Source organism: Artemia sp. Qi Xiang Cuo, chromosome 17 (genome assembly GCF_049724085.1).
Source record: "Artemia sp. Qi Xiang Cuo chromosome 17, ASM4972408v1, whole genome shotgun sequence".
In the NCBI taxonomy this organism is placed as follows: domain Eukaryota; kingdom Metazoa; phylum Arthropoda; class Branchiopoda; order Anostraca; family Artemiidae; genus Artemia; species Artemia sp. Qi Xiang Cuo.
This window is the reverse complement of record NC_142810.1, coordinates 14446919-14559172: the sequence shown is the minus strand read 5'-3', so window position 1 is coordinate 14559172 and position 112254 is coordinate 14446919. Positions and strand designations below refer to the sequence as shown.

The 112254-nt window shown below is 35.4% G+C and overlaps 3 protein-coding genes across 5 annotated transcripts; 1 reads left to right on the top strand and 2 right to left on the bottom strand.

Moving 5' to 3' along the window:
* Positions 1 to 6792: 6792 nt before the first annotated feature.
* LOC148941923 (zinc finger protein 711-like) lies at positions 6793 to 7194 on the bottom strand. The gene is made up of 2 exons (XM_089103181.1): positions 7062 to 7194; positions 6793 to 6975 (listed from the first exon to the last, which is right to left on the bottom strand). The coding sequence occupies exons 1-2, from the start codon at positions 7192 to 7194 to the stop codon at positions 6827 to 6829; spliced, it is 282 nt and encodes a 93-aa protein (XP_088959307.1). The 3' UTR covers positions 6793 to 6826.
* A 41461-nt stretch (positions 7195 to 48655) lies between these two features.
* Positions 48656 to 100825, top strand: LOC148941921 (charged multivesicular body protein 6-A-like). Of its 3 annotated transcripts, none has more exons than XM_089103080.1 (5): positions 48656 to 48762; positions 84061 to 84156; positions 90211 to 90320; positions 95182 to 95422; positions 100667 to 100825. In XM_089103080.1, exons 2-5 carry the CDS (start codon positions 84088 to 84090, stop codon positions 100814 to 100816), a joined length of 570 nt encoding a protein of 189 aa, XP_088959206.1. In that variant the 5' UTR covers positions 48656 to 48762; positions 84061 to 84087; the 3' UTR covers positions 100817 to 100825. The 3 variants fall into 3 exon arrangements, with proteins under 3 accessions (XP_088959206.1, XP_088959208.1, XP_088959207.1); XM_089103082.1 differs by lacking the exon at positions 48656 to 48762 and adding an exon at positions 52176 to 52309; XM_089103081.1 differs by lacking the exon at positions 48656 to 48762 and adding an exon at positions 66434 to 66454.
* Positions 83409 to 83798, bottom strand: LOC148941922 (uncharacterized). The gene has a single exon (XM_089103180.1). The coding sequence runs from the start codon at positions 83796 to 83798 to the stop codon at positions 83409 to 83411; it is 390 nt and encodes a 129-aa protein (XP_088959306.1).
* Positions 100826 to 112254: the final 11429 nt, after the last annotated feature.

The following is a 112254-nucleotide window of genomic DNA, read 5'->3' as shown; positions in this document are numbered from 1 at the left end:
TGGCAGCTCAGAGGTCGGTATCACCTCTCTCTTTTATCACTTTTAGCTCCTCAGTTGCGTTCTGTTCAGTGCTTCCACTGCCCCCAAGTTTTCAGGGATGTCCCTTAAAATCTCGTAACAACGGAGCAACGAAAACACTTGGGTCTAAAAGCGTCAAAGCTTTATATCCGACCCTGCTTGTACAATCCAAAAGATGTTATGACCTAAGAAATCATAGTCTGTACGCTTCCAAAGGCGATTAGAACTTAGTAATAAATGTCTGGACGCTCCAAATTGATATAACCTCGGCAATGATGGTCTACATGTTCCAATGCTGCTATAGCCTTTGTGATGACGGTCTGTACGCCCTGGGTGTTATAATCTAAAAGGAAGTTTCGCATCATAATTATTGGATCTTGCATACTAAAAAAACACTAACTACGGTACATTACATCCTTAGTCAAAGACTAATAAAAGAAATCAAAAGATATTGTCCAAGCTTGGGTAATCCTATAACTACTTTCATAATGATATATATATATATATATATATATATAGTATATATATATATATATATATATATATATATATATATATATATATATATATACATGAGTTTGAGTGTATACTCACTAGACTTTTTTTTAGGGATATTATTAATCAAGATTAATTGATTCTATCCTTCTAATAGGGTAAAGGCACCGATGATTCGACAGTGCAATTTCGGAACCACTGTCAAAATTTTCCTTCAAAATAGGATAGCTCTGCTTAGCCGTGACTTAGAGCGCCATCTCTTGGAACCATCGTTATACTTCGATAGTGCGAAATGTGGACACTATATCCGGTACACCCAGATAAGAAAAGAACATTAAATTCGGTCAGTTTCCTGTTTTTAACACGAAAGGAACTCCTGACAATTTTTCAGGTATGTAATGTTAAAACTGTCATTACTTGGTTATTTATTGCAAGACAAAGTTGGGATAATCGCCAATGTGTCGAGATACATCTGATCTTCTCTGAAATGTAGCCAAATTAGCTTTTTCTTGATAAAATTAAATGAAACTGGCGACGGAAATTGCATTGTCGAAACTAGGTTCCAAGTGTCAAAAATTCTTGTTCGATGTAGTTGAATACCAGGCAGACTAAAAATGTTCCTTCAGCCGCATTCAAGCGTAAATATCGCCTTCTATCAAGGGATTTATTTGTTTGGCGAATATCTTGTAGTAGCCTTGTCGAAATTTTGGACAGACAGCAACAGGCCCTGTCGAAATATAGGTGACTTTGTCGAAACTTCACTGAACATGTAAAACAGATGAGAAATAATAGGTGTCGAAATTCCAGGATCCACTGACGAAACCATAGGCACCATAGCTGTCGAATTTACGGGTGCTTTCTGCGCAACGAGAGATTTTGATGATTATTATTTCTAATAATAGCCTATTTCAGATAAAAGAACATTTAAACAAAGTTTTTTTTTAAACTTTGAAGTTTTACTTACATACACTGGATTTTTCCGTAATCTGAGAACCTGCCGCTTGGCCTAATACCATGCTGGGGCTTAAATTGGTATGGGGCAGGGGGGGGGGCAGTTGAACCCCCCTATCTCGTTTTGCCCCACCCCCCAGATTTTTTTAGATTATACCCTTATTTATCCTTCATCCGAATAAAAAATACAAACTTTATCGAATACAAAATCTTATACAAAATGACGCGTAGGCCTATGTTTTGAATGAAACTAAGAATCTGCATATGAAAATAAAATCCACTAAATCAAATAAACTTCTTAAATTTCTTGAAATCTAATCCCGTTTTCCTAGACCCTATCCCTTCCGAAATGCTAGTGAAACAATTTTTTTATACTAAATTTGTTATACTGAATACTATTTGTATTTAATAATGTATATTAAAATTTGTTGTACCGATTTTGTTATACCAAATACTACATACTTGAAACGATTTTGTTAGTTTTATTACTTCTACTTTTTGCATAGTCTTTTATACATTAAATGAAGTTTGAGTGTCTGTTCTGTCTTTGTAAGGTAAACTTCGAAAGGTTAGATTTTTTTTTTTTTTTTTTGTTTAGCACTGAGGACGACTTGGCGGAGGCCCTTGTCGAAATATTTGCTTATATTTTCATCTTCATGGTTTCGCCACTGGCTGACAAAATCCTCGTTTTTTCACCCTTTTTGATTTTATTTTTCATTTTGTTACTTTCTCTCCTCTCTGAGTTTCATTTGAAGTTGAAGAAAAACAAAGAAACAAGAATATACGTGTCAAATACACCAGGTTCCGCCCACAAGTATTCCCCAAGTATTTAGATGGGTGTTAAATTGGGTTCCGATTGGCATTGAAAACAGGTAACTTTTTTGTTGTGTCAAATTTGTAGGTGAAAATGCTCTAATTTCGGAAAATTGGAGTTTTGTACCACTTTCCAGACAAAACTTCAAACTTCTCATCAAACAGTTAGATTCCTAGATGTTTTTCCTTCATACTGACACCCTTTTCAAACCGAAAGTCTTTAAATTCAGACTTCTAGAGTAGAAAAACTGTTTTTTTACAAAAACTGTCGAATCATTAGTACCTTTACCCTAGACAAAAAAATTTTTGAAATGCAGATTAAAGTCCTAACAATTTCGTTGGATATTGTGTATAGGTTTAACTCAAGCTACCACAAAATAAACTTTAATTGGTTTATATTTACGAAAGGAATGTTGATTGTCATACTGACCGGTTTTCCAGAATTGTTTGTTATGGCAATCTTGCCTTGTTTATCACAAAACGAAAAAAGCTTTGGTAAATATAATATCTATACATACATAACTGCTAAAACAAATTGGAGGAACAAAACATGTATTTAATGTGCTTATTTGAAAGGCAAACAAAAGGAAAGGACTTGAAATCGATAATATTTAAAGTGACAAATCTTGTGATTTTTTTTCTATAATAAGAAAACTCAAAACTTTTTTAGGTTTGATGGTTAATATATTTCTATGATGGGCCTTGATTGTCTATTCCGCCAATAACAGTGAATGAATTTTTATTACTACCTTTGAATAAATAATCTTTGATTTTAATAGATATTGAAAAAATTAGTAGTATAAATCAGCAAATCGGTGATTTTTTAACATTTTTCTTTGCATAAAATTCAGAATAAGCAGTTGTATGTCAAAATAACAGATTTTATTGCAAAATTCAGGATGTTTTTTACTTCATCATGAGACTTCTAGAAGGAGAAGGAGGCATCAAGCCATATTGAACCAGTAGTTTAATACATAGGACTTCAAAGCTAACAGAGAATAAAACCTGAATAATTTGGCCGAAACAAATTTGAGAAACAAAATATGTAGTTATTTGACAGAAATACAAACAAAATTACTTAAAATCAATTGGCTTTGGAAGCGGAAAGGTTAGGTTTTTTTTTTACACAGATGTAAAAGCTTAGAAGGGGGGGGGGTAGGGCCTATCAGTTTAAAGAAGGGTCATAAAGCTATATTCCGCTTATTAATAATTCAAAATTTATTAATTGTATGAGAAGACAAAATATTAATCTTCAATTTTGATATTTCTCAAGAGGGGAGGCTGACTGATTTTGCTTGGATATGTCAAGAGGAAAAATATTTCTTTACAGTCACATTAAATTGCTCGAATAGGAAGACTATGCCGGAAAATTCAAATTAACATATAAATATATTAAACTTATTTTGGGCAGCACTGCTTTTCTTTGTATATATCTCCGTATTTCTTTACTGTCCAGAAGATCCTGAACATTCAAATCTTAATTCAATTTATAAGGATGACAGATTATGAATTGGTAAATCAAGCAATTCCAAATTTTTCAATATTAATCTTCGCAAAATAATAAACTTTCTTAATATTCAGGTTGCATTTTTAAACACACAACCTCGAAAGGGGGGGGGGGGTATTCAACCATATTGAATTAGCAGTTTAATATTTAGGATTATAAAACAACCAAACTAGAAAACCTGCAAAATTTGGGTTGCTTCCCCCATGTTGGGGGAACATTGAATGGATTTATTCGACGAAAAAATTAACAACACACTCGCGAAAACTAACAACACATTCACGAAAACTAACAACATAACAAAACAACATTGTTCATGTCAGCTACCAACTTATTTTTTTTTACTTTTTTCCGTTACTAGTACAAGTTTATGGACTTAATTCAGCTTACAGAAAGCAATCTAAAATTTAATCAGAACTTTTGAATGTGTTCAACATAATCGATTTCTATGGCCTATAGGAAGGGAGCTGACCCTTAGTTGCGCCTCAGGCACGTAAATTACAATGGGACAGGGGGAGTCCCTCCAGTCTATTATGTTAAATAAATAAATAAAAAATTTCAACTCAGAGTAAGGAGCGATATTTAAATTAAAACGAATAAAAATTGGTCCATATATAAAGGGAGTTGCCTATGCTTCAATCCCTCGCTCTTCACGTTAAAGTTTTAGTACTTTAAAAAAAAAACTTAAAACTTAAGGAACTGGGAAAAAATTTCAAAATTGAGCATAAAAAGCGAAGTATTGAGGAGGGGGCAACCCGTCTCATGTGCAGAATCCATTCTTTTAATTTAAGTATTGCTCCTTATATTCAGTTGAAAAAAAAACATGTCTTTTGTTTGCTTATTGTCGGATCATTTCTTTAAATAATGCCGGGAAATCCACAATTCTCCTCCATGGAAAAAAAATTTCCAAAAAGGAAGATTCCGAGTCTATTAAGTTTTTAATTTGATTAACTTTGTAGAAGTGATGAGAGACTTAGTGCCAAGTCATGGCTAATTACAGTAAAGCCAAGACAGATAGGTACTATGAGAGGCAAAGCTGGCATTAAAATGAGTAATTTCACTTGTTTATGATAGACTATTATCCATCTTAGGGCAGAACTAGAGTAGACAGACATAGAGTAAGGGTAACTCAAATAGTATATCAGTTTTGTGAGCCATTTCAAAGAAATTTGACACTAAAAAGATGATTCAAAGATAAAATGAAATTTTACTTAGAACCCAAAAAGAACTCGAAGAAAAGAGTATTGAGCGGCTAGCTGGGACACACTTGAGGTGTTGGCTTTTATCTGTTCAAAAGATCAGCACAGCCAGTCATTGAAAGGAGATCAGCAACGGCAGTTTGAACTCGTTCCCACTTAAATTCCATATGCATTGCATCTTTTGGGTCAATGAAATAGCTTCAATAATTTTGCATTTTGAACATTTGTTTGAACTTATGGATCTGTTTGGGGAATTTGTGTGCATCCTTTATTGCACATGCATTTTTGAACAGCCACTATAGTTTCGACTTAGCGTAAAGTGACATCTATCTTTACCCTGAAATGAGGAAGTGGCTTGGAGACAGCCTTTCTGTAGCAAGGAGGAGTACAAAGAAACCGGCACAACTCTTTTCAAATCATGTGCACCGTCATTTTATGAAGACCGTAACACAAAGCTTGTTAACAGAAATGAAAAATGCCTCAATCGCTAAAGCGATTATCTAAAGAGATAACCCTGGTTGTAGATCACGTTTGGCGGTAAAACACATTTTATGTTAACCCCTGTGTCCTTTGTCGGCAGTTTTAGTTAAAATTAATTTTTGTATTAAAACATTCTGTTGTCAAAATAAGAAAAACATTTTTTTTGTGCTTAAAAATTGATATAGGATTGACTAAAAGCTTACCACAATTGACATCGCACATGAAATAGTAAATTTACTAAAATAATAATTACTGCTACAATCATTTTCTAAAATTAAAAGATTTAGTAATATAGTAAGTAGTCTCACCAAAGATCCAACATCTAAGATTGAGAATATTCAAAAAAGGGATTTCAAAACTGCTCTTGGTTCATCCTTCAGAGTTTGTAAGGACTCAGTTCAACTTAGTTTAGCCTGACTTCCTTGTGAATAAGATGACAAAAGTTTACCATGCACTTCAAACAGAACTGTCTCATGTCTGACTTGTCTTTACATACCTCGTAGCATAGATGAAGTGGAATTCGATGATATAACAAGACTCGAGTGTTGTAAACAAGGATTACAGTGGAACACAGAGTCAAATATAAAGTCAAATTAATATACTACACAATGCACTTACGCCGTCTTTAGGAAAGTGTTTTCGTTGAGAAAATTTTAATATTTCTTAAATTTTTCTTGGAGCAAGAAACTGCTTAGTGTTTTAAATGAATACGAAAACAACACCGAAAGAAAATTATCAAAAGAACAAATTTTTAAGTAAGAGAAAAATATGAAAAAATTGACGATTATAATATGACTCGTACACTGAGTAATTTCACAATATAATTGACTATTAACACTTTACTTTGATAGGACTCCAATTTATTCTGTGGTTTTCAAGCCATTCGAAAATAAAGCTTTTTGACATTTTTGAACCTAATTTACTTACAAACTAGTAATTTCCATTTCTTTTTTTTGTGCGCTAAGGTAAGAACCACAGGATCTCGTTTTTTGTTAAATGGTTGGATACTTCATAATCCTGATAGTCATGCGTTTTGAAAATAAAAGAATTCTATTTGAATACCCAGTTGAAATTACCCATTCAAATAGATATTTTACCAGGCACTAGACAATAACATTAAACACAATGACAATAAGACAATGAGAATAACAGACCTATTTCTAGCAGTTGTCGTCAATTTACCATAGACTTGTCGAGTCCAATGTCAGACAATGTCGAGTCCAGCATAAAAAAAACTAGAAATTTCCATAGAGCAAAGCGTTAGTTCAGATCAGAGAATTATCTTGCATGGAACAGCTTTATTCAACGTCTATCCACTTCTGTTTACGAAAATCAATATTCTATCGAAGGTTTTAAATGTAAACTATTAAATATCAGACTTCTTCCTAGAATGTGTTTTTAGGTGATATTTCAGGGCCGACTTACCTGAAAATGTTCTATTGCATAAATTACATTTGAATGGCCTCTCGCCTGTATGCACAACTTGATGCTGTTTCAAACTGCTTGAGTGAGAAAAAGATTTCTTACAAGTCTTACACTAAAACGGGCCCCAACATGTATGCACAATTTGGTGGTGTTTCAAATTTTATGATGTAAAAAACCTTTCTTAAATCCATCAAAGTCAAATGGGCTAAAGCATGTATGCATAATTTGGTGCTTTTTCAAATTGCCTGATCTAGAAAAACATTTTTTACAAATATCACATATAAATGGCCTCTCACCTGTATGCACCATTTGATGGTTATTCAAACTGCTTAGTGAAGGAAAGGATTTCTTACATGTCTCACATTCAATTGGCCTCTAGCCTGTATGCACTATTTGATGCTTTTTCAAATGGGTTGGTTTAGGAAAGCATTTGTTACATAGATTACATTCATATATATTTTTTCCTGTGTGTATACTTTTATGTTTTTCTAATTTTCTGTGCTTTTTACTGTGCAGGTATGTTTTTGGATCGTCTAAACCTTTTTCATCATATTCCGATTTTAATGAATTTGAGTAGCCGCTTGCAGATGGATTCTGTGAAACTAGTAATTCATTTTCCTGTAGGTCTAGTTCAGAAATGTTTGGCAAAAAGTGATCTTGTAACACTAAATGTTGTCTCATATCACCAGTAGATTCTCTTAAACAAATGACACATTTCCTTGTCGCTCCCATTTGGTGATCCAAGAAATGAACAACAAAATTACTGTAATTATGAACTACTGCAGGGCAGACATCACACTCTATTAGTGAAAGCTCTTCACATCCAGTGTCAATGTGAAGATCTAAAGTCACAAGGGATTTCTCTGCTTTTCCACAGGATCCGCAACGCCAGATTCCAACCGTTAATTCTTCAATAGACTTCTCTGTCAGTTTTCCCACCATCATGATCGGTTTTGGGTCTAAGAGTTTTTGCTGACTCACACTATCAGACCTGCATACAGTAGAATGACACATCCCTATAGAAAAAAAAAAATTGAATTGAGTTTCTTTTCTGAAATTAATAAAATAAGAAAACCAAAGAAATTGGCATTATAACAATTAGGGCTCGATCGATATATGGACCGGCCAATATTTTCTGACCAATATAGGGGTCAGTGATAATTTCTTAAACCACATTGGCCTTACATCACATAAAGAAAGAAAAATGAGCAAAAATGGGGTTTTTATAGGCCAAATGACTATACTGAAAAAACAAAGCGAATATTTCGAGAGGACAAACGCCTCTCATCTTCAGCGCAAAACAAAACGATGTATCAATAAAAGCCAAAAATTAAAAGAATTAAAACCAACTACCTAACAACCATAAAAGTGAGTTATTCACCAATATCCGTGATTTGCACAAAATCAAAAAAAACCTGACCTGCCATCGACGGATACTAGCGAGCAACTGCCAAATGACAGGAATCAAGTCATTCACTCGACAAAACAACACGAACCAGCAATTAAATACGTTGGAAAACTATTTCCTGTGTTTTTGGAGTTTAATTAATGCATTTATTTCAGACCCACGTTGATACCGAAGGGGGTGGTCACGGGTTTGATTATATGACTGGGGAAGTAGTTCAAAGTTTATTTCAGGGATTACTAACGTATCGGCTTCTCTTTTGAGAAAACCGAAATATGACTCGTTTATTCTTAAATCACCGATTCCGATGATTTAAACAGAGATTCCGGTGATTTAAGAATAAACGAGTCATATTTCGGTTTTCTCAAAAGAGAAGCCGATACGTTAGTAATCCCTGAAATAAACCTTGAACCACTTTCCCAGTCATCTAATCAAACACGTGAACACCCCCTTAGGTCTCAAAGTGGGTCTGCAAGAAATGCATTAATTAAAATCCAAAATCAAAGGAAATAGTTTTCCAACGTATTTAATTGCTGGTTCGTTTTGTTTTGTCGAGTGAATGAAGTGATTCCTTTCATTTGTCAGTTGCTCGCTAGTATCCGTCGATGGCAGGTCATGATTTTTGGATTTTGTGCAAATCGCGGATATTGGCGAATAACTCGCTTTTATGGTTGTTAGGTAGTTGGTTTTAATTCTTTTAATTTTTGGCTTTTATTGATACATCGTTTCGTTTCGCGCTGAAGAAGAGAGGCGTGTTTACTCTAGAAAAATTCGCATTTTTTTTTAATTATCGTAAATTTTCCTATAAAAACCCCATTTTTTCTCGTTTTTATTTATTTATGTGATAGGGGTCAGTGTCTTTATCGGATATCGGGAAATAAATATTGGATATCGGTGGATTTGTTTTTATTTCCTTTATGTTCAACTTATTCAGATTGCCCTGTAGAAAAAAAAAATATACACTGGATGCAGCAATGTTCAAAATGTATGGTGAGTTCAAAAATGTACAACTTCTACTAAAACAACTAAATAGAAAAAAATAAGCCATACATTTCTGTTTAATGAATGTATGGGTGAAAGATCCAAGGCAATCAATTAAACCAAGGTCTAACTTCATCATGAAAGTCGTTATTGTGATATTGCTTTGTCACCCTTTTGACAACCTACATGATCATAGTTCGCTTTGATTTAGTTCAACATATGCCTAAACATTCCTTGTAGCTTCACCTTAACGCCCTTAGCTTGTATAGTAGCAATAGTTGTAGTGACAGTAGCAGCATCAGTGGGAGTATGCATATACCATCTTTGTTTTTTTAACATCCCCTTCAACACACGATAGTCAAGCTTAGTACAAAAATGAATTTTTGTTATAAACTCTAGTTAGAGTATAAACGCAACCAGTGTATTTGGTAAGCTGGACTTTTACATAAAGATTCTCTCAGATTTTACCTTCATAGGCTTATCCGTAATAGTAGTCTAATAGTATCATAGAAGTTACGGTGGTAGCAGGAGAAGTAGTTGCTGTGTTAGTGTTACATTTGTATAAGTAGTAACAATAGTAGCAGCAGTATTAATTACGGTATCAGCACGTACATATTGCCTATTGATCAGTGGAGTATTCCTTCCCTACAGTTCCGGAAGTTTCACCGTGGCATAAAACATCATTCCAAAGGCAATGCTGCTATGCGATTTTGACCTCCTGTTCATCTTAATACTCTAAGCCCTACACGTTGTTAAAATTGAAGTATTGGTTGGGGTAGTTTATAGGCAGCAGCAGGATTTGTAATAGTAGCAGTGATAGTACTGCAAGTAGTGACATGCGTATACCACCTTTTGTCAATTGGTCTTCCCTTTAAGCGTTCTCTGAATGTTCCAACTTAATACAAAAATCCATTCTTGAGATACGCCCTTTTCACAATCTGCATGCACATAGTATGTTTTGATTTAGTTCAAACTCCCCCTCAATATTCTGTCAAATTTTCAACTTCATAGGCTTAGCCTTAATTGAACTAGTATCATAGTAGTAGTGGTAGTAGTTAGTGTTGGGCGATATTAAATATCGATATCGATACATCACACTAAATATCGATATCGAATATTGAAACGTAAATATCAAATATCAAAAACAATATTCTTTTGTTTTTTTGTATCTACCGGTAAATCCAGAAGAAAAGATCCAACAGAGAAAATTGTTTCCTAAATGGTCGAGAAGAAGAATAATGTATTCAATCCATTGACTCATCTATGCTGATACACAGCATACACAGCTAAATCCAGAATTTCACATAGCCTGTTCGCAAACTATGTTTAGTGAGGGCTCTCAAATGTTGCTGAGATCCTCCGAAAGGCTTGGCTAGATAAAATACCTTCGAGGCTTATAGGCCTTTTTTTTAGATCACATTCGTCACGATTGCCAAATACTTCAATTCGCGTTACAAGAATTTATATATAACCCCTGACGATCTTCTCCAAGTTGAGAGTCAAATAGCCGTAGACATGGAATTGTCCTTTCTGGAATCTGTATCAAGTGTTGCAAGTGCCATGACAAACCCTGCAATTCAGTCGCTACAGAATCAAGCCAGTTTGTCGGATTACCCAGTAGCCAGCAGTTGCATCTGTCACGGCTTTCCGGACTCTCAGTAGGGAGTCTTTAGTTCCAAGAAAAATTGATCCACTCAAGTCAAGAAAGTTTTGTAATATGGGTCTCAGAGATACCTCTATAAATTTTCTATAAAATTAATGTCCATGTCCACCACCACTGTCCTTTCTGAAAGTGAATTCCAAGCCTGAGCATATAGTTCGTGGGAACAAAGTCTACGTAAGAAGCAGCTCGGACAAATAACAACCGAAACTCTAAAACACGGACTTTTGATAACAATAGGTACACCAAGTGACTTGGCTCTTACACCAGCTCCAGATATATAATGTTTATCTAGTATCATACATCCATCACAAGTCATGGAAGTCTTAGAAATTTTGTACAACTTTTGATAAAAAGCAATAAACGCCCCTAAAAACGAAAGACGCCCCTATTAATACCCCTAAAAAAACAAGGAATCTTAATAAAAATCGCACTATCAGATTGGGCATATCAGAGAATCTCACTGTAGGGTTTCTGGCTTCCATCTGAAAAAATGTTGAATTGTGTAATTTTTGCCAGAAGAAAGATCATGCATTTGGGTTATTTTGTCGTTGTTTTTTTTTTTGTCAGGGTGATCGTATCGAACCAATGGCCATATAAAATCGGGAGAGGGCTAGCTCAAAAGGAAAATACAGTTGTAGTTACCCATTTTGTGACCAAAACGATAAGGGGGCAGCTAGATCCCCCTACCACGCCTTTTTTCCCCAAAGTCATCCGATCAAAATTTTGAGACAGCTATAAAGATCAGCATAGTTGTAAAGTCAAATAATCATGCCCTTGGGGATGACACGGCCCTGCAAATCCCAGGGACAAGGTTGTAAGTTGTGAAATATGTGTAGTGTCTACATTTAGTATTTGATTTTGGGAAGTAAACAGAAATATTTTGGGAGGGTAAATTTTCTAGTGGGGGAATTTTCTGCAGTGGAGATTTTTCAAGGAGTTTTTCCATGGGGAGGGAAGTTTCCGGGATGAACTTTCAAAGAGAAATCATACACGGGGGAATTTACCAGAATTCTTATACTAAATTCTTTGTATTTGCCGTATTTTTTTTTTGGCCAATTTAATTTTACATGTGAAGATATAAAAGGGAAATAGGCCGAGGAAAATTTTCAACGAATTTGAAATTTTCTGGGGGAGTTTTGCGTGGGGGGGGCCTAGGAGGACATCTTACCTGGGGAAACTTTCCATTGAAACATTGAGAGGAGCGAATTTCCAGGAAACATTTTCCACGGCGGGAGTATTTCCGGCATGATTTGAAAAACAATTAAATAAATAAACAGTTTTTTTCAACTAGAAGTAAGGAGTAAAATCCAAAGTTAAAACGACCTGAAATTGTCTCGTGTATGTGGAGTGGGCCCCTCTCTTCAATACCTCATTTTGTATGCCATTTGTAACTTTCCCCCCCCCAATTATTTAAGAACAACACTGGGAAAAAAGAGTCGTTTAATTAGAGTAAGGAGATTTTTAAAATAAAAAAGAGATTTTGGTGTGAAGAGCGAGGTGTTAAGGAGAGGTTATCCCCCTAATGTACAGAACAAATTATTTTCTTATGAGTTTTAATGTAGCTCCGTACTTTCAGTGGAAAGAAAAAAAAATCATTGATTCTGCTGAAACGCAGAATCAACTCACAGGGTGTTGACATCAAAATAAAATTTTCTGAACTTTCAAATACGCTGAAAAAAATGGCTATCTCAAAATTTTAATTGGATGTCTTAGGGAAATTATGGACGTGGGGGGCTGGTTGCGTTGCAATCACTTTTGATTATCAAAAAGGGCACTAGCCCTTTCAATTTCCAATCGAACGACTCCTTTTTGAAGTTTCTAAGACAACTTCTTCTACAAGAAACACCTGGTCTAAAACAAACAAACCAAATAATAATAATGCTAATAATAATAAATAAATAAATAATACACTGTGTCAACATCGGTCTTTACTTCCTGTGATAAAAAGATATTAACAGATAGAAAGTCAATCTACAATAACATTGTTTGAATAATTTACACAGAAAGAATAAAACCCACAGAGCACACAAATACCAGTCTAGAAACTTGGAAATTTAGATATAACAAGAGGTTGGAATAAATTCAAGAGTGATAAATTTGATTGTTATGAAACTGACCACACAAATTTAGAGTTTTATTCACAGATTTCTAGATCCAGTAGTTAGTAGTTAATGTTTATGAATAGAAACAGATTTCTACTAACTCAAGACTAGGGTGGCAAATTAATTGGTACTTTGTCAACATTGTACAACTTTTAGCCTACATAAAAAAGGGTGTACAATATTAAATCTCATAATCATTTTGTGTTTAACGGTAGTAACGCTCTTAATGCAGGTAAGAACTTTCAGTAACTGTATTTGAAGCTATGTATAACATTTTCTGCTTTATCTTGGCAAAAACAAAAGATTCCGCGGAAATTTTCTTTTATTTCTCAGTAAAAATTGATGCAACGACAATATTCGGTTAATTATACCTTGGTCATCACAATCCACTTCCAGGGAGTCGAATTCTAGAAGTGACGTGGAAATCCTAGGTGAAACAGCCTCAGGGAGATTTTGATATTCTGTTGATAGAGGAGAATTTGAAGTTTCAATTAGGGTTTCGGCAGCACTTGTTGAAGAATCTTCAACACCTACAATAACAAACAAAAAAGCTATAAAAATACAATCCCGACAAATAATTCCAAACACTGAAGCTCCCAAACCCAAGAAAGCAACGAAAACAGATAGGAAAATTTAAAACGGTGGTAAATCGAAAGCCTCAAACAAAACTGAAGAGTGATAATCTAAATATTATTTCAATATATTTTGTTAATTACTTCCTTTTTTTACAAATTTTTGAAATAATTTAAAAAGCGTTCCTCTGTTAAGAAAAAGAAAACAGGAAAATTTTACTTTCCAATTAATCAAACTTTAGTTCAAATGAACAGGAGGTAAATTATGTGCAGGGGTAACTTATACAAGTGGGAACTGGCGCTAGTTCTGACAAAAAAAAAACTATCAACACCATCTAGTGTCTGTTAACATTTAGAATTTTTTCAAGCTCTGTAATCACTTTTCTGTCAGGAACTGAGATCATATACTTATTACTACCTTAATTTAACCAATATCACTAATTATTATTACACTGCAACTTGAAAGTACCACTTGGCTGTTAAACTGTGGTCTTCTTTATTGATGCAGATCCTCAAACTCCCAAAACAAAAGAATTGTTTGCGCCTTATGAAGAGAAAATAATACAAATCAAGTTTGAAAAAAGAAAAAAAACGGAATAAATATATTTGTGACTTTAATTTAGTATTACTTATCAAAATGCTACTTTTTCGTCACAAGTTTTCACTTTAAGTTAAAATTACGTTTTTAATATTGCAAACTGATGCATAAAATAAATTATAGAACTAAGTTATGAACTCGCTTCTTTTGTGTTAACATCTATTTGGTGTTTTCACTCTTGGTGTTTGCCAGTCGAAATTCCCCGTCTTGAACATTTACAGACTGTGCACGTCCCTGGACTTTCCTAAGTGATATTAGTGACCTTGGTTCTTGTTAATTGGATTATAGGATATTATAGTCCTGAACAGTGAAAGAAATAAGAGGTGATATTTTTAGTTCCAAATAGCTCATGTCTGACACAAAGCAATCTCCTAAAAAAAGACATAGATGTCTCACCTTTCCTGCCCTCAAAAAGAAACTTAACCAACCCCCCCCAACTCCTGTGTCTAAATCAAAGACACATCTTAAGAGGATACAAACCCTAAACATCCTTCAAGCTAAAAGTACAGGTGAAACCTCTGGCAAAAAAAAGAAAAATGATGCAATTATATCACCCCCTGAAGAACCCCAACCCGAGATTATATCACTCACTGATGATTCCCCACCAATTGAATCACTACCTAGCTCTTTAGATCAGCCATACTATTACATTATGACCATCAAGAAAACCAATGGTGAACCCTTTACTAGAGATCGGTTAATGGATATTAGAAAGCCTATATTTCTACTAGCTAACTCAACTTTTGAAGTAGTTTTCCTGTAAGACGGTCTGATAGATCTTTATTTTACCTCTCACAAGGCCGCGGATTCAGTCCTTTCAAGGTCCAAGGAATTAATCGTTGAGGGTTCCAGAATCTTTGTCACTTCAAAAGAAGTAGAAAATTCGTATAAATATGTGATTTATGGTGTTGGCACCGGTATACCAAAACAGGAATTTACAGCTGAATTAATTGCTTCTTTGAGTCACCACGTCCAACCAACAACATCTACAAGACACGGCTTGAAAATTGATGGTAACCTTATACCCAGTCGCTCAGTGCTCATTGTATGCAAAAACAAGTTGCAAAAAGAAGTTTTTTTTCATGGTATGGCCCTTCGCCATAAGTCCTATAAACCAAAGCCCCTACAATGCACAATTTGCTTAGCTCATGGTCATAGTAAAATAATTGTCACTCCATTCATGTCGAAAATGTGGTAAACCTAACCACGTTACAGAAAATTGCACCGAGAAAGACGCCTACTGTAAAAATTGTAATTATAAGAGGCACACGGCACTTGAGAAGCAACTTTGTCCGGCCTATCACAAGAGAGCCAAGATCCTCCGAACCTCTGTGAGATTGAACTTGCCCTACTCCGTTGTAGCCGCTCAAATCCCTAGACAACCAACTCAAAGTCGAACCTTAAATACCCAAACTGAAATTTCAAAGAACCAGAGGAAATATGTCCCACCCCCAATAGATAAAAACTGCTCATTTACCAAATGTTTCACATAATTCCCTCTAAATAACACCAACTCGAAACCGTCCTCTTCTCAGATTCCGGTTTTATTATATCCACAAGTTATTCATCATTATGATCAAGAATGGCTAAGGTTAGCCACATACCGCACAATTCTCCATCTTATCGAGGTTGGCAGTGAACCAGTTCAACTGAAAAATATCCTTTGAAAAAAGGCCATTACTACGCTCCTAGGAAATCTGGCAAAAAGCTACGGTCCAACTTTATCCTTCAAATGAGGCATAGAATACCGTTCTAACTCAACATTTCCTACGATCCCAACTGTTACCATATCCCCCAGAAATTTGAAAGAATCACCACTACCTGAAACGATGGTCGAAGCCCGAAGTGATATCAAAATAAAAAAAGAAGAAGAAAAAAAAGCCGACCCATACAGTAACACAGAAATGGACGATACCTCACGAAGTTTCTTTGGGCGAAGATGATGGTCAAAGCAAAACCCCATCGAGAACATATGCAACAAGAATGGCTGACGACTCACTAATGTGTGACTTTTCATTTTGAACTAATTTATCCCTTTCTAATAACATTGCTTTTAATTATTCCGAAATAGAAAGTAACCAGCATCCCAAGCCTATAAGCAGGCCCGATGATACCTTAACTCATGCCAATTGTAAATACCTTGATATTATCAATTTTGCTACCAATGTGAAGCAAAAACTAGTCAATAATAATTCACTTAATGTTCTTTGTTACAACATCAGAAGCATCCGGGATAAGTGGTTCAAGTTTAAAGATTTGATTTCATTCAATGGTGTCTGCCCTTTTGACGTAATAGGATTAACAGAGACATGGCTTTCCGATAATTATGACACTAGTGATTTTTCACTCCCTTGTTACCAAATAATCCATATGCCCAGGAGATTGACGAAGTGTTCTGGGGGTATCTCACTTTACATCCGATCGAATGTAAATTTTACCAGGAAATCAGAGTGCGAATCTATTTTCTCCAGATAAATAAATCTCAGATGTATTTATTGCAATCTATTTGATGTTTTCTCTAATTTATTAATCTACCCCATAAAAAGGCAATAGTTCTTGGGGACTTTAATTGTAACCTACTCAATGTTGGTAAAAAAATTGAATCTGACACTTTTTTTAATTAGTAACCGCGAGTGGTCTTCTACCCACAATTTTTTTCCCTAGTAGAGTTGATCTTTTGAGATCAACTTCAACATTAATTGATAACATTTTTGTATCTACTTCCCTGGGAAATGACCTGTCCTCAAATATAATATTTTCGGATCTGTCAGACTATTTTCCTATTTACTTGTCAGTAACTTCGCAACCACTACCCCTACGCTCTAGAATTAATATCCAAACAGCTACTAGAAATTACAGTTCTGCCAATATAACCCATTTTTTCGATTGAAGTGGATGCCTAAGAACCACTGACTGGTCCGATGTTTTAAATTGTCAAGAGGTAAATTCTGCCACAAATGGTTTTGCACAAAGGCCAAGTGAGATTATCCATTCAACTTTTCCTGTTCGTAAACCTAACCGGAAAACAATCCCTTTATGCCCCTGGATGTCACATAGCCTCATTGTCTCCTTATGTCGTAAAAACAAATTATATAAGTTAGCCTGTAAGACCAGTAAAAACTTATACACTAAACTCATCCATGAAGCGAAGAAAAATTACTATTATACAAAAATTCTCAATTGCAAAGGAAACCTGAAAAAGATTTGATCCACTATTAATGATATACTCTCAAAAAAAAAGAAAATCAAAGTCTATACCTATTTGCCTTAAAGACAAAAATGGCAGACTAATTGACCCTTTACATGCACCTGACGCATCTAATAATTATTTTTCTACTGTTCCTCATACTGACTCCTGCTCCTCCTCACCGGCTGTATTCCCTTGCTTCAATTTTAGATCCATGTTTTACTGCCCAACTGATAGCAATGAGGTACTTCAAACAATGGGTTCTCTCCCTATTAATTTTACACCAGACTGTCTTGGATTAAGTAATAAGCTCCTGAGGATCATATCTCTTTTTGTTCACGAGCCCATCGAGCGCATTGCCATCCTATCTTTAACCCACGGAGTTCTCCCTGATTTACTACAGTCAGCCATTGTTTTTCCAGTTCTTAAAAAGGGTGATACAGCTGAGATAGGTAATTATTTTCCAATCTCATTTCTTCTTGTTATATACAAATTGTTCGAGAGAATTATCTTCAGACGTCTTTCTCCTTTTTTATTTGGCAGCCAGCCCTCCGTTTCATTTATTTCTCCTCACCAATATGGCTTTCGGCCGAAATTTTCCACTTCACATGCTTTAATTGACGCCAAACATTTCATACACTCACAACTCGACCTTAAAAAAACTGTATTGAGCTTATTTTTCTATTTATCTAAGGCCTTTGACACGGTCGATCATAGTATTTTAATAAGTAAATTAAATAGTTGTGGTATTCGTGGCGTTCCCCTCTCTCGGTTTGACTCTTATCTATCTGGAAGGGTACAGAGTGTGAGCTTAGGTAGAGTACCCTCTCAGCCCTTACCTGTTCGGAGGGGTGTCTCGCAAGGCTCCGTTCTAAGCCCGATTGTATTTCTCCTGTATATCAATGATCTTGTTATGGACCTGGGCCCTTCAGTGTATCCTGTGCTACTTGCTGATGACAGCAACTTCTTCATCACTGGCACCAATTTACCATAAGCAATAACCTCTGCCCAAGTCCTTCTGAACAGAGTCCAGGCGTGGTGCCATACGAATAACATGACCATTAATAGCAAAATCAGTCAAGTAGTATTATTCACAACCCCCTACAACAAAGACATAATCCAACCTGCTCTTGGTCTCAAGTACTCCCCCGACATCCTCCCACAAGTGGAGGTTGCCAATTTTCTTGGTGTATTTATTGACTCATGCTTGTCATTCTCTAATCAAATTTCTTATACAACAGCAATAATTTTGAGACAAGTAGCTATGATTAACTTGATAACTTGAAAATGATTGATTTAGTTTAAACTTTGGTTAGAATTATGTTCGCACTGGAACGGCCTCAGCTCTTTCGTTGTTTTTGTCTTCTTTCAATTTTGTCAATAAAAAGTAATATAAAAATACGGTTTTCAAAACCCCAAAAGAATTATTTTTTAATTCTAGGAGGGTTTATACCCCTGGATCTCAATAGAATTTCATATCTAACACAAAAACTGACTTTTGCCTCTATAATTAAAGCCCAATAAGACTTGTTATGCATCTCTAGTTTCATATTGAATAACAAATTTGTTTTGTCCGAATCTAGTCCGAACCAATTTTGTCAGAATCTAGCATTTTCAATAAATTAATGTTCAAAAGAAAAAAAAATTCCGATCCACATTTCAAAACAATACCAGTCCATATTCTGCTTGTTTTAAAAGCTTAATCTGTCATGCTAAATCAGGAAAATAATAAACAGATTTATATCTTAATTCAGAAAGAAACATGGACACTATAGTTCAGGGCTTTATTCTTGGCCTTCCAGATATACGGAATTCACAAAACGCCTTTCAATTAACACTTTGAAAGTTGCTGTTAAACTTCCAGACCGGTTTAGTAAATGCCTGCTTACCTGAATAAGATAAAAAAAACGTTCCATAAAAAGATTAGTTTAAATTACTAAAATTTAGTTCCTAGTTTTTTTAATGAAATATTTATGATTCTACAAATGTTTGAAAGATACCTTCATTGTCAAAACTGGTGGGTTCCAATTCCTGGGTGTCAGCTTCCAATTTACATGGTCCTGCAATGCTAGGAAAAGTACTCAAAGGAACAGCTTCAAGCTTAGGAGACAAACAAATGTTTGAAATATCAAAGAGCTCCTCACTCTTACTAAGTAAAGCATCTTCAACTTCTAAAACGAAATATGAATAAAAGGGACATAAGACACAACTGCAAAGCTTTCTGAACAAATCCAAATATTTTTCATTTCATAGTTAATTTTAGAAACTTTCTTAATGAAAAGTAAAAGGCTACATTAATCCAAAGATGAGCAAAAACTAAGTCAAATAATTTTTGTTACTTTAAAAAAGTAACTTTGGTTTTTTGTTACTTTAAAAACAAATCTGGGCCTTAGATTTGCATATTAGGGGGGGGGGGGGTAAAGTATAGCGGGTCTGCATGCAAAATGTGTTAGGTGCAATTATTCTGCATAGCCTATTAGATAGATTGATAGATAAGTAATTTAAAGCCAAATATACGGCCATGAACATAGTAAAGTAACATAAATGGAAGCCACAAATAACAAACTTTGATCGGCGATCATCATAAAACACTACATTAAAAAAATAATGGTACTTACAGCTATGAAATACAGTCATTGAAAATAAAAACCCTTACCACTTGAAAAAAACTTAACATTACATTTACTTTATGCGGAGATTATTTTTTTTTTTTTTTAAATAACAAAATTTCCAGATACCTCGCTATTCTACAAATAAACTGGGGCAACGTACTATTTAAGACACCTGTAAGCATCGTTACATTTTTTCCAAATATCGCGAGGGGGTTGTGTTTTCCGGGGGGGGGGGTAAACGCCTAGAACCAGAACTACCAACATAAAATAAATGAATTCCAAAAAGAACTGAAATTACAAGGGATAACCAAGTCAAACTCAAAACGAGTAAAAATTACCACAAAAACGAGTAGGGCTAAGGACATATGGGTATTCTAGAGAGAAAAAATACATGATATTTTCAAAGATACAATAATTTGAAACAGATGATAAACTTTCAATTGGAAATGTAGTGATTAAAAGGGCAACCAATTGGAAGTATTTGTGAATAATGGTTGATGAAATGATTACATGGAAAGATAAAGTGAGGGCACTTAACATCAAAGATTTCCCAGGGACAGGTATTCTAAAAAGACTTAAGCAATTAATTCCTCAGAAAGCACTTAAAACTTTATATTATACCGTCGTTTCTTGATATTTAGAGCATGGAATCCAACACGTAAAATCCAACTAATACAAAATCGGACAGTAAAAACTCTATTTTCATATAAATACTACTCACTCTACAAGTGAATCATTCACTCTACAAGAATGAATCACTCTACAAGAATGAATTCACTCTACAAGAATGAATCACTCTACAAGAATGAATCACTCTACAAGAATGACTCTACAATATATGTAGAGTGAATCACTCTACACTCTAAAAATAAATTCACTCTACAAGAATGAATCACTCTACAAGTGATTCATTCTGACTGGCAAAAGTTCTAAATGTTTCTAAAATACCTATGCTCCAAGTTGCAAGTTAAATTTTGTATTAATTCTTTAGCACCACCTGGACAAAGACAACTTATTATGTTTCAAATTGCTACAGAATATGATCCATACCCAACAACTTCACCTGAAAATAATTTACTCATTTCAGAAATGCACCACAGCCATAGAACTGCACTGTCATTACCTTAAGTTGGAGTAGAGGTGTGAACTTTGTTGCCCAACTATATAAAGGAATCAATTTCGCTAAGTTCGTTCCACAAAAATATTAAAAAATATCTTATTGAGTGGATTAAAGTTGTTTGTTTTGTTTTTCGATTGAATATTTTGTGAATAAGGTATGTGAACCAGTTGCTTCTTTCTTAGAACTTTAATGGAAAAGAAGGATAATTTTTGTATGTAGGAATTGATTTTGGAAGGGGTTAGAAATTATCTTGAGCTACACAGTTATGGCCAGACTTTTGTTTTTCAAGATTAATTAAAAAAAAATTTCTGAAGAATAAGATTTTCAAAGAAAAGTAAAGACCATTTTAAACTTAAGCTCAGCATATAAATATATCTGTTAAAATTCAAGTTCAACGCCACAAGATATTACTATGGAAGAATGATAGATATCCAAGATGAACAGGTACGAAACGACCTAACATGTCACAAGATTCACAACTAAAAATAATATCAATAAATAAATAGGCCTTAACGCGAGTAATACTTGGACTGAATATGAAAATCAAGCTTAAAACGAAAACAAATATTTTGCTATTAAAGTATAAATGAAACTTAAAACAAACAGAAATTAAATAAACAATCAATGTGAACAAACATACAATATATATTAATGTAAATGAATAAATAAATCTTAAAACGAGTGAAACTTAAATTGAATATGTAATCAAGTTTGAATCAAATAAAAATAACTACAAACAAGAGTTTGGGTATTGTCTCACTGCAAAAGCCTAAAACCTACAGCGTCATTTTTGATTGGATGTGTTTGGGGAAATGATGGGCGTGGGGGGGGGAGGGGACGGAGGCTAGTTAAACTCCAAACACTTTTGACTATTAAAAAGGGCACTAGCCCTTTAATTTCCAACCAAATCAGCATGTTTTGAAGTTTCTATGACAACGCCTTCTATAGAAACCTTATATGTCCCCAGGGCACAACTAAAACACTTGCCCTGAAGGTTGTGGTGGAGTATCCTCCTCAAAAACATATTTTCTATCTGGAAATCAACTATGCTGAACAAAATGGCTATCTCAAAATTTTGATTGGATGTGTTTGGGGGAATGGTGGGGGTGGGGGGGGGGGCTAGTTGCCCTCCAATCATTTTCAACTATTAACAGGGGCACTAGCCCTTTAATTTCCAAATCAAATGAGCCTGTTTTGAAGTTTCTACAACAACGCCTTCTATAAAAACCTTCTATGCCCCCAGGGCATAACTTAAAAACCCTTGCCCTGAGGGTTGTGGGGGAGTATCCTCATCAAAAATATATTTTCTATATGGAAATCAACTACGCTGAACAAAATGGCTATATCAAAATTTTGATGGGATGTGTTTGGGGGAATGAGGAGCCAGGGGAGGGGGCTAGTTGCCCTCCAATCATTTTCGACTATTAGAAACGGCGCTGGAACTTTCAATTTCGTATCGAATGAGTCTCCTTCCAATCTTCTATGATGACTTCTTTCATATGAAGTCCCTTTGGAAAAAAAATAGATAAATAATAAAACATTGGAGCCGTATGGACTTTACTATAGGCAACGCTACAGCGTTGCCTCTGAAAGGGCTGAGGCTGTTTTTTTATATATTTTTATAATTTATAAATTCATTTTAATAAATTCAATAGATTTTTAAATTTATACAGACCACTAGCAAGAAAAAAAAATGATCACTTATGTTGTAATCTTGAATATAACTTGGTAACAAAGAGCAATTGAAGCCAGTGGTGGTTCTGACCTTTTTTGACTACATATGAAATCTTGATTAGCCCCCCCCCCCCCCAGAAAAGTCTCCCAACAATTTTAATGCCAAATTCTAACACAATTTTATTTAACACCAAAATATTTTATTTATTAAAATCTGAACTTTTCTTACTTTATACACAAACAGATAAGGGAAAACAAAAATTTTTGATTCAATTTACTTGTAATTACTGGCAACTGTGCCCTCCACTTTATTTTGATGAAAATAAAATTTCAAAATTACAAGACAACTATTAACAGAATTTTATTTAACACCAAAATATTTTATTTATTAAAATCTGAACTTTTCTTACTTTATATACAAACAGATATGGGAAAACAAAAATTTTTGATTCAATTTGCTTATAATTACTGGCAACTGTGCCCTCTACTTTATTTTGATGAAAAGAAAATTTCAAAATTATAAGACAACTATGAATGCTACATTATTTATTTGAAATTTTGTGCCACTGAAATTTTATTTTAGCTGGCTAAAACTCCCTCTGATTGAAAAAGAAGTCAATAGAAAATTAACAAACCATATTTCATATAAGAATATAATCAAAAAGCATTTCACAAAAATTGAAAAGAAGGCACAAAGGCAAACTTTCAAAAGGTAAGAGCCTATTCCAAGGGATATTAAGCTTGAAAACTTTGAATTTAAATTATGAAAATATAACAGAATTGCATTAAAATATTGCTGTTTAATTCTAACAAGGCATCCTTTAATGAAGGATATTGATCCTTCAGATAAATATTATGGTTACCACATTGCAACTTTCACTTTTGGTTGTAATGTTTTTTTCTTATCATGCCTGTAATCAAGAAAGAGTTAAATGATGTTATGATGCCTCCTCAAACAGACAAAATTACAATGAATATATTAACCTTTTTTGTTTTCTATAGCAAAACACTTTAATCCACCTTAGCTCTTAAGGGCTTGATACAAGGGTATGTACAGTTGCATATTTTTTTTCCTGAACAGTACTCTATAAGCAAGATATGAAGAAAAGATAAAAATGATTTACTAGAGCAAATGTAGCTTTATTATTATTCTGTTACTGCAAATTTAATTAAAAAACTTACCATTCTTAACAGCACAAACTTCAGAAAGGGAAACATCTTCAGCCATTGGAATTTGAGGCAATTCCATAACAGAGCCCCCAAATTGAGCAGATACTACGTATCCAAGGTTTACTACTGGTAATAACACCTGGATGAACTTCTCCCGTTTTACAAGGGGTGAGTAGAAGCACAAAGTCCCTAAAAATACACAATCTACAGTAACTCTTTCAAATAACAACAAAGCTGATTGCGTCTTGATTTAGTTCAAAGCATAAGTTAAACTTCTTCAGAAGTCCATAGCATTTGAAATATGTTTAGTTTTGATTTTTTTAAATAAAGAGCATGCTATAACTTAAATGATCTCTCCTTATCTAACTGTTTAAATAAACATAGTTTAAATTTAGAATTTAACTTATATTCAAATTTTAAAGTAAAAAAGCAGAATTTAGTTTTTTACTTTGAAAAATTTAGTAAAAGGTTAAGGAGATATTCTCATTTGAAGACTAAACCAGAGCGCAGTTCTTCTTCTTCTTCTAATTCACAGCAGGTGGGCTATTCAGTTGGTAATATTTAGCCCTTTTCTTTTTGCTTCACTCTGTGGGTTACAGAGCTACTGTCTTGGTTGTCTCTTATTTATGAGATATTCTCAGATATCTTTCAGTAGATCTTTTGACTCAAGGAGTTCAAATATAAGACGATAGATATCGATTTCTGTGCTCTGTCTGCAGGTACAGTTGGCTAGTCTCTTGGCTGATAGTGAGATTTTGTGGTGTTTGAAGCATTTTAACAGTTTACAAAGCAAGGTATGTTGTGCAGACGTCAGCATATTACATTCAAATAGGCAATGGTCAATTGTTTCATTATTCATATTACAATGCCTGCAAAGAGGGGACAGGGGAATTGAACCACTTGAATTAGAAAGCTTATATTAGAATGCAAGGAAATTTATTCCATTTGTTCCAGAACGAATTCTATTATAAATTTTGGAAAGATACTTATTGGGAAAGGGGGAAAGGATAGTATTAATCTTATTAAAATTAATATCTGATAGCCTCCATTGGTAAATATCTCTAATTGGGATTGGTCTCCCACTTGGCTGGTCAATATTTATAGCATTTTTTGCTATTTCATCAACCTGATGATTTCCACTTATGCCAGAGTGGCTAGAAATGTACTGAAAATAAGTTTTTATGCCACTTGAAGCAAGATTATCAATAATACTGAGACAATGATAAGTGTAAATGTCCAACTTATATAGAGGAGTTGAAGCCAGCAACTCAAGGCTTGATAAAGAGTCGGAATAGATGATAATATTATTCGAATTTGCAATCAAAGGTTCGTTTTGCTTAAGGTGTTCTAATGCCATGATTATGGCATTTAACTCAGCAGACATTATAGATAAATTATTAAATAATCTCTCACCCATTGCAATTCGCAGGTGAGGAAGGAAAACACCACTTGCAACCTTCTCTTCGTTTTTGACCCATCAACAAATATTCGGAAGTGATTTTTACAGGTAATTGTATTAAGTTCTGCAATTTTTTTCTGGACAAAAGCAATGGGGGTTAAATCTTTATTCCAATTTGAAAATTCATTATTTATTATGGGGAATGACCAATTCCATGGAGGGGATTGGGGGAAAGTGGGTGCAATAGACTTTGCTGGTACAGGGAACTTCTTTTGAATATTGGCATATTCATCTGCAATACCTCTATACATGGCTGGATTTCTTAACCAATTATGTAATGTGTGTGAGCTATTTGATTCAATTTTTGTAAGATGTTTTGTCAAGAGAAAGCTACGTCTCTCCCTTATGGTTGTTAATCCACTCTCCATAAGCAGAAACTTGGTGCTTGTGGGTTTCCTAAGACCAAATATGAGACGTATTATATCAGTTTGTGTTGTTTCAATTTTTTGAATCTGGGTCTCTGCACATGCACCATAGACAATGAGCCCATACTCAATATGGGGTCTTATATGTGATTTAGAAAATTGGAGTAACGTTTTCTCCCTACAACCCCTGGGTGTGGAAAAAAGTCTTTTTAGTATATTTGCTTTCCTATAGCATTTTTTTATTGTGTTTGAAATGTCGATGTGAAAATTAAGTTTTTGATCAAGCAAGAGACCTAGATAATTAGTATTATTATCTTCTGGAATAGCTATTTTATTTAGAGTTAGTTTTGCATTAACATGGTTTTGCGTCCGGTGAAATTGGATTATTTTTGACTTGGTGGGTGCAATGGGTAAATCTGAATGTTGAGAGAATATTTCAAACTGGAAAAGTGACTTTTGCAGATTTGACTGTGCTATCTGAAAGGTGTTGCCAGATGACCATAGCACCAGATCATCAGCATATTGTAGATTCGTGTGGGGTAGGTTCATGTCCCAGAGATATAGGGCAAATAGGAGGCAACTGAGGACTGCTCCCTGAGGTATGCCTTTGGATATTGTCTTTTGGGGTGAAGAGGCTGAACCAACACAAACAATGAAACTTCGCACTTCTATGAAGGATTTAATAAAAGATACTAGCTTAGGGGGTACTCCAAGGTTTGCAAGTTTATTTAAAAGGATTTGGTGGTTCCCATTGTCATATGCCCCTTCAAAATCTAGGAAAGCTGCAACTAGGACATTATTTTTAGAGAAAGATTCATTTATTGCATTTGTTAGCAAAATGAAAGCATCTGTTGAGGAGTGGTATTTCCTGAATCCAGTTTGAGTATGTGGGATCATATTATTTTTTTCAACAAACCAGAGGAGTATGTGATAAATCATTTTCTCCATTATTTTCCCCATCACAGGTGTAATCATTATGGGCCTATACGACTCAGGGTTATCTTTTGGTTTATTTTTCTTTAGGATTGGTAGGAGGGACAAACATTTCCATATATTGGGGAACCTAGAAGATGCCCAAGCCTGATTATAACAATTTAGCAGTTCTTGTTTGTATGAAGGTGCGAGATTCTTTATCCATGTAGGGTGTATATTGTCATAGCTGCTGCTAGTTTCTGTCCTAATATGATGTATTGCATTATTCAATTCCTGGATTGAAAATGGGTTAGTTATGTACTTGGATCCTGGGCGTGGTTGGTAACTTGGGTTCATAGGAATTGTGGACAGTTTGCTTTGATTATTTGATGTTAGCTTATTAACAAAAAGAGTTGCGAAGAGGTTAGCCTTTTCAATATCATTGTAATAATGGGTATTATTATTTATAAGCTTATGCAGGAGTGGGCTGGGGGAAGTCTTTTCCCCACAGGTGTGGCTTATGACTTTATGTATAATTGACTCATGCGTTTCTCTGGAGAGATTGTTTGCAAAATTATTCCAGTATTTATATCTAGCATCTGTCATGGTCCTTTTTATATTAGATTCTGCTTGTAATTTTTTAAAATATGCAGTAGATGATGGTTTTTTTATGAATTCTGTCATAGCTGCCTTTTTTATCCTCCATTTATTTAGGCACTCATTTGTCCACCATGCTTTAGGAATTTGTTTAGGGAATGTTTTCTTAGGTATTGTCCTGGGGATATCATGATTACCTGTATTTATTAGTAAAGATGGCAAGGCTTCAGCATGTGTGTCAACTGTTGTGTTGGAAATGCATGAACTTTGGGTGAAACTTGTAATTTCATCATTTAGCTTATTTTGGAACATAGACCAATTTGCTTTAGTGTTAATATAATTGGAGGTATGAGATGAAGTTTCAGCAGGTTCATTTAGGGAGCAAACTATAGCAAAGTGGTCTGTACATAGACTATCAATTTTATTTATGTAAATTTTGTTCAAAAAACTTAATGAAACAATTTGTAGGTCAATTGTGGAGAATTGCCACTTTTGGGGTTGAAATATGTATTCAGGTTTGGAGGGGTAGCAACAGCTAATTCCTTATTATTTGAAGTCATATGCTCAATAAATTTACCAGCTTTATTTGCTGGTTTATTCCCCCACAAAAGGCTGTGGGCATTGATATCACCACAAATAATGATATTATTTAACATATTAGAATTAGTCATATAATTAATGAAATTCTTGGCATCTGTAGTTGGACCATTAGGATTATAAAAGCTTAATATAAATGTTTTTAAATTATTCATCCAAACACTGGAACCAATGGCAGCAGAATCATTTTCAAAATCAGTAAAATTAATGCCACAAAAATTTAAATTAATTTTGACTAATAAAGCTACCCCACCTCCTTTTCTCTCTGATGATCTATCCTTTCTTAGGATAGTATATCACAGAGAATTAATTTGTTGATTTTGGGTTAAATGAGTTTCCTGGAGGCAAGCAATATTAATGAAATTATTATTCATAAATAATATTAGTTCATTTAGCTTATTTTCTGTGAGTGATCTTACATTCCATTGGAGTATTGATAAATGTTGTGTTGTTTATTTATTCTTCATATGACTGTGTATCAATGTTCAGCTTTGTTAAAAGTAAAGCAAGATCTTTTTTTGCTTGAATGAGCATATCATCTGGGATGTAGATTTTTGCCAATTCTGCAATAATTTTTGTTTTCTGTAGTTGCTGTACGTTCATGGCCTGAACTGCATTACAGTTTAGAATGAGTAAGCATATATTTGGGAATTGCATTTTTGGTTGTGCATCCTGTTTGTTGGTTAAGGGATTGATTCCTGGTAGTGTTTCTGGTTTGTTTCTTCTTGGGAGGGAGGGCCAGGCTGACCTCATCTCACCGGACAAGGAGGCTTGTTGGCTTGGTGATTCCCTCTGAAAGGGATTTGAGCTAGGGGGCTTAGAAGATGGTGTTTTCTCAGGGGTGATCGATGCAGTGGGTGCATTTGACTTGGGGGTTTTGGTTAGTTTCATTACCGCCTTTATTTGGTATCGTTGGGCAGCATTTGCTTCCATTGCTGCAAAGGGGTATGGGATGGCCTTTTCTGTTGATATTTGGAGAGTTAGAGCTCTTTTCTTGTATGCAGGGCACAATGATTTATTTGTAGATTCACATGGGCCTTTGCAATTGATGCATGTAGCCTGAGTGTTGTTGCAAGTTGTCAGCTCTTTAGGATGGAAACCTTTACAATTACTACAATCTTGGAGAATTTCATTACATTTGTTTGTTGTGTGTCCCAGTTTGAAACACTTCTGACACTGGATAGGCTTAGGTTTGTATTCCTTGTGTGGTTTGATTTGCCCAAATAGGAATAATTTTTCTGGGATATCAATTTTATCCTTCAGTGTGAATAAGAAGGATCTACTAGTTTTTTGGCCATCAGAGTTAGGTTTTCCAAGTTGGGTAACATCCTCAACTGGGATTGTGTTTCCAGCCCTATCTGAGAAACCTTCTTTTAACTCCTGAGTAGATATCTCTGGGGGAACATCATAAACTACTATTTTTGTTGGTGATTGTTTTGGGTTCCAATTAGATGTAATAATTGGGGTATTCAGAAGGGATTTTAGTTTAATTATTGTATCTGCTGATTTCTGATCTTCTACAGCTATTAGTAGAGATCCATCACGGTTAATATTAAGAGAGAACATTGATTTTATCAATTTAAAAATTGCAACTCTTATTGCAGTGATCATTTTTATTTCAAAGGTGGTAGTGGGATTAATGTTAAGTTAAATTCCTAAGTTTTTGGAGGGAGTATATTTGGAAGGGAGAGGGGAAATGCTGTAAATTGGGAAGATTTTTTTACTTTTTTTAGAGCTTCTAGAGAGGACTTCTTGAAACCAATCATTATCGTCTTATTGTTACATTAGCCCCTACACTTATCATTGTCCTATTTTCCAAATTCGAGCTATCATTAGAACTTTCAGATAATGTGCTTGACCAGCCAGGATGGGTATCTTTCACTATGACACTTTCAGTGGAATTTGATTTGGGATCTGGGAGGACTTTTTTTTGGAGGACTTCTAAACATTGCCTATTGGAAAAAGCTTTAAACACAAAAATAAAACTAAAAAAAGAAGAGGAAAATAGAATGATATCAAACCGTCTGCACTATACTATGGGGAGGATAAACACCACAGTATAGCCCTGAGGATGAGTTGAGCAGGATTCGTTTGGTACAACTACTGATAATATACACAAGAAAATATATTTTAATTTTCTTATAAGGTTGCTGTTGTGTTGTGTGATAAAAATATACAATGGCATATTTTACAGCTAGTTCAGCAGCTTCTTCAATAAAGGTCCTTAAGAATGTTTTCACATCTTTCTTTTCTAGGATAGGAGGTAATGAAAGCTCAAAAACAGTATATCTTTCACTTAATTTAAAAATATTTCCACAATAAATTGCAGAATATAGGCTTTTATTAACTTGGAAAAGTGACACCTTCTCAATGTTATTTAAAATCTAAATGTGAAATAAATTTTAGAGGGAGAAAATTTCAGAAGGGTGGGGATTTTACACATGGTGAGGAGAGATTTTTGGGGGAGAATTTTCTGCAGAAGATGAATTGCCTGCAGGGATAACTTTCTGGATAGAGAACTGTCTTAACTATGGTTTTAAATAATATACAACTATACAGCAAGTTGTATATTTTTTTTCTCTACCACCTTGTTATATATCATGTATTTTTTGTTAAAACATTGGCTGAATTATTTTTAGGGGACGTGTGAAAACCACTTGGAATAAGTCTAACCACTCAATTTTGATAGAATTGTTGAAATCAGATGTCACTATAGGGTCTGCTCAAAAGCTTTAATCAAGATTTGCAAGTAAAATGATTATGATATTTGAAAAGAACATAAAAAGGGCGATGAGCCGTGTGTTCTCCTGTTCTCCATGAAAGAGAGGTGGAATCATCCCTAATTTTAAAGCTAGTTTTTGTTTGGACAGCAGAAAAATACTTGCAATTTGGGCTATATATATTTTCAACAAGGGAACAAGTTGAAAAGGAAGAAAAGTCATCTCCATCAATAACATAAAGAAACAATTTAGAATTTTGGTAGCAGACTAGAGTTACAGCTCTTCTGAAGGAAACATCATAATAAAACATGACTATTTTACTCCCTATTTTATATTCTTTTTCAATATAAAATTTATCACTGACAAAAACCATGCCTTCTTCCCCCCTCCCTTAAATAGTTTCGTACATAGACCTAGTAATATCTTTCCTTGTTATTGAATGTTACCGTAAGCAATTGGTTTTTTGTTGAAAAGGTATTTGTGTAGGCTAATGATTTGAAGCAACCAGTTTTGTCTGAAACTGTTTTCAATATTGGTGTAAATGTATGACCATTCCACCTCATAAGGAGAAATGTTAGAAAACAATTCTTACTTCATATTATTCATAATAATCCTAAATAACAATTTTCCAGCAGGAGAACCTTTATCTTCACTTCTTTTTCAACTTTTGCCATAAACTTTTTGAAAAAAAACCATGCTTTTGATAAGCATTTTGTTGGTTTTCAATGTTGTGCCGAAAGATATGTCATCCTACAAATTTATTTATAGATGGTAAAATACTTTCTGCACAAATTTTCAAGAAGTTTTTTGGAACCTGTCTAGAATCCAGTGAAAACGCAGGAAAGACTGCATATAGAATTTAAAAGATGCCATGTGAAAAACAGGTTTCTGCTAGCTAGTGATGTGTTGCTCACTCTGTGACAAAGATTTAAACTTGTTTTTTGGGGTTTAAAGGGCAAAAAATTTACCTAGGTTATGTTATTTATTTTATTTTTGCTATGCCTTACCCCCCCCCCCTAATGTACAAATATATCGTCGATATTTGTTTCTAAACTTTAATATTTTAAACCTATTTTTTTTTCATTAGTATCAACAAAACCTCCGTTATCACACGTTTACTTCATTCCAGGCAAGTACAAGTTTTTTTAGTAACAATCCCCCAGAGTATGTATATTTGCATACTTCTGCTACTGTGTTTTCAATACCAACAAACCCAAATTATTTTTTAAGATGACATGGCATTTAGCAGATTTTTCAAAATTGTACAAAACGTTACTCTGAAAAATTATGTATTTCTTTAAAAAAACTGGAAAAATAAGGTAAAAAGTGAAGAAGAAGGTTTTCCTGCTGGGAAATATGTTAACTAGGATTATTTTGCACAATATAAAGTAAGAATTGTTTTTAACACATCTACTTATGAGGTGGAATGGTCATAAATTTACACCTCAATATTTACCCAAATTTAATTTTAAAAGATGGATTGTACTAAATAGAAGGGAACATAATAATTGGACTAATATGAATATTCTAAATATTATAAAGTAATATTTTGTCATTGTTTTGTTAATTTCTTTTTACACCCAAAGGCTACATGAGACAATAAGGTTAGAAAGGGTTGATGATGACCAACAGAAAAAGCAAACCGAGCAATAAATAACAGCATAAAACAAGCAATTTAAAAAAATGTCTCTATTGGTTATAATCTCCTGAAAAAGTTCAATTCTATTCCTCTATTGGTAGTAGGCCAAGCCTATGTTCACCTTGTCCCAAAACAAGTCAGTTATGGAATCATAAACACATTGACCCAAAAAATACAAGCCCATGTATATTAATTAGGGTGTCTAATTAATATAAACATTTACCTAAATTTTATTTTAAAAGATGGATGATACCAATAGAAGGGTTCTCCCTTCTACACGGTTTTGAATTGAAAATCAAGTATTTTGCAGTAGGCATCAAGACATGGCTTATTGTAGAAAAAGCAAAGACAGATAGTCCAAGTAATTGAGAGGCAAATGTTTAAATGGCGGGAGTAAGTATGAATCTCTTATTTGACAAATATTTGTGTGTTAGTTTTTGGAAAGGCATGCCTGCCAAGTCTCAGGCAGGTTGACCAAAAATTTTAAATTAACATAGGACCATTAGATTACCTGGAATGACAGGCAAACAAAAAATGCCTGCCTATGGTCTTAGGAAGGTTGACCAAGAATTAGGAAGGTTGACCAAGAATTAGGAAGGTTGACCAAGAATATGTTAACTAGGATTATTTTGCACAATATGAAGTAAGAATTGTTTTTAACACATCTACTTATGAGGTGGAATGGTCATAAATTTACACCTCAATATTTACCCAAATTTAATTTTAAAAGATGGATAATACCAAATAGAAGAGAGCATAATAATTGGACTAATAGGAATATTCTAAATATTATAAAGTAATATTTTGTCATTGTTTGGTTAGTTTCTTTTTACACCCAAGGGCTACATGAGACAATTAGGCTAGAAGTGGTTGATGATGACCAACAGAAAATGCAAACTAAACAATAAACATGAGCATAAAACTAGCAATCTAAAAATATGTCTCTTTATTGTCTAGAATCTCCTGAAAAAGTTCAATTCTATTCCTCTATTGGTAGTAGGCCAAGCCTATGTTCATCTTGTCCCAAAATATGTCAGTTATGGAATCTTAAATACATTGACCCAAAAAATACAAGCCTATGTATATTAATTAGGGTGTCTAATTAATATAAATATTTACCTAAATTTTAATTTTAAAATATGGATAATGCAAATAGAAGGGTTCTCCCTTCTATATGGTTTTGGATTGAAAACCAAGTATTTTGCAATAGGCATCAAGACATGGCTAATTGTAGAAAGAAAAAGCCAAAACAGATAGTCCAAGTAATTGAGAGGCAAATTTTTAAATGGCAGGAGTAAGTATGAATCTCTTATTTGACAAATATTTGTGTGTTAGTTTTTGGAAAGGCATGCCTGCCAAGTCTCAGGCAGGTTGACCAAAAATTTTAAATTAACATAGGACCATTAGATTACCTGGAATGACAGGCAAACAAAAAATGCCTGCCTATGGTCTTAGGAAGGTTGACCAAGAATTTAAAATTGACACAGGACCATTAATTTGCTTGGAATAACAGGATAACAATTGTTTAAAGCCATCTTCATTTTCCAAATAGTACCTATTCATTGCCAAAGCTCAGCTCTGCATTCTGTGCAAATTTCAATTTTTTTGAATTTTTGGGTCACTTGCCAGACACTGGTGGGTGCCTCCAAAAATTACTCCAAATTCCTCTCTTGCCTTAGAACTTATTCACAGATGCCTAAAGCCATGAATGGGTAGACCATTTCCCTAGCAGTAACCATGCACCTCATGCATACCAAAAATATTTTTTCATTTTTGCATGGGTTCCCAATCTAGCCCATGTCCATTCCTTAGCATTCAAGCCTATTGGAAAGGCATGTCTGCCTAGAGTCTCAGACAGGTTGACCAAAAGTTTCAAATTGACATAGGACAGAGGCAAAAAAGGCATACCTGCCAATGGTGTTGGGAAGGCTGGCCAGGAATTTAGAATTGACATAGGACCATTAATTTGCTTGGACTGACAGGCAAACAAGCGTTTAAAGCCTAATAGTAAGGGCCACCAAATACCTAATGTGTCAGCCAGGCAAGTGACCTAACTTTTAAATCTGAACATCTTTATTGATATGAACATATTATATATTAGTTAAATCAACAAGTTTCTGGGACACGCAAGGGAAATATGAATCTAAACCCTTAAAGGGTCTGTCTGCCTAGATTTCTAGACAAGTTAACCCATTTATAAGTTAATACAGTTACGCTAACAAAAAATGAATTAAATATTGGTTGACTGTCTGTGTTCGTGTCTTGGGTTTGACTATCTAGAATTGTCATAAGCTCAGAAAGTTTTGCAAATAAATAAAGCCCTGATAGTCAGCCAGAAATGTCCAAATTGTGTTTAATCATTAAGAACAAATTTGTAACTGGAGCCCCAGATGATAATCCACAGACCTTATATGAAGGGGTCACTATAGTTAAAAATAGTGAAAATGAAATTTGCTCAGAATGCTAGAGTGAGCTGAGGCAATGAATAGATATTATTTGGAAACTGATTGGAGACAGCAGGCACCTCCTCCCCGCCTATCCTGAAGAGAGAGGCTTGAATACTAAGCAGTAACATGGGCTATATTGTGACCCCATGTGAAAATGAAAATAATATTGTTGGTATGTGTGTAGCCCATGGGCTTGTATTATGTATACAAATCAGTAAATTTCTAGGTGGTCTGATAATTTAGCTAGGATGAAAGTAAAAACATCATTTGATGCCTTTTATTTTCCTCTTTTGTAATTCAATAATTGCTTCTCTTGCAAATTGCATCTTGAGCCCTTTTTTTTGGGGGGGGAGAACCTTTATCTACCCTACACTTCTTTCCTTATTTTTGCAGTTTTTCTAAGAGATATATGTCTTTCTTAGAACCTATATATTTACAGAATATATAACCCCAATCCCCTTCACAGAATTGCATCCTCAATCTAAACATAACACTCATTTGCATCACAAATGAACTTTACCCCTAGGCTATATTAGCCATAGGCTATGGTGGGTGTCCTTAATGGGACATCCACTAATTTAAGGCTACATATAGACAAAGTAGGGGAGAGGGCATAACTGTATAGGTTAAGAGCAAACAGCTTTAAAGTATCAAACAGAGAATTCAATTGTAGGCCAGTAACTCTAATTAGGCCTATTCAGTGCTTCTTTCTAAGAACTAGCCTAGGCCTATGTATAATCTTTATGAGTGACTAACAAACCTTACTTTTAATTTCTACACCTAAAAATAAACCCAAATGTCTGAATTCCAGTTAGAAATAAAAGAATCAAGCAAGTCAGTCTTCTCTCTAAAAATGGCTTTTTTTTTTAACTAAAAATGGCTGTTTGTAAATCCGGCCATCTATTTTTGGTGAGTTAACATAAAACGACGTGATTTTCTTCAAATTGCTGAAATAACCAGGTGTAACTAATATTTCCTAACTATATAAAACAAGCTTTTCAGTTCACATTGACATAGTTTTCAGGTTCGTGACATAGTTCACGTTTAATAAAAGCCGCCAACATTTTTCTGACTTTTATTAAATCGCTAAGATGTTCCATATTTTGGCAAGATAGGATTTAAAGAGACAGCCTGAGGAGCTTAATTTGACTTCTTATAAGCTTTTATTTATTTGCTCTGATCAGTGGTATAAGGACATTAGAAGATATTTTCTTATTTCTCTACATATTTTCAATCTACACTTTGTTCGAAACGGAGCTAGCGCTGATATATGCCTCTGTAAAGGTAAACTTAGGGCAGCGACTAGCCACAGCGACGAGGGGTTTGCCATGCTTGGAAGATAAGTCGCTACATATTGGAAAGTAAAGGTACATAATTTCAGATGAAGATTTATTAGCATGGGATCCAAAAGTAATCTTAACTGGCATGTGTAACACTGTTTATAAATACAAGAACTTCACTATTCTGGGGGAGAAAGGAGAGTCCTATTCTATCGTAGTCTTTATTCAACAAATAAAAGCTATTTTCATTACCTGTAAGCAGTGTCGTTACTACCCAAAATGTTTGGGGGCTTAAGATATTTAACGACTGGCTGGTCATTCTTGCAGACTGTTTTCTTTAAATAATTAGCATCATGTTTGTTTTGAATACAATACGTAAAATCACTGCACGAGTCAGTAAAACCGCTGCACTTACCAACCGAGATTTAGATTTCGGTACATATCATGTCACTATTTTGGTTCTGTTTATTTATCCAAATGGAAAGTTGTGGCACCATCTATAAAATCACGACAAGAATTGGTAAACTGCTGGGTTTACGAACCAAGTTTGAAATATCTGGATGAAATGTTAGTGTTTTCATGGTCTTTATTGAACCGAACAAAGAATTTTAACTGCGTCAGAAAAATCGTGGTGCTTTGCGGCACGATTTTACCGAATAATTGTTTTTACCGAGTGACCAAAACCAGTGGGGGGACGTCTCCCCTCCACCCGAATATGTGACGGCCCTCCCTGTAAGTGTTCTACTAACATCCAGAATATTCAAGATTTACTTAACAAAAAAAGCTTTCATAATTAATGCGTGGACCGTAATTAAATTACGCTATTTTTTACAACATTAATAAATTGCAAGATGAATAAATTATGAACGATTAAATGCACTGACCAAGAAAAGAAATAATTCAGTTCATAAAATGACTGATGTCAACGGTTCGATTTGATTTCTGCTTTGACTCAGCAGACGCTTTTTACAAGAAGGCAGCAACAACGAACGACGCTTCGGACTCATGAGTAGTAAGTGTCAAAACTTGAGGATTAGTTCGTATCTGCGCTCACGGATAGAGCGCGTTTTTAGTGACTTGAGAGCAGATTCACAAGACACTTACTTTGCACCAAGCGTGACTTTTGCAGCACGTTTTTGGACAGCTTCAATGTCACTACTGAGATGTTCTGTATTGTGCAATTGTGTACCCCAGACAGAATATGTGCAATCGTGTAATGGCTGCATATAGTTTAGATATGCCAGTTGAGATTTTGGGTACTATAGTTCGGTACAGAGGAGATCACGATTTAGAGGGTTGAACCTTATCCTTTTGCTTTATTCTCGTTTATTGACATCCCATTTGTGTCACACTGACCAACGCAAGTCTATTTGAGTTCACTACTAAACTATGAAATGACTTGGTGCTTGTCTACTAGGTATTTTAGCAAAATGGATAAGTCATCAACGTATTTAAGACGATCGTTAACTTCCGACAGCAAGGAATTTATCACCACTGGAAACAGAATGGCTGTATTTAAGACAATCATTAACTTCCGAAATATCACCACTTGAAACAGAATGGCCGTAAGTTTTGCACCTTGAGGTGCACCGCATGTTATTTTGGCCAAATCCGAGTCGAGATAACCCGGGAGAAGTTCATATGCACGCTGAAAACGGCCACGAAGAAAATCTATAACAAAATGCAGAATAAGCTTTTCGAACCCATCGCCTTTAAGTTTTTGGTAGCGGTGATATGGCGGAGTACGTAAAACGCTTTTCAATTCTTAGCTAAAAACAAGCCCACAATACTGTTTCTTTGATCTAGCCATTCGGTTATGAGGTAGAACAATCTTAGCAAATAGAGAGTAGTGCACTTCCTTTCAGACAGCCGTACTTGAGTGGGTTAATTCAAAGGCTAATTTGAAAAAGAAGGTCATAGCAAATGAACGATTCAGTTACTTTGGCTAGGTTAGGAGCATTCGTGATTGGTCGCAGTTACTCACAAGATTTTAAAGCTTTGACTTTGGTTATAACTCGTGTGCATACATTTTTCCAAGCCTGAGGAAATCTTTTTCCCTCAAAACACCGGTTACTCGCTGAAATGACGGATTTGGGCGAAAAACTGCATATTCAAATCAGAAAGTTCACTAGCAGTTTTCCAAGATACGAAAAGCAGTTCTTTTTCAATATCTCAATTTCTTTAAAGACCGAACATTCCGTTACTTCTACAATAAATTCTTCGGAAGGATAACGTACGAGGGTTTCAATTTCACAGTTGTTGATGGAAGGCTAAGTGGTGCAGAGTGTTAAGAAAATATTTTGACCTCAGTAAATGTAACCTGTGATTCGCTATGTAATTTCACTGGTTAGTTTCTTTCAGGTTAAATTTAGACCTCAGCATGCCATTTCCTATGATCAGTATTCATTTAACATGCCACATTTAACTGACCACTGGAGTGAAGCTTGCAGTGGATCATGTAAATCTCTGGAATTTCTTGCGTCACCCATGATTTGTTGCTATCGCTCAATCTTACAGTTTTTGTTGGAAAGTGTTTATGATACTTGTTTAGAATTGAGGGTATCTACTTTCATCTTAATGTCTGTCACTTTCCTCAAAGTTAAAACTTTCCTCAAAGTTAAAAGCGTCTGAAGGAACAGATAGATTATTTGGAAAGGGCTTGGTTGGTAATTATAGTCGTTTTATCTTCCGAAAATTATCTGTAGCCTTCCTCAGAATAAAGAAATGGTCTGAGTTTTGGAGTGAACCAAGAGACCGCAGGGGTTTTAGAATGATCGGCCCCATTTTTAAAAATAATATCCAGTATACTACCGCTTTGGTGGGTGGGAATCTTAACAGTTTGCTTTAAGTCAAGCATAGATGACACCCATTGCTTATTACTTTGATTAAAGTCACCAGCAATTATGAACGTGGGCGTAGCGTATTGGTGGCAAAAATTATTGATACTAGTTTAACGGTATTGTATTACTTCCTTGTACCATTAGAGCAGTAATCAACGGCTATTATGACACAGGAGAATTATCTAGACAGAAAACGGCTTACAATCAGCGCAGATCACTTCATGGCAGGAATAAGTGCGCTCACTTAGTAATTTACGAGGTAAAATACCTCGGAAGTGTAGGCTGACACCTCTGCCACCGCGCTCTCAGCTGTGTTCTCGTCTTGTTTTAAAACAAAAAAACAACTTTATAACCTTTTTTAAGGTTGCCCCTACTAACAGGGCTAATAAATTTGGTAGCGTGATACAAACTGAGGCTTGGGTAAGAAATCGGTACTCAGAATTCAGTGATAACTGAATTTATTTACAAAAGAAGATAAAAGGAGAAATATTCTAATTCTGATTATGTTGAATATTTCCAAACCTCTTCTAGGTCTAAGGTCTAATGATCTACTTGTTCAATCCACCAATGTTTACCGAAAAGAAAAAGATTAAGTTAATCTTATACTAACGAATGTTTCTACTTCAAAAGGTTATACTTGAACAGCTAGTCAAAGCTTGAGTTCTGGGTTATTAAAATCCTTCAGTTCAACATATTGTTGAGCTAAGCTAAGAATAACCGTACTTGTTTTTAATTCAATTTTCATTAACCAAAACCAAGAGATTCTCTTATTATTTCTTGAAAACGGTTGTGTATTCCTTTGACCTTTATTAAGCTTCAACTTTAGCAAGGAAAACTTAATTGAAAATATCTGGACATAAAGGTTTAGAAATTCTCAATCTGATAATATTGTTCCCTTTTCTCCTAACCTACCTGTTTAAAAATTAAGGTCACCTTTGTATAAACATGCAGTACGGGATTAATGAAATGAAAGAACGATTAAAAAGGGAACGGTGTTCCTCTTTTCTTCTTATTTTAACTTTTATCTTCAAACTTTTATCCCCAAGGGGAATTCAGACAGACAGTGGTAGTTTATCGTAATTACAAAGTAAAACACTTACTCCTTGTTTGCTCCAAAAAGATTACCCAGTTTTCGTCTTGAATCCCTATTTCAAGTTCTGTCGTATTTTGTTCTTCTTTGCTCTCATTGGCCAGAGACCAGTTTAATGTAATCCTCATAATAGTTCTTTGTTCAAAAGATTAGTTTCCGCCTTCTCTATTAAAATCCTGTTTTTGTCATGTGATAAAAGTCGCGTAATGCTTCTTGCCATTGACCCCTTGAGTTTGAAACGGAGGTCCGGTATTTGCATTTTATGGCCCTTGATGGATCAAAGGTATTCTTATTCAAATGTAATGTTGTTTCCTTACACAAAGAAAATTAATGCTTCGTTTCCTTTATAATTACACAAAAGTCATACTTTGCTATTTTTTACAATTTAGTCAGGTTATGATGGCTTTCCCACATTCTCACACTTTGATAAACCAGTTTCATTTGTAATGTTCAAACACTGAGCTATTGCTGTGATTCGGTTTCAGGTCTGTCCAATAAGGGCCTTCAGTTCGTCCATCTTGTTGTTTAATGACCCAGCACTGCACAGTAAGAAATTTAGCAAATTTACCTTTGCCAAGATTAATTTTTTTAAAATTAGTTTTTCTACTGAAAGTAAGGAGCAACGAGGGGGCTGCCCCCATCCTCAATACCTTGCTCTTATAAAATAAGCTCAATATCCTTGCTCTTGTACCTTGCTCTTTATAAAAGTTTCCTTTTCTAGTGAAACGGCTCTTGTGTTTCAGGAGTCGTTATTAAACAATCGGGACAAACTGTCAAACTTTAGCTCACAGACCAAGGTATTGAGGAGGGGGGGCAAGTCCTTTATATAGAGAATAATTTTTGTTCGTTTTCAGTTTTAATGTTGCTCCTTACTTTCAATAGAGAAAATATGTTCTTATTTAACTTCTGATAAAATAATGCCGGTAAATCTGGACAAACCTCCAAGAAAAATTCCCTTCCCTTACAGAAAACTTCTCCTTGGAAAGTTCCTCCCACGTAAAATAACCCTCCCCGTAAACGTCCCTCCGGGCACGTCCATCCTCGCTGAAAATCACCCCCCCTCCGTAAAATTTCGTGCGGACGATTCAGCCTGAGAAAGTTTTTTTAGGCTAATAATTTAGTGTCTAATTGTTCTTATGATCACTCTAGTAATCCCCCCTTCCGTGGAAATTCTCGCTAAAAATTAGAAGCCGTTGAACATTTCCCCCAGAACATCTCCACATGCAACATTAAGTTGACAAAGAGAAAGTAATGCAAATAAAAATAATCTTGCTTAGGAATTTTGTAAAATTCCCACAGCGTAAAATTTCCCTTGAAAAGTTCACCCACAGAAGTTACCCTTCTCTCTTAAAATTTTCTCCACGGAGACCCACCCCAAGCACAATATCCCCCCCCCGAAATGTGTCATCATCCTTTCAAATAGTGAGTAGTATACATAAACAATAAACAAATTTTATAACTTAACGATATGTCCCAGGAACTATGGGGATTAATGGTATATCCACAGCCATAGTTTATGTACCATCAAACTATACTGGACAAAAGGGTTGTATAAAAATTTTGATTGGACTATTTCAGGGAAAGGGGCTTTGAGAAGGCGGCTTAGTACCCTCCAAAACTTTTCTTTACTTATAGAGGGCGTTCAAATTTTTAATTATCGTTTGAATCCGCCGTCTCTCGATTCTCTAGGACCATTGGTTTGATGCAAATAGTGACAAAGACCACACTGCCTTTCCATCATAATCAATAAGTAGAACAAAAGGGAAATTTTCATACAAGACAGCGGAGCGCAGCTTTAAATGAATATTTTGACCCTCTATCCAAGGGCCGTCGTCAGCAAAACAAAGGAAGAGAATAAAAAACAATATAAAAGAAACTTACATTAAAATTAAATCATTAAAAATGAAAGGTTTCTTTTAAAAAATGTTTTAAAACCGCCCTAATATCATTACTTCAAGGAAGTTCAACCAAGACTTCCTTGTTCTTCCTTGAAGCAATGATATTAGGGCTGTTTTAAAACATTTTTTTTTAAAAACCTTTCCGTTTTAATGATTGAATTTTAATGTAAGTTTCTTTTATATTGTTTTTTATTCTCTTCATTTCTTATTCTGAGGATAGCCCTTGGATATAGGGTTGAAATATTCATTTAAAGTTGCGTTCCACTGTCTTGTATAAAAAAAATTCCCTGTTGTTTTACTTACTGATTATCACTGGTTTGATGCGATCACCCTTGAACAAAAACACGCATCCGTGATCTTTCTTCTGGTAGAAAAAAATCCACATTTTTGAAGAAAGGAGCTTTGAACCCCCGTGTAACTGAACCACCATGAAACTGAAGCACCTTGCAACTGAATCCTCATGTAACTGAACCATCGAACAACTGAACCATTGAACTCAATCTTTCAGTTTTTCAGTATTCTAGAAATATGAGTCAATATCATTGGGAAAAACACAAAGTTAGAATTTTTACATGTTCAACTTTGTTGAAGTTGTTTGCTTCTTAGAGTCATTAAATAAAAAAAACTAGTTTTTTTAACTGAAAGTAAGGAACGACGTTAAAACTTAAAACGAACAGAAATTATTCCGTATATGAAGGGGGCTGTCCCCTCCTCAACGCCTCGCTCTTTACGCTAAAGTTTTTTTATTGTTTAAAAAAATAGAGTTGTGAGAAAGTCAAACTTTAGCGTAAAAAGTGAGGCGTTGAGGAGGGGTCAGCCCCCTTCATATACGGAATAATTTCTGTTCGTTTTAACGTCGTTCCTTATTTTAAGTTAAAAAAACTTTTTTTTTATTTAATTTTTGAACGTTTTTGAATTAATGCAGGTTTTGATTGTGGCTCACCGTACATGAATAATTAAAACAAAATTTCATATTATTTGGTTAAATGGCTTTCTCGAAACTTGTTTAATTTTATTTACGAACGTTTTTATTAGTAATAAATATACGTAACTTAGAATTAACTTACGTAACGAACTTCTATATTCATAAATTTTTAACACGTATATTAGGGGGTTCGCCCCCTAGTCAATACCCTGCTCTTTAAACTGTAGTTCGAATTTTTTTTTCCAGTTCTTTAAAAATGACCACTTAATCACAATCAGTTGATCAGTTGAAAAACTTGTTTTTTTTTTATTTAATTCCTGATCTTTTTCTTTAATAATGCTGGGAAATCCGGCGCGCCCTTCATAGCCATGTCCCGGCCCCCCTGAGCACTTCCTTCATGGAAAGCTGGCCCTTCCATATAGCCCCCGACCCTCTCCTTCCCCCACCGACCCGAAAAAAGCTCCGCTGAAAAAGTCTGTATACTTCCCAATAACCAATACTATATGTTAACATTGAGTAAAGTTCATAACTTTCAGCCCTCCCCTGGGGACTTTGGGGGATCAAGTCATCCTAAAAGACATTTTTATCATATTTTCGACCATGCTGAACAAAATGGCAATCTCAAAATTTTGATCAGATGACTTTGGGAAAAAAAATGAGCGTGGGAGGGGGCCTTATTGCCCTCCATTTTTTGGTCACTTTGAAATGGAAATATAACTTTACGTTTCTGTGACAATAAGCCCTCCTACGATATTCTCGGCCCAAGGGAACGAAACTAACACCCCTGGGCATAAGAAAACCAAACAAAACAAACAAACAAACAAATAAACACGCATCCGTGATCTTTCTTCTGGCAAAAAATGCAAAAATCCACATTTTTGTAGATAGGAGCTTGAAACCTCTACAGTAGGGTTCTCTGATACGCTGAATATGATGGTGTGATTTTCATTAAGGTTCTATAACTTTTAGGGGTCTTTCCCCCTTTTTTTGAAAATCAGCCAAATTTTCTCAGGCGCGTAACTTTTGATGGGTAGCAGTAAACTTGATGAAAGTTATATATTTGAAATCAGCATTGAAATCTGATTCTTTTGATATATCTATTGATATCAAAAACCCGTTTTCTAGAGTTTCGGTTACCATTGAGCCGGATAGCTCCTTACTTACAGTTCGTTACCACGAACTGTTTGATGATATAAACGCCTGTCAAGATCATTCATGAAAAAGCTTTGTTTTATCTTTGCAAAAAAAAGATTATCCAAAGTCACAAACTATCAAAGCTTATTTATTTCCCTTTTTTTCAGATGAATCAGACCTTTCTGGACGTTAAGTAATAAGCATATGTGTTGAAGCATATTTTCTGCAATGGGATTCTCTGTTTGTTTTGTAGCTACGGAGAAAGGGAGATACCTCAAAAGGTGCTTTTTAATGCCAAAGCATCTCAGGTCAACTCTCAGGAGGAAGAAATTGTTTTATAATCCCTAGGCAGTTCTATTCCTTTTATATAAATTTAAAGCGATTTTATTACCACAAACCTCGAGGGGTATTTTTCGGGGGGAGATTTATACGGAAAGGTATTTTCCAGGGGGGAGGTTTTTTCCGTGAGTTAGTATTTCCCAGAGGTGTTTTACACAGGAGGTGTTTTTCTCGGGAGGGGAAGGGGATTCTTGCCTCCAATCACTTTTGACTTTTAAAAAGGTTACTAAAACTTTCAATTTCTAATTGAATAGTAAAACGTAATTGAAAAAAAATCCACAGTCCTTGGGGTAAGGACTGTTGGTTATTAGAAGTTACCCATTGTTAAAAATTAAGGTTCTTACAGGAGGGATGGTATTTCAAACTTCGAAGAAGGCTCATTCGATTGGAAATTGAAATTTCAAGTTTAATTTTGAAGAATCAGAGGTAATCAGAGGACAATCATTCTCTCCCACTTAACCGGCATTTTCCCTCCAAATGCATCCAATCCAAATAAAAAAAATTAAAAATTCAAAATAGACTAATGATCAAAGAACCGTGGCTTTGGGTTTAACAATCCCACCCGCAGCTCCTAGAGCAAGGGCTGTACGTTAAGCTAATTACTTAATGTTAACCCACAAGGTATAATGGAAAATATTTTTGTATGATCCTGGAGGGGGGGGGAGGGTGCTAATGTGATTGGAAATAAAAAATGTCCAGTTTACTTTTTAAGAGTTAAAAGTGATCAAAGAGCTTCAACCTCCCATCCTCTTTTCCCCCCAAATACATCCAATCGATAATTTTGAGATGACCATTCTAGTTAAAACAGATCAGAGGTTAAATAACTCTGTCTCCAGGGTTCACATTCCCTAGCCCCTCCTGCCAGGGCTGTAAGCTACAAGACAGTGGAATGCGAACGAAAAACAAAAGTTTTGACCCTATATCCAAGGGCCTTCCTCAGCAAAACAAATGAAAAAAGAAAAATTAAAAAGGAACACTGTGAATTTCTTTTATATTTTTTCTTCATTTGTTTTGCTGAGGACAACCCATAGATATAGGGCCGAAATATTCATTTGAAGTTGACATTCCACTGTCTTGTAAAAAAGTTTCCCTATTGTTCTACTTGCTGTTTATGATGGAAAGCCCCTGAAATCTTTAATACTGAAATCGTCAGCAAGCTTCTTTCTAAGGCAGGAAGTGCAAGAACATCAATGGCAGATTCTTTTTTTTTGCACTAGCTGCAGCACAGGGGCGTGATTATGACCTATCAAACCTCGTAATTTGAGTGCTATAAACTTTGAGTTACTCGTAATCACTCTTAGATTTGTTTTTTGTTTTGTGTATCAATAGACGAATCAAACACCATTTTTCCATGATGAGGAGGGAGGCTAGAATTCAGAATTTAATTGAAGATATCTGTTATTTGGCCAAGGAGCCTTGAGGCTTGAGTCATTTTCGATGTTCTTCGACGAAAAGCTATCGAACTTCGCTTTCTAAGTATTAATCTAAATTAGTTTAGACACAGGTGGTTTTGTATTCCAAGAGCTTAACTTCCAACAAAAAAAAGAGCATGAGGTTCCTTGATTTTTACTTTTGCTGTAGTCTCGCTAACAACCAGTGGGATATTAGTTTTTAGAAAAGTTCCTATATTTTCCGCCGATGACCATATGATATCTTGAATAACACCCTTGCTTATATTTTATCAACTGTGTTGCTGTTTATGGTGTTAAGTTTGGCTTGAATAACACTCTCAAGAGTCTCAACATTAATATCGTAATATGTAGTACTTGGTGCTAGAGATGAGTATTGTGAACTGGACGGATGGCATAAATTTCAGCATATCCAGAGGTTTCTTATAGTAAATTGCATTCGGGTATGTCCAAAGAGTTAACGCTAAAATATCATCACACCTTGACCCCGGCGCCACGCCGATGAGGGAAGACCGGCGGCGGCAGGGCCAAAAACAGCAGCAGTGCCGCGCCGCTGGTCCGCCTCCGGTAAGATGTCAGTGGCGCGCCACCGGCACGATCAATGTTGACCGCTAAAATTAATGTTTTCATCGGTCATTCTCAAATCACAGCTTAAATTTACAACAGACTCGGGCCTATTCATGAGTCCAAAACTTCATAAGTCGCTGGCTGGAAACTGGTCTTCTTTGTTATTCATCAAGAGAGGTAGAAATCTGTTAGAAACGAAATGGCTGTGGCGTTTCAGAACCCTTGCCATTATAGTTGAAGTATCTATTAGCTATGTATTCTTCACATAAACAATTATCAAAATTAGTAGTTTTTTTTTCATCGAGCATTACTGCATATAAAACTTCGAATACCGTATCACAAAATTCGTCAGTTATCTTGGTAAAAACTTTGAATATAAGTTTGAACTTGTAAGCTTAATTTTTTATAATACCCTTTGCCAATATCTGTTTTGTCACCTTTAAAACAGTTGAAATGTGTGAATTTGACATTGATTGTTTTTTTTTTGCTCTTTTGGATTCATAAAAAGCCTTCCCTGTATTAAAAACTGTTTTTTAACAATAATTTAAAAAATGTATTTTAAGTTTTTTGTCGCTTCTTTATAGAATAGATGTCATATAGACTAATGCTGAACTGCTGTTTTTTTTGTTGCTTTTGGCTGGTCCTTTGGATATTATTCATGTTTTTTGGGGGATTCATTCCAAATTATAAACTCATAAATACCTAATATCAGTTAAATTATAAACTGCTTCTAAAAGGAGTAAATTTATCAAATTGGAAAATACATGATGAACACTTCAAATGAGAACATTTCAATCACAATGAAACAAAAAACACTCAATGGTTTATTCGGGGTGAAGAAAAATGAAGTGCCCGCTATTTTCTTAGGTAAAAAATGAAAAGCTCATCCAGGAAGATGTTGAGATTTTCTTCCTAGTTCGTCACTTTTACCCCAAGCAAAATGTTAAGAGACTTAATATCAGTTATTGAGTTTAAGCTTTGATTTCCAAATGCTCACATTTTCAATGCTCGCAAAAATTGCCACTTTGATAGGATACCGTCTCTACTTTTAATTAAAAAAAATTAAATTTTTAGCATCCCTGCTTTCAATAAAAAAAAATTGAAATACTATAATTTAAATGTAATACCTCCCCTCCCCCCTTTGGATACCACCTTGATAGGTTACCGTATTATCTTTAAATTAAAAAAAATATATACTTAATAATTAACTAGGTCACTATATGGTTCAAACAAACACGCGAAATAGCTATAAACTGCTTAGTATTCCTTGAAAAAAACTCAGGGTATGAGTTAAGGGGTACAATTACAAAAATGTCAAAATTATTCAGATATACCTCTAATTATTGGAAAACTGAGTCATAGATTCGCTGTGGCATTCAATAAGATCTAAAGAATATAGTTAAAAGGGAGCACACACAAAAACCTAATTAGGCCAGTAGACTATGAGAAATTGCAAAATACTCAAGACAATGAACAAGTCCCAATGGGTGGCCCTGGGTCCATAAAAATACTTCAATGGTTTCCCGGGGGATTTGATATAATTTTTACCTGTCTCCATTTTAAATGAAAAAATAATTATTTTTTTAGCATCCCTGCTTTCAATTGAAAAAATTGTATCCCCCTATCCCCCCCCCCTATGGGCCATAATTTACAATTTTTTTATGAATCATATTTTTGGTTGGGGTAACTTCTGTTTCGATCTTCAATTCCCCAACCTTGTACATAGGTTAGTCTATAGTTAAATTTTGTCTCAATAGAAGATTTTTTTGGGAGGAGGGGGGAGTAAAATGTTTCTATAAAGAAGTTTGTATTTTCTTTAATCTATCAGGCGTTCAACAATTGTGCATTAAACATTAAGAAAATGTTATCTAAAAACAGCAAAAGAAAACAAAATTCTGCAAACCTACGATTCAGCTGTAGAAACAATCTGTCGACTATCAATTGCAAAATCCAAATTAACGAACAAGAGAGTGGTGAAGAATTATGGTATGCAAAGTAATATTTGGCAGGAAAAGTCACTGGTGATAAATTGCTAGAGGTGGCACCGTGATTGGGTGATTTTGGGGGATTCGGGGAACCAACTTCTTTTTAAGGCTGACGCATAGATTTTCGGGAAAATACCCGAAAATTCAAGGATAGTGCAAGCCCTGCTTGATTTCTAATCAAGAAAATTGAAATACTAAACCACACGAGAAAGAAAAGCTCCAACTTTGCCGTTCACGCATAAAGAATTGCCTCAAAATTCATTCAGTTAGCCGAATGCCGCCGCCCCTGCCGGTGCCCCTGTAGCGTGCCGGTGGCGTAGTAAAACTTCGCTAGCGGTCGACCGGGCCTCTCGTTGGCGGCGTTCGGTCGATCCACCGGTGCGGCGCCGGGATCTAATCAGAGCACAAAATCCTTTGAAGTCAACGTAACCAAAAATGCTCCGACTCTGGACCACCCCATTTCGAGCAAACATTGTTTGGCAACGCAACTTTTATACAGCGTGAATTTTAAACTACCCAGTGCGTGAACTAGTGCACTTTCAAACTAATCGCACAGGCTGCATAAATTAGTTCCTAAGTCTTTGTGTGCTGTAAGTCATTTTTTTTCAATGAAATTAGATAGTAAATTTTTCGGTAAAATTCTACTTTTGGCTTTCTTGGGAAGGGGTTAGGTTAGGGAAGTGAAACTTTCAGGGATGGGTCAATAGGCTAGGCTAAAGTATGTCCCAGGAAGGTAATTTGAAGTACCCAACCCCACTCCCTCTCCCTCTAGAGGGCCCTGACCTTTGATGACATTTAAAAATCTGTGTGTTATAAAAGTGAGGTAATTTTTTACCAAATCATATTAGGCCATTGACTTACAAATAAAGTGAATATATGGTAGCCTACCACTTGATGCATTTTTTTATGCTCTACAATTAGAATAATCATTTTTTTGGAAATGAGTTTTTAGCCCCCACCCCTATATAGGCTATACCAATTCAGGGTATTTATTTGCACATTAGGGGGATGGGGAGAAAGCTTACCTCTCATTCACATAAAAAATAAAATTTACCTTGGAAAAATTCTACTTTAGCTACTTTTGGCTATTTTGGGAAGGGGTTAGGTTAACCAACGATACTTTAAAGCCCAGCGCCTGCTAGCGCCCAAAGAACCCAAATTCATTAATACTTTAGTGCCCAGCGCCTAGAACCCACAGCTCCCAACTGGAAAAATATATACTAATATTACCTTTTGCACAGCAAATTTATAGTCCATTTCTTCGTTAATTAGTAATTTAAAAAAAGTATCATATCTGAAGTTAGCAAATCACAGATGTTGCAGGCATACACAAAAGAATTCTACTACTCACAAAGATATATTCAATTTATGTCAGCAAGTGCATTGTGTTGGCAAGGTGAATATGGCAAAGAGAGATCATTATCAATTACAGGAGGGGATATTTGACTTCTGTTGGCAAACGCATTTCACAAAGAGGCAATTTGCATGTTACAAATATTTGAGATATGTCATTCAGTGTTGGCTCCCACACCATCTGTGATTTGCTAACTTTAGATATGATATTTGGCTTCTGTCGGCAAACACATTTTGCAGAGACATATCAAGTTACAGGAGAGATCAAATTCGGGTTCTTTCTGGGCATTCAGAAATATTTCAAATATGTCATTCATTTTTGGGTTCTGATAATTTAAAAATGCTTGTATTACATGCATGCGGGCGTTAGCCTTGCTTGAGCTTATGATGCCCTATACAGTGTTTTTTTTTAAGTGAAAAATAATTCATTCTTATATTTTCGGCCAAATAAGTATTCAAATAATCAATTTATTGTCAGTATAATTTTATTTTTAACTTGGGCACAGATTCAAAAGTAAATAAACACCAGATCGCCTGGGATTTTGCGAGTTCGCAAGTTCCTTGCGCTTTTTCTTCTTTGCCTCCAGTAAAAATTGCTATTTAAAGAAGAAAGAAGAATTTGCTGTACCAAAGGTAAAATAACTTACTATTTGCTTTTATGAATTGATATGAATTGCTTTTATGAATTGCTTGTATTTATCTTCCAAGTTTGGAGCTGTGGGCGCTATGGGTTCTTGGGCGCTAAAGTAAATTTTGCTTTGATCCTGGAAGCTAGATCTGGTTTCAGCAAAGGTTTATATTTAACATTGAATCTGACGCCCAAGTTAAAAATAAAATTATACTGACAATAAATTAATTATTTGAATACTTATTTGGCCGAAAATATAAGTATAGATTATTTTTCACTTGATAAAAACACTGTATAGGGCATCATGAGGCCAAGGAAGGCCAATGCCCAAAGTCAGAAGCAAGCAAAGGTTTATATTTACCTTTGAATCTGGCGCCCAAGTTAAAAATAAAATTATACTGACAATAAATTGATTATTTTAATACTTATTTGGATAAAAATACAAGTAGGAATTATTGTGGAGCCAGATTGTTTTTTTTTTATTTATAAAAGATGGTTCAATCAGTTTTTTTAGTCTAAAGCTCTTTTTTGATCCTGGGCACTTGGACTCTGGAAGCTGAGAAGCTTCCAGAGTGAAGCTTCCTTCACTTGGACTCTGGAAGTATCAAAGCTTTGATCCTGGAAGCTAGATCTGGTTTCAGCAAAGGTTTATATTTACCTTTGAATCTGGCAACCAAGTTAAAAATAAAATTATACTGACAATAAAAATAAATCTAACAATCGAAAATAAATGTGGTCTGCTTCAAGGGGAAGACTCGGAGACCCCTCCTACTCCCGTTTCTGAGGGGGGGTGGGGTCAATTTTGGAGGGATAACAAAAATGCTGAGAATCAAAAATACAGTGTGATCTGGCTCAAGGGGAAGGCTCAGCTGCCCCTCCTTTCCTTCCCCCATTTCTGAGGGCAGGGGAGGGAGGGGTCAATTTTGGAGGGAAAATCAAAAATGTTCAGAATCGAAAATAAAGCGTGATCTGCCTCAAGGGGAAGGCTCAGCAGCCCCTCCTTCCCCCATTTCTAAGGGCAGGCGAGGGGGGGTCAATTTTGGAGGGAAAACCAAAAATACTCAGAATCGAAAATAAACGGGATCTGCCTCAAGGGGAAGGCTCAGCGGCCCCTCCTTCTCCCATTTCGGAGGGCAGGGGTGGGGGGGTCAATTTTGGAGGGAAAACAAAAAATGCTCAGAATAGAAAAATGCTCAGGCAAACTATTACAGTTATATTATCGAAGTTTTCGCCACTTCGCAGCAGAGATCTTTGTTTTCAAACTATTTGCTTGCTATTATTAAAGAGAAAGGTTAAATGATCCATGCCTTTTTTTGAGTAATTCGTAGGTGCAATGTCGATTTCTGTCGGCACAGTTTCGTCCCCCCCCCCTCTAAAGAAAAATTGCTAGCAATGCCCCTGGCCTTGGCTACAACTAGAAGTATTTAAGACAAGAGTATAATTTTATTTGGCAACCGAGCGTCAATCCTCCCCCCCGGAAATCCTGGATCTGCCACTGTTTCTAAGTTGTAAATATAATAGAAAATTCATTTTTTTTGTAGGGAATCTGCATAATTTTCCGCAATGACGTGGAAAAACTTTTCTGAAATTACGCCCCTGGCCACAACCTTATTGTTTAACTATTTACCTGTAAATACTTTTTTAATAATTTTTTTGTTACTGATCTCTAAATGCAATGCTAATGCAAAAGACCCCCCTCCCCTCTGTTGTTTTTTGGGGTTTAGGTGGGGGGGGGGGAGGTACCTAGCTTATGTTACGTATTTAAAATATATTATGCTTTACCCCTATATTTCGTACTTGATTCTTCACCCGTATTTAATATATTTTATATTCGACTTTTTAATTTAACAAAACCAGTTGCCCAGCGCCCAAGAACCCAAAACAAAGATAGATTATATCAATTTCCGTGAGGGGATATTTGAGACTTCCGTTGGCATTCCAATTTCACAGAGATATGTCATGTTACCGAAAAGATAAACATTAGGTGTTATAAGTATTCAAAATACATCTTTCAGTGTTTGATCACAAAGAAACATTATTAAATAAACACCAGATCGCATGGGATTTTGCAAGTTCGCGAGTTCCTTGCGCTTTTCTTCTTTGCCTCCAGTAAAAATCGCTATTTAAAGAAGAAAGAAGACTTTGCTGTACCAAAGGTAAAATAACTTAATATTTGCTTTTATGAATTGATACTTGGGTGTGCTGTATGAGGGGCGGTTGCTCCTGTCTCAATACCTCTTTCTTTACGCTAAATTTTGACTTTTCCAGGATATTTTAAAAGGGTTATTATTCCAATTAAACGGCCCTTGCGTTTTATGGTTAGTTTTAAAGAACTGGGGCAAAAAGGCAAACTTCAGCGCAAACAGCGAGGTATTAAGGAGGGCGCTACCCCCCCCCCTCATATACGTAATAATTTCTGTTCATTTTAAGTTTTGATGTTCCTCTTTACTTTCAGCTGAAAAAAAAAAAAATTATTTGATTTTTGATTGTTACGAAATAATGGCGGGAAATCCGGCTCCCCCTCAGTAGAATCCTTTTGTGTATACTCGCACCATCTGTGATTTGCTAACTTTAGATATGATATTTGGCTTCTGTCGGCAAACATATTTCGCAGAGACATATCAAGTTACAGGAGAGATCAACTTTTGGTTCTTTCTGGGCGTTCAGAAATATTTCAAATATGTCATTCATTTTTTGTTCTGATAAATTAAAAATGCTTGTATTACATGCATGCGGGCGTTGGCCTTGCTTGGGCTTATGATGCCCAATACAGTATTTTTATTAAGTGAAAAATAATTCATATTTATATTTTCGGCCAAATAAGTATTCAAATAATCAATTTATTGTCAGTATAATTTTATTTTTAACTTGGTCGCCAGATTCGAAGGTAAATATAAACATTTGCTGAAACCGCATCTAGCTTCCAGAATCAAAGCTTTGATACTTTAGCTCCTCAGCTACCAGAGTCCAAGCGCCCAGGATCAAAAAAGAGTTTTAGACTTTGGGCCTGGGAGCTTATCCTCAAAATTTCAGCTCTATCCCGTCCTTCCTTCCCTATTTTCCAAAAACTAAATATCAAGTTTTGTGAGTATTTGCTTGCGTCAAAAATAGATACTGGACGCTAAAATAATAAATCCGTTAGTGTCTGTGGTACAATGGTCACTGTTTATGACTGTCAGGCGGGAGATCCGGGTTCAATTCCCTGTCAGAGAAAATTTTTTATATCTGAATTTATAGTTTAAAAAAGACACTCAGTTTCTTTTTTAAATCCAATTTATTACTTGGATTTAAAAAAGATGGAAAGATGGAAAAAAATATTTCTTTATTTGATTTCTGATTGTTACGAAATAATGGTCGGAAATCTGGCTCCCCCTCAGTAGAATTCTTTTGTGTATACCCGCACCATCTGTGATTTGCTAACTTTAGATATGATATTCGGCTTCTGTCGGCAAACACATTTCGCAGAGACATATCAAACAGTTCAAAGAAAGATCACGGATGCGTGTTTATTTGTTTGTTTGTTTGTTTGTTTTTTTCCCCAGGGGTGATCGTATCGACCCAGTGGTCCTAGACTATCGTGGGAGGGCTCATTGGAACGGAAATTAAAAGTTCTAGTGCCCTTTTTAAGTGACCAAAAAAAATGGAGGGCAACTAGGCCCCATCCCACGCTAATTTTTTTCCCAAAGTCACCCGATCAAAATTTTGATATAGCCATGTTGTTCATCATGGTCGAAAATATGATAAATATGTCTTTTAGGATGACTTAATCCCCCCAAGTTCCCAGAGGGAGGGCTAAAAGTTATGAACTTTACCAAATGTTAACATATAGTATTGGTTATTGGGAAGTATACAGAAGTTTTCAGGAGGTTTTTTTTCGGGTAGGGGGAGGGAAGGGGGGGTCGGTGGTTATGTTGGAGGATCTGTTCATGATGGAAGTTTTCATGGGGGCAGGGAAATTGCCATGAAGGGGGCGCCGGACTTGCCAGCATTATTTATTGGTTATTGGGAAGTATACAACCATTTTCAGGAAGGATTTTTTCTGGAGGGGGGGGGGCTAGAGGAGGGGGTTACCCTGGAGAATATTTCCATGGAGGATGTTTCTTTGGGATAAGGGACATTTCTATGAAGGGGGCGCCGGATTTCCAAGCATTATTTAAAAAACGAGCAGAAATTAAATAAAAAAAAAAAGTTTTTTCAACTGAAATGTAAGAAGGAATATTAGAACTTAAAACCAACAGAAATTATAACATATTTGAGGGGGTTCTCCCCCAAGTCAATACCTCGCGCTTTACGCAACAGTTTTTTTATTGCTTTCAAAAGAGCTATATATTGTAATTAAACGGCCTTTGTGATTCAGGGGTTTGTGAATCAAAATTTTTTTTAACTTTTAACGTAAAGAGCGTGGTATTGACTAAGGGGAGAACCCCTTCATATGCGTAATAATATATACGTAATAAAAAAAAACAATAAAAAAAAAACAAGTGATACAGCTCAATAGTAATCGAAACTTTTAAAAACGGAATTTTCATGTCAATAAATGTGTCAAAAGAATGTGTTTATAATGCTGATCCTAAATATATAAATTTTATTAAGTTTAGTATTACTCATCAAAGGCTACGAGCCTGAGAAAATTTACTCGATTTTTTAAAGAGGGTGGAAACATCCCCTACAAGTGAAAGAATTTTAATGAAAATCACATCGTCAGATTCAGCGTATCAGAAAACCCTATTACATAGGTCTCAAGCTCATATCTGCAAAAATCTGCAACTTTTTATGTTTTGTCAAAAGAAAAATAGACGAATATCGACGTTAGTTACGTAAGTTAATTTATAAAGACATCCATTTATCAAAAGAAGAGTAAAACTTCTATGCAAATAAAAGCTGCATTAACTAAAAATCGAACATAAATTAAATTAAATAAAACATGTTTTTTAAACTGAAAGTAAGGAACAAAATTAAAACTTAAAACGAACAGATATTAATCTGTATATGAAAGCGGCTGGCCCTTCCTCAACGCCTTGCTCTTTATACTAAAATTTTATTCTTTTTTACAGCTTTATTTTTTAAAACAATAAAAAACTTTAGCGTAAAGAGCTAGGCGTTGAGGAGGAGACAGCCCCTTTCATATACGGAATAATTTCTGTTCATTTTAAGTTTTAATGTCGCTCCTTACTTTCAGTTTAAAAAACTTGTTTTTTTTATTTAATCAAGTTACAGGAGAGATCAACTTTGGGTTCTTTCTGGGCGTTCAGAAATATTTCCAATATGTCATTCATTTTTGGGTTCTGATAAATTAAAAACGCTTATATTGCATGCATGCGGGCGTTGGCCTTGCTTGGGCTTATGTGGCCCTATACAGTGTTTTTATCCAGTGAAAAATAATTCATACTTATATTTTCGGCAAAATAAGTATTCAAATAATCAATTTATTGTCAGTATAATTTTATTTTTAACTTGGGCGCCAGATTCAAAGCTAAATAAACACCAGATCGAATGGGATTTTGCGAGTTCGCGAGTTCCTTGCGCTTTTTCTTCTTTGCCTCCAGTAAAAATCGCTATTTAAAGAAGAAAGAAGAATTTTCTGTACCAAAGGTAAAATAACTTAATATTTGGTTTTATGAATTGATAATTGGGTGTGCTTGTATTTATCTTCCAAGTTGGGAGCTGTGGACGCAATGGGTTCTTGGGCACTAAAGTAAATGTTACTTTGATCCTGGAAGCTAGATCCGGTTTCAGCTAAGGTTTATATTTACCTTTGAATCTGGCGCCCAAGTTAAAAATAAAATTATACTGACAATAAATTGATTATTTGAATACTTATTTGGCCGAAAATATACATATGAATTATTTTTCACTTGATAAAATCACTGTATAGGGCATCATAAGCCCAAGCAAGGCAAACTCCCAAAGGCCCAAGAAAGCAAAGGTTTATATTTACCTTTGAATCTGGCACCCAAGTTAAAAATAAAATTATACTGACAATAAATATAAATCGAACAATCGAAAATAAATGTGGTCTGCTTCAAGGGGAAGGCTGGAGACCCCTCCGGCTCTCCTTACTGAGGGGGGGGGGGTAATTTTGGAGGGATAACCAAAATTGATCATAGTCGAAAAAAAATCGTGACCTGTCTCAGGGGGAAGGCTCAGCGGCCCCTCCTGCCCCCATTTCTGAGGGGAGGGGTTCAATTGGGGAAGCAAAACAAAAAATACACAGATTCGAAAATAAACGGGATCTGCCTCACGGGGAAGGCTCAGAGGCGCCTCCTACCCCCATTTCTGAGAGCAGGGGAGGGGGGTCAATGTTGGAGGGAAAACAAAAAATGATCAGAATCGGAAAATGCTCAGGCAAACTGTTACAGTTATATTGTCGAAGTTATCGCCACTTCGCAGCAGAGATCTTTGTTTTCAAACCATTTGCTTGCTATTATTAAAGAGAAACGTTAAATGATCCATGCCTTTTTTATTTTCTTTTTTTTGAGAAATTCGTAGGTACAATGTCGATTTCTGTCGGCACAGTTTCGTGGCCCCCCCCTCTCTAAAGGAAAATTGCAAGCAATGCCCCTGGCCTTGGCTACAACTAGAAGTATTCGAGACCAGAGTATAATTTTATTTGGCAACCGAGCGTCAATCCTCCCCCCCGGAAATCCTGAATCTGCCACTGTTTCTAAGTTGTAAATATAATAGAAAATTCATATTTTTTGTAGGGAATCTGCATAATTTTCCGCAATGACGTGGAAAAACTTTTTGAAGTTCCCCCCAGGATTTTTCTGAAATTACGCCCCTGGCCACAACCTTATTATTTAACTATTACCTGTAAATACTTTTTTAATATTTTTTTTTTACTGATATCTCAATGCAATGCTAATGCGAAAGACCCCCCCCCCTCCACTATTGCTAAGCCGCATTGCATACTTTTTCGATGCGGATTACTCTTGCCCCAGATGTAATATAGGTATTGAAGATGTGGCCCATATTCTCGCCGAGTGCCAGCAACTTTCTCTGTTAAGGGAAAGTATTTTGAGGGTGGTAGCTTGGAGTTCCCAGGGATTCTGAAGACGACTGTAAAAAGGACAATCATGCAGTTATGTAAATATGTAAATGAAGCGTTGACAGCAATAAGTGAAACTTGATTATCATTTATTTATTATTATTATTTTCTTTTAGTTATTTATTTATTTAATTTTATTTGTTTAATTATTAATTTTTTTTTTGGGGGGGGGGGAGAAGTTAGATTTTATGTTATTTTTCTTGTCGAGTGTAATTAAGAAATACTGTGTCGTATGGCCTATTTTTGGCTTATAATAAACTTATTATTATTATTGTTACACTCTGTAATGAAATTTATGGTGAGTCAAGAATGCAATATTTGTTCGAAGGCTTCTTTAGTTCGTGAGCTTCTTGGAACAATTTATTTCCGTGTGATATTCATACGCACGTCGACTTGTACTTTTCCCTGGGGCGGTCGTATTTTTTTCCCAGGGGCGGTTGTCTTCCGTATCACCCGCTCATATCTAGGGCCGTATCTAGGGGGGGGGGTACCAGGTTTACCTATTCTACCGTAATTCTATCGATTCCCCATAAAATTGATATTTTACCAATTTTACCATTTTTCGTAATTTACATCTTTTCCATATTTTACTGGCATTTTACCTATACTACTGACGTATTGGGCGGCACCTTGCACTCATCGCTCCAAAACCACCCAGAGAGCTGTCGAAAAAAGGTTTGGAGGAAAGCTTTTTTATTTTTTATTTATTTATTTTTTTTTTTTTTATACTGGATGCGTAGGCTTGCGATTGAGGGTTACATTGGTTATTAATATGCATCATGTTTGCGCAAGACCAGAAGCCTATATAGAAAATATCAAATAAAACGATCCATGCAGATTGTAGGTATTCTGTGGTCAGGTCAGCTCAGATTCAGTTGCGTAAATTCAGAAAAATCCTAGGAGGGGCAAAATTCAAAATTTTTCGTCAATGGACGATGAAAACAAGGAAAATTTTCCAGTAAAAGGTTTAATATATATTTACAACTTTAAAAAAGGTGGCAGATCCAGATCTAATTGGTACAGAGGAAAAAACCACCAATTGCACTTCCCGACTGAGGGCAGAGAATCACGGATTGGCACCACCAGTATGGACGTTCGAGGCTGGAAACTGCAATCTTTACCTTTTTTTTACAATTGGTTCACCCTTTAAGAGTGTAATTAATCTTTCATGGTAATTCAAGAACATATCGTTCACATAATTTGCATACGCGATAAGTCTTTGAAGTGTTGATAGATCAAACTATTAACGCTCTGCCAAATGGTTGGCCATCGCTTCGAATAGGGGCGGACCCTGAGAGTTTAGAGATCCAATCGTATAATTTACCTGCTTAATAGCGATTAATTTGCTGATAGACAATGACACCTTTAGTTACATTAGATAATAGATAATTAGAATTATCTATTTAAGATTAGGGCTTCAGTGGATATATCTCTCCTGTAAAGGAAACTTTTTTTCAATGTAATTTGATCTTTTGCCGCAGCGGGCGGAACTTCTCAAGCAATTTTGACCAATGAGCATCAAGTTCCCCAAGCGTTTGGTAGCGATATCTCTCTGTTAGCATTGGAAAGCTTCTTCTTGCACAGCAATTGTGAGTGAAATGCCCCGTCGCCACTGAAACTATTTTGCTAAACTTGACACCTTCGCTGTCCGACGGGTGTCTGAAGAGGGAAAGAAAATATTTAAAAACTTCAAACATAATTAATAGAAAAAACTGTTTTTTTTTATGAAAGTAAAGAGTGGAGTTTAAACTTGAGACGAACAAAAATTATCACCCCTTAATTCTTGACAGGCACTTGACGTAAAGCAAAAAGGAAAATTATTATTTAGAAATTATGCTGATGGCATGCGGTGTTAATTGTGCCTTGCACTTTGCTGGTTTTTAGACTATCATTTTAATTTCAAAAACATGTGGAAAACCTTTCATTGCATTTTGAAAGTTGTCAGAAGAGAGGAAATTTGGGTTGCAAATGACCCTCAGCCTACGTCGGTCATTGGACCGTGCGTCAAGTGGAACGTGAAAATAGCCAAATAATTCAACAGAAAAGTGGTTGAGTAGCCATGAGGTTCGGAAGAAAATTGGAGTTGAATATCTGCTCCAGCACGATTAATCTGTAATTCAGGGGAAAACAAGGGTATAAGGAAGGTGAAAGCATTTCTTTTCTTGTTAACTAAAGTTTTTTTTCGACCCCAGTTTCCAGAGAAAAAATGATTAACACAATTCCATACACAGATGGGGGAAAACAGATACAGTGGATTGGCTGCAACAGAAATAACTTTCATTGGTTCCATATAAAATGCTATACAGATAAAATTGACAAAATAACAGCAAGTGGCAATGAAAAACAGTTTCGGTGCAGTCTTTGCAAGCATAGTATTGACAAATAACGTATAAACACAAACTAAGAATACTTACTACACTTACCTACTATACCTACTTACTACGAACAGCACTAAAATGTCTTCTCTATTGTAAAAAAGAATCGGATCATTTGACAGTGTTTTGGTGTCCTTTTGACACAAATTCTCAAAATAGCCGATTTCCGCAGAGATAGAGAAAAAAATGTAGCTCAAGTCTCAATCAAAACCGGCATACAGCTTTATTGCGCAGACAGACCGAAAAAATATGAATACACACTTTTCCTCAGTTTGAACGAGCAATTGGGCTGGAGTAAACGTATAGTGTTCTATTAAGTTGCATTTTGTCTTTCATACCTTTTATCATATTTTATGCTCCGTATTTTTCTTCATTTTGTGAACTGACCATTAATAAATTAATAATAATACTTTAATACTGGATAATTTAGTAGCTAATAAGAATCGTAATTTTCTGAGAAACTGCAGATCCAGAACCGTGACGCATACGCAGAATCTTCATTGCTTGAATTATTTGAAGGAAAAAAAAAGAAAAAAGAAAAAAGGCTTTACAACACGCTAATCACTTGTACTAAAAGATGTTTGTAAAAACTCCGAATATGAGCATTTATTCTATACAATTACATGTTAATTGCACTTAAAACAACATTGTTCCAAATATTGCACTTATATTGAACCTTAAATTATACTAATAAAAAAGAAAAAAAACACGATTCGGATATGTAATAGCCCTCATTCGTTTTCCTATTTATCTTCTAAACACAACACGGTCATCAGGGTCGTATCCAAGGTTTGTTTTCCAGGAGTTAAAAAAAAAAATTACGGGGTGGCGAGGGAGTACTAAAAAATATCCTTTTTTGAAATTAGCCCAACGGACTTCAGCAAGATTATACCTAACGGACTTCAGCTAGATTAGGTCAATTTTAAGATACTTTTAATTGGTAAGTTTAAGATGTTTTTTGAAGGGGGATGGTTTAAAAACCTGGTATCGCCCCTGGATAAGGACCTTATAACCACGACTAAAAATATGACCACATGGATTTCGGCTTCACATATTCAGGGCACACTTACGCTAAAAGGGGCTTCCTGGCAAAGAAAACAAAGAAAAAGCATTTGCACATTTACAGGTATCGAAAAAAAACACACAAAATAGGACTAGTAGGAACCTTCGCAAGCCAATAATAATAAATAATAAATCAATAAATTTTATGAAATAAATTCTAAAAACTTATAAACATAAATAAAAAAAATGAAAAATTATTGAATAAATTGATAATTTAATAATAATTTGACAAATAATTAAAATAAATCTAATAAATTCATATCTAATAAATTTAAGTAAAAACAAATGTTACTAAATTATGCTACTACTACTACTAACAACTCATCGCAGCACCAAGCCGCCTGAGGCCAACACAGGTACGCACGCTCCTCCTCCACCCCAATCTATTCAAAGCCTCCCTTTTTACACCCGCCCACGAAGTTCCCATTTCCTTTAAATCTTTCTTTATGACGTCCTCCCAACCCAGACGGGGACGACCTGCTTTTCGTTTAGCCCTAGATGGTTGGCCGAAAAGAACAATCTTCGGCAATCTGTCATCCTTCATCCGAGCAACATGCCCTAACCACCTCAACCTTTCTTTCATTATAGACCTAGAAAGCGGTATTGAACCACATTTTTCGTATAGCCTATTGTTTGAAATACGGTCAGTCAGCCGGGTACCCAGAACAATCCTTAAGCAATTTCTCTGGAAAACATCTAGCAAATCTTCATCCGCTTTTCGGAGCGTCCATGCTTCAGAGCCATATTTGACCACTGTCATCACTGTAGCTTCTAAGATTCTAATCTTGGTTTGCAGACTTATCTTCCTATTCTTCCAGACTTTTTTTAACTGTGAAAAAACACCCTGAGCCTTGGCTATTCTATTTTTAACATCTTCACTGCTCCCACCATCTTTACTAATAATACTACCAAGGTAAGTGAAACTGCCCACCTGATCAATCTTTTCATTACCCAACGTCACCTTTTCATCTTCACTTATTCCTAGCCTTAGTGACTTGGTCTTCCTAACATTAATTTTCAAACCAATTCTAGCACCCTCAACTCGCAAAACCTCTAAAACTTCATTCATTTTGCTCACGCTTTCATCTAGGGTGCTTAAATCATGAGCATAATCTAAATTCAGTAGAATTTTACTTCCCCATTTGGTTCCGTGGTCTCCAATTGCCTTTTCTTTGCTCCTTAAGACAAGGCCTAACAAAATAATCCATATAAAGGGGGACAGAACACAACCCTACGTAACTCCTGATTTAATACGAAACTAGCTGCTAATCTCATCTCCTACCTTATCTGCTGCAGTGTTATTCTCGTACATAGCACTAATCACTTTAATGTATTTGTCTGGTATAGCATACAAGGATAAAACCTTTACTAAAGCTCTTCTATCAACAGAATCGAATGCTTGCTCATAATCTATAAAACTGAGGACCAAAGGTATTTGAAAACTCAGGCACTTCTCAATTATTAGCATAAGAGTGAAAATTTGGTCAACACATCTTCTACCTTTTCTAAAACCGCACTGCTCTTCTCTTAAAACTTTGTCTACGGCATCTCTCAGTCTAAAAAGTATCATATTACTAAATTATAATCAACTAATAAACGTAAATGAAATGAACAATCAGAATAAGTAAATCCAACGACGGTAAATCGTCGAGTCTGCAAGTAGAGTTCTCTTTTTCAAAGATGCCGGTTAAAACAGGAGGTCGAACCTCATTTAGCTTTATGAATGAAATTCCAATGACGGTAACTCTTCGAGTTTGCCCGGAGAATGGTCGTTTTCAAAGATGCTGGTTGATGTGATAAAGACAGTTACGAAACGGACTTAGAAGGTATGGGGGAGGTTGCGCTTTGGCACTAGTCAAGCTTTCAAGTCGATGTGCTTGTGAAGATCACACGGAAATAATTTTTCAAAGAAGCTCACGAACTGAAGAAGCGTACAAACAAATATTGCATTCTTGACTCACCATAAATTTCATTACGGAATGTAATAATAATAATAATAATAAATTTATTATAAGCCAAAAAATAGGCCATACAACACAGTATTCTTAATTACAATCCACAAGAAAAATAGCATAATATCTAACTTCTCCCCCCCAAAAAAAAATAAATAAATAAAATAATTAAACAAATAAAATAAAATGAAATAAATACATAAATAACTAAAAGAAAATAATAAATAAATAATAATCAAGTTTCACTTATTGCTGTCAACGCTTCATTTACATTTTTACATAACTGCATGATGGTCCTTGTTACAGTCGTCTGCAGGATCCCCGGGAACTCCAAGGTACCACCCTCAAAATACTTTCCCCTTAACAGAGAAAGTTGTTGGCACTCGGCGAGAATATGGGCCACATCTTCAATACCTATATTACATCTGGGGCACCAGTAATCCGCATCGACAAAGTATGCAATGCGGCTTAGCAATAGTGGAGGGGGGGTCTTTCGCATTAGCATTGCATTGAGAGATCAGTAAAAAAAAATTATTAAAAAAGTATTTACAGGTAATAGTTAAATAATAAGGTCGTGGCCAGGGGCGTAATTTCAGAAAAGTCCGGGGGAGAACTTCAAGAATTTTTTCCACGTCATTGTGGAAAATTATGCAGATTCCTTACAAAAAAAATGAATTTTCTATTATATTTACAACTTAGAAACAGTGGCAGATCCAGGATTTCCGGGGGGGGGGGGCGGATTGACGCTCGGTTGCCAAATAAAATTATACTCTTGTCTCGAATACTTCTAGTTGTAGCCAAGGCCAGGGGCATTGCTAGCAATTTTCCTTTAGAGGGAGAGGGGCGACGAAAGTGTGACGACAGAAATCGACATTGCACCTACGAATTTCTCAAAAAAAAGAAAACAAAAAAGGCATGGATCATTTAACGTTTCTCTTTAATAATAGCAAGCAAATGGTTTGAAAACAAAGATCTCTGCTGCGAAGTGGCGAAAACTTCGATAACATAACTGTAATAGTTTGCCTTAGCATTTTTCGATTCTGAGCATTTTTGTCTTCCCTCCAAAATTGACCCCCCCTGCCCTCAGAAATGGGGGAAGGAGGGACCTCTGAGTCTTCCCCTTGAGGTATATCCTGTTTATTTTCGATTTTGAGTATTTTTGGTTTTCCCTCCCAAATTGACCCCCCCCTGCCCTCAGAAATGGGGGAAGGGGGGCTGCTGAGCCTTCCCCTTGAGACAGATCAAGCTTTATTTTCTATTCTGAGCATTTTTGTTTTCCCACTAAAATTGACCCCCTCCCCTGCCCTCAGAAATGGGGGAAGGAAGGGTCTCTGAGCCTTCCCCTTGAGGCAGATCCCATTTATTTTCGATTCTGAGTATTTTTGGTTTTCCCTCCAAAATTGAACCAACCTCACCTAAAATTGACCTCCCATCACCGATGTCCGCATAAACGGGGGGAGGAGGGGCCGCTGAGCCGTCCCCTTAAGCCCGATAAAGTTGTATTTTCGATTCTGAGCATTTTTGGTTTTCCCTCCAAAATTGTACCCCCCTCCCCTGCCCTCAGAAATGGGGGAAGGAGGGGCATCTGAGCCTTACCCTTGAGGCAGATCACGATTTATTTTCAATTCTGAGAATTTTTTGTTTTCCCTCAACATTTGACCCCCCCCCTCCCCTGCCCTCAGAAAAGGGGTAAGGAAGGGCCTCTGAGCCTTCCCCTTGAGGCAGATCCCATTTATTTTTGATTCCGAGCATTTTTGGTTTTCCCTCCAAAATTGAACCAACCCCTCCTAACATTGACCCCCCATCTCCCCTGTCCTCAGAATAGGAGGAAAAAGGGCCACTGTGCCGTCCCCTTGTGGCATAAAACGCTTTATTTTCGATTCTGAGCCATTTCGGCTATTTCTCCCAATTAACCCCCCCCCCTCAGTAATGAGGGACGGAGGGGGCGCCGAGCCGTCCCCGTGACGCAGATCGCATTTATTTTTGGTTGTTAGTTTTATTTTAATTGTCAGTATAATTTTATTTTTAACTTGGGCGCCAGATTCAAAGGTAAATATAACCCTTTGCTTGCTTGGGCCTTTGGGCGTTGGCCTTGTTTGGGCTTATGATGCCCTATACAGTGTTTTTATCAAGTAAAAAATAATTCATACTTATATTTTCGGCCAAATAAGTATTCAAATAATCAATTTATTGTCAGTATGATTTTATTTTTAACTTGGGCGCCAGATTCAAAAGTAAATATAAACCTTTGCTGAAACCGGATCTAGCTTCCAGGATCAAAGCAACATTTACTTTAGCGCCCAAGAACCCATAGCGCCCACCGCTCCCAACTTGGAAGATAAATACAAGCACACCCAAGCATCAAATCATAACACCAAATATTAAGTTATTTTACATTTGGTACAGCAAATTCTTCTTTCTTCTTTAATTAGCGATTTTTACTGGAGGCAAAGAATAAAAAGCGCAAGGAACTCGCGAACTCGCAAAATCCCATGCGATCTGGTGTTTATTTACCTTTGAATCTGGCGCCCAAAGTAAAAAATAAAATTATACTGACAATAAATTGATTATTTGAATACTTATTTGGCCGAAAATATAAGTATGAATTATTTTTCACTTGATAAAAACACTGTATAGGGCATCATAAGCCCAAGCAAGGCCAACGCCCGCATGCATGTAATACAATCATTTTTAATTTATAAGAACCCAAAAATGAATGAAATATTGGAAATATTTCTTAACGTCCAGAAAGAACCCAAAGTTGATCTCTCCTGTGGCTTGATATGTCTCTGCGAAATGTGTTTGCCGACAGTAGCCAAATATCATATCTATAGTTAGCAAATCACAGATGGTGCGGGTGTACACAAATTAATTCTACTGAGGGGGTGCTGGATTTTCCGCCATTATTTCGCAACAATCAGAAATAACAAAAAAAAACATTTTTTTCCATCTTTCCATCCTTTTTAAATCCAAGCAATAGATTGGATTTAAAAAAGAAGCTGAGTTTCTTTTTTAAACTTTAAATTCAGTATATAAAAAATTTTCTCTGACAGGGAATCGAACCCGGATCTCCCGCCTGACAGTCAGGAACAGTGACCATTGTACCCCAGAGACACTAACGGATATATTTTTTTAGCCTCCAGTATCTATTTTTAACGCAAGCAAATACCCACAAAACTCGATATTTGGGTTTTGGAAAATAGGGAAGGAATGATCGGATTGAGCGGAAATTTTGAGGATAAGCTCCCAGGCCTAAAGTCTAAAGCTCTTTTTTGATCCTGGGCAATTGGACTCTGGAAGCTGAGGAGCTAAAGTACCAAAGCTTTAATCCTGGAAGCTAGATCCGGTTTCAGCAAAGGTTTATATTTACCTTTGAATCTGGTGCCCAAGTTAAAAATAAAATTATACTGACAATAAATTGATTATTTGAATACTTATTTGGCCGAAAATATAAGTATGAATTATTTTTCACTTAATAAAAACACTGTATAGGGCATAATAACCCTGCACAAGGCCAACACTTTTTTTCACATCACACCAGAATTTTTTATTTATCGGAACCCCAAAATAAAAGACATATGGGAATTATTTCTGAACACCATGAAGAACCCAAGAGTAGATCTCTCCTGTAACTTGATATATCTCTGTGAAATGTGTTTGCCGACAGAAGCCAAATTTCCCCTCTTGTAACTTGATATGATCTCTCTTTGTCAAGTTCCCTTTACCGACACATTGGTTTGCTGACTCCAATCTTTAGTAGAATTCTTTTATGCATGCCAACATCATCTGTGATTTACAAACTTAAGTTAGGATAATTTTTTAAATTGCTATTTAAAGAAGAAAGAAGACTTTGCTGTACCAAAGGTAAAATAACTTAACAATATTCAAAAGAAGTTCCCTGTACCAGCAAAGTCTATTGCACCTACTTTCCCCCAATCCCCTCCATGGAATTGGTCATCTCCCATAATAAATACTGAATTTTCAAAATGGAATAAAGATTTAACCCCCATTGCTTTTGTTCAAAAAAAATTTGCAGAACTTAATACAATTACCTATAAAAATCACTTCCAAATGTTTGTTGATGGGTCAAAAATGAATGAGAAGGTTGCAAGTGGTGTTTTCCTTCCTCACCTGAAAATTGCAATGGGCGAGAGATTATTTAATAATTTATCTATAATGTCTGTTGAGTTAAATGCCATAATCATGGCATTAGAACACCTTAAGCAAAACCAATCTTTGATTGAAAAATTGAATAATATTATCATCTATTCCGACTCTTTATCAAGCCTTGAGTTGCTGGCCTCAGCTCCTCAATATAAGTTGGACATTGACACTTATCATTGTCTCAGTATTATTGATAATCTTGCTTCAAGTGGCATGAACACTTGCGTTCAGTACATTCCTAGCCACTCTGGTTTAAGTGGTAATCATCAGGTTGATGAAATAGCAAAAAATGCTATAAATATTGACCAGCCAAGTGGGAGACCAATCCCAATTAGAGATATTTACCGATGAAGGCTATCAGATATTAATTTTAATAAGATTAATCCTATCCTTTCCCCTTTTCCCAATAAGTATCTTTCTAAAATTTATCATAGAATTCGTTCTGGAACAAATGGACTAAATTTTCTTGCATTCTCATATAGGTTTTCTAATTCAAGTGGTTAAACTCCCCCGTCCTGTCTTTGCAGGCGTTGCAATAATAATAATGAAAATATTGACCATTGCCTATTTGAATGTAATATGCTGACGTCTGCACAACATACCTTGCTTTCTAAACTGTTAAAATGCTTCAAACACCACAAAATCCCACTATCAGTCAAGAGCCTAGCCAACTATACCTGCACACAGAGCATAGAAATCGACATCTATCATCTTATATTTGAACTCCTAGAGTCGAAAGATCTGCTGAAAGATATCTGAATATATCTAATAAATATGAGGCAATCAAGCCAGTAGCTCTGTAGCCCACAGAGTGAAGCAGAAGGAAAAGGGCTAAAAGCCCGCCTGCTGTTAAATAGAAGAAGAAGAACTTAATATTTGACTTTATGAATTGATACTTGGGTGTGCTTGTATTTATCTTTCATGTTGGGAGCTGTGGGCGCTATGGGTACTTGGGCGCTAAAGTAAATGTTTTGGGTTCTTGGGCGTTAGTGGGAGCTGGGCTTTAAAGTATCGTTGGTGTTAGGTTAGTTGTTGTATTGGAGAAAATACATTTTTGACTTTAAACAAAAATAGGCTAGGCCTAGATCCTACTTACAGTCCAGCTACCCTAACTAGATTTAAAGAAATAGGGTAGCTTGTATACCATTCCAAAGTTCATGCATCGAGGATTTTGAAGTAAATTCTACTTTAGCTACTTTTGGCTAGCCTATATTGAAAAGGGGTTAGGTTAGGAAAATGAAACTTTCAGGGATGGCTCTACAGGCTAAAATATGGGCAATTTTTTTTATTCATATTATTGATTTACAAATAAAGTGAACATACCACTCAATGCCTTTTTATGCTCTTGCCAAATATAATAGTTTCTGTTGGAAATGAATTTTACCCACACCCCTATATATACCAATTCAGGGTATATATTTGCACATTAGGGGGGTGGGGGGAAAGTTTAAACTTACCTCCCATTTACATCAGAAATAAAATTTTCCCAAAATTTCAATGGGTATAGACCCGTCATGTAGGCAAATTTCAGGGCCCTCTAGAGAGAGAAGGAGTGGAGGTAGGTACTTCAAAATACCACCCCCTGGACATAATTTAGCTTGTAAACCCATCCCTGAAAGTTTGATTTTCCTAACCTAACCACTCTCCAAGATAGCCAAAAGTAGCTAAAGTAGAATTTTACTGATTTTGAAAATTTTATCATTTCAAAGTTCATGCATTGAGGATTTTGAAAAGGATATCATTTCAAAGTTCTTGTATTGAGGATTTTGAAAATGGTAGCATTATGTTGAGTGCTAGCCTATGGGCTCTCCTGAAAAAATAACTAGCCTATAAAAACCAAAGAGTATCACGAGCCTGATGTAATAACACATCTGCTAATTCAATCTACATATCCAGTGTATCAATCACACAAGTTCTTTGTTGCTATTTTTCATCTTTTATACTTTAAATTAATTAAAAAATTATAAACCTATATATTAACAGAGTATATTCCTTTGCCCCCATAATGTGCAAATATATACCCAGAACTGTATTCTAAATACAAATATAACATCCATTTGTGTTGCAAATAAACTTTACCCCCACAACCTCCAGAGAAGACTGACACCAGAATACTGGCAGTGGGGAAGGGGCTGGGGAATATATTTTAGGATAGGTTTTCTTAGGAGTAAATTTAGTTTTAAATGCATTTTGAAAAAAAAATCTCAAATAAAAAGAGTAATTAACTATGCAATCAAAATGAAAAAAAATAGCAAACTTTAAATGACAATTATTCCTGGCAAAGGGGTCAATCCATTTAATCAATAATACTTTTAAATATTATGTATAATTATGAATTTAGACTTAATCCATTATGTCCAAATCCTAGAGTAAAAGAAAATCAGATTTGGACTGAAATTACAGAAAGATTTATTGCTTCCCAAGATAATAACTAGTGTAGACTTGTCTTTATGCAGTTCCTAAGCTTTAGAATAGGCTACAGAAGTAGTAGAGTTGGAACTTAACTTCAGCATCCAAGGGGATATTTTAGGTTTTGACTTAATTCCTAGAAGCTTCATTTTTCTGCCCTAGATTAACAAATTTCCAAGATTTCTAAAGCTCTCAAAATGAGGTTTTGCTAGGATGTTTACATTTCTAAGGACCCCACTCAAAACTCACCCTGCCTGCATAGATGCACATATGCCCTGGTGATGTGCTGATAAAGGAAGGCCAGTGACAGCAGGTGCTAAAAATAGCAGCAAAAGCTCACCACCAGCTTGCTGCAGAAATATTTTTCATGCTGCTGCTGGTGAAATGTTGGCAATGCACCATCAGTGAAATCATTGTTGACCACAAATACCTGTGTTTTGATCAGTCTTTCTCAAATCCCAGCTTTAATTTACAACAGATTTGGGTCTATTCATGAGTTAGAAACTTCACAAGTCACTGGCTGGATGCTGATCTTCTTTGTTATTTGTAAAGAGAAGTAGAAATCTGTTAGAAACAAAATGGCTTTGGCATTCCAGAACCCTTGCATAATAGTTGAAATATCTAACAGCTATATGTTCCTAATAGACTTAGGCTAATTATCAAAATCAGTAGTATTTTTTTTCATGGAATAACCATCACCATCAAGAAGAACTGCCACCATTTATATCACAGCTGGGTTGGTCTGAAAAATCTTCCCTTAGTTTTCATACCATCAAACATCCAGAAGAGATTTTGAAGGTATATCCCCTTTCAATCCAGATTTTTTTTTTATCCCATGAGGCTGGTGGCAAATTACCAAGCTCATCAGAGGTTCTAACTCCAGCTCCATCCCTACATATACAGCCATCCTCTCACCCAATGGCTTTGCTGCAAAGAAGGCAAGAAAGAAGTGGGGGTCAAAAATGAAGCAACAAAAGCAAGCAAAACAAAGAAGCAGGTTGTGAAGAGATTTGGTGAGAAGACAGCACTGAGGGTGAAAATGAAACTGAAAAGGTTCAGACAGGGACTGTTGATGATAACTCATACACTCCTCTTGGGTAAGATAGTCAAAAGGAATATGAACTTACTTTTGATTTAGATTGCAGTTGGCAACTTTGTGAAAGGCATCTGTGAGGGCCATTAGAGAGTAGGTTGGACCTACTGCAGAGGTCAGTGTGACAACTATGAGACTTGGGAGAGGTGATGTGTCAAAGTGGCTAGAATAGCCAGATCATATCTTCTATATGAAAGAGGATTTGGGGTAAAAACCTACAGTACTTGGACAATGTGTGATCTTGGACAAATGTATGGACCAAAATGTACTAAACAAGGACAACAGGTTCTTAATCTTGGACCTGATGCAGATAGTTAGGATTAGCTGACTACAATCTTATAGGCAAGTCTATTTAAATATGATTACTCTTTTTCAAAACACATGTCAGTGATTGAATCTGTCCATGATTGAGATGCTTCAATTTTAAGATCTTTCCAGGTGGTATAATTGATATAACTATTGAGATGGTGACTAGGGAGACATGTATTTGCAGTTTCCTTCCTATTCATTTCTGCCAATGGCTGAAATAGATCCCCCTCCTGTAATAAGACACCTCCTTGTCTGCTCCTAGTTATTACACCTCCAGTGCTTTATGACAAATACGGAACCATATTAATGGTCTTCCATATTAAATTCAGAATTTAACAGTTAGGAACTTGATAATTTTTCAGAACTGTCCCATTTCAAGTAATGCTGTTATGTCTTGGAATCAAAACCTCAGTATTTATAAACACCTGCCTATGGCAAGGACTCAAGACATATTAATTCTTTGCTATACCAAGGTGTTTGAAATAGAAAGGTCCTTAAATCTCGAGTTCCTTCCTGGAATTTAATCTGGTGTCTGTTTGAAACACAATTGTCCATTCAATTGATGCTCTACAAGGATAAGTGCTGAATAAAAACTCACACTTGCTTGTTTAATTTTGAAAACCACACTTGATTTCTAAGCAGGAAAATCAAAATTCTTAACCACTCAAGAAAACTGCAAGATTGCGGTTGATACTATAAAGGATTGGCTCAAATCGATTCAAAGTCAACAGAATGCCGCCATCTCAGCTGACGGTGGCGTGCTGGCAGCACTACAACACTTCGGTGGCAGTTGACTGGGCCTCTCGTCGGTGGCGTTTGATGCATGTTCTGGTGTGGTGCCAGGGTCTAGATTCACATTTTGATTTTATAATAGCCTTTTTAAATACACCTCTTTCATAACAAGGTAATCTTAAGCTGAAACCAATTATATCTTCAGACATATAAAAAAAAGTAAATGATAGCCAAAGGAAAATCTAAATTTCCAATCCTTCTGTCAAAGTGACCCTCTTTCCTTTTAATACTCCAATTTAACTGAATAAAAAGAACAGTTTCAATAAAACTGTTTATCACTAGAGAATCTAATCAAATAGTTTCTGATAACAAACTGTAAGTAAGTAGCAACCCTTACCAATATTCACTGAAACTAAAACTAAATTTTGATGACAATTCTCACATCTTCAAAATTGGCTTTTCATGCTAATTTTAAATATATAAAATTCATTCAGTTTATGTTTACCCACCACAGGTGTAAATCTAAAAAAAATTGTCTTACTTTTTGAACAAAGGGGGAAACATCCCCTCCCCTTAAAAGCAAGAACCTTAGTGGAAATAGTTTTATTTAATTCATCATATCTGAGAACCCTACCATAGAGGTTTAGAGCTCTAATCTACAAATTTGTGGATTTTTTTTTCTTTTCTTTTAACAGAAAGAAGATTGTGGATGTATATCTATTTGTTGTTTTCCGGGGTTGATCATATCAAACCAAAGGTCTAGAAAATTATGAGAGAGCTTATTTGGATCTCAATCAAAATTTCCTTTTTAAGTCACTATAAAGATTGTGCCATGGGAAATTGTTGTTTATTATCATTTTATAGGACCAGTACTGGATCTATTGAAGTATATTCACTTTATGTCTTATGAAATAATGTTTGTTGATGTGTAATTGCATATCTTCTATCATGAAGGGGAGGGGGTAAGTCTTTTAGCAGGCAGGTGTGAGGGCTGATGCCTAAAAGAGCACATTTAATGTCCAAACTATTAGCACTCCATGGGCATTCAGGTAATTGTAAAAAGAGGAAGGGGGGGGGGGAGTGGGGAAATGTTTCTCTATATATTATGAAATATTACAATCATATGCTTAGGCCTACCAGCACACAGGTAGAAAAGGCAATGTAGGCAATCATGAGCCCCACCAGGAGTTTTCTCTGGATGGCAAATGCTACCAGAAAATTTGCTCTAAGCAATTATAAATGGTAATTTTTCTATTTAAATGAAATATTTCAGTGTATTTAAACATATGTACATGATGTATTTGTGGATCATAGAATTCTATTGTATTAGTTTGTGCTGGCTTCAGCCATATAGAAGATTAAAAGTCACACAGAACTTCCATCCATGTGAACAATAATACCACCCTCTGTCCATCCAAAATTATGGTGTAGAAATATTGATAAGGACTTATTGAACAAAAATAGTACTCATTGTAAGTTTTTGAAGTATATTCAGATTTTTCCAAAATTTAAATTGTAATCAAACATTTTAACTCTTAAGGAGAAAAACTGAAAAATTAGGGCAGTACTAATCATTTTGCAGTTGTTGATATTGCATTTTAAAAGCAATAAGCCAGGGGTTTAAGGGGCCGGCACCCCACATTATATCTTGGTTAGGCCTGGAAATGATCTGTAAAATAACCAGAATTTAAATTTACAAAAATAGTTTTATCTACTATAAGTAAGGAGCAGCATTAAAGCATATTTGAACAGAAACTATTTTTCATGTGAGGTGGGCTGCCTCCTCCATAACTTCTTGCTCATTGCTCTGAAGTTTTTCTATCCAAATTCATTAAGGATATTTAGTGAAACACAAAGGTCATTGAATTGAATAAAGAAGGTTTTTTGAAGCACTAAAAACCTTAGCTTAATGAACAAGGATTTGAGGAGGGGGAAATCAACATTATATGCACAATAGTTTTTCTTCATTTAAAGTTTTAAAGCTACTCTTACTTTTGGTTGAAAATATTTTGTATTTGTTTAATTACATTTGATGAAACAATATAGTTTTATGAACATGATACTTTTGCTAATGCAGAAAAAAACAGTAAATATTTCAACACTCCCTGGTTTTTCATGAGTAGAAAAGCTTAAAGACAAATATCTTTTGAAAGATAATAAAAAAAGTATTCCAAGCAAAGGAAAAGTATATGAAAATAAAAAAAGTAAAGAATTGCAAAAAAAACTTGGAAAACAATAGTCTACTTATGAAAAGTGAGATAGGAACTCCTAGAATTAGCCTATGTTCTAATGAATAATGTTAAAGTGTTGGATGGTTATTGTTGAACAATACAAATATTTTGAACTTGATTATCAACCACTAGTATATTTAATGTCTTCAGACTTTGTATTTATAATGATAAATACTCCCCCCCCCTGGGCAAGTAATTCTTGGGCCAATAGGAAATACGGTTTAATTGACCCCAATGCTGCCATCAGCAGAATCATTGCAGCTTACAATAGGGGAATAATTGGACACCCATGGTGTTCCCTTTAAAAACAAAAGGTCTTTTACGTTTTCTGTTTTTGTATTTGTTATATATACTGTATGATTGTTTGGTTTATTATTATGCTTGTGTGCTTGTTCTGTGATTTTTATTTTTGTTTTGTTCGTGCTTGTTTGTGTGCTTGTTTCATTGGCTTGTGCTGTCAATTTTTTTGTTTGGTTTGTTACTATGCTTTTGTAACTAATCTCTAATTTTATTTTCGTTTTATTTTTGAGTATATGTCTTTCTTTTGTTTTTTCTTTTCTTCTTCTTTTTTTTATGCTCTGTTTGTTATTGTATTTTCAACGGGCAACGGGCTATGATTGTTTGGTTTATTATTATGCTTGTGTGCTTGTTCTATAAGTTTTATCTTTGTTTTGTTTGTGCTTGTCTATGTGCTTGTTTCATTGGCTTGTGCTGTCATTTTTTTTGTTTGGTTTATTACTATGCTTGTGCGATTAATGTCTAATTTTAATGTCGTTTTATTTGTCATTATCTGTCTTTTTCTTTTGTTTTTTGTTTTCTTGTTCTTTTTTTTTATGCTCTGTTTGTTATTGTATTTTCAACGGGCAACGGGCTATGATTGTTTGGTTTATTACTATGCTTGTGCGATTATTCTATGAATTTTAATGTCGTTTTATTTGTCATTATCTGTCTTTTTCTTTTGTTTTTTCTTTTGTTTTTCTTTTTTTTATGCTCTGTTTGTTATTGTATTTTCAACGGGCTATAAATAAATTCAATTCAATAAGTAAAGTATTTTCAAAATAGTTGGTTCAAAGTATGAAACTAAAATTAAGAAAATTAAAAAGAATTTCTAGTACTGGGCCTTATTGAGAAAGGCTGTAAGTGTTCAGTGTTGCTGAATAATATTGATGTTTTTTATTCAATTTGGAATACCAAAAACCAATATATTTGATGGCTGTATGCTTTTTAACTGTAAAGTATTAAGGCTTTTTCAAAGTAAAAAATGTTTCCAAAATGAAAAATTAGATCAATATAATCTTTCCTGGTAAAAAAATAATAAGAAAATAATAATAAAACACAAAATTACATCTGTTCTGGGGAAAAAGAAAGTCAATCATTTCTGATTATGATGGCTTTAGATATTGGCTCAGAGGTGCTCATGCACATTAAATTCGATGGCGCATTTTTATCACCCCCCTTTTTAAGTTGTTTTCCTTCTTTTTCTATAACTATCCAAACTTTCTTAGTACTAATAGCTTGGAATGTTTAACTTCATACTTGAAATAAATACGTATTTAGAATCACCATAAAAAGCTGATTCTTTGATTTAATGTTATCAATATTTAAGTTCTTATGCTTTCGTTATTGATAAGGATATATATTTACTTATCATTCACTACTATGAAGAATATAATTTTTTTACTCCAGATAAATAATATAGAAAAAATGTTTGAGGAAAACTGAAAAGGGGTCATTCAGACACAAATTAGAACTCATATTGTCCTATTAAGGTTCAAAACCTATTTACGGGCATCCAACCATGGGCTAACACACATTTTGTTCCATGATTTTCCCCTACTATACTCTCTTTCCTTTGGTCTGCTCATAATCACTTTATTGACCCTGTTTTCCAAGGGTCAATAATAAAACACAAAAAATATCTGTTTTGGGGAAAAACAAAGTCAAACATTTCTGGTTATGATGGCTTCAGATATTTGCTCAGAGGTACTCATGTATGTAAATTTGATGGCGCATTTTTATCACCCCCCCCCTTTTTAAGTTGTTTTCCTTCTTTTTCTATAGCTATCCAAACTTTCTTAGTACTAATAGCTTGGAATGTTTAACTTCATACTTGAAATAAATAAGCATTTAGAACCACCATAAAAAGCTGATTCTTAGATTTAATGTTATCAATATTTAAGTTCTTATGATTTCGTTATTGATAAGAATTGATATTTACTTATCATTCACTACTATGAAGAATATAATTTTTTTACTCCAGATAAATAATATAGAAAAAATGTTAGTGGAAAACTGAAAAGGGGTCATTCAGTCACAAATTAGAACTCATATTGCCCTATTAAGGTTCAAAACCTATTTACGGGCAGCTAACCATGGGCCAACACACATTTTTGCTATAATTTTCCCCTACTATACTCTCTTTCCTTTGGTTTGCTCATAATCACTTTATTGACTCTGATTTCCAGGGGGGGGGGCGTGTCCCTCATGTATTTTTCCTGTGATTAAAATGTTTTCCTACATATAGACATTTATTCCTAATCTTGGGCATTGTGTGTATACGGTTGGATAGATGTGATTGGCTAATGGTTAGGGCTAGACCATCTGGGATTGGCTGAGTACAATCTTGGAACATATCTGGTTTTCCAATATTTGAATTTAAGCATAAGTTACCTGTACACATTAGCCTATTTAAATATAGGCCTAATTATTTTGTTTCTACAACACTTGTCTTAGATTTTACCTATCAAAGGTGGCTTGTTTTTGTGATTGGCACATTCAAAGTTCAAGATCAAAGGTTGCTCAAACTTCAAGATCCTGTGTCAAAGATTAGACAGCAATTCTAAGATTAGGCTCAAGCTTTAAATGTGTGGCCAAGATTTGACACCCTACTGTTGTCTATCAGTATATTGGAAACTGTGAGTGCTGGGTATGGTTAAAATATTCAACTTACAGGATACTCAGTGCCATTAGGGAGACGTCCCTGTTTCAGCACTCTCTAGATGGCTATCAGTTGGTTGATCAAAGTCGTGTTTCCCTGAGTCGATGGCTATCTGAATTCTGCAGTTTAGACCAAGTTTAAGGGTCCCCCTTACTCGAGTCTATGAGTCATGTGTATAAAAATATTTCTCTCCAAAATTGATCTAGGCTATTTTTGAAACTATTTAAGATTTCAGATTTCACAAATATTTCTGGGAGTGAGTTCCAGTGAGAAACTGCTCGAACACTCCGAAAATTGGCCTTTGAACCTGTTACAGGTTTGAATATTTTTTCATGTTTTCCTCTTGTGGTATTTATGTTTGAAGAGTGAAGATACTTCTATAAAGACGGTTTCTCCAGGTTGTGCTTTAATTTGTATAGCTATATTTGGTCTCCTCTCATTCGTCTATATTTCAGGGTGGGTTTGTTCACTTTGAATAGTTATTCTTCATATCCTAGGTCTTTCAACCAGGAAGAAGTTTGGTGGCATGTCTTCGGACCCTTTCCAGGGCGGCTCTGCCGTTTTATAGTGTGGTCCCTAAGCCACGTTCTTATACTCTATTGTAGGTCGAACAATCCCCTTGTAGAGTTTTACAAAAGTATGGTTGTCCAAGTGCTTGAAGCTTTGTCTGATCAGCCTGATGAGCTATGTTGCTTTCGACATAGTTTTCTGGGTGTGTCCGTGAAATTTTAGCTGTGAATCAACAATAATGCTGAGATCTCTTTCGGAGTTTACAAATGTCAGTGGTATTCTGCAGCCCGCTTTGTCGTTTAATTTTGGTTGGGGTACAGAGGCAGTATTTTTCTTCCCTATCCACATGACCTTGGTTTTTGAAGCATTGAAGTTGAGACCTAGACTTCGGAGGTTCTCAGTGTTATTACATCTTGAAATGATATGAACTTCCTATAGAATTTTGGTAGTGCTGATGATATTTTTGTTGATGAAGAGTATGAAGAGGAGAGGACCAATCACGCTACTTATGTCACCCTGCTGGTCAATTTTGCAGGATCAGAGATGCTTTTACCACCTCTAACTCTTTGAGTTTGATTTCTGAGGAATGATTCTATCCAGGATTGTATTTGTCTTAGCAAATTGTACTGTTGGAGTTCATCCATTCGCTTCGCATGCAACACATTTTCGGAAGCTTTTTCGATATCAAATAGCAATGCCAGGATGTTGTGACTCTCTTCCAGGGCTTTTTTCAATTGTTGAACATTTCTAATAATTGTGTGTACGGCTTTTGTTTGGGAGGAATCCATATTGGCCGGGATTTCTCATATTGCTCTGCAATACCTGGCTCAATATCCTGTTTCTTATGTATCCTTCACAAAGTTTACTGACTAGTGATGTCAGGCACAAGGTCGGCAGTTTTCCGCTTTCGATCGTTCACCTTTCTTGTGGATGTGGACAGTAATTGCTTTGGACCACCTGGGTGGGATTGCACCTTCATCTATAGAACTTTGAAAGATTTCTAGCAAAGGTTCAACAATATATTCTATACTTTCTTTGAGCCATAGCGCGTCTATTCCGTCTGGACCTTTCGATTTGTCTGGTTGAAGTTTCTTGAGTTGTAGTTTGATTTTTTTTTATTTGTGACAAAGATTTTCAAGTCATTTGTTTCATGGGATGGTTCAGTGTCTGCTTGCCTTGGCTTAATAACAGAGTTAAAGAAATCATTGAAAGCATTGGCTGTTTCAGATTGGGATGTTTTGTTTATGAGGGTAGGGATTTTTCTTCTCGTAGTCAACTTTTTATTTACGTGTTTCCAGAATTTCTTGGGGGCTGATTTTGCATCACCAGCAATTTTCCTCTCTTGTTCTTTTTTGATATGTCTATTTGCTTCTCTCACCTTGTTCCTTGCTTGGCTGTATTTATTTCTAGTCAATTCTGTTTCCATATTATTTTTGGAGTCTCTTTTGTTGGTTAGATTTCTTTTCTTGATATTAATCAGTCTTTTGAGCTTTGAGTCCATATGGGGCAGTGTAGTTGTACGCAGGAGCTTTTTCTTTTCTATGCAGACTTCTAAACAGCAGGCTATTGGTGAAGCAACACACTTCACAGGTTGTATGATAGAGATTTTGCAATGATTTAGCTGTTGAAGAGGGGATTTACTGGTCGACTACTGGGTACCTTACCCAGGGCTAGATTGCACTAACCAACTATTTCATCATTTCTAAATTGTATTTTCTTCAAATTGGTTCTATTTCCTCAACCAGGCCCTGAATGTGTTAAGTGACCCCTTATTTGAAGCTCTCTCCTCTTATGTTGCAGCAATTAGGGACAGAAGATTAAAGGTTGGGTCATGGCCCATGGGAATGTGTGAGAGCTGGTGGTCAAGCCATGGGCACGCCAGTGAGAGATCAATTCTTTAGTTGAAAGCTATTTCACCCCCATGGATGCTTTCCCACAAATACATCCAAACAAAATTTTGAGATTTTTGAAAAAATGACTATATATTTTTTTTTTCATTTTTCAAAAAAAATCAGTTTTTTTTATCAAGGTTCTTTGTATGGAAAGAGTTGTCACAAGAACTTCAGAATGAGCTCAATCAACCGGAAATTGGATGTTCTTTCTCCCAATTTAGAGCCAAAAGTGTTTAGAGGGCAAACAACCCCCACACCCGTTTTCCCCATATGTTTCCAAATTTTTAGATAGCCGTTTTGCTAAAATGTTTCTGAAGGTTAAATAATTGTGCCTCCATGGTCAACACCTTCCCCCATCCCCTGGGGCAACGGCTGTAAGTTATGTAAGTTTCCAACTGTTAACTTATAAGGTTTAGCAGGTTTTAACATATAAGGTTTAAATGATCATGGAAATGTTTGACAGCCATGGACCAGTGGACCAGGAATCACTTTTTGATTTTAAGACAATATGGTCAAAGGCTAAGGGCCCAATTAACACATTTTTATGTTCTTTTTAAGATTATTATTTATTTATTTATTTATAATAGACTTTTGAAAACTTGTTCAGATGAAAGGGATCATGGAGTTTATGTTGACAAACAATTTAAACTCCATTTGTACTGAATGAATTCAAGGGCTTTTTGCATCAAAGGCTAATTCCAGTCTTAGTTTCCTTATTTGTTCCCCTTTAGTGCAACTCCTGTAAAGTCTTTCAAAGACTTTACAAAGGACTTCGTTTGAGCTTTATAGACTCATTTTCAGGGTTGTTACTAGCTAAAATCTTTGGAAGAGGAGAAGCAATTTCGCTGACAGGCTCGTCATTTGAATCGACTAGCGTTTTTTTTATTAATAATTTGCATAATGAACGTTTTGAATACAATACGTAAAATCAATACATGAGGTCGTAAAACCGCTGCATTTAGCGACTGAGATTGACATTCTGGTATATTTCATGTCACTATTTTAATGCTTTTTGTTATTTAACCAAATGGAAAATTGTGGCACCATGTGTAAACTCACGGCAAGAGTCGGTAAAACTGCTGCGTTTACCGACCAAATTCGTGATTTCTGTGGATGACATGTCAATTTTTTCGTGGTATTTATTTAACGAAACAAAACATTTTGGAAGAGTCTGAAAATCGTGGTGCTTCACGCCATGATTTTACCGACTCATTTTTTTACCAAGTGCCCAATTTTTTTTTTTTTTTGGGGGGGGGGCATCCCCCCTATGCATGAGGGACCTGCGCATTTTATACTTTTCTGTGTGTTTCTCCCCCCCCCCTTATTTAAGCGTACACTGTACAGGAATAGATATTGAAATATTAACATAAGTACCCTGACGGCACCATAGAGAGACAGTATTAACTCACAAATATCTTATGAACAAATAATAATATTTTTAATACTGACACTGATTGAGATTCTGGTATATTTCATGTCACTATTTTAATGCTTTTTGTTATTTAACCAAATGGAAAATTGTGGCACCATGTGTAAACTCACAGCAAGAGTCAGTAAAACTGCTGCGTTTACCGACCAAGTTCGTGATTTCTGTGGATGACATGTCAATTTTTTCGTGGTATTTATTTAACGAAACAAAACATTTTGGAAGAGTCTGAAAATCGTGGTGCTTCACGACATGATTTTACTGACTCATTTTTATTTACCAAGGGCCCAATTTTTTTTTGGGGGGGGGGGCATCCCCCCTATGCATGAGGGACCTGCGCATTTTATACTTTTCTGTGTGTTTACACCCCCCCCTTATTTAAGCGTACACCGTACAGTAATACACATTGAAATATTGACATAAGTACTCTGACGCCACCATAGAGAGACAGTATTAACTCACAAATATCTTATGAACAAATAATAATCTTTTTAATACTGACACTGTAGCCCATAAAACGTGAAGACATGCAAAAAAGATTTTTCAATGCTCTGTTAATACCAGGACATATACCAACTTTTTTCTGAACAAGAAAATTATGACTGGAATGGACTCAGTGAAGACTTTGTTACTGCTCCAATTACAGCATTCAAACCAAAAATTGGATGCAGAATACAACAAGAAACCATGAAATTAGGGATGGGGCTCCCCATAACACCAATTAATTAACTAACTGACTGGCATGGCCTACCACTTGGAACTCAATACAGCAACAATTATTATTTTTCTTTTGTAATTTAAAATGCATCAACATGCAGCTGAACAGCTCGAACATGAACTTTGATCATTCTGAAGTTCAAATGAAGGTATTTTTTCAAGGCTTGAATTATCTTCCATTTTCTTTCTTCTTTTCTCTTTTTTTTATTTTATCCAATAAAGGAGGAAGCCATAGGCTTGTCGCATAAAATATTCTTATAGTTATCACAGTTGTCCTTTACAAGCTTCGTTATCTGTCCAGTTTTTTTGTCAATGGCTACAGTACCTTTTTTCATTATGAGAATACATATGTCCTGCATACAAGGAGACCCCCACCCCCTTATTTAAGATTGTACTGTTGAGAAACGCTGGTGGGCAAAGTGCAATTTCTTTGGTTTCTATACAACCTTTCTGTGGAAAAATCCTATACCCTTAGCATTTTGCCTTTTTAATCTTTCCAGCTTCTATCTTCAGTTGCAGCTTGGAGCAATTTAAGAATTTTTCCTTGTGAAGCTCCAGAGTTGATTTTTGAGGTTGTTTTCATTGTTGTTTAGTGACCAGTTACAGCTGAATGATCAATGATCCCAGTCAAGTTTAAACTACCTCGAGGACCACGCAGCATCCAGGCTTCGTTTGAAAATGTCAACAGATTCCACAGTAACTGTATCCACGGATAAATTATTCCAACTATTGACAACTCTTGAGGAAAAAAAACAAAAAAACAAGTTTTTTCTGCTGAAAGTAAGGAGCAACACTAAAACTGAAACAAACATAAATTATTACGTATATCAAGGGGTTCGCCTCCTAGTCAATGCTTCGCTCTTTACGCTAACGTTCAAATTTTATTCGAATCACAAATCCCTGAATCACAAAGGCCGTTTAATTAGACTAGATAGCTCTTTAAAAGAACTAAAAAAAAACTTTATCATAAAGAGCGAGGTATTGAATATGAGGTGAACCCCCTCATATAGATAATAATTTCTGTTAGTTTTAGGTTTTAATGTTGGTTCTTACTTTCAGTTGGAAAAACTTGGTTTTTTATTTAATTTCTGATCGTTTTTTAAATAATACTGGGAAATCCGGCGCCCCCTTCATAGAAATGTCCCTTTCCCCAAGGAAACATCCTTTATGGACAGATACTCCCACGTATCCCCATCCTCCGACCCCCTCCCTCCCCCCCCCCCCCAACAGAAAAATCTTTCCTGAAAACAGCTGTATACTTCCCAATAACCAATACTATATGTAAACAATGGGCAAAGTTCATAACTTGCAATCCTTCCCCCTTAAACTTTGGGGGATTAAGTCATCTTCAAAGACATATTTATTAGATTTTCGACTATGCTGAACACAATGGCTATCTAAAAATTTTGATTGGGTGACTTCGGGAAAAAAGACCGTGGGAGGGGGCCAAGTTACCCTCCAATTTGTTTGGTCACTTAAAGAGGGCAGTAGAACTTTTAGTTCCCGTGCGAATTAGCCCTCTCACGATATTCTTGGACTACTGGATTGATACGATCACCCCTGTGAAAAAAACACAACAAAAACAAACAAATAAACACGTATCCGTGATCTTTCTTCTCGCAAAAAATACAAAATTCCAGATGGGTAAGACCAAACTTGATGAAACTTATATATATGAAATCAGTATAAAAATCCGATCCTTTTGATGCATCTACTGGTATCAAAATTCCATTTTTTAGAGTTTCGGTTACTATTGAGCCGGGTCCCTCCTTACTTACAGTTCGTTACCACGAACTGTTTGAAAGAAATGAGTGCAGACTCTGGATAGGTAGACTGCCTGACAAGTTTTAGCCAATGACCTCTGGTTCTCGAATTAGGACCAACAATAGGAAATAATGCTGAGAGAGTATCAGCCTTCATTAACATATAGGTTAGAATGGCATTACCTCTGTTTCTCCTGTAGGCTACACTAGTGATGGGAGTTTTAGCTGAACTAGTCTTGCACGGTAGGAAAGCTCCCACACGCTGAATATCACTTTGGTGGCACTTCTCTGCACATCTTTCAAAATTGATATGTCTGTTTTAAAATACACGGAGGCTAGACACATTCGAACTTCAAGCTTGGGAGAAAACAAGTCCCTTATACAGAAGACTGATGAATTTTGGGGACCGAGTGGAAAGGGTATGCTTAATGAGCCCGAGAGCTGAAGTAGCACCAGCAGCAGACTTATTAGCATTTGTACTGAATTTTAGTTCATTGTCAATGGTGACTCCAAGACCTTGCTTGGTATTTATAGGGGAGATTGTGTGGCCTCAGAGAAAATAAGTATGAAAAGGATTCAATTTGCCAAAGTAATTGACATTGTACTTGGCAACATTGAATTCAAGAAGCCAAGCCTAAGCCCACTGACCAAGCAGTCTAAGAATATTTTGTAGAAGGGGATGATCTTCACATGACAAGGCTTGCTTAAGAAGCTTCAGGTCATCAGCATAGAACATTTCCTTACTGCTGATAGTAAAAGGAGCATCATTGGTAAAGACATTAAATAGTGTAGGACCCAAAACAGGAACTCCATTCAAGGCTTGCTTAGAAGAAGAAAGAATACGGTTACCAGAGACATCAAATAACTGAACACATTGAGATCGCGAATAAAGAAAATCAAGGATCCAGAGCAGGGATTTCTTTTCAAGCTTGACTGCATGTAGCTTAACGGCAAGTCGCTTGTGACAAACTTTTTCTAAAGCTTTAGAAAAGTCAAGCAGAATCATGTCAGCAGGTAATCCCATATCAAGCAACTTACTTATGTGGTCATATGATTCAAGGAGATTGGTATCAACAGATCTTCCAGAATGAAAGCCATGCTATGAGCTGTGCAAGGGATTATTTGCTTCAAGATGTCTAATAACTGCCGAATTAACTATTCTTTCAAAAACCTTAACTATTTATGTAATACAAAATTGGGTATTACAGGGTGAATTATTTATATATGGTTTAAACTATCAGTTTAGATTGTGAATTCCTGTTCTCATTTTGTTCTTTGTTTTCCAGGTTAAAAACTTCCAAGTAATTTCAGTTATGGGGGGTTTATTTACGAAACATAAGAAACCAGCTAGTCGTGTTACTGAACAGGATAAAGCAGTCTTAGTAAGTTTTTTATTTTGTCTTCCGTTTTGTCCTTTTGCTTTTACCATCTTGTGTTTTTTCCTTTTTATACAGTATAATCGAAAAATACTGTTTCTTTGTTGGCCAATGCACTGGTATATATAAAGTGTAAAAAGTTGTATATAAAGTTTATAAAGTATTTGTAAAGTATAATGCATTGTAGCACTTGGGTTGGACTGCTATGGCGTCATTAAAGTTAATACATTTCTTATACCTGGCTTAAATGGCATTTACAGAGTCTGCAAAGTTTTTAGTAAAGTGCATGCTGTAAGGTATGTGACTGTTCAGGTACGAATCTCAGCTTCGTAACTTTTAGGGAAAGTTGCTGAACCAACCAATTTGGATTCCTCATGCAAGCAATTCAAATGATTTAAGAGAAGTATCTTATGTTCAGTTGAATTAACTTTGAAAAAACAAAAACAATTCAGCCTTAAACATAATGGTTACCCCATTTGAAATGTAGTCTGATTTCTTTTCTGCTATTGGTCAACGTTGTTGACTGTGTGGAAAAGTTTAACTTGTTTCTGAGGTGGGATTGTTGTTGTTGGGCTGACGTTTTTGTGAATAAAAAACAAGTCATAAAATATTATGCAGATTTGCTCCTTTTATATGCTTGGTTAATAGGGACATTGCCTTTCTACGGGCCCACTTTAGAGGCCTTACCTGTCGTAGAATTGCTCTCATTGTAAAATCATCAAATTAAGTAATTAGTGATGATTAACAAATCATCAAATTAAAGCATCAAATTAGGTTTCTCATCACATTTCTTTGTACTTAGATTATATCTAGCTCATTAGAATATATCTAGTATCATGATAATGATTACTAGCATTGCAATACTAGGTGGGGGGGGGGTTCACTCTCCCCCACCATTGTAACATTGACTGGATATTAGCATGATCTGTCCTCAATCTGAGAATAGTTATGGCAATAGACCTGATATTATCCTGTCCTGATGTGGGGTTCACATGGCATCAAAAAGTTAAGGTAAGATTTATTAATCCAAAAAAATGAATAAAAACTAAAAAAAAAACATCCAATAGCCAATGTGCTAGATACTTGCTGGTTGTTTACCGGCTGGCGTATTGCCTTATTTTGTTTCTATAATATCTGTTTTCTGTTTACATAATAAATCTCTCCTAAAAGGCAAAGCTTGTAAACATAAAAAATACATCATTACTTTACTTTTCCTCTGGGAACTTTATGTCATCATAATCCCCACAATAAATAAATAAATCCCAATAAAGCTCATATTCTACAAAAAGCAGTTCTTTTTTGGTTTTTCTAAATGTATGGGGGTTTCTAACAATCTTAAGATCACTAGTTAAACTATTCTATTTCCGTGGACCTAAAAGAAAACATGAACGGGAAGAAATGCCTCTCTGTAAACGAAAATCAACACTACCCCTTGTATCGTGAGAATAAACAGTAGACCTAATGTACAATAAATTACTAATACAACGAGGGTGATTATCCTGCTGCAATCCAAAATTGTCAAAGCTGGAGAAATTTCCCGAGCAGACTGACAAAAAGAAATACCTACTAGTATTCTTAATGCATGATTTTGCAGAACTCTTATTGGTTTAAGGACAGATGAAAAAGTAGAGAGCCAAATACTTGAACAAAAAAGTATATACGGGTTTTTGAAGAGAAAAATACAGATGTTAGAGGACAGTTTAGGAAAAAATTCTTAGAAAAGAAAATTGCTTGAAAAAATAGATGTAAAGTCGACTTTCTTGGCATGTTGTGTTTTTCTGAAACTGGGATCAGGCAGTTATTACTACACTAATATTTCAAATTATACCTATTTTAATGGAAAAACACCAAGAAATGCCAAATTCTAGATGACGTTGTTGATTTTTCCTTCAACACTGACGCCAGTTTCAACTTATAAGTTGACCCTACTCTCACAGACACCAAGGTAGTCCTGCATATGTATTACTTTACGAAAGTTTGGACGAAAAATTTATCAACTTTACGGAAAACTTTATGCACTTTAGGATAGTATTCTCAAATGAGTCCGGATCACACTTCTCCTTCATATGTTTACTTTGCCTATAGATGCCTTGTTGACATTTATTAATCTCTTCTTCTTCTCTCAATTTCCTGCAGTGATTCTTGGGTATCCCTATTTGAATTTGTATGATATCTGCAAATATGAAGAATATGATGGTAGTATTATTACCACTTCTTATTGGTCTTTACTGTTAAGCTATATTGTGTTGGTTTGAAATTGGGGATATTGAACAGCTGTCGAGGGCATCGAATGATATGAGGATCTTCAGGTAGTGGCTGAAATTTTCTATTTTTCTATCAAACAGTTTTCTTGGTAACGAACTGTGAACATGGAGCAGGTCGGCCCATTAGTAACCGAAACTCTAAAAAACAGAGGTTTGGTAATAATAGATGTATCAAAAGAATCTACTTTTTATGTTGATTCCAAATATATAAAATTACCCATCAAAATCTACAAGCCGGAGAAAATTTGTATGATTTTTGAAAAAGGCAGAAACACCTCCTCCCAAAAAATCAAACGATCTTAATGAAAATTACACCATCAGATTCAGCATATCGGAGAATCATAATGTAGAGGTTTCAAGCTCCTATCTACAAAACGGTGGAATTTTGTAATTTTTTTTTATCTGAAGAAAGATCGCGGACGCGTTTTTTTTTTTTTTTTTTTTTTTTTTTTTTTTTTCCAAGGGAGATCATATTGAACCAATAATCCTAGAACATCAGGGGAGGGTTCATTTGAACGGAAATCTAAAGTTCTAGAGCTCTTTTTAAGCGACGAAAAAGACGGAAGAACAACTACCCCCTCTTCCATGACCCTTTTTTACCCAAAGACATCTGATAAAAACGATGGGATAGTCATTTGATTCAGAATAATTGAAAGATCCAATAAATGTGCCTTTGGGGATCAAATGGCCCCCATAATCCCCAGGGAGTGAGCTATAAGTTACACTATTTGCAATTGTTCACACATAGTATTTTTTATTGGGAAACTTCTTTTTTTTGGGGGGGGGGGGGTTTCTGCGGGCGGATTTTCCACGGAATAATTTTTTGTGGGAAGGAAAGTTTCCGGGAAAAATTTGAAGGGTATTTCCTGGCGTAATCTAAAAAAATATTCAGAAATTAAGTAAAAAAAAAGTATTTTAATTGAAAGTAAGAAGCAACATTAAAACCTAAGACCAACAGAAATTATTCTGTATAGGAAGGGGGCTTCTCCTTCCTCAACCCTAGCTCTTTACACTAAAGTTTGATTTTTTGTCACAATTCTTGGGGAAAGACTGCTGCAACACGACGGTGGTCGAATTGGAATGGAAATTCCTTTTCAAGAACTTTAAGACTTTGGCGTAAAGAGAGCTGAGGAAAGGGTAGCCCTCCTTATTCACGGATTAATTTCTGTTCGTTTTAAGTTTTAATGTTGCTCCCTAATTTTAGTTGAAAATTTTTTATTTTTCTTATAATTTTCGCTTCACGAGTCTTGATCCACTGGATTGCATTTGAAGAAAACACGACAAGATGGGGGTTATGGTTAGTACTAGTTGAAGGAGGTATGGTTAATTCATTAACACTAAAGCCTTTCTTGGCTATGGTTAATACAGAAATTTATATCAAAGCAACATTTAAATTCAGAGCACATCCAACACCAAACACTCAACGCCAACACCAAAATACACCCAACTGATGATTCCAAACTGCTTAATATATTTGAACGTCAGGTTGCAGTTTCTGAATAAAGAAGAATGGTGGTTATCCTATTTGAAATAACTTGTACTAACCCTAATAGTTCCAGCTTTCAGCTTATAATGGAGCATTTTAAAATCATTAGATATAAATAGAGGATGCATAAAACCATGCCAAACTATTTATGTTCATGATGTTGATGCGTATGTCATAATTTCTGTCATTAACGTGTATGTAATAACCGTTTAGTATACTTATGATTTGCTGGATTTCATATCTATTATAGGTGTCTAAAGGTCAGGCTGGGGACTAAACATTCTTCTCGCTATCTCCTTTTTTACAGGTTCAAGAAATATTTAAGAAATTAGTTAAAAATTTATAATAATATTTAAGAACACAAGATATGAAAAAAGCACCATCACAAAAATCTCCCAAATATAAGCTAAGCAGGAGATCAGCACATTATTTCACCAAAAAAAAAAAAAAAAAAAAAAAAAAAAAAAAAAAAAACAAAAAAAAACATCCAAACCCAATCCAAAGACCTGGAAAAACTCCAAGGGGAAACCGAAAAAACTCCATTATTGGCTAAAAATTCTCTAACATTCTTTTTTCCACAGAAGAGGGATTTCTGGATTGATTGGAAAAACCGATTAGAAATCAAATTCTTTAAAAAAATGAAAGCATACTAAAGGGAATTGATCAGGTGGAATCTTCCGTAAGAAGTTATACAACGGGAATGGAATTGTCCGGAAGTAATTTTACAGGGGTGGGGGTATTTTACGGGGAAGGAACTTTCCACGGATGAGTGTCCTGTGTGGAGAGTGAATTTTTCATGGAGAGGAGGCAGATTTACTAGGAGTATTTGAAAAACGATCAGAAATTATAAAAACAAAACAGGTTTTCTTAACTGAAAGTGAAGAGCAACATTAAAGCTCAAAACAAACAGAAATTGTTCAGACTCTAAAGTTTGACTCTTTGTTAATTTTTTAAAGAATGTCTCCTGAAACACAAGAGCCGTTTCATTACTTTAAGAAACTTTTTGAAAATGCTAAAAAACCTTAGCATGAAGAGCAAGGTATCGAGGTGATGGGGCCAACCCCCTCATTTACGTAATAATTTCTGTTCGTTTTGAGTTTTAATGTTGCTCCTTCCTTTCAGTTGAAAAACTTGTTTTTTTATTTAATTATTATATAGGACAGGGGGAAGGTGGCCATGACACCGTAGGAAAATAAAAGAAGTAGCAAACAACAGAAAATAAAGATAATTCCAATCAAGCATTTGTGGGTTATGTTGAATAATGTCGGTGGATTTTGAGGGCAAAATAAAAGAAAATCAAGATAAAAATACTAGCAAATACCCTCACTGATTTGTAACTATGGATGACTTTTTGAGTTTTGCATTGCATTTTCGTTATTGCTTGGAAGTTATGAAATGTAGTTTTAAATGCTAGTTTATAGACGATCGTCCCAATTTTAAATTTTCTGCCTAATTAATGTCTCCGAAATTTCTGGTTATAATTTTGCTTTTAGGTAATAACTCTATTTTTATGAGCAAAAAGAAGAGTGTTTGTAAAAATAAGGAAGATGGAAACAGACCTCAAGTACGCTTTATTTGTCGTTTTTGACGGTCAACTTTTCGTGTCTCGTTCATCCTTCAGGTCCGTCCTTTCATCCTCCAGGTTCCTCCTTCAGGTCCGTCCCTTCTTCCTCCAGGTCTCTCCTTCAGGTCCATCCTTTCTTCATCCATGTACCTCCTTCAGGTCCCTTCTTTCATCATCCAGGTATCTCCTTCAGGTCCATCCTTTCATCCTCCAGGTCCCTTTTTCAGGTCCATCCTTTCATCCTCCAGATCCCTTCTTCAGGTCCATCCTTTCATCCTCCAGGTCCCTCCTTCAGGTCCATCCTTTCATCATCCAGGTATCTCCTTCAGGTCCATTCTTTCATCCTCCAGGTCCCTCCTTCAGGTCCATCCTTTCATCCTCCAGGTTCCTCCTACAGGTCTATCCTTTCATCCTCCAGGTCCCTCCTTCTGGTTCATCCTTTCTTCCTTCAGGTCCCTTTTATTGGATGGAAACCCTTGCAGTAACTCTGAGTTTAAGGTTCATTATCCCTTTATTCTAACCATCCTTTGATGCCTGTTTTTTCATCATCCCAGGTAAATTAGGATTTGTTCGACCTGAACACATGCCTTTATATGTATTTCCTCCCCCTCCCCATGAAATATATTGTGCGGACTGCTTGTGCCTCTTTCCGTTTGAAGGGCTTAAATCATGAGGATTTAATTTTTTGAATAGTATTAAAGAAATATTTTTTTTATTGTCATTTTCTACTTTTTTTTTGATTTTAGCAATTGAAACAGCAAAGGGACAAAATAAAACAGTATCAAAGAAGAATAAAAGGAGTGCTTGAAAAGGACAGAGAATTGGCTAGGAAGTTGCTGCAAGAAAATAAAAGAGAGTATGCATTCTTTAGAATTTGGTTATCTCTTATTTATTTTTACTAATTCTACTTTGTACTATTTATAGTATAGAAGCCAGAAAACTATGACTTGATGTTGTAAAACAGGTTACGTTTTCCCTGACTAGGGACATTTACAATCAAATTAGAGTCGGTTCCACAGTATGAATGTGCATGTTGTAATGTGGTTATGTGTTTTAAAAATGGGACAGCAGGACTAGCGCCTTATTGGGAACAATGGCGTCAATGGAGACGGGGGCATATGCCCCCTATATTTTTTGTCTTCCCCACCTCCCTAAATTTTGGAAAATTTCGTTCTTGGGGAAAATGTTCATTAAGACCCCCCTCTAGATTTTTGAAAACACATTTTGCCCCTACCCCTAAGATTTCCAACCAAGAAGGTGGAGTCTTGTGTTACTGTATATATACTTTTAAACTTTGTTCGTTTGATTTTTGCATGCTCTGAAGAGAATGTTTTTTTTAAGCCTAGAGATTGCAGGCAGTCAATAGGTGTTATTAAAAGTTGACAAGTAGTTTAGTAAGTATACCCCTTTTTGTCGCACGGCTCGGGGGTGTTGAGACGGAGCTTTCTTAATTTTTTTTTTCGCGGGGAGGGGATTTAAATTTTTTTGCTCTGGAGTTGGGAGCAAAATTTTTTTTTGCTGCCCACAAAATAGTATATGCTATGTTTTTTTCTTCGTATGCCTCCAACCCCACAGGCTCTAGTGCGGCAAAACATTTTTAGTAAATTTTGTAATCCCCATGCGTGTTGTATGTTGATGCTGCCAAATACAACATCCAAAGCTGGACAATGATTTTAGTTTGCTCAAACCCAAAGCCAAAAGTACTTTCACGAAAGTAAATTCTGTTTTTTGATCCTAACTTTTTGGCGAAGCTTAATATTTGTACCTTTCTCATATAGGGACGCCTGTAGGGGGGAAGGGGTATCACCATGGATTGTTTCTCCGTCCCCTCGTCTCAGACTTAAAAGATACTTTTTTTCTATTTGCATTAGAAAAATATCTCTTTTGGTATATTTATTAACTAGTAGTTTTTTTTTGTATTTTCATTGGTAAATAAAAAAAACAAAAAAACAAAGTTACCCCACCTAAATTTCGGAAAATAAATTTTGCGCTCCCCCCCCCCCCTACGTTTTCGTAGTTAATTAATTGTCAGTAGTGAAATATCTTCGTATTACATGCAGAACCTGAAAACTTTCTAAAGTAACTGCAGAAAAATATTGCAAAGAGAAACAGAAATCGCACATTCAAAATTCTATTTCTGAATACTTTACTAAAATCATGGATGTTCTATATTTATCCATAAATGACTTCCTAAAATCCCCACCTGTGAATGCAATAAGAAGAATATCCAGGATTTTAGATAAGTAGCCAAAGACCCTGTCGGTGACACAAATGAAAAGAAAAAAAAAACCGTTGTGTTAATTGTTTTGCGAGGACCAGAGAACAAATAATCCTCCTTGCCCCAAAATTTTGAAGTCTATTGAAAGAGTTGCTCTGGCAAACTCCATTGGATTGTTACTGGGTTTCTTTAATTGATGCACTTTTCCATCTTCTTCTTTTTTATTTTTTTTTATAAATATAAGAACTAAAAAAATGAAGCCTAAAAATATGAAAAAAGTATTACTAAACCTCTTTAATGTAACTTGATGAGAAGGTATTTGATTTTTTCTAAACTTTATAAAAATACTGTTACTCTGCCAAGTCGTGAGTAAGCGCTCAGGTCTGCTTCGGTTGTTCCTAAATTCTCTGGGTTGGTCCAGGATTTCCCGAATTAAAACTAAGTTCTCCTAAATCTCTTTGGAATAGTACGTTTGTCAATGCACGAACCTAAGTGCGAAATATTAAGCTATAATTTCCCCTAACGTTGATTTTGGAAAGATTTAAAAAAAAAACGCAATTCTAGTCCTGGGAAATCAGGGATTTTCGGGGTAGAAGCACATGTTTTAGTTATCTTACGTGCTTGAACTGGTCGTTTGGAGCCCGGTTTTACATCCTTTTCTTATGTGCTGACACCGTGCCGGATCACAAGGAAGCGTGAACCATAGTAGATTATGCCGTTCCATAAAATAATATAAATACAAAGTTGAAAGCTACATTTAAATGATTATTGAAGGCATTTGTCGGCCTTACATATTTGCATCTATAAATGACCTAAAAAAATCCCAATCTATGGTTTTTATTTCGTTTTTATTTTCATTTACACAAATTTCAAAAATACCTTACCGGATTGTCTGTTATCATTTAGTAATGGATAGTCAGTTAGATGGGATTAAGTGAATAGCTTAGGATATTGAATTTAGCCAAGTGGAGGTTTCGAAAAATTTGAAAAAAAGGCAACACCGCACTGAAAAGACTTAATGTTTTCTCTGTGTCAGATATGAGACTTTTATGGATGAGACTAGAGAAAGAACTAAAAAGTAACAGGAAAGATTTGAATAATAAAATTGGAAACTAAATTTTTCACTGTTAGGCTTCTTACTCAATCTACATAGTTCGAATCAGTGTTGCAAACGCTTCCAAATAAACTGTACCGGTTTTTCAAATATAAATTGAACCACAAGAGATTAATTTGTACCATCTGAAGAGTATGTTAAACTTTTGCCGCAGCAAGAAGAAAATTTTTGATAAACTAAAACTTGAACAGATATCCCAGTTAAAAAGGATCAAGTAAATCCAATATGTAATAGAGAATTTGATTGTACCAGCAAATTTCCAAATGTACCGTATTGTACCAGGACCTACAAATTGTAGCAAAACGGCACAATTGTACTGCGTCGACAACACTGCTTTGAATTAGAACATTTTCCGTGGGGTCACTGGCTGCTTATTAATGCATGATATGGTATTGTGTACTATAGGCTATGTTTATGTACCCTTCGAGCTGTAATACAGTGAATTATAGGAGTGTAATATTAAGGAATAACAGAGTCAATATTTTGCAGTGCCAGTCCGACCATGAGTGACACAGATTAAATAAAAACAAAAGCCAAAAACTTTGAGTGATTGGTGGTTTAATGCTTTCATCTACGTCATTCACTTAAGATATTATTAGTAATTAAAATATTTGCAGTTACTAAATGATGTTTGGCTTTAAGGCCGTACACAGGATTTTTTTTCGGAGGGGGTTTTACTCAAAGATTTTTTTTTTGGGGAGGGGGGTGTTTACACACAAAAAAAACCAAAAAAGCATACAAAATTTGTTTTTATCCATTTTTGTTAGTTTTAACGAGTCAAAACAACATTTTTTTTTTGGGGGGGGATCAAATCCCCCTAACCCCCCCTCTGGGTAAGGCCTTGCTTTTCTTTAGTGTTCTGGAATATTTTGAACTGTCTTTTTTAACGATTAAGCTATGTTTTTTTTTTAACTCCCTTACTAATTCTTATACAACATACATATTAAGAACTTTGAATGATAATTTAAGTTTCTTTATGATGTTTTTAATATCAAATTCATCTGAAACTGTTATTAGTTTAAAATCATGCATATTTTCACTACTCTTATATTGTCATTGATGAATGTGGTTACTTTTAAAATAGTACAGTCCCTGGAGAGACAATTTTTGCTTTTAAACTCATGAGTGTGGCATCTAATAGTACCTTAATATAAGATGACCTATAATATCATCATCCTTTAACGTAATAATTACCGTTAAAGGTCATCCTTTAATGCTCTAAGACTAATTCTCTATTTTGACTATCTGATTTTAATTTAATTGACTACATTGATTGAAAATTTTCCAAGTTGATGAAAATAATCCTTCAAGTTTCGATCCAAACTTGAACTCTAATATTAGAACTGGTGTTGTAAGTTCGTTTGATAAATGTGTTCTCCTCTCAGATAGTGGAATTTCAGATATGGACGCCAAGAGACGGACTGGTAACCGGTAACTTTCGCTTGTTGACTCTGAATCAGCTAAACCTCTCTTGCTGCCTCACCTTCTTCAAACATTTTCCGACACAAAGCTTCTATAAAAAATAAGGAATGGAGATGGAGTATCAAGCGTAAAAGATTTTTTTTTAGGAAAAGTTTGCTAATTTACTGGCAGTTTAGTAGCATCCAGCTGATTCTTCCGTGCATCAGATAATATGATCGCGATTATGGCACCCTTTCTAAATGAAGGGACGGGGAACAGAACACATAGAGGCCATCATTCTTTACTTTGGCTTGTGTATTTCAACCATTTTTTTGTATGATGTAGTTGGACGTGACATTCCAATATCCACTATCAATGTCCGATATCGATGCGCTGTTCAATGTCTCAGCTGGAAAAAAAAAAAAAAAAAAAACTCCCGCACTTTCAAGATTGATAATTTGAAGAAAAGGATTCTAGAATAATTTTTGAAAAGGGTACGGAAATCTGATGAATTAGTTCAAATTCTCGATGCAGATTCATTTATACATATTTAATGGACATATAAGTATAATATATACATATTCAATATACATATTATATCTACATGTTCAATATTCTAATGACAATACATATTCAGTTTTTACTGTTGTGAACAGAAACCTTAGAAGTCTTATTTCTGAAGTTTTAATGTCGTTAATTGCTTTCATTTGAAAAATATTTATTTAATTTATGATCGTTTTCAAATCTGGCCTAGACCTATGCAAGATGTGATGAGACTACTGCCCGCTGGTTCATCTCAGCTAACTGTAACACCCGGTTACAGTTTCGAATGACTATTAGTTTGGACGGAAAGAAAGGTGTGGTCTTCATGGAAGACTGTATCAAGGCTGTTAATGAGCTTTCAAAAAACATCGCTGCTACATAATCTACTTGTTTATTTTAACTATGTAATGTTTTATTCAAGCGATTAAATTAATTTTTCAGACGTGCAAAAATACTACTGAAGAAAAAGCGATATCTGGAACAGCTGACAGAAAAAACGGATAACCAGCTAGATGGCATTGAGCAAATGGTTCAGGATATTGAATTCAGCCAAGTTCAAGTGGAAGTATTGAAGAATTTAGAAAAAGGCAACGCTGCATTGAAAAAACTTCATGATGTTTTTTCTATGTCAGATGTGGAGAAGATTATGGACGAAACTAGAGAAGGAATTGAAAAGCAACAGGTAAGCCCCCCTCCCCAAAAAAAGAAAACTTGATCAACTTAAAATTGAGAAAATGAATAAGAAAAATTAAGTTTTTAAAAGTACAATAAATAGTCGAGTTTCTAAACCAATGTTAATTTTTCAGAAGCTCCCCGAAATGTCGCTTTGTGGATAAATAATCTTACCTAATTGAAGGCCTACGAAATTTGGCGCTCTAATTTGAAGACAATTTAGTTTTACGCTTATGCACTTTAAGTAAAATTATAGCCATAATACAGTTCATGTAAAGTTGCGGACAAAATAATTACACTAGTCACACAATTTCAAGCTTGATTTGATAGCTGGCATATGTGCACATTTGAAAAATATTAGACTATTAAAAATATGAATGAATATATTTGAAATCATATTGAAAATATATGTATATATATGAAAATGTAATAGGCTATTATTAGCTCATTTGGCTATTGGAATCATTTTCTGACAGATCTAAGTTAAAAAAATTTCTTGATTTTTGTATTTGAGCTGATTATTTTTAAATTAAAGACTTAATTTTAAAAATAAAGTTGGGGCTTCTTTTCAACGTTACATTAGCAATAATATCCTCCAGAGCCATTGATGCCACGTATGGCGCAAAGTCTTAATTCCAATCGACGTTTCAGTTACTGAAAACGTTTCACAGCAATTAACACCAATCTTGGGATTGAAAAACAACAGGTAAGACTTAAAATATAAAATAAAAGAAAATGTTAATTTCGTAAAAACCGAGTTCCTAGACCATTGGTTACTTTTCAGAAACGCCCTGAAATTTTGTATTATGGTACAAAAAACCTTACCGAACTGAAGGCCTGCTAAATTTGACGCTGTGAAGTTTGAACTTTACAGTTTATACCGTACAGTATTATTATTTTCTGTATCACAGGACACATCTCTCTGTCAGTCTTGTTATAAGTCGGTATGTATAAGCTTTACTCTGTTGATTCTATCACAGGCAGCGCAATAGCGCTGCCTAAGTAAAGAACGATGTTGGCACAATGTATTATTTAGTTTTTTATTTTTTCTTTTGGTTTCCATGCCAGGGCACTTCGTATCGAAGGAGTTGTCGTAGAAACTTCGAAAAGGGCTCATTCGATTGGAAATTAGAGTGGCTATTGCCCTTTTTAATAGTCGAAAGTGATTGGAGGGCAACTAACCCCCCTCTCACGCCCACCTTTTCCCCAAACACATCCAATCACAACTTTGAGATAGCCATTTTATTCAACGTAGTCTTAAGTTCTGGAAATTAGGTCTTTAAGGATGACAACCCCCCCACAGCCCTCAGGGCAAGGGTTGCAAGTTATGCCCTGGGGGCATATAAGGTTTTTATAGAACGCATTGTCGTAGAAACTTCAAAAAGGGCTCATTCGATTGGAAATTGAAATGGCTAGTGCCCTTTTTAACAGGCGAAAGTGATTGGAAGGCAACTCTTCCAATCACAGAGGAACACCTCTTACACACCCACCATTTCCCCAAACACATCCAATAAAAATTTTGAAATAGCCATTTTGTTCCATGCAGTTCAAAGTTCAGGAAATTATACCTTTGAGCAGGACACTCTTCCCACAGTCTTCAGGACAAGGGTTATAAACTTTGCCCTGGGGGCATAAGGTTTTTATTGATATCCTTGTTGTAGACATTTGAAAAAGGGCTCATTCGATCGGAAATTCAAGGGGCTAGTGCCCTTTTTAATAGTCAAATGTGATTTGAGGGCAACTAACCCCCCCTCTCGTGCCCACCTTTTCCCCAAACACATCCAATCAAAATTTTTAGATTCCCATTTTATTCAACGTAGTTGAAAGTTTTGGAAATTAGCTCTTTAAGGCTGACAACTCCTCCCCACCACAGCCCTCAGGGCAAGGGTTGTAAGTTATGCCCTGGAGGCATACAAACCGTCGGCAGTGTCTCACTATTCTTTGCCGTGTGGAAATTATAACGATCCTCGTGCTTCAGATTTCCCCAACATTGCCAATGTTGAGGAGAATGGACCGCAGGGATGGTTTTTTGAAATCGATGGTGAAATACCGGTGGAGTATCATGACTCGGAGAAGGATTTGGTATTCCCGTGCATAAACAGAGCGGTGACTAGGGACTCTTTGAGTCCATACAATATTTCTAAGGTAGAGGATGGTAGCGTGCACTGGACACCTTCGAAACTAAAACTTTTTATTGAAAGCGTTGTCGTAGAAACTTCAAAATGGCTCATTCAATTGGAAATTGAAAGGGCTAGTGCCTTTTTTAATAGTTGAAAGTGATTGGATAGCGACTAACGCCCCTCTCACGCCCACCATTTACCCAAACACATCCAATCAAAATTTTGAGATATCCATTTTGTTCAACGTAGTTGAAAGTTCTGGAAATTAGGTCTTTTAGGATGTAAGTTATGCCCTGGGAGCATATAAGGTTTATATAGAAAGTTGTTGTAGAAATTTCAAAAAGGGCTCATTTGAAATTGAAATTGCCCTTTTTAATAGTCGAAAGTGAGTGGACATGAGAGGGGGGAATTAACCCCCCTCTCACGCCCATCATTTCCCCAAAAACATTCAATAAAATTTTATAGATAGCCATTTTGTTAAACCTAGTTGAAAATTCTGGAAATTATGTATTTAAGGATGACAAACCCCCAAGAGCCCCCAGGGCAAAGGTTGTAAGTTATGCCCTGGGGGCATATAAGGTTTTCATAGATAGTGTTGTCGTAAAACTTCAAAAGGGGCTCATTCAATTGGAAATTGAGAGGGCTAGTGCCCTTTTTAATAGTCAAAAGTGAATTGGAGGGTAAATGTCACGCCCACCATTCCTCCAAACACATCCAATCAAAATTTTCAGATATCCATTTTGTTCAACGTAGTAGAACGTTCTGGAAATTAGATTTTTGAGAATGACACCCCCCCCCCCCCCAGCCCTCAGGGCAAGAGTTGTAAATTATGCCATGGGGGCATATAAGGTTTTTATTGAAAGTGTTGTCGTAGAAACTTCAAAAGGACTCATTTGATTGAAAATTGAGAGAGCTAGTGCCATTTTTAATAGTTGAAAGTGATTGGAGAGCGACTATCGGTCCTCTCACACCCACCATTTCCCCAAACACACCCAATCAACATTTTTAGATAGCCATTTTGTTTAACCTAGTTGAAAGTTCTGAAAATTAGGTCTTAGAGGATGACAACCACCCCAACAGACCTTAGGGTAAGGGTTTTAATTTATGCTCTGGGGGCATAGAAGGTGTTTATAGAAAGCGTTCTCGTTTCAAAAAGGGCTCAGTTGAGTGGAAGCCGAAAGGTCTTGTGCCCATTTTAAAAATCGAAAGTTATTGTAAGGCTTGACATTTTTATAGTAAAGATCGAATTTGGTATATTGTATTATTATTATTTGTTGTTGTTGTTTATACCAGAGCACTTTGTATCGAAGGAGTTGTCATAGGAACTTCGAAAAGGGCTCAATCGATTGAAAATAGAAAGGGCTGATGCCCTTTTTAATAGTCGAAAGTGATTGGAGGGCAACTAATCCCCCTCCAATCAAAATGCACTGTGTTAATGCTAATTCCCAATAAGGCATCTCAGCAGTATCCCAAGAACGACTGAGGGTATTATATTCAAACTTTCGGGGCTACGTCTGCTCTTAAAATTCAACCAAATCAAAATAGCGTAATTTTGTTGCGCAAAATAGCGTAACAAAATTTGCACTTTACTGAAAAAAATACAAATGAATGTGCATTGTCAGTTTAATTATACATATACTGATATTTTGTAATCAAAATGATTAATATTATTTGGTTTATTAAAGTTATAAAAGTAAAAACATTTATATTTTTTTCAGTAGAGTGCAAATTTTGTTCTGCCCTTGGGAAGGCATAGGGTTTTGAGCCCAACTTATGTTAATTTCTACTCGTTTTGACTTTGCCTCGGTTATTTATTGTAATTTCTGATCGTTTTGGGTTTCAATTGTTTATCAATGATGATTTGTGGTAGTTTCACGCTTGGTAGATTATTTGATTTTATTTTTTCTCATTTTTTGTTTAATGGAGTTCTTTACTTTTCTTTGAAAAACTTATTTTGTGGGAAAAGTTTTTTTAATTAAGAAAAGAGAAATAAGCATATCGTCACGGTTAGCTCCTACCTAATGGGAATGACGCTGTGATACTACTTATGAAAACGGCTTAACCAACTGTTTTCAGCAATGTCAACATGCCAACATTATAATGGTTACATGCTAACAGCAATTATCTCATAAGTGTGAAAATATTGATTCGACTTCTAGACGTAACAGTGACGATATAAGCAATATAAGATACCTCTGTGGAGGGTTTAGGTCTCTTAAACCAAAATACCCAGTTTATGCACAAAAATGCCAATATATTGCCAAAAGTATATACTATACTTTTCGGTTTTAAATATTTTAGTTATGCAGTTTGGATGGCTATGTAACCCACACACAATGAGGCTATGTTTTAGATAGCTTGGTCTTTCATAAAATCCTTTATTATAGGCCAAAAATGTATTTGATATTGTTTGAATGTGTGAAATGACGTCCCTGCCCTTTAGATCTTAATGTGTTGGCCTTTATCTTTATAATCTGGAATAAAGAAAATAAAAAATTGTCACAACCCCATTATGACGTCGAGAAAAACTTCGTAAAAACAGTTTTACACAGGCGTACATTAAATTAATGCCATAATTAAATTAAAACCGTTTATAATTAAAACATCATAATTAAAAGTCATAATTAAAACCGTTCATACATAGCCAAGGCTTGTAGAGGGGGATTCCGGAAGTTTTACAGGTTGAGAGTTTTCTGACTTAACGAGAAGCTTGGAAAAGAGGAGTGTGTTCGAATGGCCAATACACTACCATACAAAAATGCCAATACATTTTTCGTGTCTGTTCCTCAGCTTGAGAACAAGATTTGTTCAGCTTAAAAGTTCTATATCTGTCGATTCACAGTTTACTGCTTCCTATTCAAGTATAAAACTGCTAAGCAGTTTTCACATTGATAACTGAACTATAAAATTGCTGGATAATTTCCGACTGTATTCTAGGCATAATACAGTTTATAACACTGTTCTATTTCATGTAGAATTCAGTTCTAATTCACTATAAAATTTAGTGCTCTAGAATTCACTTCATTTCAAGTCCCCTTGCTATTTTAATACCAAATTTTCAATAGTAACTTTGTATAGAGTTATCGTTGATCTAAGAGTCTATATAAAACTATAATAGTCAATTTTTACTTTAGGAAATAGACGACTTGCTCTCAGGGAACTTAACAGAGGATGACTTAGCTGCTGTTGAAGACGAGTTGAATGAAATTATGAAAGCGGACTTACCCCAAGTAGAAAACCTTCCAGAAGTTCCAATGGAAGAACCAACACTGCCACACGTTTAACAGGGAGAACCAATTTGCAGTTTAAGCCTCGTGTTAGTTTACGTAAAAAAGGATCACGGATTCTGCAAATTAGGGAGATTATACACAAATCGTGGAGAGCAGATTTAGTCTTGTAATAATTCACGTTTAAGGCGATTAAAAAAACATACCTTCCTCTCCATTCAAACTAAAAACCATTCTCAACCTGTAACTGGGTTTTATTTCAGTGCAGAAATAAATAAAATGCTTTTCTTTTTTAGTTTATTAGTGCTATTCATCTTATTTATACTATTATAAAAGGTAAAATCCTTATTACCATTATTTTCCAAGTAACACAAGATAGTATATCAATTAATATGGGACTTTAGGAAAAAAAGTGGAAGTAATTTTCGCTCTGAATCTTGACACTGGGAACGAAGTTTTGATTATGGAGTGTAATGCTGATTTAACATTCTGCCTAATTTCTTGCAAAATCTTTTCAAATAATTAGTTAGTAATGGAGTACCGTAATGGCGTGCCTAAACAAAGAGACCATGCAGTCTATGGCGAGCTAACACCGATTTTTCATACTTTTTTGAAGTTGGACACCCTTTCCAAAATAAATTGTGCCCCACTCTTACTCGTCGTACCAGCTAAGTACATTAAACGGATCAGTGTCTAAGTCTACTTCTAAGAGTTCAATTGACATAGGCCAATTAAAACGTAACAACCCTTGAATCTAATCTTCTGTTACACGTAACAAGTTTTTTTCGGGGGAGGAGGGGATTGGGGAGTGGGGGGGGGGATAATAAATAATTGGTGGAAGAGGGGGGGAAATAAAAAAGAATTTTTTCGATAATTGGAACAAGAAGCTTAAAATAAAAAAAAAAATAATTTTTCGAGTGGACTTTTCTTTACAACAACTTTCTCTTCTTCCTTTTCTTTAGGGTACGATAATTGAACAGTCAGTATTATCTGGCAACATAACCACCTCAAAAATACAAAAAGTATCGTAACCATTTTTGTGTTATATTAATCGCTAAAATTATGTAACATTATTGTTTGGTCTTTTCTCGCCACTATATGAAGGTGTATTTTCAAGCACTTAAAAAGAGAAATATTCAGAACCGAGGATAATTCTATATTTTAAAATTCATTTCTCACGAGAAAAATATAGCTGTGGTTAAGGTAGGAAGTGAGGTAATTAACTGATTAGGTGTTAAATCAAGAGGTAAGCAGGGATTTGTCCTATCCTCTATAGCTAATTTTGACCTACTTTGTGCTAAAGAACGCAGAGTAGGCTATGGGAGAGCATGGAGTCAAATATGAAGGTAAAAATTTCCTATGCTTAGATTATGCAGATGATTTGAATTCCCTAGAAAATATGCTAGCAACACCAAAGAATTTTTTAAGATTTTGAGAATTCAGGGTTCAAGAATAGGCTTAAAAGTTAATATTAGACAGAGTATGTCGCTTAGAATAGGAATAAATGAAGCTGAAGAGGTGATATTTGGTAACAATACGTTAGATCAAGGAGATAGCCTTTCTTACCTGGGTAGTAGTAAGCCCTGGGTGTTTGTTGCAAAAAGTAGTAAGAATAGAAAAAAGTCTGCGAGCCCCGAGTAGAATATTGGAAGTCGCGATAATAACAGTGATTCAGATATGGTTCTGAAAACCTCCAGTATGGATAATGAATGGTGCAAAAGTATGAATAGGAAGCAGTTACCAGTATGAAATCGGTGCTTTTGAAGACAGAGGAAGATTTGTTAAATTTTTTCCAGATGAGTTGTCTAAGGACAGTTTCAAGTACCCATTTGACTGACTGTATTTCATACAAGAAACTGTCGAAAAATATGACTCTATATCTTATGAAACTAAGACTTCTTGGTATTGGCATGAGAATAAACAAGAGTTTTACCCGCAAAATTTTATACATAATTCCAGTTAAAATACTTTACAAAATACAATGAAGCTGGTCGTCCAACTGCCTTAGTGAGAAACAAATAAACGTTCAAATGGGGATAAGTACATTTATTTGGACAGTGAAAACAGGAACAAAAGTCTAGATATTTCGTTCACATATGCAACGATTGTATTCAGTAGAAATAACGAGAAAAATATTGCAAAAAACAGAGGAGGAGAAGGTACAGCATATAAACAGTTCGAGAAACAGATAAATTTATTAAGTTGGAGCTAGTTACAAGGTTATGTTTTTGTCATAACTCGAAGTTTTCGGTAAATTCTTCCCATTTTTGCTATGAGCAGAAAGAATATATGCTCTAACATATGCTGGTTTGAACGTTCCAAAGTTAGTCTGGGAGTTAACAATACTAGCAATACTAGTATTTAATACTTTATGATTTAAAGTATTTAATACTTTTAATTTTTTATGAAAATACAGTAATGTTGATTTCTCTCTCTTTCAAGATATTTTTTTCCAACGTACTTCTTTTTAATTGATTTAAACAAGATGTATGTATTTATAATAGGGCACGGATTTTGTGGGCTCCTTACACTTTACATTTCTTTATTTATAATAGGGCACGGGTTTGGCGGGCTCCTTACACTTTAATTCTCTTTATTTCTAATAGGGCACGAATTTTGTGGGCTCCTTACACTTTACTTTTCTTTATTTATAATAGAACACGGATTTTGTGGGCTCCTTACACTTTACTTCTCTTTATTTATAATAGGGAACGAATTTTGCGAGCTCCTTATACTTTACCTCTCTTTATTTATAATAGGGCACGGGTTTTGTGGGCTCCTTACACTTTAGTACTCTTTATTTGTAATAGGGCATGAATTTTGTGGGCTCCTTACACTTTGCTTTCTTTATTATTATTATTTTTTTTCAAAATTTGCTCTTATGGACGTGCTGATTTTTAGCAGTTTCTCCTTGGTATTTCATTGTGCTGTAGCTTTAATCCAGAAAACAATTCTTTTTGTTTTTATACTCTTCTTTTACTACCTCTTTTTGTTTTTTCTTCTATATATTTTCTTCCCCTTTTCTTTACTTCTTTTCACTTCTTCTTCTTTACTTCTTTTTTCAATCTTTTTCTTCTTAGCTATCTATCTGACTTGCTATCTTCCTGCTATTTCACTTCTTTTGCTATTTAGTTATTTCTATCTTCCTATTGCATATTTTTTTTATTTTTTCTCTTTTATTTTTCCTCATTCTTAATTTGATTGTAGTCAAATTTTCATGTATCTTTTTTATATTTCAGATGCGTCAACGCGGAAGGAGAAAACAAAAAAGGAAAAAACTGCTCTGACTGCCTAATTGTGTTTTCCGTCCTGTAGTGTATAGTCATGTTGAGCGTACATCTCTCTTTTTCTTTGAACAAACTGGAGCGTACCGAACGTAGAACAAAACGTGCGAAGCGTATTAAACATAGCCTACATAAAGTTGATTGAATCAATCGTTAGATAATGCTTAGTGTAAACGGTCCACTTGCAAGTCCTGGTGTTGCAAAATGTCGCATAACTGCTTTTGAATGGCTGCAGACGAAGTAATGGTCCAAGTGACTCTACACAGCGCAGCTGATCAGTATAGTTTGAGTGGCTTACTGATTTGTGTTCTAAAACACCAATTTTTTCCCAAAAATTCATAGTTCTTGCTTGCAGAAACAGCTTGGATTTTGGGATTCTAGAATTAACTCGTATCATGAGACCTGAAAAAAAAAATCCTCTCTGAACAAGCAATAGGTCGCTAATACCTTATAAAAACTAAGATTTTTTCTATTTGGTTCTTTTTTTTAGTTTTTCTTTTTTATTCCTTCTTTTGAATTAACACTGCTGAATTGCTCAGTGCTTGAATACGTTTAGGTACGTTTTGATTTGAGTGTAATTATGCATCTGTTTGTTTGTTGATTTTATTCTTTTTGACGCTGGAGTTAAAATAAAATTATTTTGTTCGCTTTTGATTTTTTTTATACGTTTCTCGGGCGTTAATGTTCTGGACTAACCAGCATTTTTACAGTCGACGAACTACGGAACTACGGCTCAGTACGGCAAATAACAACTCATCAAAGAAATACATACTGCTTTGCAGGCACACTATAACTTATTCCCATGAGGATGGGGGCCTAACTTATTGGAGATGAAGGAGAAAAAACAAAAATAAAGGAATTTTGAAAAATATGATAGATCGTGAGACAAATTTTTATTTGGAGATAGAAAGAGGGGACAAGGGTCCAAGTATTTCCTATCCCCCTCCCTCTGAGATTTTGATGACTTTGCTGATAATAAAAAAGTTATGACTGTGTGAAATGTATTTAAGTCAAAGTATATTTTTTTTACACGGAATGCTTCACTGCTTTGTAGGTACAAAATAATTTATTCAATATAAATTATTAATTATTTTTTATAATTATATAGGTTGGGTGGCCCAGCTTGGTGAAGATGAGGGAGAAATAACAAAATTAAAGTAACTATTTCAAAATTTTGGCAAATCGAAAGGCAAATTGTACTTTTGAGGGAGAGGGGACCGGGCCAAAATTTTTCCTACACCTCCTTCCCACACGTCGCAGGTAATAATATCCGTAGCCAAGCTAAATGCCACTGTTTTTGCAAGTAAAATAAAAATTGCTTAACAACACTGGCAATAAAAGGCACAAATCATATGATGGCTTGTTCTACATTTGGATGGCACCAGTCTGCAATTAGGTGGCACCAGTCTGCCTTTGGGTGGTACAAGGAGCTCTTGGTAGATGAACGTTTCAGTGCCATGTCATGCGACTAAGAAAAGAATTTGCTGGAGTTCGTCTTTATGTGGGCGTTTCTTTATGGGTCACACTTTCTAGAAGCTAGATGACAGCTAATGTCAAATGGAATAAACTTACCAGGCCGTATAACTGGGCTTTCTCATATATTACTAACGTAACTGTTACTATGTAGCGTTACTGTAACAAATAGCTAACGTTGTATGTTACTAATATGTAAATCGCTTTGGGTAGTATCAGAAAGCATACGAGAGAATGAGGCAGGGACTATTTTTATTTTATGCCAACAAGTTTGGATTATATGAACTAGCCTTATGCCAAATCGATCAGATGTACTTTAAGATCTTTAAAATTAGAGTAGCTACGTACTGGATTGGCCCTTGACTTTGCCCTGACTTTGGAATAAATATTTTGTGAATCTGGAATATACTGAACAGAGTGTATGTTTATCTGTTTATGTGAAAAAAAAATTTGAAAATGATGCTTTGTATAGAAAATGTGGTAGTGCCGTTGAATTTTACAGCTTAGCAAAGATTTTGCGGTTGAAACGTTTTTAATTTTGGAGAAATGAGACATAAAACGCACCATGATTTTCTTTTTACGGGTGGGAGATCAGCAAGCAAACGGGTTTGTTTTAGAGATGGCTCAACGGAGTGGGACCCGAGTTATTCCAATTAAATCGGAGAACCTCAGATTTTTAAAAGTTAAATTTTTAACCAAGTTTAGAGTATTCACTCTCAAGTATACTGAAATTTTCCTCCATACGCTGTATCGTCCTGGTAAGATTTAGGACATTATCCGCTTAACAGACAGGTGTCATGTTTGTTGCTGCCTCAATGCATGAGGATCAGCACAACCCGTTTTATTTTGAAAACCAAACTGGTATTGTGGAACGCTACATTTCTCCTTAACTCGTCAACAAAAAGCAGCTCAAGTAGTTTACAAAAATCGAATTGAGACTGTTATACGCCTAAAGGACGAACAATAAATAATAAATCTGCCTTTCTTGAGATAGGAGTAACATCACCAATGCAAAAAGACGACGGTATTGTAAAAGTATCATCTGCATGAACAGGCCTAGGTGTAACATGTACGAAAGGGTTTCATGGATAGCTTGCAGTGCACTAATATAATCTATACCAACCGAAGCCTTCTGTTTCAGCTTGGAGACTCCCGTTTTTATGTCTTGCATTGTAGCAACGAAGAGAGACTCTGGATAGGGGAGGGAGGGGAGACAGATAGAAATTCATCAAGTTTGGTTTCAAATTTAGACTCTAAAATTGGATCTGGCGCGGCAAATTCATTCGAAAAATATGTTCTCCATTCATATAGAGGGATATCAGAAGCCTTGGTAGTATTCGTAGATGGGGTGTTTGGGGGAGCAAGGGATATCCGAAGAGAATTGGGCGAAGTAGAAGCTCTAAACCAGTATGAATCAATAAAGCCTGCACAGTGACCAGCTAATTCACTTGTGAAAAGCTTATTGGATTCAGTCGAATATCGTTCAATACACCAGATCTAGTACGACCATTATCTTTCCAGATAGAAAACAAAGCTTGGTACGAAAGCACGCTTTGGAGAGTTTTTTTTCCGATCGGAGAAATTTGAAGTTAAAAAAAATCGGTCATACTCAAGATTATCTCCTAGAGTATGAATTTTCCAAGTAAAATGTCTGGAATGAAAGTGTGCTTTCAGGTATTTACTTTGAGGGGGGGAGGATAATCTTCAGACCCTTTCAGCTTGCAAAAGAAATAATGCGGCTGATTTAGTCAAATATCGTAAATATATAAATACACTGACAAGCCTTTTGCGTCTTACTAAGGAAAATTATTATGCACGTAAATTTGCTGAATATAAGGGTAACCTAAGAAGAGTTTGGTTGGTCATTGGCGAGGCAATATCGAAGCGTAAAAAAACAGTCTAGTGTACCAAATTTTTTAAAAACCGATATAGGAGTTACTGTCAGTGGATCTAAGCGCGCTTAGGCTTTCAATAAAAGTTTCACTTGTTTTACTAATAAACATAGTAACACCTCAAACACGCCTACTACCCTTGTAAGCACACACAGTATAAAATATCCTAAATCTCTTGTTCCTTGCTCCTTGCACAGAACAGGAAGTTTCTTCTCTTCTCTCAAATCTGAAGAATTCTAAGGCGGAAGATACTATGGGGCTCTGTAATGATGTACTGATAGCTGCAGCTCTGGTACTTGCTCTCGTACTATATAATCAACCGTCTTTAAAACTGCTAATGTAATCCCGCTGCATAAAAAGGAGACAAGAGTCTAATTAGCATCTACAGACCTATCTATATCCTACAAGTCATTTAAAAGTCCTTGAGCGCTTAGTCTATAATCGTCTTTATAAGTTTCTCGACGTGAATAAATGTCTGTCTAAGCATCAATGTGGTTTTCGTAGAGGTTTGAGCACTAATTATGCCTTAATTGGGCTCCTTACACTTTACTTCTCTTTATTTATAATAGAACACGGATTTATTGGGCTCCTTACACTTTACTTCTCTTTATTTATAATAGGGAACGAATTTTGCGAGCTCCTTATACTTTACCTCTCTTTATTTATAATAGGGCACGGGTTTTGTGGGCTCCTTACACTTTAGTACTCTTTATTTCTAATAGGGCATGAATTTTGTGGGCTCCTTACACTTTACTTTTCTTTATTTATAATAGAACACGGATTTTGTGGGCTCCTTACACTTTACTTCTCTTTATTTATAATAGGGAACGAATTTTGCGAGCTCCTTATACTTTTCCCTGGATACGGCACTGGTGATTAGGCTAGCTATATTATTTCTTATATACTTTAAATAAATCATTGTATGGTTGCATGATATATTGAATTTTTTATTATTTATTTACTATTCAATATTGTTTCCACCAACAATTCTGTAAAAACTCAAACACTAACAATCTGTTGGTTCTTAAAACACCTATAAATTCAAAAGAAGCTACCTTATTGTAAAGTGATTTGTTGCCCTATGTTTGTGCCCTATGTTGCCCTATGTTTTTAACGTATTTTGTCATTGTTTCTCAACCACATTTCTTTTTTTCGTGAATTTGACACCTCCTACTACCAAAAACTACGTTCTTCATATGGAGGTCTTTTTCACTAAAAATTGAGGTCTCGTTTTTTTTTTTTTTTTTAAGATATACAAGATTGTGTAAGTTTCTACTTAACCAATTGAAACTTTCATTTTCACTGTCCTTGGTACTTGAATGGAATGTCCTTTTGCGTTGGTGCTTTCTTTATTATTATTATTTTTTTTCAAAATTTGCTCTTATGGACGTGCTGATTTTTAGCAGTTTCTCCTTGGTATTTCATTGTGCTGTAGCTTTAATCCAGAAAACAATTCTTTTTGTTTTTATACTCTTCTTTTACTACCTCTTTTTGTTTTTTCTTCTATATATTTTCTTCCCCTTTTCTTTACTTCTTTTCACTTCTTCTTCTTTACTTCTTTTTTCAATCTTTTTCTTCTTAGCTATCTATCTGACTTGCTATCTTCCTGCTATTTCACTTCTTTTGCTATTTAGTTATTTCTATCTTCCTATTGCATATTTTTTTTATTTTTTCTCTTTTATTTTTCCTCATTCTTAATTTGATTGTAGTCAAATTTTCATGTATCTTTTTTATATTTCAGATGCGTCAACGCGGAAGGAGAAAACAAAAAAGGAAAAAACTGCTCTGACTGCCTAATTGTGTTTTCCGTCCTGTAGTGTATAGTCATGTTGAGCGTACATCTCTCTTTTTCTTTGAACAAACTGGAGCGTACCGAACGTAGAACAAAACGTGCGAAGCGTATTAAACATAGCCTACATAAAGTTGATTGAATCAATCGTTAGATAATGCTTAGTGTAAACGGTCCACTTGCAAGTCCTGGTGTTGCAAAATGTCGCATAACTGCTTTTGAATGGCTGCAGACGAAGTAATGGTCCAAGTGACTCTACACAGCGCAGCTGATCAGTATAGTTTGAGTGGCTTACTGATTTGTGTTCTAAAACACCAATTTTTTCCCAAAAATTCATAGTTCTTGCTTGCAGAAACAGCTTGGATTTTGGGATTCTAGAATTAACTCGTATCATGAGACCTGAAAAAAAAAATCCTCTCTGAACAAGCAATAGGTCGCTAATACCTTATAAAAACTAAGATTTTTTCTATTTGGTTCTTTTTTTTAGTTTTTCTTTTTTATTCCTTCTTTTGAATTAACACTGCTGAATTGCTCAGTGCTTGAATACGTTTAGGTACGTTTTGATTTGAGTGTAATTATGCATCTGTTTGTTTGTTGATTTTATTCTTTTTGACGCTGGAGTTAAAATAAAATTATTTTGTTCGCTTTTGATTTTTTTTATACGTTTCTCGGGCGTTAATGTTCTGGACTAACCAGCATTTTTACAGTCGACGAACTACGGAACTACGGCTCAGTACGGCAAATAACAACTCATCAAAGAAATACATACTGCTTTGCAGGCACACTATAACTTATTCCCATGAGGATGGGGGCCTAACTTATTGGAGATGAAGGAGAAAAAACAAAAATAAAGGAATTTTGAAAAATATGATAGATCGTGAGACAAATTTTTATTTGGAGATAGAAAGAGGGGACAAGGGTCCAAGTATTTCCTATCCCCCTCCCTCTGAGATTTTGATGACTTTGCTGATAATAAAAAAGTTATGACTGTGTGAAATGTATTTAAGTCAAAGTATATTTTTTTTTACACGGAATGCTTCACTGCTTTGTAGGTACAAAATAATTTATTCAATATAAATTATTAATTATTTTTTATAATTATATAGGTTGGGTGGCCCAGCTTGGTGAAGATGAGGGAGAAATAACAAAATTAAAGTAACTATTTCAAAATTTTGGCAAATCGAAAGGCAAATTGTACTTTTGAGGGAGAGGGGACAGGGCCAAAATTTTTCCTACACCTCCCTTCCCACACGTCGCAGGTAATAATATCCGTAGCCAAGCTAAATGCCACTGTTTTTGCAAGTAAAATAAAAATTGCTTAACAACACTGGCAATAAAAGGCACAAATCATATGATGGCTTGTTCTACATTTGGATGGCACCAGTCTGCAATTAGGTGGCACCAGTCTGCCTTTGGGTGGTACAAGGAGCTCTTGGTAGATGAACGTTTCAGTGCCATGTCATGCGACTAAGAAAAGAATTTGCTGGAGTTCGTCTTTATGTGGGCGTTTCTTTATGGGTCACACTTTCTAGAAGCTAGATGACAGCTAATGTCAAATGGAATAAACTTACCAGGCCGTATAACTGGGCTTTCTCATATATTACTAACGTAACTGTTACTATGTAGCGTTACTGTAACAAATAGCTAACGTTGTATGTTACTAATATGTAAATCGCTTTGATAGTATCAGAAAGCATACGAGAGAATGAGGCAGGGACTATTTTTATTTTATGCCAACAAGTTTGGATTATATGAACTAGCCTTATGCCAAATCGATCAGATGTACTTTAAGATCTTTAAAATTAGAGTAGCTACGTACTGGATTGGCCCTTGACTTTGCCCTCACTAACGTCTGAACTTATTCCCTTATAAAAAAAGAAGGCAGGTGACCAAATAAATATTCTTTGCGCAAATTTTGAAGCTCGACTTAGAGTCACGGGGTTGTTTCAGAAGGCATGGGAGAACTTGGGTCAGGGATTAGCTAAATATTACCAACCTATCCGTCATAGACAGATAAATTATTATCGGTTCCATTTATTTATTTCTGACCCGTCAAACAATGCAAAAAGTACACACAAACTGAGTAAAAATAGAGAAAAAGACAAAAAAACTGGAATAAAAAAGGAGACGTCACGACGTTTATGAAAAGGATTACTAAAAATCACCTATTAAAAAGTGAGCAACTGTCACACACATACGACTTTAAACATTCCTTTATAAAAAGGTGATGCCATGAAAACTGAACACTGATTGAAAACTGATGAAAACTGATTTTGCGGTTGTTTCAAAGTAAGTTTTGACAGAGGTCAAAACTTTCTTTCGGCTATTGTATATTTGCGAATCAATGCTGAATTTTGGACTCAAGGGAATAAATATTTTGTGAATCTGGAATATACTGAACAGAGTGTATGTTTATCTGTTTATGTGAAAAAAAAATTTGAAAATGATGCTTTGTATAGAAAATGTGGTAGTGCCGTTGAATTTTACAGCTTAGCAAAGATTTTGCGGTTGAAACGTTTTTAATTTTGGAGAAATGAGACATAAAACGCACCATGATTTTCTTTTTACGGGTGGGAGATCAGCAAGCAAACGGGTTTGTTTTAGAGATGGCTCAACGGAGTGGGACCCGAGTTATTCCAATTAAATCGGAGAACCTCAGATTTTTAAAAGTTAAATTCTTAACCAAGTTTAGAGTATTCACTCTCAAGTATACTGAAATTTTCCTCCATACGCTGTATCGTCCTGGTAAGATTTAGGACATTATCCGCTTAACAGACAGGTGTCATGTTTGTTGCTGCCTCAATGCATGAGGATCAGCACAACCCGTTTTATTTTGAAAACCAAACTGGTATTGTGGAACGCTACATTTCTCCTTAACTCGTCAACAAAAAGCAGCTCAAGTAGTTTACAAAAATCGAATTGAGACTGTTATACGCCTAAAGGACGAACAATAAATAATAAATCTGCCTTTCTTGAGATAGGAGTAACATCACCAATGCAAAAAGACGACGGTATTGTAAAAGTATCATCTGCATGAACAGGCCTAGGTGTAACATG

Bases quoted from the DNA above. Each gene is read 5' to 3' on its own strand.
- LOC148941921 (XM_089103080.1), top strand. From the start codon at position 84,088: ATGGGGGGTTTATTTACGAAACATAAGAAACCAGCTAGTCGTGTTACT. The intron at 84,157-90,210 runs GTAAGTTTTTTA...TTTTGATTTTAG, and splicing joins AACAGGATAAAGCAGTCTTA to CAATTGAAACAGCAAAGGGA. The intron at 90,321-95,181 runs GTATGCATTCTT...TTAATTTTTCAG, and splicing joins CTGCAAGAAAATAAAAGAGA to ACGTGCAAAAATACTACTGA.
- LOC148941922 (XM_089103180.1), bottom strand. From the start codon at position 83,798: ATGGGATTACCTGCTGACATGATTCTGCTTGACTTTTCTAAAGCTTTA.
- LOC148941923 (XM_089103181.1), bottom strand. From the start codon at position 7,194: ATGGTGCATACAGGTGAGAGGCCATTTATATGTGATATTTGTAAAAAA. The intron at 6,976-7,061 runs GTTTTTTACATC...GTAAGAAATCTT, and splicing joins CTTTGATGGATTTAAGAAAG to TTTCTCACTCAAGCAGTTTG.